The 144,179-nt window shown below is 42.7% G+C and overlaps 3 protein-coding genes and 1 non-coding gene across 6 annotated transcripts in view; 2 read left to right on the top strand and 2 right to left on the bottom strand.

Moving 5' to 3' along the window:
- The window catches only part of FIGNL2 (fidgetin like 2), a 49,012-nt gene extending 9,945 nt beyond the window's left edge, over positions 1 to 39,067 (top strand). The window contains exons 1-2 of one of the 2 annotated variants that reach the window (XM_027844440.1): positions 11,789 to 11,862; positions 36,949 to 39,067. In XM_027844440.1, the coding sequence (XP_027700241.1) occupies positions 36,960 to 38,987 (2,028 nt within the window). In that variant the 5' untranslated portion in view covers positions 11,789 to 11,862; positions 36,949 to 36,959 and the 3' untranslated portion in view covers positions 38,988 to 39,067. Of the gene's footprint in view, positions 1 to 11,788; positions 11,863 to 36,948 lie in introns of those variants that run through there. The other variant, XM_027844439.1, reaches the window with a different exon arrangement.
- Positions 35,450 to 35,554, bottom strand: LOC114029845. The gene has a single exon (XR_003567534.1). It is a non-coding gene; the product is annotated as a U6 spliceosomal RNA (small nuclear RNA).
- A 7,744-nt stretch (positions 39,068 to 46,811) lies between the features above and the next one.
- Positions 46,812 to 47,663, top strand: LOC114029714 (uncharacterized protein C12orf81-like). Its single transcript, XM_027844323.1, has one exon. It carries the CDS (start codon positions 46,812 to 46,814, stop codon positions 47,661 to 47,663), a length of 852 nt encoding a protein of 283 aa, XP_027700124.1.
- A 7,219-nt stretch (positions 47,664 to 54,882) lies between these two features.
- SCN8A (sodium voltage-gated channel alpha subunit 8) lies at positions 54,883 to 142,587 on the bottom strand. Of its 2 annotated transcripts, XM_027844337.1 has the most exons (27): positions 142,507 to 142,587; positions 141,787 to 141,915; positions 139,632 to 139,723; positions 131,768 to 131,989; positions 129,318 to 129,381; positions 123,489 to 123,630; positions 121,073 to 121,279; positions 119,985 to 120,272; positions 114,891 to 115,246; positions 112,079 to 112,084; positions 104,949 to 104,996; positions 101,477 to 101,489; positions 98,749 to 98,804; positions 97,027 to 97,291; positions 93,309 to 93,482; positions 90,038 to 90,394; positions 85,797 to 86,264; positions 85,088 to 85,205; positions 84,172 to 84,326; positions 77,668 to 77,841; positions 71,271 to 71,393; positions 64,332 to 64,616; positions 62,426 to 62,479; positions 61,694 to 61,831; positions 60,457 to 60,561; positions 57,866 to 58,136; positions 54,883 to 56,033 (listed from the first exon to the last, which is right to left on the bottom strand). In XM_027844337.1, exons 1-27 carry the CDS (start codon positions 142,584 to 142,586, stop codon positions 54,886 to 54,888), a joined length of 5,538 nt encoding a protein of 1,845 aa, XP_027700138.1. In that variant the 5' UTR covers position 142,587; the 3' UTR covers positions 54,883 to 54,885. The 2 variants fall into 2 exon arrangements, with proteins under 2 accessions (XP_027700138.1, XP_027700139.1); XM_027844338.1 differs by lacking the exons at positions 98,749 to 98,804; positions 101,477 to 101,489; positions 112,079 to 112,084; positions 139,632 to 139,723 and adding an exon at positions 139,873 to 139,964 and having other exon boundaries at positions 97,027 to 97,265; positions 104,861 to 104,996; positions 114,851 to 115,246.
- Between the last annotated feature and the right edge of the window lie 1,592 nt (positions 142,588 to 144,179).

Here is a 144,179-nt window from a genome sequence, read left to right as displayed (position 1 = left end):
GAGTCTTGGGGAGAGGAGAGAAGGTTTGCAATAACCTCTGTGAGGAGTGGGGTGGAGCACTAAGTAGGGAGGAGCAAAAGGACCGTTTAGCTGCATTGAGGGCCCTGTTGAGGTTAGATAACAAATCTGTCATGGATCTAGGTGGCGCAGGTCTGTTTAGCAGTTCCTGAGTGGGGGGGGGAAGTAGATGGAGGGGATAATACAGGACTGGCATTTGGCAAGGCACAAAATGCAGCATGGTTTAATGCCTAGGGCCCTGGACTTGGATTCAGGAAGCCTTGCCTCATGTATTTACTAGCTGTTTGTCCCTGGGAAAGTCACTTATCCTCTTTGGGTCTTAATTTCCTCATCTGTAAAATATTGGAATTGTTTTTGAAGGTAAGGGCCAGCTCCAAGTCTACATTCCTGTGTATTGTGGGGGATGGGGACAGGAAGGGACTTCCTGTGCTGAGTGACAAGCCATGTAATATGTGGGAGGGAGCTGGCAGTTCTGATACCTTCTGGGTAGAAGGCATCCTTAGCCAAAGGTAATGTAACTAATCTGGACAATTTGAAATTTGGAGGAGGGGTATGATAACCTCATTATTACTCACAAGGATTAGGCTGAAGGTGACAGAAATACAAGGAAGCAGGGAGTCACATCCTGAAAATCCAAAACCAGGACTGATCTCACAGTACTTTCTCTGTCACTTTGGAATGCTCCATAGGATCTTTTTCTTTCTGCAACTCCCTGGCTGTAGTCTGGGTCCAAGCCAATATTCAAACAAATTTGCAATTCCTAGGGGAAACTGAGGGGAAGGGGCCCAGACCCTGTAGGAGAGGGAAGGTGTCCTATTAACTAATGGCTAGATCTTAGTTATCTAATGCTTTCCTAAAATATTGTTGTCCTTTAGCTCTTAATTCTCAAATAACCCTATGGAATAGACAGGGCTGGTAGAATCATCTCAGTTTTACAGATGAGGCTCTGAGGCTCACAGGCATGAAAAATGACTTGCCCAAGGCCTCACAACTCTTTAGAGAGTAGGGACTCCAATCCAGGTCCTTTCACTGCAAGCTAGAGTTCTTCCCATGTTGCTTTTCTCAACTCAGTGGATTGCAGACTCTTCCCCTTCCTCATTAATACAAATTCATTTAAATAAATATTTATCAAACCCCCTACTTTGTACTTGCTGGGGATACAAAGACAAACACACACACACACACATAAAAAGAAGATAATTCCTCCACTCTACAAATTGAGCGAAGGTGGTGGAAGGTTTGCATCTGGTTCAAAATCTCCCTCTCATACTTGAGTGCATTACCCTGGGCTAGTTACCTGACCTCTCCGAGTTACAGTTTCCTCCCTTGGTGGTGGTAAGGATCATAGATACAGAGCTGGAGGGGATGTCAGAGGCCCTTTACCTGAGGCCCTACCCTGATGTCATACAGGTAGTAAACATCTAGGATGAAATTTGAACTGAAGTTCACTAACTCAAGAGCCATTGTGCTTTCTTTTAAAAAGCATTAAAAAAAATTTTTTTTAATGATCAAGCATTCATTTTTTCCTCCCACTTACAGAAAAAGAAGAAAGGAAGGAAGGACGGGGAGAGAGGAGAGGAAAAGAAAAGAGAGAGAGAGGATAGAAGGAAAGAGAGAGAAGGAGAGGAGAGACAGAAAGAGAAAGGAGAGAGAGACAAAAAGAGGGAGAGGGAGAGAGAGAGAGAGAAAGTATCACATTAAGCAAAACATAGTTACTCATTTGCCACATCCCAAAATGCACTTCATATATGGCATATTGGTCCATGATCTCTCATGCATTAGATGAGTAACGTTCTTCTTTCCTCTGGAGACATAGTAGGTCATGTGGGTGATCAGAATTCTTAAATCTTTCAAAAGTATTCATTTTTATAATACTGATTTGTGCTGTATTTATATTAATATTATAGTATAAAATGTTTTCCTGGTTCTGCTCGGTTCACTCAGAATCAGTTTATACTAGTCTTTCCATATCTCTCTGACATCTTTTTCCTCATTTTTTACAGCATAATCGTATTCCATTTCATTCAGATACCACGATTGGTCCCTCAGCATTTTCACTCTTGCACCTCCAACTCTACCTACCCCTTTGTGTTAATTATTATTATTTGACTGTGGGGGTGCAATATGCACACAAATAAGAAAATACAAAGAGATTTGAGGAAATAGAACACTCAAAACTGGGCTGGAGGGGAAGGAGAGCCATTAGGAAAAGATTCAAGGTTGGCCTTGAAGGAAGATAATTCTAAGAGGCACAGATACCAAAAGCCTGCATTCCAGGCATGGTCGGATGGCCCCTGGGAATTCAAGGACTCAGTAAATGGAATGTGTTTAGGGAACAGCTAGGCTCATTACGGGGAGGGACTTGAAACAGATCTAGAAAGGTAGGTTGGACCCAAATTATCAGGGCCTAAAATACTAGGCTGAGGAGTTTGGCAACAGGCATCATCCAATGAGATTTTCCAATAGAAGGATTATAAAATGCAAGCTTTTTGAAAATCTGGAAAGCTCTTCCCTGCCCTTTTCCCAATAGCTTCATTCAAATTCAGCATATCTTTTTCCTTAATAGTATTTTATTTTTTTTCCAATCACATGTAAAGAGAGTTTTCAACATTCATTTTTGTAAGATTTTGAGTTCCAAATTTTTCTCCCTCCTCCCCTCCCCAAGACAGTAAACAATCTGATACAGATTATACATGTACAGTCATGTTAAACATATTTCCACATTAGTCATATTGTAAAAGAAGAATCAGAACAAAAGGGGAAAACCACAAGAAAGAAAAAATAAAGAAACAACAACAAAAGTGAAAATAATATGCTTCACTCTGCATTCAGAATCATAGTTCTTTCTCTGGATGTGGTTAGCATTTTCTATCACAAGTCTTTTGGAATTGTCTTGGATCATTGTATTGCTAAGAAGAGCTAAGTCTATCATAGTTGATCATCACACATGTTTCAGCAAACATTTTTAAAGCACCTACTATGCATAGGTGCTTTGTGGAAAGCTGATACCTAAACAAAAATAGATGGGAGAAAATAGAGACTGTCCTCAAGGGGTGTGCTTTTTTGGGGTGGAGGGCTGGGGGAAGGGAGAGTAATTAGACGAGTATGCACATAAGCATGAAATAAAGCAGAATGAATGTCAGATAAAGAAAAGATGCAGGCCAGACCACTCTTAAGAAGCCTTCCTTCTTGGCTGCCTTTCTTTGTGAGGAAGCACCTGAATTGTACCATGTGGGATAACAATGATATCAATAGGTAAGGATGAAAAGGGAGTGGGTCCTAGCTTTTTGGGAATTCTGGGAAAGGGATGGTTTGGCCAAATCCAGGAAGAGCTTACTGGTCCAGTTTGGCTGAGACATACCACATATAAAAGAGCATAGTAAGAAAAGCTTCAGAGTGGGCTGGAAACAGATTATGGAAGGCTGTTGAACGTCAAGCTGGGATCACTGTGAGTGTTTATTACTGTGAGTGTTTCTACTCCCTTTCCAAAACAGAAGAAGCTGCTTAAAGTCCTCTTACCAAGGTATGAACTATGGGACTTTCAGTTGGAATTACTCTCTCTTCCTCTGTGGCCAGGGAGGATTGGTACCTTCTTCCCCCGAATACCATTCTTTCACCTCAACTAGGGTCAATCAGCAGGTCAGTGGGAGTCCACATGGACTGAATTACAGTGGAACAGTGATCATAAGCTCTGGAATCTTCTTAGAAGTTTTAGGAGAACTTCTAGTCCAGTGCTATCAAGCTAAAATAGAAATAGGGGCCAAAAAGTGGTACATAATCATGCCTGCGGCATATTGACTTAGCAAACCACATGGTATTAATATCATCTATATTCTATTGTATTTTTATTTATTTAGTTAGATATTTCCTAATTACATTTAATCTGGTTGGGCTATAATCTGTTTTTGACACCTCTAATCCAGTCCAACTCCTTCATTTTACAAATGAGGAAACTGAGTTTCCCAGAGGGGAGAAGAGACCAAGGTCACACAACAAGGATGATAATTATGGAGACAAGCTAAGAGTTTACAAGTTTTGTTTGTTTGTTTTTTAACTCCTTGCTGCAATTCAAGGGGTGTTGGATGGAGCTGAGTTGGTTCAACATGCTTATTGTTGGCTCATCAGCAATCCCAAAGCATGCTTTAGGTTAGAAGGATCCATTTCTGGAATAAACCTTGAAGAGTTTCTTAGTCTGGTGATTTTTTTTAAACCACTTTATGGGGTCTCTGGTGCTAAGTACTTCCTTTTCTTCAAAGTTCTACCCCAAAGTCACTTCATTCAGGAAATCTTCTCAGATTAATCCCCCTGGACTCTGGACTCAGCAGGGATTGATCCAGCTTGCATAATATTTACTTAATCTTGTCTCTCTGTTGTTCAATTCAGCAAACATTAAGTCCTCTACTGTACAAGGCACTGAGTTAGGTACTGGTGATATTGGCAATATGCAGCCATACATGATTCAGACCCTGTTCTCAAGGAGCTTACCGCAGTCGAATAAAGGGAGAAGTTATAAACTAAATAGCTAGGATGCAAGATAGAACATAAGTACAAGGGAGTGTGTCTGATAAAATGCTCTGAGAAATTTTAAGGATGGATCCTTTTCCCATGGGGAGAGGCAGAAAAGGAATCCTGGGTGAGGTTGGTACCTGAGTTGGGTCTTTGAGGTTAAGGGAGAGATTTTAGCAGATGAAGATAATGCTTTAGTCCATTCAAGGCATGATGGATGATTATGAGCAAAGGAATAGAGAGGAGGGAACTTGGTTGAGAACAATGAGCAGGAAGAGAGCAGTCTAGTTTGACTGGGATTCAGAACATATGATAGGATCATAAATTTAGAAGTGAAAGGGACCTTAGAAGCTAATGAGTCCAACTCACTCATTTTACAAATGAAAAAACTGAGTCACAGACAGCTAAATGACTTTCCCAAAGTCAAACAGCCACTAAGTGTCTGAAGTAAGATCTAAACTTAGATTTTCCTGACTCCAAGTATACCTCTATCCACTATGAGGTCCAGTTTACCTTGAATACAAAGGGGAATAATTTGAGATAAGGCTGGGAAAGGAATTTGGATCCATATTTTGGAGGGTCTGGAATGTCAGAATCAGGAATTTTACCCTTTATTTAGTAGGCAATGGAAAATAACTGAAAGGTTTTGCATGCAGAGTTAATTTCACAAAAGCAGTGAGTAAGAAAATTTCCCAGGTATTGGAGTAAAATATGTTGTTTTGTAAGTCTCCACGAATCACCCCAGTGTAGGAGAAGGAGCCCTGGATTTTGAGTCAGGAGACATGGACTCAAGTTCTAGTTACTACCACTGGGATGTTCTTGGGGAACCTGTCTGAGCCTCAATTTCCTCATCTGTAAAATGAGGATAGTAGCACCCTCCTCTGTCCACCTCCCGGGGCTGTTGTAAGAAGCAGATGAGATGGTGGATAGAAAAGGCTTTGTTGCCAACAAATGTTCTACAAATGGGCACCATGCCTTCTATTATTACCTTTGTCCTGGGTATGTGTCTCATCACATGGTTCCTCTTCTCTATGGAGTCCTATCCGCAACCTTACCCTACCCCAAACTTAGCCTTTCCTCCACCTCTCAATCACAAAGATACTGTGGTTGAGAGAGAGGAATGAAATGATGTCCAAGGATATTCAGTCTTTCCTGTGGATATCCTCAGAGGTCAAAGGTCATTTCTCATTGATTTTATGCTCTACTTCTCCCCTCATCCAAGGGAAAGCAGAGGGAAAGGCTGCTCTTTCCTGGTTGTACCTCAAGGTGTTGGGTTGTGGGCATGAATTTTCACAGTGATCAGTTAGGTTGTTCTTGGAGACAAACTGTGTCAGAGAGTAATGGAGGATCAAAACTGGCAGGGTCCTGAGGAATGACCCAATCCAACCCCCTCATTTTTGAGAAAAAGAAATTGAATCTCAGAGAGGTGAAGTGATTATGTAGAATCACAGGGCAAGTTGTAACAAAATAGTGATGTTCAAAGAAAATCAGAATTGGTCTCCTCATTCTGTCAGACACTGACTTTGGCCTTTGTGGGTTATCCAAGACAAATGTTTGCTCCAAAAAGGATTCCCTTCATTCCTTTGTTACCTTCTGAAAGGTTCCTGGACCACTCACCTGCCCCCACCCTTTTTATTCAGTGTATATTCAGAACACTCAAGTTTGCTCAATTTATTTAACTGAGTAACTGATTTGCTATAGTAATAATAGCTGTGAGATTTGCAAGGGGCTTGACATATATTACCTACTTGAGTCTCAAAACTCTGAGATAGATGCTTCTATTAGCCTCATTTTACAGATGTGGAAACTGAGGCTGAGAAATTAAGTTAATTGCCCAGGGTCTCATGCAGCTGGCCACGCACCTGAGATAAGATGTTACACGCTCTTCTATGTGGTTATAAGGTGTACAAAGTACTTTCTTCATCACCCCCATTTTACATATAAGAAAACTGAGATCCCACAGCTAGAAAATGTGAAATGAAGTCTCTTGGCTCCAGATCCATCCCTCTTTTATGCCAAATCAGGATAGCAGAGATGATAAGTGATACTTACATCATACACTGGTGGACATTGCCAAAGAATCCCTAATCTAGTAGCCAATGGAATGATGACTCTGTATGTCCTTAGCTGAACTAGGCCTCAGAGAGCAGATCTGTTGCCAGGAAAGCTCTTCTAGCCATTAGGACCTGATGGAGCATGGACTCCACTAGTATAGTCTTCAAGAACCCAGGGTCACCTCCATACCTTGGTGAAGTATCAGAAGATATACACAATGCATATATAGACACATGGATATATATATGCACATACGTATATGCACATATATACTCATATACATAAAAATTATGTGTAACATTAGCAACAAAAGATATTAACATGGTTTGTAATATTTATAATATATACAAATCATGGGGTAGCTAGGTGGCACAGTGGATATAGAACACTGGGCTTTGAATCAGGAAGATTCATCTTCTTAAGTTCGAATCTGGCCTCAGACACATAGTAGCTGTGTGACCCTGGGTAAGTCACTTAAACCTGTTTGCCTCAGTTTCTCATCTGTAAAATGAGCTGGAGAAGGAAATGATACAGCCATTCCAGTATCTTTGCCAAGAAAACCTCAAATGGAGTCATGAAGAGTCAGACACAACTGAAAAATAACTGAAAAATTTCCATAGAAATATTATGCAAACCAGATCAATTTCAAAGTCAAGCGGGACTAGCTTTTGGAGTATTGGCTCTTTGGGGTTGTCTATGCACTGGATCCCTCCCTAGCTTTTCCCTTTCTTCCTCCCCCCCACCCCTATACACATAAAGAGGCAACCATTCTCTTTTCTCCTTATAAGTGTCTCTGAGCAAGTAAATAGCATGCAGACTTGAGGCTCATTGGGGTAAAGACCAGTAGATTTGACCTACAGGATTACCTAATCATAGCCCATTAGTACAATTTCTTTTTTCTCAGTAGTGTCAAGTTTTGTTTTCTAGACTTCAGTCAGTGATGCTTAGAAAGTGGCACCAAGCACTATGGGCTCTTATCTGTGATAATTTTGATAATGACAATAACACCCAACGTTTAAGCTTTGTAAAGAACTTTACAAATATTATCTCATGTGAGCCTCACAACAACCCTGGGAGGTAGGTGCTATTATTATCTCCATTTTACAGATGAGGAAACAAAGACAGAGGTTAAGTGACTTACCCAGGATCACATAGCTTGTAAGTATCAGAGGCCAGATTTGAACTCAGGTCTTCTTGTCCCTGCTTCATCTGTAGCCAGATACATCATTGCCTCCTGGATCTTTTTAGCAAAATCCTATCACAGAACACACTTAGGATTTACTTATTCTCCACATCCCTCAAACCTCTTAGAGGCAGGGTTGTGGAGAAGAAAGGGCGCTGCCCTGAGAATCTGAAGACTTGAGTTCTGGTGCTCGTCCTACTATGAAACCTTGGCTGTACCCACCCCTACCCCCACCCCCACTGCACCCAATTGGGTGGCTTTATATTCGACATTTCAAGACTTGAACAGCCTGTCTTAGCTTAGCACAATGCTTAGCACAATAAATGTTTTCTCTCACCCAGTCTCTCAACTTTTTGTTCATTAATTCATCTATCCCACAATTCATTCCTTTATTCATTCACCTATTAAACAATTTATTGAGCACCTACTATGTGCATAAGACTAAGGGATAAGATAGGAATCTGGTTCTCTAGAAACTTCAAATTGATTTGAGGGGTGGGGTAGGCAAATATAGGGAACAAAATGAGATCATTATTATAAAGTACCTGCACAGCACCTCACACAAATACTTGTTCCTGTTTCCCTCTCCTTTTTCGATAGGAAAGGGTAGGGTCACTTACAAAATGAACAGGGCAAACTACAAGTATTTTAGAGGCTCAGAGGACTTAGAGATCCCTAGTGATTTAGAACAGGCTTCATGGGGAAAGTGGAACGTCAGCTGGGGCCCTGAAGGACAGAAAAGATTTGAATAAATAAAGTAGAAGCAGAAGTTTGCTGGCACCTAGGTAGATGGTCACTGGGTCTTCCTACAACTCTAAATTCTGGGATTTGGTGATCAATTCATCTTATTAGATAAGATTGTACCTCTCTTTCCAGCTTGTTGAGATCTTCTTGAGTCCTAGCTCAATCACTCCATGGTAACCATCTCTGCCAGTTTTGCACATTCGGCAAATTTGACAAGCATATCATTCAAGTTACTGATAAGATGATTGAAAGCACAGGACCAGATTCCTGGGGCTCTCTTCTAGAGCCTTCTCTCACAGAATCTCAGAAGAAATACCAAGTTATCCAACCTATTAATGTCTGTTCTTTGGGTCCAGACACTGAAACAGATCCAAGTCCACCTAACATCGTTGTTGGAATTGTAAAGCAGTACATACTTTTGGGACAACAGTCTGCTCAAGTAAAGTCCCATCAGTTCTTGTGAAGAAACGTGAGGTTTATAAGCTCAGTGCGAATCAGCTGGGTGTTATGGCATCCCCTAAGGCTAATGCAATCTCAGGCATTCTTGGTCCCTTTTATTTTTGCATAGTAAGATCTAGCGACTTTTTCTGTTCAGTATTCAATAGGTAAAAATATTTCTTCCCTCTGCTTTGTTGTTTAGTCGTTTTCAGCCATGTCTGACTCTTCATGACCCCATTTGGGGTTTTCTTGGCAAAGACACAGAAGTGATTTGCCATTTCCTTCTCCAGCTCATTTTACAGAAAAGGAAACTGAGGCAGGCAGGGTTAAGTGACTTTCCTGAGGTCACACAACTAGTGTTTAAAGGTTGATTTGTTTTGGTTTTTGTTTTTTTTGTTTTGTTTTGTTTTTAGTGAGGCAATTGGAGTTAAGTGACTTGCCCAAGGTCATACAGCTAGTACATGTCAAGTGTTTGGTCTGAGGCCGGATTTGAACTCAGGTCCTCCTGACTTCAGGCCTAGCACTTTGTCCACTGCGCCACCTAGCTGCCCCTTAAGGCTGGATTTGAACTCAGGGCTTCCTTACTCCAGGCTTAGCACTTTATCCACTGCACCACCTAGCTGCCCTTTTTCCACTCAGGCATCAGTAATTTGAATATCTGTGTGGCTTTTCCTTCCACCAATCTTAACTCCATCTCTGGTCTAACACTCATTTGATTTTCTTTTAAAAAATTTTTTCAATTAAAAAGCAATTATTTTGTTTCTGTCTCATATCTCCCCTAGCTGAACAAAAAAGAGAGAGAGAAAACCCTCATAATAAATATGCATATGAAAGAATTTGCTTTGTTTTACTATGAATATTTATTATAAGGGTGCAGGGTGGATTGGAAGGTGGAGAGATTTGAGGATATCAGGCAATCAATCAATCAATAAACAATTATTAAGCACTTATTATGTGCTGAGAATATGAAAGGAGTGAAAGATAGTTCCTGCTCTCAAGTTGCTTATAGTCCAGGAGGCTAAAACAATGAGGACTTCAATTATGGTGGTGATGGCAGAACAACTTGACATTTAAACAAGACTTTGATATTTAAAGAGGGCTGGGTTGGACTTTGACTCCAGACTCTTACTTGGGTTTGAATCCTAGTTCTGTCATTTATTAACCATATGAACTTGGACAAGTCTTCACCTCCCTAAATCTCAGTTTCTTTATCTGTAAAATGAGGATAATTATACTTCACTGGGGTTGTTGTAAAGAAAAGCTTTGTAAACTCAAAAATGATATATAATTGTGAGCCATTGTCATGAGCTCATTTGGTCCTTAAGAGAGCCCTGAGACACAGGCAGGGGAGAAAAGAACAAGCTCTAAATACTTGTTAGGTGATAGCCAATGTCCTTTGTGCTCATTTGATCCTCACAATGACTCTGTGAGGTTGATATTATTATTATTATTATTATTATTATCATTATCATCCTCATTTTATAGTTGAAGAAACTGAGGCCAACAGAGTTAAGTGACTTGTCCAGGGTCACACAGCTAGTGAGTGTCTGAGGCTGGATTTGAACTCAGGTCTTCCTGACTCAGCAGTCTATTCACTGTACCTCCTAGCTGCCTGGTTAGGTATTGTCCCCATTTGAATGAATGAAGCATTCACCTTTAATGATATCACCTGTTAATTCCAGTCACTTATTCATTCTTCAACAGGCAGCTAAAGAACCTACTCCGTACAAGGCAGACTGGGGATATAAAGAGGGAAAACAAGACAGTCTCTTCCTTCATGGAGATTATAATCTACTACCAGGGTTCTTCCCTTTGGGTGTTCTGGCCCCTTGTGCAGTCTGGTCAACTCTTCTCAGAATTGTGTTTTGTTGCCTACATTCATAATCAAAAGGAATGCTAAATTTCAGTTAAAAGTTATTGAAATAAAGATATATTTTTCCCATCCAAGGTCAAGGACTCTCTGAAATATTTCCAAGGACTCTTTGGGGTTCTGTGGCCCCTGGGTTAATAAACCCTGAGGTAGTAGGATCATAGGATTTAAAGCTGTCAGAAACCTTGTTGATCGTATTACACCATCGTATTACCTCTTCATTTTACAAATGAGGAAACTGGAGCCCAGAGAGTAAGTGATTTGACCAAATGATTATAATCCAGGTCATAAGTGTCAGAGCTGGGATTCAAAGATCAGTGCTCACACAAAATGACAATGCAAGGCAGAAAGTGCCCTGTGCCACAATAAAGGCTCCTAGTGCTATGGGAGTTCAATGGAATCAGGCATCCCTTTAGGCTAGAAGGATGAGGGAAGCTTCGTGGAAGAGGCAGCATCAGGGTTGGGCTTTGAGGGTAGAGAGTACTTAGATAGGCAGAGATAGGTGAGGACAGAGGAAGCATAATTTCAGGTCCAGAGAAAGTATAAACAAAGGTCCTCAAAGGCAAAGATCCCCACGTTTGGGGAAGAGTTACTAATTCAGTTTGGTTAGAGCAAGGGTACCTGTGGTGGAGTAGAGGAAGATGCCTATTATTTAATGGGCATTGGGGAGTCATTGAAAGGGTTTTGGGTTTTTGTTTGTTTGTATCTTTCTTTGTAGCTTTCCAGAGCTATGCATAAGGAGAATTAACCTGGTAATAGTGGGAAGGATGGCCATAGAGCCTCAAGGCTGAAAGATTTGAATAAGTGATTGGGAAAGGGAGAATTGGGGATAGGGAAGAAGGAAAGACACCAAATTCATAGTTAATTTTCAAAAAGCCTTATCTTAACCATTCAAGTTCGCTTCTCCCATTGAATGGTTTCTTACCTGATTTCTTCATTCTTAGGGGCTGAGATCTATCTGTTGAGAAGAGTTTTGATGAGGAAGGAAAAGGGCTGAGAGGAAGGAAGATGAGAAACCAAGGCTCTTTGGAGTCCATCTGGGCCTAAAGTAAGAATTAACATGCAAACTTCAGATTTCTATGTAAATGCTAGCTGTTATTATTGGGTTTTGATCTCATTTCTAGCCAGGTGGGGAAACAGAGAGAGCTGGAAGGGTCCATAGTGGTCATTTTGACCAACATAACTCAATTCAGATTAGATCTGGGACAGACTTCCTGCCCCCGGCACTGAGAGGCTGCTGAATTGCCCTAATATTTCTGTATCAGAATGTACAGAATATAGACAAAATAAGTATAAGGTGGCATGGGGAGGTGACACTTGACCTCTCCACCTGGAGTCCCATAAGCATCTCAGACTCAGCATATACAAAACAGAACTTGTTATCTTTTCCTCTAAACCCAACCTTCCTCCTAATTCCGGACCTATTTCTTACCTCACTATGCACTTCTTGTCAAGTACATAGCTAATCTTCCAGTCACCCCACTTCACAACCTCTCTCACGCCTGAAGTCCAGCCAAGTGTTATTGATTTCTCCTCCTCAAGCTTCTCTGAAATCAGGCCTGTTTCACTACCCACATTACAAACACCCTCATTATCTCTTGCCTGGATTATTGCAATAGCCTGTTATTTTCATCTCCCTGCAGTGCAGTGGATAGAGTGCTGGACTTGGAATCAGGAAGATCTGAGTTCTAATCCTACCTCAGATACTTACTAGCTATGAGACCTAGGGCAAGTCACTTAATCTCTATTTGCCTCAGTTTTCTCATCTGTAAAGTGGAGGTAATAATAGTACATATTTCCCAGGTAAGAATCAAATGAAATGATATTTGTAAAGTGCTTTGCAATCCTTTAAGTGCTATATAAATTATTATTATTATTATCATTATATCAATATTCCTTCCACATGGCTGCCAAACTAATGTTACCAAAGCACAGGTCTGATTATATCAATTCTCCACTCAAGAGGCTTCAGTAGCTCCCATTTACCCTTAGATTAAAATACAAACTTCAGTTTGACCTTTAAACACGATCTGTCTCTGGCTTCTGTTTTTCAGGCTACATAACTCCCCTTCATGCACAGCACCCTGTGGCGAAACTAGCATACTTGTTGTTCCCCATACATGACATTCCATCTCTCACTTCTTTACCTTCGTACAAGCTGTGCCCCAGGCCTGGAATGTTCTCCCTCTCCTTCAGCTCTTGGAACCCCTAGTTTCCTTTAAAGCTCATCAGCTTAAAAGGACTTTTGAGTTGTTAGTGGTTCCTCCCTCCCTTCCTCCCCAAATCACTGTAAATTTATTTTGTTTATATCCTTTACATACTTATCAGTGAGCATGCTAAGTGAGGGCAGGGCCTATTCCATTTCTTTATTCCTATCCCCAGACCAGGCATAACTACTGTGCCATGTTGATTGATTGATGGGTTGATGAGATAGTGAGGATGAAAGAACTCTGGCAGCTGGATGAATGAAAACAGAATGCACTCTGCCTCAGGAAGCCACCGCCTTTGGATTCTTGGGACTGATTGAAGATAGCGTCGAAGAGCTGGAGGTGGGGTGGGGGGAGAGGATGTGACTTCTAATTTTTGGGCTTGGAGGAAACCAACGGTGGCTCTTGAGATGGAAGGCATAAGCCAGATCGGGGTCCTTCTGTTTCCCCCCTGCAGTTCAGGCAAGGCCAGACTCAAGCCATGGAAAGGTCATCTCCTCTCAGAACTTAATCATCACAGTTGAACCCTTCTCTTCATGTTCAATTCAATAAAAATTTGTTGAGGGCCTCCAATGTACAAGTCAGTATTCCTATATTGGGCAGAATATGAACCCTTTCAGGAAAACCCCAGTGAATTTCCAGAAGTTAATAACCACTGCACCAACTTATCCCCAGTTTTTTGGCCTTAACCTTCTATCATGGGATCGGTAAGAGTGTTGTTTTTATACATATTTCATAGAGGAGGAAACTAGGGTTCAGAGTTTTAGGGGATTTCCCTAGAGTCACACAGCTAGTCAATGGTAGATTCAGAATAATAATAGTAACTTCTAACATTTAAATAGTATCTACTATGTGTCAAGCACTTAATAAATGTTATCTCATTTGACCCTCACAACATCCCTGGGAGGTTGGTGCTATTATTTCCATTTTACAGATGAGGATACCAAGATGGGCAAAGGTTAAGTGAGTTGCCCAGAGTCTACTAAGTGCCTGAGGCTGGATTTGAGTTTAGGTCTTTCTGACTTAGATCAGAGCCTGCAGAAGATGGGTCTGGAGGCCCCAACGCACAAAGAGACATTGATGAAATTGGGGTTGTTCAACCTGGAGGAGAAAAGACTTGGGGAGGGAATGGGAGATAGCATAGTGACTTATCTAAAATTTTAAGACCAGGATCCCTATGGAAGGAATATTAGAGCAGGGGGAAAGTGGGACAGTCAGTTTGTAAGGCGGCAAGGTCATATGGAAGGAAGGGATCAGATCAGGACAGTGGGCAGGGGTGATGGGCAGGGTTTGGGGAGAACTATAAACCAGTTTCACATACCCTTAATGGGCCCAGAAACTATCCAGAGGGTGAAGTACCATAGCAATGTGCCTTAGCTAAGGATGTTAATCCTGGTGCTTCCTATCTGGGAGCAAGGGTTTCTTTTCATGGCTACAGGGGAAAGGAAAGAAAGGCAGGGCCAGAAAGAAAGAGAGGAAGGATGGAAAGAAGGAAGGAAGAAAGGAAGAATTTCTAGTTGGTAAATAGATTTCTTCACAATAACTCTCTGAGGAAGGTAGTATAAGTATTCCTATATTCCCATTTTACAGATAAGAAAAATGAGCCTCAGAGAGGTTAAGTGACAAAGCAGGTAACAGACCCTTGGCTAATAGGTGACAGAATCAGGATCCAAACTCAGGGCTTTTGATCCTCAGATCAATGCTCTTTCCACTATATTACATTTTTCCCCTTAATATTTCTCTTAGGAAGAAATTTTCAAATGGGCCCAGCCTTGTAGACAATGGTGGGGGTGGGGTGGACTGTTTGTAACTCTGGGAGATGGGGCTCACGTATTCTAGGGCTTGGGGAGCATTGTTTGTAGGATAGGGATGGGGGGTGGAGGGGAAGATTAAGTGTGAGATGGGAGGAGCTTAGTATAGCGAATGGTTGAATTAGTATAGAGACTTAGTACAGGGAACTGACTGGAACGATAAGTGAGCATAGTGCGGGGAGGTGAAGGTGAGCATAGGGGATGGGGGCACTGAGTGTAAGTGATGAGTGTAGAGGACGAGATGCTATGCAGGGAATGAGGAAACTACCGGAGATGCCAGACTCAGGGTAAAGGATGGGGGCCTAGGGTGTGGAATGGGGCTCATGTGGCAAATAGGAGCTCTCCAGAGCACAAGGGGATGTTAGGCTGAGGAGGTGGGGTTGGGAGTGGAGGTTGAGCTTAAGGGACAAGTTCTGTCCACAGGACTAGGGTGATCAATGTAAGGAATGGGAAGCTGAATGTGGGTGGAGGCTAAGTCAGATGAAGCCGTATCTAAGGTCCCTAAAAAATTCTGCAATATTCTGAGATGACTAAGAGTGATTTCTCTTTCCGCCCTATCTCTCCCACTCTCCACTTTTCACTCTGCCCACATCTGCCTGGGCCTGGAGGGATGGTTTTAGCCAGGCAATGCTCCTGGGGGGGGGGGGTTGTAAAGCTTCTGGGTCTTGGAAGGCAGACAACCTGGCTTCGTTACTGGAGTTTCTAATGCTCTGGATTCCCTTGGGTTTGGGGGAAGGCCAGCAGTGGGGGTGGGGAGGGAGATAGGAAGAGAGGAGAAAAGAGAGGAAGAGGCAGGAGGGAGAAAGGGAGTTCTGTTGAGGCAGTGGTTTGGGAAGCCTGTTCCCTGACCTTGGTTTAGAGTGGGCACCCTGAATTTCACAATCTACCTACAGGAGTAAAGATTTCCAGGGGCCTGGGATCTCCCTGGTAATTTTACCAACCCAGAAGCTCCCATAACAGTGATCCTCTTAACTCCCACCCCAACTTTCTCCTTCCTTCTCTTCATTTAGAATTCCCTAACTTTTGCCCAGCTAATAGAAGGGAGGCTGTCTACGCCACCCAAAGTCAATAAATTTGACTCAAATGGGCTTTGTAGACCTGACAAGAGAAAAGTCGAATAGAAGAATAGGTCTAAGGTGAAGAGGACGCAGGTAGGGTGGCATAATAATCAATCAACATTTATTAAGCATTTGCTTATGTGCAATGAACCAGAAAAAAAGACATAGATGAAAACGGTCCTTGTTTTCAAGGATCTCATAGTATATGGGGTAGGGATGGTGGGGGAGAAGGATACATACATATATCAATATATACTATGTAGATGCAAGGTAATTTTGAGGAGAAGCCACACGCAACTGGGGACATCAGGAAAGACTTTATGTAAAAGGTAGCATTTGAGCTTAAGCCTTGAAGGACATTAGGAGTTCTAAGAGGCAGAGGTAAGGAGAAAGTTCATTCCGGGTATAAGGCACAACCTAGACAGAGGCGCAGAGGCTGGAGATTGGAATGTTGCATGTGAAGAACAGTAAGAAGGCTGGTTTGACTGGATAACAAGTGTGTAAAGAGGACTAATGTCTATTAAAGCTGTGAAGGGTAGGTTGTAGCCAGGTTGTGAAGGAAGATTTTGTATTTTTTTTTCCCTAGAGATAACACAGAGCCACTTACTTTTCAGAGAGATTGAACCGATTTTGAATCAACTCTGCATTAGTGGGCCCTTCCTCCTACTTTCCTTCCAACAATTGTCATTTTCCTTTTGTGTTACTTTGCTAATCTAGTAGGTGTGAGCTTGAACCCCATACTTGTAATTTGCATTTTTCTTATCAGTGATTTGGAAACTTTTTATGTGGTTGTTGATAGGTGTATGAGGGATGGCTTGGAGAGGGCAGCAAGGTTAATTAGGGGGTTATTGCAATAATCCATGTGAGAGGGAGTGAGGGACTTAAGTAGAATGATTTGAGTGAAGTGAATGGGACAGATACGAGAGATATAGGTGGAATGTACAGTACTGTACATACCAGCATAGATTTAAAGTAAAAAAGAACCTTAGAATCCATGATGTGTCAAATGATTTAAATATGTGAGCTGAAAGAGAATGAAGTATTAAGGATAACGCAGAGGTTTTGATGTGAGAGACCAAAAGAATGGTGGTGCCCTGGACAGAAAATAGGGACATTAGGAAGAGGGTTTGTAAATTTTGGGGGAAAGATTAAGTTCTGCTTTGGCCATGAGATTCTCACAGGAAACAAACAGTTGGAAACATCAGAGCAGTTAGGTGGGGCAGTGGATAGAGTGGAGTCAGGAAGACCTGAATTCAGATATGAGCTCAGATACTTTCTGGCTATAGGCAAGTTATTTAATGCCCCAGTTTCACCATCTGTAAAATGGAGATAATAACAGCATCTACTTCCCAGGGTTGTTGTGAGGATCAAATGATATAATATTTGTAAAGTGCTTAGCACAATGCCTGGCGCATAATAAGTGCTATATAAATGTTGGCTCTAGTCATGTTCAGTAAACAGTTTGTGAGGTGGGATTGGAGCTCTGGAGAGAAACTCAAGCTAGGTAGATGGCTCTGGGAGTCATTTGTGAAGTGATGCTAATTAAACCACTGTGAGGTGATGAGGTCTTTTCACTGAGCCAAAGTGTAGAAAGGGAAAAAGGGCCGAGGATGAGAGCTGTGGGGGATGCAGGCAATTAGATTGAGAAGGAGCTGTCTGACAAGTAGAAGGAAAAGCTAGAAGCAGTAATGCCTTGAAAACCTAGAAAAGAGAAAGTATACCAGAGGAGAGGGTGATCCACATTGTCCACTGCTGAGAGGTGAAGAGGGGTGAGGCCTGAGAAAAGGCCATTGTCTTTGTCACTTAAGAGATCACTGGTGACTTGGGAGAGAGGAGGAGAAAGAGGGTATGACGTTGGGTAAGTCATGTTCCTTTTGTGGCCTCAGTTTCTCATGTATAAATGAGAGGGTTGGATTAGATGACCCCAAAGATCACTTCTAACTCCAAATCTTTGATCTTGTGACTTCTAGGTTGTCACTCATTAACCCCCAACCACACATCACCTGAGCATACTCCATGCTTCTGTGATGCTGTGGCAAGAAATTGGGGGAAGAGCCATGGCCCCTTCAGTGTTTTGGTGTAATGGGGAAAATGAGGTAGATACGTAAGATATATACAGAGACACAGACTGGACAGACTGGACTGCTTAAAAAAGCAGCATATAAATGAGGGTAAATGAACTCAAGTTTTCTCATTAATAAAAAGAATGGATGGGAGTAAATGACACCTTGTGCTCTAATATTCTGGTCAAGATTTTGTGATAAAATGCAAACTGAGCACTTCAGTGTGTGTGGGAGGGGGGCAGGTGTATGTGAATGTAATCTAGAGACCCAAACTGCAGGCTTACATGATCAGAGTTCAATCTTGAGGGCTTCTCTCTTTGGGGTCCTGATGGTAGGGGAATAGTAATGGAAGTTTATGAGGCTTCCTAGAGAAAGAAAAGCTTGGACAGGACAGAGCTGAGGTGGGGATGAGGGTAGAGAAGGGGTTTACTAGGGGCAGTGAGTAGGTTGTGCTTATAAACCACAGGGAATGGTCAGGGAATGGGGAGCAGGTTTGATATCTAGAGTAGAGAGGCTGAGGCTTAGACAATCAGTACAGTGTACTCCTGAAGCTTTTTCATGAATGTCTGGATTCTAGATGGAGAGAGCTCTAGGGAGCTAGTCTGAGGCTCTGCAGCCTCAGGAACTGGGATCTGACAAAGTCAGCTTTTGGAGAAGAAGCAGCATATAATCTTTAGAGTAATGAGTGAAAGGATCTGTCTAGGGGAGCCCCTCCCTCCTAATCCCAGCACTTTCTTTCACTTTGAAAGTCTGTTTTGCCCAAGATTTGGGTAAAAGCAATCAGAAGCCTAATGAGAAATCAGGCTGTGAGCCTAATGGAGGGGGCATCCCACTGGCTTTTGCCTTCAGGCCCCTCTGTGTTTCAGCTCTGTCCCAAAGGGAAAGAGATTGGGAAAGGGTGAGGGAGGGAGGGAGGACCCCTTCTGGGGAGGGGGCACGGTTATAGAAAGAACTCTGGTTTTAGATTCAAAGGACCTTGGTTTGAATCCCAGCTCTGCCTAAGTGTAACTTTGAACAAATCACTTCTCTCTTGGCCTCAGTTTCCTCATCGGTAAAATAAGGGTACTGGATGTAATTGTCTTTGATGTCCCTCACAGCTCTGAAATTCTGTGACTCAGACCCTGACTGAGTTGCTGCCACAAATGGGATTTGAACTGGAGACTAGAGAAGCAGGGAGAAGAGATGATTGGGGAGGAGAGAAGAGAGGTTGTGGTCACTGGGGGCTTAGAGAATTGGGAATAGTAAAGTAGTTTCAGCTATCCACAATTTGTGAAGGGTTATTTTTCAATTCAAAAAGTGTTTATTGAATAATAATTAAAACAGCTGAAATGTATATAGAGCCTACTATGTGCTAGGCACTGTGCTAAGCACTTTATAAATATTATCTCATTTGATCCTCAAAACAACCTTTTGAGATAGGTGTTATTATCCCCAGTTTATAGTTGAGGGAACTGAGGCAGGCAGAGGTTAAATGACTTGCCCAAGGTCACACAGCTAGTAACTGTCTGAAGTTGGATTTGAACTCAGCTCTTCCTGACTCCAGGCCCAGATCTCTATTCACTCCATTAATATCACTATCACTATTGAGTAGATATTTCAGATAACTTTGAGGAGTCCTAGATCCTGCCCTTCAAAAACCTTAGAGTAGGGGTGGGGAGCCTTCGGCCTGGAGGCCACATGTGGCCCCTAGGTGCTCAAGTGTGGCCTTTTGACTAAATCCAAACTTCACAGTTCTGTGCCCTGCCTTAGAGCCTTATAATTACCCAAAATGACAAGTGCTTAATTATTTACTTTATTGGATGTGTCAGACACTTTGTGACCTCATTTGCGGTTTTCTTGGCAAAGCTACTGGAGTGGTTTGCCATTTCCTTCTCTAGCTCATTTTACAGATGAGGAAACTGAGTTAAGTGACTTGCCTAGGATCACATAGCTAGTAAATGTCTGCAGCCAGATTTGAACTCATGAAAATGAGTCTTCCTGACTTCCAGCCAGCACTCTATCCAATTTGCCACCTAGCTGCCTCAATTAATACTCCATGAAAGGTACCTATACAATGTTTTGATGTTTTAGAAATTGCCTCTAAGTCAGTTGTTTGCTGCTGAGAAGTATTTTCATGGTGCCACTATGTTCCATGGGGGTAATTAGGTTCCCAGGCTAGCCCAGAAGACCTACTTAAACCATAAAGGAGCAGAGCTTTGATCCTTCTTGGATGTCACTGGTGTGGGAGTGATTCTGGGCTCTCCAAGGCCATTGGAGCACAGGCTGGAAAGGTACTGACCCAGTCAGGCCCCTCTGAGGGCCATCTTAGTTAAATTTGGTGAGGCCCATTGTTAAGTTGACGATAGGGATGATTCTTTTTGCCATGGCCACTCCAGAAGCCATTTCTACTCAGTTATGGAGAGGTTGCAATCTGCTTCAAAGGAGGGCATGTAAAATTGAAAATCTGTAAGTATTCGAGTAGAATCCTAATAGTGTCATCCTGAATTTTGGGTCCTAAGAACCCCAGGTCATATGGTACAGGAAAGAGAGTACCTAGGTCAGCTTCCTTAAGTTAGCTCTCTCTCAGCACCTACCTTTCCTCCTGTTCTGAACCCACATATTATTTAAAAGCTGATGCTGTAAGATTTTTTTTTTTGCTCCGTTCAAGGGTTCTTGGGCAGAGGGTCCAGAGATTGGGGGTGGGTGGCATTCAAGAATCAAGATTCAGACCCAGATTATCTGATGCCAAATCCAGCACCTTCCTATTTCTTTCACAGCTATGGGATGAGGCAGTGAGTGTTATCCCTGTTTTACAGATGAAAAGAAATGTTTGGTGACTTACCTAAGATCATATAGTTACTAAGAGGGAGAGCTTTTAGGATCATAGGATTTAGGACTGGAAGGAACCTTTAAAGATCGTCTGGTCTAACCTCATTTATGGAGGTGAAGTGACCCTATGTCCCTTACCGAGATCCCACAGGCAGAGCCAAGGTTATGAACCCAGGCCCCCTGACCCCAGTTGTTCTAGTGCTGTCTTTCTATTTGAGGTATTTCTAAATTAGAGGTGTGAAGCCAGTTTACAGGGACCCCTGTATGTGAGTGGGGCAGGGGTGGTGTGGGGTGTGGGAGAGGCGCTTACTGGCCATTGGAGGCAAGATGCACACAGTGAAAGGCTGTGACCAGATCCGTGTAACTGAGGCCTGGGGAGGGCTCCGGCCTGCTGGGGCCGGGTTTTCGGAGAGGGGAGGTGCTGGGCGGTAGGGAAGGACTAAGAAGAGGAAGGACAGAAAGGGCCGACAAGGGGGAGGGGAAGCCGCGGGAAAGCTCCAGAGTTTGGCCTGAAAGGACCACCGCTGGAAAAGTCATTAGTTGTTCGAATGAGGTCGGAGCCGGAGCCGAGAGCCGGAGCCCGCTTGGAAGCCCCAGGGGCGCCACAAACGAGCTGTCACTCAGCGAGCGAACAGAACAAAGGGTGCCGGGGCTCTGGTCCTGAAAGAAGGCCAGATTGCAGGGGGAGGGGGTGGGGGGAGGCGGAGAGCCGGCTCCCTGCCCGCCCCCGCCCCCCTAGCCACTCCTGCTGCTTGCCCCACTGGCAGATGCCCAGGCTGGGGGATGGATGTGTGTGTATGTGCATGCATGTTGGGGTTTGTGTTCGTGGGCCCGCGTGGGCTGTGTTGGGGGGAGGGGACCAGAATGAGGGGCGGGGCAAGGGGGAGGAAGGAGGAGTTAGCTTGTTCATTTGTTCTCCATCGTCCCGCCTCCCTGCAGAGGTCGATGGCTGGGTGATGGTGGAGGAAGGGCAGGATTGGGAGATAGACCCTCATCCCTCCAAGACCCCAGGGCAGAATAGATGGACTATTGGACTCTATTTCTGGAAGCTGTTTTATCAGTGATTCATTGTCTTAATTAGAAATTAAGTGCCCCTGGAATTGCTTACCTTCAGCCCCCTATCTTCTTGGGGACGGAGGGGAGCTGAGGTAGGGGAGGAGAATAAATTCCCTTCCCCTTTTTTAATTTAAAAAAGACCCCCATCCCCGCCCCACCCCTTTTCCTTCTCTCTCCCTCCCTCTTCCCCTCCGCCTCTTGCTTTGTTAGTTGTGGGTTGAGTGGTTCAAAAGTGCTAATTCCCTCCCTTGGGACTGAGCTGGGCATTGGGACTTTCTCTGAGTTGGTTGATGATTGGTCCAGAGCCTTACAATGCTCCAGGAGCTGGTGGCAGCTGGGAGGCAGGGGGGGTTTGTGGCGGGGGGGGGGGGGGGGGGGGGGGGGGGAGGGGCATCCCTTCCTGTCCTAGTCTCCTCTTCCCCTCCTCCCAAGTGCTCCCTCCCCTGCACCTGCCTGAGCCACTGGGCAGAGACAAAGAAGCTTGTTTCAGACCCCAAGAATGAGGGGGTCCTTGTCTTCCTTTCTCTTACCCTCCCCCCACCTCCATCCTCCCAATGTATAGATAAACCTGAACTTTTGGAATGCAGATTGTAAAATCGCATCTCTCCTAGCTAACCGTTAGTGTTCTAGGATGGACCCTCTGCTTCCTGTACTATATTCTCTCCAGAGGCTTTTTTTCAGTTGCTTTTATTCCCTTTGCTGTTCCCCGGATAGAGTGAGGATGAGAATGATGGGGAAGAGTAAGAGCTTAAAGAGAGTTGGTGAGGTTGGGGGGAGGGAGAGGGATGGACCAGACCTTAGCCTAACAAACCATTCACCTTCCCTCACCCAAGGCTTCTTGAATGGGCCTATTTGTAAAGACATAGAGTGTGGAAGCCAGATGGGCAAATCCAAGCATCTTACCCAAGGCCTCAGATGACCATTCTAAGGCCCTAAAGTAGAAGCAAAGGACATCAGTTGTATGTCATTGGCTCTATTACTGAGATTAAAGATAAAATATGATGGAGGTTTTGACTGCAATAGGCTAGATATGAGGAAGGTCTTACTTGCCAGGACAGTTGGCTAGGAATATTTGTAGACTGGTCATCTTTAGAGATGTGTTAAAGCTATGATTGGTCAGGATCTTTCATCAAAATCCCAATTGGGGATGAGCCACTTTTTGGGCAGTGTTGAAGTTCAGTCTAGTTTTCTCCCATTTTTCTCCTCAATAGGCGGGAATTTAGAGCAAATAGTTGATCTAGACACAATAGGGTGGAGGGGAGTCATAGACCCATAGAACCTCTGACCTGGAAGGGACCTTAGAGTTCATATAGTCCAAACCTTTCATTTTACAGATGAGAAAACTGAGACCCAGAGAAGATAATGGGGGTCATAAGTTTAGAAATGGAACGGATCTTGAAGATTATTGAAACGACTAAGGCTCATAGAGGGTTAAGAGATTTGCTCAAAGTAACACAGATATGAATCGTAGAGTCAAGATTCAAACCCAGGTCCTCTGACTCTAAATCTGGCATTCTTCCCACTGGACCATAGCAATTTGGATGTCAGAACCAAGGTTAGAATTCAGGTTTTTCTGACTTTTAATTTACTATGTCATGGTATCACCCAAATAATTATAGCATGCCGTGTAGAAATAACTTTTTAAAATTATCTGTTTTTTTGCGGGGGGGGTTATCTTCTGTATGGGTCAGTACAGAAGCTGAAGAGCTGGTGTTAGGAGAGCAGGCATTTTTTTTTTTTCTGACAGAGCAGAGTGTGGACCGAGATTGGGAATAAGTAGTATCCCACCCATCTGTGTCAAGTTTGGCTGGGAGCCTGGGGATATCACCACATCCCCTTTGAAGAGCCCTGACCCGGGCAGCCTCTTCCTGCTGAAGGGAGCTGCCCTCCTTCCCCCTGCCCTGCCCCATCTTCTTTGATTTTTTATTGTTATATTTTATTTTTGCTGCATAAGAGTTCTCCTTTTACCATTCCCACTCCTCCCAGAGAGCCATCCCTTATGACAAAGGATTTTTTTTTTACAAAAAAGAAAAAACATTCAGCAAAACTAATCAACACATGGGTGGGGGGGAATCTGACTGTATGCCCTGTTCCGCACCTGTGGGCCCCCTCCCTCTGCCTCCTTTCCTGCAAAAGAGTAATGTGGAGATGTCTTCTCCTCTCTCCCCTTTGGGGCCAAGCTTATTCCATGTCATTTGGCAGCGTTAATATTCATTTGTTCTGTAGTTATTCCTGCTGTTTACATTGTTGCAGTCATGTTTTCCCCCCTTGGCCCTGCTTGCTCTACTTTGTATCAGGTCATGAAGCCTTTCTGATATTCTTCCTGCTGTGATTTCTTACAGCCCAGTAATATTCCATTACATTCTGTGCCACAATTTGTTTACCCTTTCCCCAGTCCATGCCTGCCCCCCCTAACTTCTTGAGACTACTCAGTTACAGGCCAACAGATGGACACAGCTCAGCTGTGGCCCTGACCGAGGGGACAGAGAAGGGACTTCTCCATTGCTTATCACCACCCCCTCATATACAGTCCAGATGGAGGTAGTCTTTTGGCCAGACAGCTCTCATGCTGACCTCCTGCTGTTTGGCTTTTGACATATGAGCAGCCGGGGCTGCTTCTCTCCCTGATCTGGGAGATGAGAAAGGGCAGGCCTAGTGGCCCCACTGTCCACGAGGAAACAGGATCAGAATCACAGTGATGTTTTTACCATGTGTAGGGTCAGGGCTTTGATGGGCATTCCATCCCTTCCCTTTGTCAGCATCAGGGAGGAGAGGGGAGACAGGTGGAAGGGAGGAACAGGGGACAGAAGGAATTGGCAGATGAACTAGAAAGCACAAATGAGGTGTGGCCTAGTGAGGCAACTGTGTGGCATGGTGGGTAAAGTGCCAGCCTTGGGGTTAGGAAGACCTGAATTCGAATCCTGCCTCAGACTTGCTTCTTGCAGCCTCAATTTCCCTATCTAAAAAGTGGGCATAATAACAGCACCATCTCACTGGGTTGTTGTGAGATGAAATGAGAAAATATATGTACAGCACTTTATAAACCTTAAAGATTTAACCTATACATGTTACCTAGTTTTCCTGGGGAGGGGAACGGTAAGGGACACGAGGTGGGGAGATCTGTCATTTATCCCAGTGCTATCAAGCCTACATTTCTATTTGGAACCCTAAATTTTCCTCATCCCAAAGACTCCTGCCTTAACCCCCGTGTGTCTAAAAGTGACAGACATACAAGGGTGCAGGGTGGGGCATCTTCTGGGAATGGAGCTTTCCCTCCTCCTGTGCCAAGGTGCTCTCCTCTGTTTGTAGGCCTTTCCTTTTCTCTTTGCTTCCTGCTCTGCTCCTCCCTGCCTTCCCAATCCTGCTTCACCTGCTCCTCTTACAGAACTCTTCCCCTACGGACCCCTTGGTTCTATTACTTCTGCTATTCCCCTGCTGTTCCACAGCATCATCGTCATTGCCATAACTGGCACCAATAGGTTTGCAAAGCCCTTGGAGAATGTTGCCTAATTGGATCCTCCCCCAAACCCTGAGGTAGATGCTATTATCCCCATTTTACAGTTGAGGAAACGGAGACAGACAGAAGTTAATTGCCTTGCCCAAGGTCACACAGCTAGGATGTTTCTGAGGTTAGATTTGAACTCAGGTCTTCCAGCACCCTAGCCAACATGCCATCTAGCTCCCTTGATATGATAGTATAGGACTTTCTCAAGCTGCTCCTAATTCTTTCATTTTTCTCTGTGTCTGCATGTATGTCCTGAATGTGTCTTTATCTTCCTGTATCATACTGGGAATTTTCTTAGGGCTTGGGTCTCTTCCTGCTTCCTGGTCTTTCCTCATTCCTCTTTGCTTAGGAAAGGCATCTGCCATGGGAGGTGGAGAGTGGGGTAGGGTGGTTTGTTCAGCACAGGAGAGAATGGATGGGTGAGTATATATTAGGCCCCTTCTGTATGCCTAGCTCAATAGGCTACTGAGAAGCAGAAATTTTGTACTCTGACTAGAGGGAGGAAACAATAACATGAGAGATGACTGAGGCATTGTGCTGTAGTGGAAAGAGTTTGGAGACAAGGGCCCTGAATTTGAATCCCACCTTGGGTCCTTCTAGAAGCATGAATTGGTGCAAGCCATCCTTCTTTTCTCTAGGCCTCAGTTTACTCTTCTGAAAAATGATCAATTTAGACTTGAACTCTGAGGTTCCTTTCAGCTCCAAAGTCTTCGGGTTAGAGGAGACAAGACTGGATAAAATGGTGTAGTATGGTCAGGAGGGAGGGATCACTGGAGGGGGTGAGATTTGAACAAGGCCTTGAAGGTTGGAACATTGGGATTTCTATAGACTCTGAGAAAGAGGGAGAGAATTCATCTCCCACAGGGAAAATAGCATGAGCAGAGGTCAGAGAGGGGAATGGGCTTGGCCCATTCAGCTGGTCAGGCTGGACATGGGGGAGGAAGGATTACTTGTCTCGTAGCATTATTTCTTGGTCCCAGAGGGGCCATAAAGACCTGTGGTGTCAGTTGACTTTCACAGATGGTGAAACTAGGGCACTGAGAAATTATACAACTTGCCCAAAGGTACATAGCTATTCACCCATAAAACAATGAGCAGAAACTGACCAGCTGACTCCTCTCAGCCCTAACTCAGTAGCAACCTCACCACACACACTCCCCTTTAAGCTCCACCCCACCCCCTTTCCTGCAGTTAAAGGTCCCCAAAGACCCAGGAGTCTATTCTCTAGGAGGGAGGGGGTGGACATCTGAAGCATACCCATTTCATGGATAGAAAGGGATGAAGGAAGGACAACCTCAGAGTTAGGGGCAAAGTTCTCAGTGTTCCAAACTGACTACTGCACTTGGTCCTGGACCTGGAATTGGACTCTTTTCATGAAATCATGATCCCAGAATTGGAAGGGACCCCGAGACCATCTAGACCCACTTCCCTCTGTTATGCAGTAATTCCTTTGGCATCAACCTTGACATGTGGTCATCCAGTTTCTGATTAAATAGGCAACCTTGTTTCATATTTGGACAGTTCTAATTGTTTTTTTTTTTTTGATAGTTCTAATTGTTAGGAAGTTCTTCCTTATATTGAGCCAAAATTTGCCTCTCTTCGATTCTCACCCATTACTTCTAGTCTTGCCTTCTAGGGTCAAAGACCACAAGTCTCATCTCTCGGTATCCGAAAGCAGGGATCACACACCTTCTAAGTTTTCTCCAGGCTAAACATCTTGAATTCTTTCATCCATTCAGTTTGATCCCTGTGACTTCCCCCACCCCCGACCCCTGCTCTGGCTCTGGTTAGAGGAAGGTATTGAGTAGAACTGAGGCCTTTGGGAAGCCCCCACCTTAGCTGAGGACAAGATTTCAAGAAACTCGGCTTGCCTTTTGCATCTATAACCCCCACCTGCTATGCTACACAAAGCAAACCACTTCTTTGGTTCCTTCATCTGTTCAGTCTAGAAGATGAAAACTCCCAGTTTCCCTTCATTCTAGAAGGGTAGGATATTGAAGGGAAATGTCATGGCACTGATTGTTATGACCAGAACCTCACAGAAACCAGGCTACAATTCTAATGGAAGTAAGGCAGGAGATTTGATAGAAACTAGGTAGTGGGCTATGTAAAAAGCAGTCAGTATCTCTCTGACCTTCCCCTTGTCCCACTCCCTCTATGTGGGCTTCCTTGGGAATCTACAGATGTAAGCTGCAGACATTGGACCTTTTTTAATATGGTATCATGATATCTCTATTATGTATAGCTATTTTTAAATTTAAATATATTTAAATTATATTATTAAAATTAAATTATATATTATATTTAAAGTATATATTAAGTTTAACTCAGTAGTTTCAACATTGTCCTTGTTTTGGTCCCTTTTTGAACTTCATTCTTCTCTCTTCTGTGTATTTTTAGATACTTTATTGTATTTTTTCACTTTTTTTTAGGGGTGTGTGTGGCATTATGCCCCTCCCTTGACTTCCCATCATTAGTCTTCACTCTCCCTAAATAGGAAATCCACCTATTAGCCATGCCTGGAAATGTGTGTTACATTCTGCCCTCTCTGTCCCTCACCTCTCTGTCAAGAGATGGGAAGGAGTCATGATTCACTATCAGTTTTCTGGAGCTGTGTTTGGTCATTGCATCCATCAGAGTTCTTGGAACTTTCACAGCTGTTTTCTTTTATAATAGCAGAGTCATTGTAGAAATTGTTCTCCTGGTTCTGTTCCCGTCCCTCCTCAATCACTCATACCGTTCAATAATACACATACATTCCTGTGCCATAATGTGGTCAACTATCTTCTTGCTGATAGACATCCACTTGGTTTTAGTTCTTTATGATAATAAAAAATGCTGCTAAAAGTATTTTTATGCATATGGGTAGTTTCCCTCTTTCCTTGATCACCTTTGGGTACATGCCTGGTAGTGTTATTACTAGGTCAAAGTATATGCACACTTACTTTTCGGGATATAGTTCCAAATTGCTTTCCCTACTGTTTAGATCAATTCACAATTCCACTAACAATGCATTAGTGTGTCTGTCTTCCCAAACCCCTTCCAATAATTGTTATTATCCTTTTGTAGACATTGGGCTTTTCTGTGCTGGATGGCAGAAAGGAAGAGTAGGGGTTCCCTTTCTAAGATGGGAGCAAGGGAAAAGGGTGGGGTTAACAAGGAGTAGCCTGGAGGGGGAGGTCAATGTTAATTCAGCAGACCTCTCCCCATTTTCTGTTCTCATACCCTTCTCCCTCTCTTTTAATCAGTCAATCAACAAGCATTTATTAAGTGCCAAACACTGCTAAGTGCTAGGGATTCAAAGGCAAAAGTAACTCTCCCCTTTCCCTTTCCCCCCTCTCCATCTCTTTTTTCTTTTCTTTCCCCTCTCTGTTGTATCCTCCTTGTCCTCTCCTTTTTGAGAATCTTTTTCTCTTCGCCATGTCCTCTTTTCTTCCCCTACTTGAAGCAACTGGGGGGTTGGCACTTGAAGAGGACGTGGGATTGGGAAATGACTTCCATGCCCAGTGAGCCAGGTCCCCCCAACCCCCAGTTCTAAGCAATTGACAAAAAGGCTTCCACAAAAGGCCTGTCAGAGCTGTAGTGAATAGATTAATGAGATTTCCATCGGGAGACAGAGGACAATAGGATCCTCCCCTCCCAAGGCCCCCTTTGTCCCAGCCTGAGATATTGGGGGGGGGGGTTGTATGGAGGCTAGAGAACCTTTTAAATTTTTTTTTTTAATATGAGCTTAATATTAACAAACATGAACATTTCAGTATAGAAGAAAAAAAGAAAGCAGATGGTATACGGAATTTTGAACTTCTGATGTGCACTGTTTGAGCTTTTCTCCTCAATGTCAGAGTTCTTATTTTCTTTATGTCACAGACCACTTTGACCATCTGGTGAAACCTATGGACCCTTTCTCAGAATCATGTTTTTCAATATTTAAAGAAAATGCTAAATTTTAGGAAGAGGTCAGTGAAAATAACAAGGCAATTTTTTTTACATCCAAGATCATGAAGTCCCTGAAATCTACCCCAAGTCGACGACCCCTAAGAACTTTACCCCTAAATTAAGAACTCTTGCGCTACACACAGTTTGGTGGTTTTTTCAAAGATTAAAATTTAACAGAGTAGTTTCAACTCTTCCTTGCTTATCTGTGTCACCTTCTGAATTTTCTTCTTTTCTCTTCTGTTTATTTTTAAATGATTTGTTTAAGCTCTTTTCTTTCTTTTCATCCTTTAAAAAACCACTCCCCCCCCATTACTCTTTGGCATTGCTTTCCTACTCCCCCCCCCCCAGAAAAACAAAAAGAAAATCTCTTCTTTAGAACAAATAACCATAGTCATGCAAAACAAATCCTCAATTCCAGCTGTGCTGGAGAAAGAATGCCTCATTGTACACCCACCTCTGGTCCATTGCCTCTCTGCCAGGAGGTGGGTGAAATTGTAAAATCTTCCTGGGGGAAGTAATGTCTCTTTATCACACTGGGATAGAGGGGGCCACATAGTTGCCTTCTCTCCTCCGCGTGTTCCGAGATTGGAAGCAATCATTGAATAACTTCAGAGTCAAGGGCACTAGGTCCCATGATACCTTCTTTCTTCAATAAATAGAGCACTGGGCCTTGAGTCAGGAAGATCTGGGTTCAAATTCAACTTTAGACACTCACTGACTGTGGGCAAGTGACTGAAGTCCTGTCTGCCTCGATTTTCTCAACGGTAAAATGGGAATAATAATCATACCTACCTTCCGAGGGTTGTTGTGAAGGTCAAATGAGATAATATGGTAAAACTCTTAACACAGAGCCTGGCATATAGTACTTAATAAATAACTTGTTCCCTTTCCTTTCTCTTATAAATAGTGGTCCTTTGTATACCTTAGTAACTAAACTTCCTTAGACAGAGTCCTAAACAAACCTGCTTTATGCTAATTTTTTTCCCTTGGAAAACAATGCAATAGGGAAGGTCCAATGTGTATTCAGGTCCCCCCCCCCACCTCTACCCCCCAGGGGAGAGGGAAAGCCCACCTATTAAGTTAGAGATTTAGCAGCATGAGCTAGAGCAGAGAATTTTAGAGGCCATGGATTATTTCTAGGATAATCTCTGCCAGGAATTCATTCTGTGACTTTGAACAAGGTGTTTCATTTCTCTGGGCCTCAGTTTCCTCATCTGAAAAATGAAATGCCAAGTCAGATATTTCACAATGGCTCATGTTTGTATGGTGCTTTTCTCACTACATTGTTGGGAAGGGAGTGCTGAAAGGAGTATGGATCCATTTGACCGAGGAGCAAAAAGGCCCAAGGAGGCCGCAGGGGATTGCATATCGAGTGTCGGTGAAACTTTTCAAACTCCAAGGCTATAGTTTATACTCTATCACACTGACTCACCTAAACAAGCCAAGAGCAGGTATGTCATGTGGGTGGGGCAGGCTGCGGAATACTCACGTAGGACCAAGCAAGTATTAGCCAACTCTCCCCTGATCGGTTCTGCAAGGTCTTCTGTGGTAGAATGAGGAAGAAGAGGTTTCAGAAATCATTCATTCAACAAATGTTGTTTGGGGGAGCCTAACAATGGAAAAGCGGTGTAGGGGATATTGTCATACACCAAGATATGTAAGACTTGGGCCCTGATCATGGAGAGAAAAGCCTGGGGACATTTTGGGGAGCTAATACTCTGGAAGTTTTGCAACATTTGGGAGGGAAGGAATTGCAAGTGTCTTCCTTACACATGCTACTAATTAGAAAACGCTTTGGAAACCAAAACCTTTAATTCTCATATAGCTGTTTTTCAGCTATTTATTGATATTCAGCAATTTTTATCTTTAAAACTTATGTTTTACTGGAAAACTCAGAAAACTGGTTTTATTTACCTTGTAGACAGTTACATTTTTTTTTTAACTGTAACTAGCAGGTGGTGATGTCTGGCGGGGTTTGTAAGTTTCAAATAGAAGGCAAAAATGAAAGTCCAGCCCTCTCCACCTTTGTAATTTTGCATGGCAACTCTTCCCAGACCTAGATGAACTGCTCTGCTACCTTTGCTCCACAGAGCATGTTTCCTGGGACAGCTAGGTGGCACAGCATACAGAGCACTAGACCTAAGAGTTTTCAAGAAGACCTGAGTTCAAATCCAGCCTCAGACAACCACCAGCTGTGTGATCCCGGGCAAGTCACCCAACCTCTGTTTTTCTCAGTTTCCTCACCTGTAAAACGGGGGTAATAATAATACCTACCTCCCAGCTTTGTTGTAAGGGTCTAATGATAAAATAATCCCATAGCACTTAGCACAGTGCCTGGCCCGTAAGTGCTATATAAATGTTAATTATCATTATCGATTATTGTTATTCCTTGCCCTCTTCCTTCATTCTCAGAATTGTAACCCAACAGGTTGCTCATCATATAGTATGTTTAAAATGAGAAAAGGGAGGTCTCCTTAAGTTGACTTGCCAATGGAAATTGGGAATAAGTCTTTCTGCAGCCTGGAAGGGAGAGCAGGCAGAAATGGGATAGGTTGGTTGATTTGCCATGTGGAGGATGGAAAAGCCAGATAATTCTCCAGTTCCTTTTGGATTCAAATAAATAATAATTTATTATGCTCCTTCTATACACAAGGCATTAGGCTTAGAAATTAAGTTCGTCTCTCTCCATGCATGGTTCATTCTTCCTCAGTCTGACTTGGTTTACAGAGCAAAGGAGAGGAAGGTAACAACAACACTTCTATACTTCATCTTATTGACTCATCCCAATGTTCTAAATCCGTCAAGATCTTTATGAATCCTGACCATTTCATTTTATGTTTTATTTAGGCTGTTGCTACCACCGGGTCTTTCCATTTGACTTACAGCTAAAATGTTCTGTGTTGGATTGTCTCCCTTTATTAGAATGGGAGCAAAGTCTGTTTTACTTTTCTGTTTATATCCCTGGCACCTAGAGAGTGTTTTCCATGTAGTAGACACTTAATGAATGCTTTTTAAAAATCATTCCTTCATCTCACAATAGGAATTCCATCTATGTTTTTTTTTCAAGTCATTGATAAAAATAAATAGCAGAGGGCTAAGCACAGATTCCTAGAGTACTCCATTGACCTTCTTCCAAAATAGGGATGAATATTAAGTAGTTAAGCCAGAAGTTGAACCAGTCTCAACTCAAAATCTAGTGTTCTTTCCACTAAGCTATGATATATATATATATACTAAATATAAATATATATATAAATACAAAAATGTTAAAATAAATTAATTTTTAAAATTTATTTTAACATTTTTGTATTTAGCATTTTATTTTCCCCTAATTACATGTAAAAAACAATTTTTAACATTCATTTTAAAAATGTTAAGCTCAAATTCTCTCCCTCCCTCCTCACCACCCTCGTTGAGAAGGCAAGCAATCAGTATGGGTTATACATGTGTAGTCATAACATTCATTTAAAAAAAATTTGAGTTCCAAGTTCTCTCCCTTTTTCTAGCCCCTTTTCCACCCAAAAGCAATGATATATCTAAAAGGAGTGAGGTCAGTGGATCTGTTGTGTATCTCTTTAATAATAGAGAGACTTGACAGAAAAATGAATGTGTTTGGAGAGAGGATAGGCAAAGTAAAATCAGGAGTCTGTCAGAACACTAGGTAATTCCACTGTGGTTGGCTGGCCCTTGGGAGCCCTGAGACCTCTTCGGCTTCCATTCATCCCCTTCATCATTTCTATCTGATTGGGTGGAGTGTGATATGAGGAGTTGTGCCTACCAAAAAACCTTGAGGATAAGGGGACAGGGCCAATTGTCAGGACCCACTTACCCAAGATTCACAGTCTATGCCTCTGTGTAAATGAAGGATCATTCATTGGATTTCAAGCTAGAAACTTTCGAGATAATCTAGTCCAACCCTTTCATTTTATAGATGAAGTAAGGGTTCAGAGAAAGGATAGCTGGATCCCACAGATGCCAGTTCTATGGGGCACACATCAGCTCAGGTAGAATGTGAAACTCTCAGAAATTAAATTCTGAAGACTAAACTAGAAACAATTCCTGTGAGGAGTGAAAAGGGGAGTTTTCTGATGAGACTGATGTGGTTGCTAAGGGAATTAATTACCTAGCTTAGATGTTTAAAAGACATGGGAGCCAACTGCCCTTGATTCCATCCTCCCCTGTCTTTTCTAGTGGATTCTCCCCTCAATCACCTTTCCCCTCTTGCTAAACTTCAATCTCTCCCTATACTAAATGAGGTAACATATATAAAGGTCTATATAAAGTCCTATATAAATGCTAGCTAACATTGTCATTTTGTTCTTAATGGTGTTGTTCTTATGTACTGGTTCCTTTCCTGTGGTCTACAAATAGGCCAAGTCTTCCTCATTCTTAAAAAACAAAACAAAACAAAAACAAAAACAAAAACCTTCATTAGACCCTCAAGCTATTGTTCTATATCCCTCTTCACTTTCTCTACTGAGCTCCTAGAAAAAGCTATTCTCACTTGTCATCTCCACTTCCTCTCGTCTCACTTCTCAACAAATCTGGCCTCTGACCTCATCACTCAGCTGAACCTGCTCTCCCCAAAGCTACTAGTGATCTCTTAATTGCCAGATCCAATGGCCTTTTCTCAGTCCTCATCCTTCTTGACCTCTCTCTGCAGCCTTTGACACTGTTGGCCACCCTCTCCTCCTAGATACTCTCTCTTCTCTGGGTTTTCTTGACATTACCCTCTCCAGGTTCTTCCCTCTCTCTCACTGCTCCTTTTCAGTCTCCTTTGCTGACTAATTGCTATTCTGGCCTCTAAACGTGGGTGTACCCCAAGGCTCAGCACCCCGCTCTGTCTCTTCTCTCTGTCTCTGCCTCTCTGTCTCTGTCTCTCCCCTTCCCTCCCTTCCTCTCTCTCCCTCCCTTCTCCCCCTTTCTGACCCATTAGCTCCTATGGGTTTAATTATGCAGATGACTATGCAAATGATTCATCAATCTATATATTCAGTCTTAGTGTCTCTTCTGAGCTATTCTGAGTCTCTCTTCTATCCCAAATCAAAACTGCTTATTGGACATTTCCAACTACATGTCCCAGAAAGATCTTAAACTCAACACGTCCAAACCAGAACTCATTCTCTTTCCCCCCAAAGACATTCCTTTGATGAACTTCCCTGTCTCTGCCAAGAGCAAGACCATTTTTCCAGTTTCCCACATTGGCAACCTTGGCATTATCCTTGACTACTCATCCTTCCTTTCCCCATATATACAGTGTGTTGCCATATCTTGCCATTTCTATGTCCACAACATCTCTCTCTTCATATCTCTTCTGTTTGTTCACACAATGACCACCTTTGTTCGTCACTTCTCAATTACGTTATTGCAATTTTTTTTCCCAGTTGGTCTCTCAGACTCAAGTCATTCTCTGGACTTCTCTGTCTCTTCTCCAGTAGCCTTTCTCTGTCTCCCCTCACTGATGTGTTGCTAGCCTAGAACACCATTTCAGAAGACGCCTGAGCTAGTCATGCTCACTTCATTCCTGGCTTCACCCACCCTTTGGGCTTCTCTTGCTTTTCACTTGCTATGTGTATCGTCATCCCCTATTTGAATGTAAACTCCTTGAGGGTACAGGGTCTTTTTTGCTTGTTTTTGTGTTCACAATACTTAACACTAAGTGCTCTCTCTCCTCTCTTTCTCCCTCTCCTCTCTCTCTCACTCTTTCTGTCTAATCTATGTTTGACTCATCTATTTGTCTGTCTGTTTTACCTGTCTGTCTAATCTATGTATCTATCTATGTCTAATCTATGTCTTTCTAATTATCTGTTTAATCTATTTATCTGTCTGAGCTAAGTTCATCTGTCTATTCCACCTTTCTGTCTATTTGTCTATCTATCTGTCTTTGTCTGATTAATCTGTCTGTCTGTCTTAACTGTCTGTCTCTCTAATCTATGTATCTATCTGTGTCTTTCTAATCTGTCTAATCTGTCTTTCTATCTATCTATCTGTCAGCCTGTTTGCCTGCCTGTCTGTCTAGTCGATGTCTTCCTGTCCATCTATTTGTCTATCTATCTAGCCTATGTCGAATCTATTTGTCTGTCTTATCTATCTATCTGTCTGTCTGTCTCTCTGTCTATCTTTGTCTGATCTATGTATGTCTGTTGAATCTATTTTTCTGTTGATCTATCCATTCATCCATCTATCTATCTAGAAGTATAGCACCTTTCCCCAGTCTGCCTGTCACCCTTGCACAGGGTTCATGCTAATCTTTTCTGTATCATTCCAATTTTAGTATATGTGTTGCCAAAGCAAGCATGCCTTCAAGCATTTAAAGGGCTTTTATATGAAAGAAATATTGAACGGGGTCTGCCTCATCAGAGGCATGCTGATGGAATGTTTAACAAATGGCTCTCTTCCTGCATTTAAATTTAATTCACATTATTAACATTTTCTCCATCACTTTCTCAAGTCTAGACGATCAACCAAACAATAAATCAAGCCCCGAGTTGTAGTGTTTGTTATTTCCAAGGTATAGACGCTCACAACAAAAATTTCTAAGCCAGCTGGTTGCAACTGCCTCTCACACCCTCTGATTTGGGTAGAGCATTTAGGCTTGATATTAGGAAAACTTTCTAATCAGAAGAGCTATGCCTCTGGAAGTGGTGAATTCCCCTTCAGTGAAGGTCTTCAGGCAAAGGCTGGGAGAGCACTTGTTGCCTAGGTTGTAGAGAAGACTCCTGAGGTCCCAGTGGGTTGAGATGGCCTTTGTGGCCCCTTGCAAATCTGAAATTCTGTGATTCTGTGAAACTGAGGACAAGAAATGAGAACCGGCTTGGCCAAAGTCATTCAGACAATATGCACCAGAATATGGTTTTGAACCCAGGTCAAATGATGTCAAATCCATTGCTCTTTCCATGTGCATGGGTAGTGGTTTGTGCCTTGATGTATACATAGATATGCATGTGTACATATCTTTGAAAATGTATTCTGGGTTGTATGTGTCTATACCTGTGCATATGTGCCTGTGTATTCATGGCCAGCCCTCTCATTTTGTAAGGAAGAAACCGTGGTTTCAGAAAAGGGAGGTGACCAGAATCAACACATGGCGTTTCTGGTGCGTGCATACAATGCTGCCAAGAGGGATGCTCCAGGCTTCCCCTATTGGCTCTTGTTGTTAATATGCATCTGTATGTGCATACATGTGTGTTATAGCTCTAAGGTGATTTGGGGCATCCCAATCAGTCTGATCCAGCTTCCCTTCCAAAAAGGGACAGTACTCAGAATTTTTAAGCATTCAGGAAACCCCCTACCAGTGAACCTAAAATCTGTAGGATCTCAGACAGCTATCTAGATTTATGCCATAATAGAATAAGCAGCTTGAATCTTTTAAAACAAATGAAAACCTTGTAAGAGCCTCAAAGGTGGGTGGGGCTCCTAAAGAGGAATTAGGCACTTGAGGTTGATTGTAAATTAACCCCTCACATCCTGGATGAGCCCGCAAGGTTTAACCCATGTTCTGGGGTCATATAGGTCAGGGGTCAACAAATCTGACCCTGCCTGTTTCTAAGACCCCTTTTAGCTCTAAGGGGAGGACTTGACAGCTGGGAAACCTGGCTGGCGGCTCTCTGGGTCTGAACCTCACTGGACTGAGCAGCCTTGGCAAGGCCTAGGTTTGGGTTTCACAGATTCCTTTCTTCTGTTTCTCCAGCTCTGTCGAAGATGCACTGGACACCAGAACATGCACAGCCCCTCAACCAGTGGGCAGATCAGCACCTGGATGTCTCTTCTACCACTCCGTCACCAGCCCACAAGTTGGAGCTGTCCTCTGCGGGCCGTCAGCGATGCCACTACGCCTGGGCCCACGATGACATCTCTACCCTCACAGCCTCTAATCTCCTCAAGCGCTATGCTGAGAAATACTCAGGTGTCCTCAGCTCTCCTTATGACAGGCCTGCCCTGGGTGGCTATGCTGAAGCCACCTTTGGGGCCATCAATGGGGCCAAAGGAGATGTGGAGTCCTGGCCTGGGACACCCGGGACAGAGCCACCATACCCAGTTACCTCCCTCCATGAGGGTCTCCCAGGAACCAAGTCAGCCAGTGGGGGTATGGGAGCGGGGCCAGGAGGCCTAGGAGGGTCTCCTGTATTAGCCGGGAATCTTCCCGAACCTCTGTACGCTGGCAATGCCTGTGGGGGGCCATCTGGAGGGCCAGAGTATGGTCCTGGATATGGTGGGGGGTACCTTGCCACTGGGTACTGTGGGCAAGCTAGTGCAGCTTTGCCCCCACCACCTTCAGCAGGGCTCTTACAGCCACCTCCTCCCCCTGCCTACGGCCCCTCCAGCTCCCTGTACAACTACCCCTCAGGGGGCTACCCAGCCCAGCCTGGATTTGGGGGCCTCCCCCCACCCCCACCCCCTACCCCTTACCTTTCCTCGGGTCTGGCAACACCCACTCCCTTGCCCCCACCAGCCCCTGCCCCACCTGCAGCCTACAGTTTCCAGCCCCCCCCACCAGGGAGTGAGCCAGGCATTTCACTAAAGCGCAAGGCATTTGATGAAGGTGGGGAAGGCCGATACCACAAGTATGGTTATGAGCCCACTAAGCCCCCCATCCCCGATGGTCCCCCCTACCCTCCTTCAAACAACAATGGTGAATGCCAAGGCAACAGTTTCCGAGGGAAGCTGCCAGGGACCAGAGAGGAGGTATCAGGAAAGTACAGTGGTAGTGGGGGTCCTTCTCTTAAGGTGTTGGGCTCTCCAGCCTACACCCCACACCAAGAGTCCTTTGAGAAGTTCCCAGAGCGGGTGTCGGTGGAGCGAGGGCTGGCTCCACCATCTCGGGGAGGCTTTGCTGTCCCGGGAGAGCCTCCCACGGGTGTGGACCCTGTGGCTCTGGAGCTAGTGACCAGCAAGATGGTGGACTGTGGCCCCCCAGTGCAATGGGCTGACATCGCCGGGCAGGGCCCCCTCAAGGCCGCCCTCGAAGAGGAGCTGGTGTGGCCCATGTTGAGACCGGCCACATATTCACGTGGGCCTTGCCCACCTCGGACTCTGCTGCTTTTTGGCCCTCGGGGTGCAGGCAAGTCCCTCCTGGGCCGGTGCCTCTCCACTCAGCTGGGCTCCATGCTGCTGCGCCTGAGTGGGGCAGCCTTGGCAGCCCAGGGTGCAGGGGAGGGTGGGCGGCTCCTCCAGGCTGCCTTCTTTGCCGCCCGATGCCGTCCACCCGCTGTGCTGGTGATCAGCGAGCTGGAAGCCCTTCTGCCTGCCCAGGATGAGGCCCCCGCCTCTGGAAGCCTACAGGCCCAGCTCCTGGCTTACCTGGATGGAGGGGGTGGCACCAGTGGGGAGGGGGTGGTGGTGGTGGGCACCACCCCCCGACCTGGGGCATTGGATGAGGCTGCCCGGCGGCGCTTCGCTCACCGATTCTATGTGTCCCTCCCTGATGCATCTGCCCGTGGGCAGATCCTCCAGCGGGTACTGGCCCAGCAGGGCTGTGGGCTGAGTGAGGGGGAGCTTTCAGCTCTGGTGCGGGGCACACAGGGATACTCAGGGGGTGAGCTGGTACAGCTGTGCCAGCAGGCAGTGGCCAGAGCTGGGGCTGGAGCTGGGGGGGGCCTCCCAGGGTTGCAGCCAGCCCCCTCCTACAAAGACTTTGAGGCAGCCTTGGCCAAAGTGTGTCCCCAAGCCTCCCCCAAGGAGTTGGACTTGTATGCAGAATGGGACAAGATGTATGGCTCAGGACACTAATGGATGGGGGAGGGGGTGCCCCCTCCCACCCCTCTCCTTAGCAGGGAGCATTGACTACTTTGGTATGTAACCAGGCCGGATCAGGGAGGGATATATGGGAAGAATGTGGGGAGGGTGGGGAGGGAAGGGGAATTGGCATGAGTGTCTCCCTTCTGTGGTAAGGAAGATGCTTTGGGTCTGCCTGGTCACCCAGGGAAGGCTCAATGGACTCAGGTCTCTACTATTTATTACCCCAGCCCTGGGCTAAGTGACCTCTGGTCCCAGGAACCTTTCTTTCCATCTGTACCTCTTTTTTGTGGAGATAGTTGTTTTGTTTTCTGTCTTCCCACTGACTCATCTCCATCTTTCCCTGCCTCTCTCTTACTGCCTCTTCATGTCTTGTCTTTCTGGGCCTCTTTCAGGCTCTCATCCCTACTTTACCTCCAGATCTCTTCCCATTTCAATCAGGCTTACTCTGTTTATTTTCCCCCATCTGATTAACTGTCCTCTCTTTGCTTGTCTCTGTATCTCCCTTCTTCTTCTCTTGTCTCTTCATCTTTGACTTTCTGTCCCTAGTAGATAGCTAGAGCAGTTTTCACAAATAGCAGACAAAGGGGTCTCTAGCCTTTGTCCGCTTAAAGATCCCAGGAATGGGGAAATAATTCAATACTCTTTATTTCTGTCTCCTTCCTGGGACCCCTACTTTGCCACCCCAGGCTACCTTCTGGCCTGGGGGAGCCAAAAAAAAAAAAAAAAAAGGCCAAATAATACCCCAAGCGAGGGATTTTTTTTTTTTTGGAGTAGGGGGAGTAGCGTGTTTAATATTCTAGACCTCCCTATTATTTTTGTAAGGTTTGTAGAAGTTGCTGTTTTCTGTCTTTTTTTTTTTAATGACTCAGGAAGAAACCCCAGAAAGAATGTCTTTGAATTTAGCTGCTCCCCTATGTTCCCCACTGGGGCTGAGAGCAACTTCCCCCCAAAAAGGCTTAGGAAACAGGACTAGCATCAGACCCCTGGCCCTCCTCCCAACTCCCAGCCTTTCTGGAAGGGAAGCTGAATGTATTTCTGGGGCTTCCTTTCCAGGTCTGAGGCCATAAGTATAGGGGTTTGGGGTGGTGTGGCTGGGTTTGGTTATTTAAGGCAAGGGATGTTCCTTACCTCTTCTTCCCCTCCATCTTGGACATCCTTATATCCCCCAGTCCCTTTCTCTCTGCCTGTCTCCTGCTGGATTGTATAGAGAAGTTGTGAGTTTTGAAAAAGCTATCTGAAAAAAAGACCCAAACCCTACCCTGTGTCCTGGGACCTTCCTTATCCTAATTCAGAAGCTCTGTGTGCTGGTCATCTCTAGAGCTGGGAGAAGGAAAGGGTCCTGATGGTTTGGCAGGAGTTCAGGGGGCTCTAATGGATGGTGGTTAGGAAGGGATGATCCTTGAAAGTCACTTCATTTCACCTCCTGGGATTTAGGACCCCATCCTTCATTCAGATGTAAATTTGTGCTAAGATGTCTCTGGAAGGGTTTTGTTTTTTAGTTGGTGGGAAGAGGGAGGCAGCAGTGGTGCCAAGCAGGGGCTCATAAACACCTGGGCAAATAGTTCTCAGGGCTACCTTACAAGGTTCAGGGAAAGTTGAGTTTTCCAGAGTTGGAATGGGAAGAAGATTGGTGTCCTGGTTCTAATAATAAGGAAAATGCAGTTTTAGGGCCCTGGATTAGAGCGGAGGATGAGGAGGAGAGAGGGCAGCTAAGGATGAAGTGAAATATCTGTTTGCTTCTTCCCACCTATACCAGGGACTCCCAGGAGCAGCGTCCTAGGCAGCTTTGCATCCTGTCATGGACACTCCTTTCCTGAGAACTGACCACAAACTCAAGGGGTCTTCCCCACTCTGTCCATCTCTCAAAGTGCAAGCGATTCAGGGTGGGGCCTTCAGGTCCTTGGGTGCAGCCTTTTGACTGAGTCCAAGTTTTACAGAACAAATCCTTTTATGAAGGGGGTTCTGTGAAGTTTGGAGTCAGTCAAAGGGCCGCACTTGAGGACCTAGAGGGCCACATGTGGCCTCGAGGCCTCAGGTTCCCTACCCTTGGGATAGATAGTCCCAAAAGTGGATAAGAGATTTTAGCCTTCCTCCTGACTTTGGGGTATTTGTACTAATCTCCTCCCCAATCATTTCCCTTTCCCTCCATCTCACTGGGAAACCAGGCTTTGGGAATCTTCATCTCAGAGACTGAGATGCTTCCCTCCTCCCCACATATCCAGATGCCCAGGGCTCTTCTTGTGCTAACCCACATGTGCCTGTGACTGAGGGAAGGTGTTTCTGTGCCTTGGTCTATGGAACTAGGAATAGGGTCATTAGCCCCCAATGTCAGATTCTTTTCCTGATAATCTCCCCCTGCCCTGTCTCTGCCTCACCCCTATTTTCATTCTCCCTTCCCCGAATGCAGGTCCTCGATTACTTTTCCATTCCTGTTTCACACTATGCCCGTTGACCTACCCTCATCATTCCGGGTCCTCAAGACTCCTGGAGTGTTATGCTGGGATGAAGGATGCTCTAACTGGGACCTCTCCCTCCTAAATGAAGCCAGCTGTTCCCATGTTCCCCAAGGAGGTGGCCTAGCCTGTAATAGTGGCCTTTCTTGACCCAATCATCAAGCAACCTGAAATTAACCTAAGCCTCCCCAGTGGGTGTCTCTCCTGGTGTTTGCTCTTGAAAGAGGGGGAAGGGAAAAGACAAGGATTCCCACTGCCTAGATTAGGCACTATCCAAGCCGCAGGTCAGAGAGGAACATGGCAAAGGTCATTCAACTCCCCCAGTTTCCAGGCTTAGGTTAGAAGCCTGGTATTTATGTTTAGGCTGAAGCTGATATCTCTAGAGGGGATGCTGGGGCATCTCTGAGATCCTCCCTGGTAGGGCTGGAGGGAGAAAAGCTCTGGGCCACTCAGGATCTAGCTGCCCCATTCTGTTTCTTCATTCAGGTCATGCTTACCTGGCTTAGCAGGGTCTGTCCAGACCCTGGGGAGGCTATGTCCAAGGGCTTGCCCCATAAGTGGGAAAGGGAATCATCCCTCCCTAGTTTGGGTTCTCCCTTTCCTCCCTCTGTCTCTCCCTCCACCCCTATTTCTATCTAACACTTCTTCCTCCCTTCGGCCCTTCATTATCCTTTCTTTCCTCCCCTATAAATCTAGCCCTGTCCCCTGGCTTCTCAGTAACAGCAGGACTATTCGCATCACAGGAGAAAAAGATTTGCAGGTTCCCACTCAGACTTTTTTTGGTGGGGGACCAGGAGGGAATGAGCTAGGTCCTGGAGAGGTGGGTGGGTAGCATTGGTTTTACATATTTCCCACCAAAAAAAAACCCCAGCATCCAGGGAATTTCCCTCTGATTTGTGGGCTTGGCTCTCTGGCAGAGATATGTATGAAGATCCCTCATTGACCACTTCCTCTCCACCCAGGAGGCCCCAGGGATCCTCTCTTTTGCTGGGTACTCTTCCCCCCTCATATTATTATATTCCCCACTGTTTACCCCCAGGCCCCACTTTGCACATGGGGAAAGTGTCCCCTCACCCCCCCAATCCCCAAGATGTCTCAGTCTACCCATCTATACAATGGGGACACAGAGATACACCTACCTCAAGGGGAATTGGGTGGGGAAGAGGGCTAAAATATCTTCAGGTGACAGTGGAGCTGAAGATTTCAGGTCATGAGGGGGTGCTGGGAGGGTTTACCAAAGAATCCCAGGGGCAGGGGGTCTGGGAGGGGCCAGTGCCCTACTTTACCAACTGGTCCTTTTCTTCCTCCCCCCAGATTTTGTCAGGGGAGGAGGTGTGTAACTAACCATTTCTACCTCATTTTGCAATGTATTGTACGTGGGCATATTTATCTCCTATCTGACCCATGCTCTGGAGTTGTGGTCCGTCTACCTCAAAAAAGACTGTATTTTAAAGAAAAAAAAAATTGTATTACACAGTATTAAAAAAAATGATGTGAGGTGCCAGTGGTTTTCTTGGGGAACCCACTAGGGCTGGGGTGGGTGACATGAGTACTTGGGAAGTGCCTGGTCTTCATTGAAAGATTTATTGGGTGCCTACTAGTGTGCCTGGCTCTCTTTGAATTTGTCCTCCACTCAAGTCTTACTAACATGACTCACGTTGGTATTGGGGTTGCATTCTTGAAGGCTATGCAAACAGTTGAGTTAAGTGAGCTCTTGACAGGTCCAAGGTCTTAGCAAGCTTGAAAGTATGACTCCAGAGATAGACCATACATATCTCAATGAGGAGCTGCATTCAGAGGCTTATTGCCACAGAAACTCCTGAAAGACCATTGACTACATAATATGTTCTGTATTAGTGGAAGAAGCATTCACAGGGTCAAAATCAGATCCTTGAAGTACTGAAATGTTATTGGGTCAAGTCCATGAAGATTTCTTAAGCACTTGCTGTATAATAATAATAATAATAATAATAGTAATAATAGCTAGCATTTATGAAGTGTTTTCAGATTTGCAAAGTACTTTACAAATATTATCTTATTTGATTCTCACAACAACTCTAAAATAAAGTGCTATTATCTCGATTTTGCAAATGAGGAACTAGATGGGCAGAGGTTAAATGACTTGCCCATAATCACATAGCTAGTTTCTGAGGTAGGATTTGAACTCAGGTCTTCTCAATTCCAAGTCTTATGCTCTATCCACTGAGCCACCTAGTTGTGCCACCTCATTAATATCAATCAAGCATTTATTAAGTGCTTAGTGTATACAAATCAGCTCTTCATGTCTATTTCTTCTGTAACTAAGGAAGCAATACTGTAGTTTTTCAGGAGTAACTCTTTGTTCTTGGGCACATCCTTTCCCTGGGTTTTAGTTTCTCTAACTGTATATTGAAAGGTCAGACTCCATATTCTCTGAGGCCCCTTTCAGCCTATGGTTCCTAATATGGTATAAAATGAGCTAAATTATGCAACCCAGCCTATGACTTTGGGACTGAGTTCTGAGGAGGAGGCCAGTAAGAGCCAGAGTAGTTGTGGAGGGCTTCCAGGAGGAGGTGGGACCTGAACTAAACCTTTTAGGATAAGTTGTATTTAAATAATGGTGGGAGGAGCAGGCAATGAGGAGGGGTATGGAGTCATAGAATGTCAAAATTGGAAGGCACTTTAGAAATCTTTTCATATTACAGAAAAGGGAACAGGCTCAGAGAGATTTCAATTTGCCCAGGGTCTTGCAATGGCAGATCCTAGATGGAAACCTAGGTTCTCTGGCACCCAAGTCAGTGTCCTTTCCACTACAGTTTGTAAATACTCTCCTGATGTATCTCTCCTGTGTGGTTGTGTGGATATTGAGTGGTTAAGTGTTTCCCCGTGGGAGTGAAGTTCTGTGAATCTGTGCATACGGGTACATGTGTATGTGTCTGGTATATTCTACTTTTATTGGGAGCACTAGACCTTTATGCGTCTTATTTTTTTGTGTTTTTGTGTGTGAGGGCACATCTATGCGTGAAAGAGAGATGACCCTGTGTCTTTATGTGTCGGCATACACATAGCCTCTGTCCTCCCTGATGATTATGGTTGGACTCTGACACAACTCGACTGACCTCCTGCGCTGGGCACGGACCCTCCTCTCCCTCCTCCCACAACATCCAGCCATCTGAGCTAGCCAAGGGAACTTCCTTCCTTGCCATATCTTTTCTCTTTTCTTCCCAATGGAAGGAGGGGAGACAGGCTCACTTCCTTCCAAAGGCATTCACCAGCCCAGTGCTGAATAGGAGGTAGAGGGGCCTGAGGGAAAAGGGAGGGAGGAAAAGTAGAAAGAATGAAAACTAAGAGGGAGGAAAAGGGCTATACCAGCTGGATACTAGCTCTTGGATCACAAAATTTGCACCCGAAAGGAACCTTAGGGATAATTTATTCCAAATCCTTTGTAGAGAGCCGTGGATGAATTTCTGTTCATTTTTGGGAAAGGGAGTGTGAGCTGAGTGGAGACTATTGATTTATAAAGTGCTTTGAGATCCCATGGGACACGATTTGGTTGAACCCTGATGCTATCTGTGGGGCTGGAGAATGATCATCCATAATTGGGGATGGGCTTGGAGTGGGGAGAGAAGAGACCTTTATTTAACAAACAAACAAACCTATCAAGGATTCTGGGAAGGCCCTGCTCTGATGCCCCAGGATGACAGACAATCTTAGGTCACAGAGTGATAATAACTTTGGAATCTAAGGAAGCAACCCCAGTGCTTATGCGGACCAACCTCTGTTCATGTGGGGAAAAAAAAAAATCTTCCTACAAAGTCCTGGAGTTAGCTGTTGGGCAGAGTCCAACCCTGTGAAACCCTGGCCTAAGACAGAGCCTCCCACCCCCACCCCAAGCCCTGACTATGTTGTCCATCTCACAAAATTACCCTAGGACACAGGCCTCCCTGCTATTTCTCCTCAGTAGGGAACCTGAACGAAGACATGGGGTGAGGATACAAGAGAGTAAGGCAATAGCCTCAAAAGCCAAAGAGTGCTGTTAGTAGGAATAATGGAGTTTTAGAGGAGGGATTTTGTCCATGTGTGTAACTCCCCTCACTTCCACCATGTAAAGATGAGAAAATCAAGGAAGGGAACACGATCTGCCCAAGGTTCTACTGAAAGTAAGACAACTTTTGTCCCAGAGTCCCTTGCCCCACCATATAATCATGGAGGCCATATGCAGAGATTTGCCTAGGCATGGCCTTAGGGAGATTGGCATACTGATAGTCTTTTGTCCTCAAGAGGTTTTACCTAAGAGGAAGTATGGTATAATGGAATGCCAGTTAGGAGGCTTAGACACAAATTAGACACTTGTGTGCTGTGATCATGGGTACCTCATGGGAACCTTAGTTTCTTTATCTTTAAAATAGGTATAATAATTCCCATACCATCTGCTTCACTGGGTTATTGTCAGGAAAATTCTGTAAAAATGCCTACTGTCATAATAGGCAGAAACCACAGTGAAAACCTTTTGTGTCTCCAATAATTACTACCCTTATCCCTGACTGTAAGTGGATGGGACAGGGGCAGGGGTGGGTGGTGTTTTTAGGGACTGTAGGAGGAAGGCACTAGGGAAAATGGCCTTGGCCCCTTCTCTGCATGGAAATTTAGTTCTTTTTGATATAGGGATGCCATAGGATCTGACCCCTCCAGTACTAAAAGGCAGGGGGTGGTAGGGTCCTTTATCTCTCTCCGCCCTCCAACACCCATCTAGGCATAAAAGGTTTTAGGACTCTTAAAAAGGAATTCAACTGAGTTTCACTATTGTTGATCGGATGAGAGTGCAAGACAGGAAAAGGTAAGAGGGAGGGTAGGAGAGGCAGGAGACTTGGGTTCTAGTCTTAGTTCTGCCCTTAAGTTCATTGTGTTTCCCCTCTCTTGGCTTGAGTTTCCTCATGGGAAGAATGAGGAAATGGGACTAGGAAACCCCCAAAGTCTCTTTCGGGGCTAAATCTATGCTCTTCCAAGCTTCAAGGTTTCTACATTCTTTTTTGGGAAAGCGTTAAGGGGTGAGAAAGACGCAAAGACATGAGTGTAAGAGAAAATGGGATTGGCATAAAGATTACTGTTGTGTATGAAGTGCACTGAGATTTCAGGGGGACACTCCCAAAGGGTCCAAGAGTGTAGCCAAATGCAGCCATGTCCTGACGCTGAAAAATCAGAACGAGGGATACTTTACTGCTTGTAACAAAAAAAAAAAAAAAAAAAAAAAAAAAGGTGTGTTTCTAAGTGGAAGAGCGGGGGAGACCCAGGACAGAAGCCCCCCCGTCTCCATTCTCCCTCGGTGTTCTAAGCCTCCTCCCCTCACTGTCCCTCGAATTCCGAGCATTGGTCGGTTGCGACCATGGCGGTGCGGAGGCGAGTGCGGGCTCCGCTCTTGGCTCTAGTCTTGTTGGGGTTAGGTGGCTGGAGGCCGGGGCCGGCTGCGGCCGAGGACTCGATGGGCCCTCACATGGCGGTCCGCCTGGCCGAGATGCTGACCCCTGAGGAATGCGAGCTGTTCCGAGCCCTCCTGGAAGCTCCCGAGCCTGACCCAGAGGCTGAGCTGGCCCGACTGTCTGAGGACCGGCGGCCGCCAGACGAAGAGCCCGAGGGTGGCAAGGGGCTGCTGCGGCGGCGGCGGGAGGAGCGCGAGCTGCAGCCGCCCGACTCGGACACCGTGTGTCGGAAGGGGCTGGCGAGTTGGATGGAGGCCAAGGCGCCGGCCCTGGCATGGGACCGGGTAGCCCGGGCTCTGCGGCGCTGCGGCCGCCCGGACGTGGCTCGGGAGCTGGCCAAAAGCCTGCACCAAGAAGCCACGCTGGAGCTGCGGAAATTCGCGCTGCCCTACCACGAAGCGGCGGCGGCCCAACCGTCCCCAGCGCAGCCCCTGCAGCCCCGCGCTGTCCCTCCCGACTGGGATGCCTGGGACGCCTGGGATGCTCTGGAGCTGATCGTGGAGAGGCTGCCCCAGGCCCCGTATCCGCGCAGTCCCGCCGGCTGGGTCGGGCCGCTGGCCCTCGGCTTCTTCTGCGGCTTCATGGGCGCCTTCGGGCTCGGGATGCTGATCATTCTGCTCACGCTGTGCATTACAGAGACTGATGGGGATGAGAACCAGGGCAGGGAGTACAGGCCTGAGAGCCCCAGCTTAGTCTCCATGCCCCTCCTGAGACCCAGCGGGCCCCACTACCTGTGGGAAATAAAAACCCTTCCTTAATAAAGGTCATCTTGGTGTCCTCACCATCTCCTAGGTGTCCCAGAGCTGTAGGGACACACCCCTGGTCTGTAAGAGAAGAGGGTAACCACATCGTGGGGGAAAGCATTTGGTTTTTATGATTCTTAGTTTCCCAATCTGCAAAACGGAGAGAAGTCTGTTTCCTAACCAGACACCAAATACCGGTAGGATGTTTGGACCTTGGACAAATACAAAATAATCACACAATTACACACACACACGCGCGCGCACACACACACACACACACACATGAGGAAAAATAACACATGATGGTGTCTTGGAAATAAACCTCCAAAAACAATACAAAAGATGTTTGTTTATAAAACAGAAGTAGAGCATGAGTTTGAAAAGACTTGGTGTACTGATAATTATCTGGACCTAAATTCTTTCCCTTTACTCAGGTGAGGACATAAAGAAGTAACAGTTATCATTTAAATTCCCTATGCCATCATTCCAGCAAAAGCATTTCCAAACTGGCCTCAACAAATCATGTATTTTGAAAACTTAAGCTCTAATTGCAGGCCAAATTCAGGCTCAAGCAGGAAAGGGGAGAAGTAGCCTTGGGGGACCTTCAGGAGCAGGAGAGAGCAGAAGGGATCAGAACTAGAGCCCACTTCTTTCCCTCTGGCCAGAAGTAATGGGGGGGTTTGGGGGGAAGGGGAAACACAGGGGTGCTGAGTGGACAGAGGAGGGGGCAGCAGGCAGAAAACGGAAGAATTACCTACAGGTGTGTGACAAGAGTCATCTTTCAACAAGATAGTCTGAGAATTGGTATTGGGAACTAAACCAGTGAGGAAATTCCCTCTATCAATGAAGGTTGACAGCGTCTCTGACAACAACCACAGACAGGTTAAGTGACTTACCCAGGATCACCCAAACAGCATTTATCAGAGGCAGGATTTGAACCCAGGTCTTCAATCTTTTCCATTATCTCTTGTTATGATCATCACAATCACCTTGTGAGGAAAGAACTTGACCCATTTTACAGATGGGGAAACAAATGTGTCCATGGTCACACAGCTAAGTTGGTGACTCAGAGAATTAGAAACCGTCCTGTGATAGGATTTTAAAGACAGAAAGGACATCAGGGACCATCTAGACCAATCCCCTCATTTACAGAGAAGGAACTTGAAGTCCTGCAAAGGGAAATGAGTTAGGTGCTTAAGGTTTCACAGCAAAGTTAGGGACAGTCAAAACGTGAATCCAGAAACTTTGACTCCAAATTCCACTCTACTGTTTTTCCTATCCTAGGCAGTGATGTTGTAGACTCTTATTTTGGCTGTCACTATGGTCAATGTAAGTGTGCAGGGTACAGCCCTCTCCTTTCTTCCTCAACAGGCTGGGCAAAATTCTAAGAGTTTAGGCAGCCTCAACTGTAAGCTCAGCCTGCTGAGAATTCTCTTTCTGACCTTTCCCAAATAGTCAAATAGGCAGTTTATTGAGCATACTGGTGTGTGTGCATGTGTGCATATGTGTGTGTCTGTGTGTGTATAATAGGGACCAAGGCCAATTTAGCCTGTACCCATCTCATCCCACTAGGTGGCTTCTCACCTAGATCTCGGTGTACTTCAGGGTGGGCTCAGGACTGAACCTGCCTCCTCTCAGTCACCCCTGATGGGAGCCTCCTTCCCTCCCTCCAAGGTTGGGCTAAAAGGGCTCTGCTGAGAGAGATGAAGATTGACAGCAGTGAGAGAATGATAGGCCAATCCAAGAGGAGAGTTGAAAACAAGATTGACGTAACCCTTTATTGCAAATTCTAAAGTAAAAAGATGTACAGTACAAAGTAAAATCAAAATTTCAGACTGTGATCTTCCAACCCACTATACATTCTCATGTCTCAAGCATGCCTGCCTTTCTCCGCAGAAACGGAACAGGGAACAAGCCAAGAGGGAGGGGGAAGGAGATACAGCAAGGAAAACAATAGAGACTGTCTAGTTATCACCAACTGTGGAAGCAAGTGAAAAGAAAGCCATTTTTTTGACCTGCTGTTCTGATGCTGAGAAGCGGGGGCGGTTGGAGCAGTGCAATTTAAAATGGCTCTCATAATAGCAGCATTTATGGTACTGTTTCATCTTCCTCAGTTCAAGAATAGTAATAATAATACTTTTTGCTCTTCCCCAGTGCCTTTGCCTCATGGACCTCAAAGCGCTTTACAGACATTTAGTTGAAGCCTCACAACACCCCTGTGAGGTAGGTCAGTATTATTATCCCCATTTTACAGATGGGGAAACTGAGGCACAGAGAGGTTAAGTGACTTGCCCAAGGCCACAGAACGAGCCAGTGGCAGGAGCTGAGGGTGGAATCCAGGAGTCCTGTCCCTTTGCTGAAACCACTGGGTCACACTTCCCTTTACCTATAAATGTCCTATACACACACATACGTACACACATACATACAACACATACACCCACACCCACACCCACCTCGAGCTTCTCAACAAAGTCTATGTACAGCAGCAGCAGTGGGGAGCCCCAGGAGATTGTTCTGACTTTGGGAAGAGCTGGGCTAGCTACCTTTTGAGAAGGAAGACCAAGGCAACCAGGCGCTGAGTGATTTGTTCCATTCTGGTGCAAACCTTGCATCCTCTCCCCGATCCTGACCTGATGTCCCCACTGTGCTGGCCAGTTGTAGCCAACTCCTCAGGGAGTGTGAGTAGGTGCAGTGAGTGGGGTGAGGTTTCTGAAAAATGGACAAAGCTTTTTGCAAAAAACTTTGGGCACTGGGAAAAAAGTAGGCAACATGGTTGAAGATGCTCAGGGTTCAAGTCCTAACTGATGGCAAATGTGCCTCCATTGCAGAGCCTGGGGGCCAGGGAGGGCTGGGTGGCCGGGAGAAGAGAGCAAGAGTTGGCTTTGGGGATGGGTCCACCATCTACCTCCTTCCAAAACTGCAGCTTCCCAACCTGAACAAAAGCACTTGTTTTTGCTACTGCGTATTTCTGGACCAGAGACATGGCGTATAAGAGGGGTGCCCTTCACCTGGCTGCTGTAGAGTGTTTTTGCGAGTGATCTATACTCAGAACCAGCCCCGTTTTGTCCAGCTGTAGAAGCAGTGGTGGCCAGGGTCAGTGCATTGCATAGCAGAGGGGATGGGGAGGCTACTGGGAGCTGTGCCCACTGAAGAAGGGTGAAATTTCTTCCTCATGTAATGGGAAAAGCAGCTGAGACCAAACCAGCAGGACCAACACTAGTGACACCTTAGAGAACCCACCCAGGGAGGCTTGTAGTTTTTCAGGGGGTTCTGGGCCAAGTGAGGGGATGCACAACTGATGGGGGGAGGCATCTGAGTCGGGGTCATGTTTTCCACTCCCATCTTAATATGCTCCTCCCCCTCAAACCAGAGCCTTCCAAGAGACTTTTTGTCCTCTCTTCCCTCCCTTCCCAAATCAAATTTGCTACCATCTCATTTCCCAGACCCAAACCAGAACTCAAGAACCGGGACAGTCAAGCAACAGACACACACCAAGACGAACTTCCCTTGTACAGTAAAAAGGGTAATTTTTATTACGTTTCCTTTTGGCTTATGATAGTGATGTATTTGATCACACCTGCCTCAGACCAGCATCGGTCTCCATGCATTCACTAACACACTCATCATTCATTATTGGTCTTTTACAGGCTGATAGTTGTTTCGGCAGAAAAAGAAAAGGATTTTGGGTGAAGTGACCCCAGGGCTTCTGCCTTGGGGTCTCTGCTTAATTCTCCTCCATTGGACTCCCTATGCCAAACAGGGTGCATTCAGCAAGGATTGAGCGCAGCTCATCTGGATTTGATCAGTTTTTTCTACCCTTCCCCCAACTCTCATCTTGCCCTCTGCTTGGAATTCCTCAAGAGCAACCACAGTTGGAAGGAGAGAAGGGAAGGGGGGGGAGGGGTGGTACAGATCCACCGACAACTGCAATGTCTGATGCTGCTGCTCGTGGCTTTGGCTTTGCTTTTTAAATGGACAGCATCGTGTGTCTGTTTGCTTTTTTTGTCCTCTTTTAAAGGTGGATTCCCAAGTATAAATACTGCACCAAGGACCTGGCTACAAAAAATAAATATTTATATTATATTTATATATCTATATATATATATATATATATATATATGCGCGCAGTGGTACTGTGGATGCTACTGCTTTCCTGATTGGCATTTTTAGTTTTTGGCAAAGTATTGCCACTCACCTGCTCAGGGAAGACATACAAAAATGTCAGTAGTAATTCTCTCAGTTCAGTGCCCATTCTCTGTGGGTGTAAACTGCTGGTGATGGTGTCATTTGCTACCAAAAGGAGTGTGGAGTAGGGTGGAGGGTCAGAAGAGTTATTATTTCTTTTTTTTTTTTAAACAAGAAAAAAAAAGATGAAACTTCAAATGACAGAGGGAATGAAATATTCCCTGGGAAGCTGGGGTAGGGATGTCAGATACCAAGGCCCACGTGGTACTGAGGAGGAAGCCTGTTGGGAATGGGAATGGGGAATTTGGGCAAGGAAAAATAAGTCAAATTTCAGGAAAAATCTTATTATTATTCTCTAGTAGCTTAATGACATCATTAGCATGAGCATTCCATGTACCCGCCATGCTGGATATTACAACTCTGTTGCCCATCTCAAGACCTAAGAACAATTATGAAGTTTAGCCAAATCTTGCATAGAAGTGGTTAGAATTTATTGCACATTGGAACAAAAATAAACTTTTTTTGTCATTTTGGAAAAGACCATTAGCAATAAAAAAATTTTTTGTCTGTCTGGTTTGGGGATGTATATTGGCTGACAGCATCTAAGACCTAAGAAGAAAGAAAAGTATAAAAAATAAAAATAAACATGACAATGGCATAAGCCAGAAGCCATTTCCTATTTAATTTAGTTAATCTTTTGTATTTACAAAAGGCATGCCAATAAAATAAAATGATGATATATTACAGTATTTATAATTCTCTTAAAAAGTTTAACCACACGTCTCAGCTTTTGTTTTGTGCTGTTTACAATGGAACCTGTACATATGTATGTGACTATACAACCTAGTGGTAGGGAGGGTAACTGGCAGATAAAAATGACTTCCCATTCTTGTGTCTGGTATAATAGGACAGACAGCTCTGCTGATGACGCTGCTGGAATCAGCCTAGGAGAACTGAATGGAGCTCACTCCCTCCTCACTAAGTCCAGCCAGATGGAGAGCTCTGCTTATTGATTGGCTGTGGTTTGGTCTACGCAAAACAAGTCAGTTAAACTGTGAAATGACAACCTAAGTGCTTCTATTGCAAGGCAGGTCGGTGTATGTGTTTTGGGGGGATCTGTCCCCTTTTTCTGGTTCCAGAAGGCTGTATATGATTTGGTCCACACTCTAATATCTTTCTCCCTCTTTTCTTTCACTGGCACTTGGCTGCAGCATCTCAGTTTGAAAATCAAAAGTCAGCACAATGAGAAATCACGGGACTGAAACATTCTTTCCTTAAACAGGAAATGGAAAGGGATGTTTTTTGAGAGGGAATTCATTCTTTGGGTAAGGTAACCCTGCCCTGAAATCACAGGCCAGTGGAAATGGACAGCAGGAACTAAATGGACAACAAAGCTGGCAGAAACCAAATGTGCCGGGAGAAATGAGCTTCCTGGAGTAGGATTATGAAATCCCTTTCTCATCAACAGCGCTGCAGAGAGGAACCCAGATGAAATTAGGTGAAAAGGTGGCTCCTCTCTACCTCAGGACTTTTCAACTCCTGCTATACCAGAAAGGTCAGTGACAGCCCCGGGACAGTCCTGTTGCTTCTGTCCACCCCATTCCAGGGAGGTCAGTGAGAACCCCTGTCTGGTGGAAAATGTTATGGAAGCAAAGAAAGGTCATGCAGAGAGCCAGGCTGTACATACCACCCCACTGCAGAAGAGCCAAAAGACCAGGATAGAATATCTGAACCCCCCCCCCCCCCACCTCCTCCTTCCAAAGAAAGCAAGAATGCAGAAGGACACGATGCTAAGTGAAGTAAGCATTCCTTAGCCCCCAACCAAAGGTTGGTTCAGGTTCCCCAAATTACCAAGAGATATCGTGCTACTTTTCAATAGCACCTACCTCAATCCAAAATAATGCCTGTTCTCCGGAGCAAAGGCTGAATAATCATCAGAAATATTGCAAGATACAAAGGAACTGGTTTTGTTTGTTTCTGTAAGCCCTAGGATTTGGTTTTACAGTGATGCTTTTAATACAAGCCATTCGGTATCAGTATCCCCATGAGTAGGACATAGAGCAGCATTTAGGAGTTCATGTTTTGCATGTGCAACAATGGCTGTACGTCAGAAATGTCTGTGAAACATACAAACAAAAAACAATTCGGTCTGCTTATCAGTTTGGTTGGTTGGTTGGTTTGGTTTGGTTTTGACCTGGGAAGTGTATGAAAGACTTATAAGAATTGATAAGGAATTGGAGTGGGCATGGACATCTTACCGTTTTCTCCCAATACAGTGGCCGGTGCAGGGCTGGGTCCTGTCCCAAGGATGACCCAGTGCAGTGGACAGGTCATTAGTGTCCTGTGGTGTATGGTTCTCATGCATGACTTCTGATCACAGCATGCCATCATGCAAATCATTTCTACGCATTGAACGAGCACAATGTTTGGAATTGGCCTGAGCAAGTCCTCCTCAGCCTGAAGAAACCTGGTTGTTTTTCCCACCCATCTCCAAACCATGTGAAGCCCATGTAAAGAAGATGCGGTTAATACCAAAGAAACTGACAATTAAATGACATGGGCTAAATGTGTTTTCTTTTCTTTCTTTTTTTTTTTTAGCTGCTTAACTAATGTAAGAATGCAAAGATAGTTTGCATGAACAAACAAACTTTTAAAGTGGTGCTTTCTGCTTCTGAGAATCAACAAAATGAGAAAATAAAACCTGTTTGGCTGCAACGGAAATATGCTGGTCCCGGCAGCCTATTCACTGTGTCCTGTTTTTGTTTCCTCTTGGTTTTGTCCTAAAGTTGCATTGACTGATGTGAAAACATGCAGTAACCACCTGCCCGAGCATTAGGAAATCCGTGTGTCCGTGAGAAGGGTCCTTGGCCTCTGGCAGGTCACTGCTCAAGACGCGACCTTGGTATATGGGAAGCGGACTACGTCTGGTATAAGTCTCTGGGGAAGGGTCTCCACAGTTGTTCTGCACTGACAATAATCAGGAAGTTTGTAAACAATCTTTCACTTTCAAGTTTTAAATCTGTACAATATATAATTTTTTGATTTTCCTCTAACACTTGGATTCCCTGACCTCTTTTTGTCTTTTGGCTCTTTCCCTTCTTCCTTCTTCTGCGCGCTCTTGTTTCTCCTTGTCGGGCTTAGTTACACTGTCATAGGATGGAAGGGAGGCTGTAGAAGGGGTCCCCTCTTTCTTCTCCCGGTGCGTGACCCCATTCTCCAGCTTATTGGAGGTTAGCTTTCGGCTGATGAAGCCTCGCCTGGCTAAATGTCCCCGATAGGCGCGCTGAAGGACCACTGCTGACACGTCTTCCTGCTTGCGTCGCAGTGTGGTGGTGATGGGTTCATAAGACATTTTGGAAGGATTGGATGCTACGAACCTCTCTTCCATCTGCTGCCGAAGGACATCCAGCTCTCCACTGTCCCCAAGGACTCTCTTGGTAAAGGCAAAAAGGATGTCCAGGCAGTGGATGCGATCCCCACTTACCATTGGCAGATCCATAGCAATGAGCTCAATGGTGTTGGGCTTTGGGACACGAAGCGGGTGCTCTAAAGCATCAGCAAAGTCTGCCAGTTTACAATACTCAATGAATTGGGTGGCATCGGGGTCAAACTTCTCCCATATCTCATAGAAGGTCTCAAAGTCATCCTCGCTCAGAGGGTCTGCGCTCTCCTCTGTGGCTACACTGAAGTTCTCCAAGATAATGGCAATATACATATTGACCACAATCAGGAAGGAGATGATGATGTAGCTGACAAAGAAGAAGATCCCGACCGAAGGGTTCCCGCAGTCTCCCTTAAAGCCACTGCCTGGGTGCTCCTTGTCCAGGCTGCAGTCAGGTGGGCGGTTCAGAATGGGCAGCAGGAGACCATCCCAGCCGGCTGAGGTGGTGATCTGAAACAGGCAGATCATGCTATTGCCAAACGTCTCAAAGTTGAACATATCATCGATGCCAGCTTCGTGTTTGACGTAAGCAAAGTTAGACATCCCAAAGATAGAGAAGATGAACATGACCAAGAAGAGCAAAAGGCCAATATTGAAAAGGGCTGGCAAGGACATCATTAAGGCAAAGAGAAGGGTACGGATCCCTTTGGCTCCTTTGATAAGACGCAAGATGCGTCCGATTCGGGCCAATCGGATGACTCGGAATAGAGTTGGGGACACAAAATATTTCTCTATTATATCAGCTAGGAACATTCCTAAGGAAAAAAAGGGTAGAAGAAGACAAGTTAGAATATGGACACAATCTAGCCCTAATCTCCCTGCCCAGGCTCCATTAGTCCAAAGAAAGCCACAGCTAATTTATCAGCCCAATTTCCCCTGCCAGTCATAAGTCTCCTTAGAGAAAATATTCCCCAATTTCTCATAGGTTAAAAATTACAGCACCACTACAGTAAATGTGCAAACTGCCTTTCCTACAAGGAGTTTGAAATAAATGTCAAGTTTACCATCTCCTTCATATTTAGAACATCCTTGAGAGACAAGAAAAGGACACATGAGAATGGAATGGCATTCCTGGGGTTACAAGGACTAGGTCCTATGTAGACTAGACTCTTGTACCTAAGGGCTCAACGTGGTACCACAGTTAAATGTAAAAAATGCCCATGTTGTCAAAAGACACAAACACACTGTCAAAACATACAGGCCAGGTCTTTTCCCCTTTTTGTTCAGCCTGGGTAAAACCCTGACTACAGTTCTCTAGTGGTCTGTGTAACTGAAGGGTGATGGTAGAGAAATTAGAAGGGTAGAGAGAAAAAATATGAGACGGTGAAAAAGTCGGAACATAAAACCTGCATGGGAAAATCAGTTTCTGAAGAGCTTTCTCACAGAAGGTGATAAGTGATTTTTTATTTCTTCCAAGGACAAAATAAATAGGAAGAAGCTTCACCTGGGACATGAGAGGGTATAAATTAGAACAACTCTACCAAGAAACTGAATATGGAAGTGTGTTAACGAGGCGAAGTGGGAATTCCCTTCCTTGAGAGGATTAAAAACAATAGAACCTTCTCTTCTAGGAATGTCCAGAGGAAGGGAGCTGGATTGAGTGACTGACCTCTCCGGGCTTTTTCTAAGGATTCTGTGAAGTATGCAGAAAAACTGAATATGATCTAAGCCCAACAAAGAATAACCTCACTGCCCATAGTTCAAATCCAAGGTTTCTCCTGAACTCTTTTTACCTTGGGTAACATCTACTACTTTCTAATGCCTATGGGGTTTACATGGTGTCTGGTCATCAGGAGTCAGTTTAAACTGGATTTTTATTTTCAGGGAAGAGAGGCAAAAATTGGAGAAGCAAGTTAGCTTTGGGGTTATTGGAGCCAGCAGATGCAGAATTACAGCACCCACCACTGTTCCCAAGACAGCATTACCTGTACTTGTAGCTACCAGGAGAGGATAAGTAATAATGGTCAAAAGTCCCAAAAGTGGATGGGATAAGGAATGATAGCAAATAGTCCCAACTCACACGTCAGCCCCTCTTTTCTCAGCAGGACACCAAGATAAACCTTAAATGTCTTCTGGGTTGAGTCTCACTCCGAGAGCCAGGATTCAAGGCCAAATCTGAACTGAACCAGGGAAGTTTCCCCATCTTGTTCTAGTGAAAACCTCCAGTGGTGGGACAATATACTCAGTCTGCATCCTCTTCTAGCTCCTTATACTTCAAATGTTAGCATCAAGTCACCTACTCCAGGAATTTTTTTTTTTCTGGATTTTCCTCACCATTCTTTAAACCTAAAAATCTCTGACTAGATTGTTTCTCTCTTCATACTTCCCTTCAGCATTTTATACAAATATTTTGATGATGACATCTACTTTTTCTTCCCTATTAGACTGTTATGTTCTCTGAGAGCAAGGACCCAGTCTAATCTTTTCCTCACACCTAATGCCTGATACATAGCTCAGCCATCTCTCTCATAGATGCTCATGAGTTACTTGTTGAATGCAGGGAGTATAAATGTTTCTGAGCTGGGCTGGGGATCCAGTCTGTTCCCAAAATGCCAGAAGCCCTCCCCTCTTGATCCCTCTGGCTCACCAACAATGGAGAGGATGACCACCACAAAGTCAAAGATATTCCAACCAATAGTAAAGTAGTAGTGCCGTAAAGCAAACATCTTCAGCACACACTCGCATGTGAAGAAGATGACAAAGACCAGGTTGATCCAATAGAGTATGTTCTCCATCTGCTTGCTCTGAGTGTCTGTTTCCACCATCATCGTCACCATGTTGAGGCAAATGAGCATCATGATCACAATGTCAAAAGCTTGTTGAGTTACAAAATCAAAGACGACACCTTGGATATTGTTCTGAGGAAATGTGTAGAGGAAGAAAGAAGAACATAAAGATTCAGAAGGACCTTCTCAAGCAAAGGAAGCCTTCAACTAATAGATGTAGTACTGGTCACCCTACTCTACTAACCCAACAACTCTCCCCTTTTGTTTTATAGTGGTCTGCTCTGGCATCCTGCTAGAAGCAGCAGTTGCCCCATCTTACAAAGAGATTTCTAAAATTGTTTGGCTGTAAAAACTTCATTTCTACTCACTGACCCCATTCTTACTTCCCAATATCCCAAGAAGAACTTCAGAGTTGGAAGGGGCCTCAGTGGTCATCTAGCACATCCCATACCCGAAAAGAATCCCCACTACAACATACCCAACAAGTTGTCATCTGGCCTTTGCTTAAAGACCCACTAACTTCTGAGGCAGCCCGTCTGACCGGCTTGACCCTCTGGGGTCAAAGAGTAGAAATCCAGTCTCTTTCCTACACGGCAGCCTCCCCAGTTCTTGTAACTGTTCTCATGTGCCCCTTGAGGCACCTTCTCTAGGTTAAACCTTCTTAGTCCCTTCGAAGGATCCTCATATGGCATGGACTTAGGAGTCTTCTTTCCCAGTCTGGTTGTCTGTCCTTCTCTGGCAGTTCTCCAGCTATTCCCTCATCCTCCTTGCCCCTGTCTCACAGCATCTGGGTTGGAAGGACCCTCAGATGCCATCCAGTTCAGCTGGTACTTGAATAAAAATTTCCTTTACAAGAGGCTCAACAAGTGGTCATCCACCTTTACCTAAAGACTGCTAGAAAAGGACAAGATGCTACCTCCCAAGACAAGCCCCTTTCATTTTTTGCACAATTGCAAGCTGTTAGGAAGTTGTCCTTTCATTGAGTTTTAATGTGGTTCTCTAACTTCCACCCTCTCCTTCTAGGTCTAATCCAGGGGTGGGGAACCTGCAGCCTTAAGATCCCCACCCCCGGCCTAGTCCTTGGGATCAAGCAGAACAAGCCCCATCTCTCTTCCACGCGATAGTACTTTGAATACTTAAAGTGGTTATCATGTCCTTACTAAGCCTTTTCCTCTCCAGGCCCTTCAAAGGCCCTTCTTCGGCACTGTGTCTAGTCCCTTCTCCACCCTGGTCACCATCTTTTGGTCATTCCCTATCTTGTTAATGTCCACTCTAAAATGTGGCCCCAAGAATCTCACTTTCGTTAGCCTGGGCACTGCAGGCTGTCTTGGTGAGGTCTGTGGCAACATTAACGATTTGAATTTGCTCATCCTACTGCTCCCTATGGCACTAGCTTAAAAGAACACAAGCAACTACCTAAAGAAAATATATTCAAGTTTATTCTCTCCAATCACCTCAAGACACAAATCCCTACAAATTTCAAAAACAAGGTGGGGGAGCAGAAAAGTAGCTAAAAATAATATTTGAGATCAAGTTGGAGCACTCTGATGAAGCGTGTGGACACCTTCTCAGAACCATGTTTTTAAATGCATAAGATACATAGGATTACAAAGGAAACCAATTATACTGACATTTCATTATTAAAAATTAAAAAAAAACAAAAAACAAATAAATTCATGGATCCCAGGTCAAGAACTCCTGTTTCAGATGCTGCCTAGGACAGAAGTTATTACCATGGTGACTTTAATAAAAAGGAATAAAGGAAAGAACCTTGGGACTGTTGGGTGATGCCCCCTTTTTTTCCCCAGATTTCTTTTTTTATTTTTATTTTTTTTTAATTCTGAGCTCCAAATTGCTGGGCTATCTCCTGCTTTGGAACCAATTTAGCAATCTACCAATTAAGCGAAGCAGGTCGGATGCATCTTCTTAGATGTTACTTGCCTAATGATACCACCCAAAAAATCAACTCATGCAAACAGCTTTGATTTTAAGCCCACAGGGAGTGTGAACTAGCAGAGGCCTTCCCATTCTGTTGTCCTCTCTGCCAAAGGGCTGCCCACAGAATCTCTGCCAATTTCAAGAAACGGTCTGTAGAGATCAAAATTTGCTTTGTGGAGAAAAGCTGAAAAGACAATAACTAAAAAAAGATGCATTTTTGGATTTATTCTCCCTGCCAGTTCTTGCTCATCTAAACCCTTGGTCTTACCAGGCTCTTTGCCAGTTATTGTTAACGTGACAATTCTTTGCTCCATGATCATATTTCCCCACCCACCAACGAAAGGCTCAGAGTTGTTACCTGCCTCACCCACAGATCTTCTGGATGGAATGGTTGAGTGAGGAAGAGAGGACAGGAGAGAAATCATTGACCCTTTTCCTTCCTTCCCAGTGCCCAGGACACTTCTTTTCCCAACATGCATTGCCTTCTTGCCCTTAGCTCTCAGAATACACTTACAAGGGGCCTGGGGATGGGTTTCTGGGGTTTCTTTGAGCCCAACTTCTTCATGGCATTGTAGTATTTTTTCTGTTCTTCAGTCATAAAGATGTCCTGACCTCCAAAGTAAAGGAAGGAAAGAGAGCAAGAGCCATTACAACTGGTGCTCAAATACTGGACTTTTTATTCTTCTACTTTGAATCTCCCCCTAGTGTAGTTCTAAGGGACAAGGTGAAGCTGAGGTGGTCCTAAGGCATTGATCCTATTTAGGGAAAGCCTGGGGTGTCTGGCTTGGTCTGCCTTTTACTTGAGTTCTCTCAGATCCAACCTAGAGAAGACCTCAGCCACTATGCGGCTATCGAGTTCTTCCAGTCTCTAGGTGGTCAGGGGAAAGTTCTAGTCTTCCTAGAAACTGACAAGACTTCTCTGTACTGAGTACCTACTTTCAGGAGGGTAATGACTTTTTAAATAAGTACAAATGTTTTCACAGCCACATAAGTATATCCTGGATCTGCCTGCCACCCCTTCTAAGAGGAACATAGAATAAAAAGTGAAAACACATAAAAACAAAAGTCATTCTAAAGTTATAAGACTTCCCATGGCCCACTTAATTCAGGTAATATTTAATACCCCCAAAATCTATTTTAACAAAATAAATTAGAGAATTTCTAGGAATTTTTGTAGTTGAAGCCGGCTTATCAAACAAATGAAAGTCTTTCATAGAAGCCTGAAATAAGTGGTCCATAGTTAGCAAGAATAAATGAAACGCCTCAAACTGTACTGCAGCAATTCACAGTGCGTGGCACATAGTAGGTGCTAAATAAATACTTGTTGATTGATTGATTCCTATTTCTTATTCCTCTTCTATCACTTTTTTTTTTTAAACCAGAATGATTCTCTCTGGTTCTGATGGCCAAATAATAGGATAATAGGTAATTAAAGTGCTCAGGAGCTGACATGAGAAGGGAAGAGAAACAGAAAACTTGAATAATCCTCAAGCTGCATAATTAACCCCTGAAACACCAAAAATGAGTGTTAACGACAAGGCCAGTGAACAGGGAATTGTCACAGAAGGGGCTTTATGTCCCAGGCTGGGGTTGGGCTAGATGACCTCTGATCTCCCTTTCTTTCCAACTCCCAGGTTCTATAATTCTGTGCGTCAGGAGAGGCAGCTCCACTTGGGAGAGGCCCAGTCTTACGCTGGGCATACACATGACAGCTGAGAGCTCGGATGAGCAGGGGAGGGGAGAAGACCTATCTTTTTCTTTTGTTGATTGAAGTTGTCAATGATGACACCAATGAACAGGTTCAGGGTGAAGAAGGAGCCAAAGATGATGAAGATGACAAAGTAGATGTACATGTAAATGTTATCCTCATATTTAGGCTGTTGTTCTGCCTGCCATGAGACAAGAGAAAAATTCCAAAGTCAAGTTCCCCTCAGAACTGTGTGTGTGTGTGTGTTGGGGGGAATTACAGCGTTTCAATTGTGACGTATGAAAAGCAGCAACACCTGTTCTGCCCCTGGTCATCTCTATTGTGGGAGGGGACACTGCATGTTGTTTGTTCTCTCCCACTGTTGAACAAGGAAGAAAACTTTATGCTTCTCATCAGACTGGTTCAAGAGTTCTGGGGATAAAATGGACCTATCCTAACCAAGCCTCCCATGGAAAAAAGGGGAAATCTATTGGGAGAGACACTGCTGTGCTGGGAATGGGCTTGTGCAATGTGCCCTGGAATCCAGCATCCCACCTGAGCCAAGCAGGAATCAGCCTCTGAGCTCTGGGAGTGATTAATCAACTGGTGCTAACTTAGGTGAGTGATGGACTTTCAGGGGGGAAAACAGGATCTGTAGTTAACATATAATGTAATAATTTCCCCTAGATGCTAATCCCAGACCTTTTCAGAAACACTTCCTTAGACTAAATTCACTTTTCCTCTCCCCTCTTGCTTTCGGTCCAAACCAAAAATCATCGTATCATCTCACTCTTACCTTTCGAGAATCCACAGCTGCATACATGATGTCCATCCAGCCTTTGAAGGTTGCCTGACAAACAAAGGCCATCATTAGACTGTGCAGGCAGCAGCCCGGCTTGCTTTAGGATGGGGGAGGAAGGACAAGCAAATAGGCTGGAGTCTCAGGGAGCACTCAGGAAGGAAGAGTCTTGCTCTGTGGGAGTCCAGGTACATTCTGGCTTAGACACAACACTTCCCAACTGTTGGTTAATATGGTTCCCAAGGCGGTTTTGTTCAAGTCACTAAGTATAACCGAGGACAGTCTGGGAAAGAACTACATTGACACTTGGGTGAAGAATAGATGTTTCAGACTTCCAAGCACTCATGGATGGGAACCTAGACCTGGACAAAAAACCTAGACAAAAGGGGATATTTTGCTAAAATAAAAACAGAGAGAATGCCTACAAAATGAGCCTGGGGGTAATTTAACAGTGAAGCAAAGACAATGAGGTCACACTACTGTGCCTATGGAGGCCTGAGTCCGTGGCAGGATGGTATTCCTGAGCCGCAGTGGACACCAAGTCTCTGGATTAAGGGCATTTAAAAAATCCTTTGCAATAAATAACAGGGGTCTGAAAAATGCATGCTCATATTTTAAAAGCAACCTGACTACCCTCCTTCTCCACAAACACACTTCATCTAAGGCAGTGGCCTCAGAAACCTTACCACCAGCTCCTCCCTCCTTGTCTCTACCCATTTTGTCTCTAGTCAAGATCTAAGGGGGCAGCTAGGTGGTGCAGTGGATAGAGCACCGGCTCTGAAGTCAGGAGGACCTGAGTTCAAATCTAGCTTCAGATCAAACACTTGACACGTACTAGCTGTGTGACGTTGGGCAAGTCACTTACCCCCAATTGCCTCACCAAAAAAAAAAAAAAAATCTAAGGTAGTTATGAGACATGGTTAAGAGGTTGGGGGACAGGAAGAAAACCAGGCATGGTAGAATGAAATTCTGTGGAATTTTCTGTAGTAAGAGAAAACAAAAACTATCTGTGTGCACATCTATAAGTATGTATCACATATTATACACATACATACATACATATGTATATAGAATATATATACCCATTCCCTATCAAGGCAATCTTCCTTAGACTTTCAGTGACCTTTCTCTGGTGCTGAGCATGAAAGTGATTTTGAGTAACAGTTTCAGAACACAACCATATGCAAGGACACTGTCTTTGTAATTTTCCACTCTAGACATATATCTGCACAAATTATGCATGACTTTAATACAATTGATGATGTATACCAGGATCTGTCTCAAACTCTACTGCCCCCGCTGGATCTGACTTGCTTCTTGCCAGCCCAGAGAGAATGGGCAGCCTTTCTCTCCCCTCTTTAAACCACCATTTTATTATTCCTCTGTCCATTTTTTTTCTTAGTGGTTGCCAAACAGAAGAATGCTGCTGAGCTACAGGAGAGGAATCCCTTTAAATAAGATCTTAAATGTTAGAAGGTTCTTTGGGAATTAATGCTAAGTGACATTTACATTTGTAACACACGTTAAGGTTTTCAAAACCCTTTCCACACAGTTGTCTCAATGGATTCTTTCAACAAACTTGTGAGGTAATTCTTCAAATATTACTGCCCCCGTTTTACAGAGAAGGAAAAGTGAAGGCCAGAGAGGTCACAGAACTTGCTCGTGGTCACACTCGTAAGCGTCACAGGCCAGGTTTGAACCCAGGTCTTCTCTCTCGAGTCTAAGTTTAGAGCTCCTCCCACTATCCCATGCTTGCACAGACAGAATCAGGGTGTTTGCTCAGAGAGGGCTTTGGAAACCATGAAGTTGGTTTGGGCCTTTGACCTGAGGAAAGCCACTGGTGACCATGGCTCACGGATCACGCGTGAGATGGCCCCTGGAGGGGAGGAGCACCAGAACTCACCACCTGAAGAAGAGCCAGATAGCCCGCCCCTACGTTGTCAAAGTTGATCTTCACGTTCTTCCACCGGATCTCCGTGGAGTTTCCTTCCATGAGTGCTTCGCAGTCCGATTTGTTGTTGACTTCCTCTATCTCAAAGCGGTACTCCGCTGTTTCATTGAAGCAGTAGTGGTACTTCCCTGCAAACAGGTTCACCCCCATGATGCTAAAAATCAGCCAGAAGATCAGGCACACCAACAGAACGTTCATGATGGAGGGGATGGCACCAACCAGGGCGTTCACCACCACCTGCGTTGGAAAGGGGGAGAGAGCTTAGACGTGGAGGGAGGCTCCAAGAGCGCATTTCCTTATTTCCAGGAGGGGAATGATACTGGTCAGGAGACCATCGTGTTCTCTTTTGGACTGGTTGTGCCCTGACAGTTCCACAGGGAGGACTAAACTTATCCGGGCCTGTGAACTGTGTTTCGGGAGCATTTTCGGGAAATGTGCCACAATTTCAATGCAAATGAATTCTCCAGCCCAAGGTGTCCCGAGGCTTCTTTACCAGGCAGCAACTTTCTAGATTGACAGACTGCTCAGCCTGTTCTCCCCAATCCCATATCCTTTGTAAAATAGGGCCAGATCTGGGAAATCCCAGAGCAACGTCAAGCTTCCCAGCTGCCTTTAATAGACATTCCCCCACTGTAAAACAAGGTATGATCAGTCAAGATCAACCAGAGAACTGCCTTTTGAAGATAACAGTGAGTCAGTGAACAATACATAGAGTATTTTTGTGACTATGCAAGACCAGTTATCTTGTTTCAGGCAATAGCTGAGCATGCATATTTTGCAGGCTCAAGGAAAAAAGCTATATTCCCTCTACCGAACAGTCAGATGAAATTGGAACCATGTACTTTCCATAGGCTCTTTCTCCTTCACGGTTTCTGACTTCATATGCTGCTAAATTTCTGAGAGCTGCTTTTCACACAATGAGCCAGCCTTTGGTTCACCAGACAGTCTACTCCCTACCCCGTGTGATGCTGATGTCCCTTTGCTGGGTCCCAGTCAGATTTGCTTCTTCAATCTCATTTTTAAATGCCATAAAAACTCTTTAGGGAGCCTCTGATAGCTAACCAAAAAAGGGCATTTGTTGGTGACCAGCGATTGTAAGCCCCCAAATCAGAAACAAGGAAATAATCATTACTTTTCAGCTCCTAGGCCCTTTATTCTTGTTCACAATGTAGGTGACGAAAATAACTATCACTTATATAGCACTTTAAAATTTGCAAAGTAGCTAGTTATTATTTCCACTTTTTATGCCACTTTTCACTAGATGAATTCAAAGCACCCTAAAAAACAATTACATAGTAAGAAAAAAATACTCTGTTGGTACTCAGGGAGACCTAGACTCTAGTCCCTCCCAGTTTATTACTCAAGAAGATCTGAGATCAAATGTGGCCTCAGACACTTATAAGCTGTGTGATCCTGAGCAAGTCATTTCACCTCTGTTTGTTTCAATTTCCTCATCTGTAAAAAATAATAGCACCTACCTCCCAGGACTGTTGTGAGATCAAATGAGACGGTAATAGTAAGCACTATAGAAATGTTAGCTATCATCATGATCATCAGGAATGAATTGCTTTTCCTAGCTCTCCCTTAGAGGAAACGTAACCAGTTGCTTATAGTACAGATAAACCAAGTGTGATCTGCTTTCAGTTAACAAACCCAAGAAGGAATGTCAGTGACCTTGCTCTTGTTGTGGACCTCTGGGCAAGGCTTTCTTTTTTTTTTTTCTTATCTCACAGACTTTCTCCTCAGACTGCTCTGTCACTGTGCAGAATGTGAGGCCGAGAAGGGCCATCTGCTCTTTCCAAGGAAGAAGGAATAACCTTCTCCTATCACAACCTATGGACCTGATCTTCATATTAAAATGTGGGTTCTGGCTGTCTCCAATTTATATTCTCTGAACTGTTTGGGAGGTGAATATCTCTTAATTTTCTGATCAAAAGAATCTCTCCAGGATCCACTAGCTTCAGTCATTTGAATCTCATTGGTATAAAATTGTCAAATTAGTCTAGCCAGAGAAAACCTAGATAATTAAAATCCATAGACAATGTGCAAATCTCATTTTAACCAATAGCTTCAATTTTCCCTGTCACTAAAATTTCCTCGTTTCTTTTTTAAAACAAGAACAGCTAATAAATTATAAAATGGGTTTGATTTCAGTTTCACCTCCTCCTGCTGCCCTTGTTCACCCTTTGACAAAGGAATGACCGAGCAGGAAATGAGCAAAGGAAGAAACAGAAAAAAAAAGGGGGAGCAGGGAGGGAGCTAGATGCTTCCCAAATGGACTAATCAACCCCTAAACCATAATGAGAATAAGCTGCATAAAGATACCAAAATTTTACTTCAGGGCCCAATTCAGGACCTTGCAGCTGGTGTATGAGAACATAGCACTCTGAGATAGAGAACTTTACAAGTCTGTACAAAGCCCATCTAAGCGAAAAGTTACAAAACCCAAACCCATTGCTTTTTTTTTTTTTAACTCAGAAAACTACTTCTTTGACGAAGACTCCTCTGACTCGTCTTTAACCCAGTCTAATCTACACAAGCGTATAGAGGCTTACTTACCCCTATAACCTGTGTATGTACCACGGTTGAACATGTCCAAAGAATGGAAGAGCTTCTGGCTAATTCATTAATTCATCTTTCAGTCATGCTTATATTTTAATGGCTAATTATTTTTTTTTTCTGCATAAGACTTAGAGCTGGAAGAGCCTATTGAGATCATCTCATCTAATACTCTCATTTTAGAGATGAGGAAACTGAGGCCCAGAGAGAAATGACTTGCCCATATTTATAAGTGATGCTGGGACTCAAATATAGGTCCTTTGACTCCAAATCCAGGGCTCTTTCCACTATGCCAGTCTGTTTTTTAATAGCCTTTTCCCTTTAATCAGAGGCATGAAAGATATGGTGGACCTGAATGAAATTCAAATATGAACATACTATGTAAATACACACATTGGCACTCGAATTTATTGGCACACTCATTTACTGGCAATCAAGGAACCATTTTATTTTCAAATTAGCTTTATGAATAGAAGAACAAATACAAACAGAATTCGTGAAGTTGTTAATTGTTGTTCTCTATTCTGGAATTAACTGCCAAGCTATGATACATATAGAACTAGTTTTTATATTGTCTGTCTCACTGTATTGCACTAGTCTGCTAGTTCTTAAAGGGCAGAGAACCACGTTGACTCCTTATTCCAATTTCCTAATCCACAGGATCTAGTATAGTGTGGGGACACAGCAAATGTTAATTCAGCTTTTCCTGCTGTGATCATTGAATTAGGCACCAAAACATATTTGAACTTTTATTCCCTAAAACCTCCTGTGTGGCCATCCAGCCATTGATCCAATGAAAGTACTCTGTCTTTACATAGTCATTCATTCTCATTTCTTATAAACTTATCTAGATGTGGGTAGTGTTATCAATGATGATTAACCAAAGCCAGGTTATACCAAACTACAGACAGTCTTCTTATCTAGCTGATGCTACCACAATGAAATGTGTACAGATTATATTCGACTGATAATGAGATTAAATCCCAACATAGGTCATTGTTCTAAAAACCTTTTCTGTAATCTCTCTATGGTACTTAGCACATTGTGGATGCCCAATAAATACATAAAATCTGTCAATTTTTAACATCTGGCAGAGGGAACATGGCTTTCCAGTGCAGACTGTGCATTGACAACTGACAAAAATGCATGCATGTATCACAGCATTACTATTTTATATCCTCAATAATTTAGTAGCACATCAAGATCTTTAGAATGCAGACTACTATGAAGGAGAGAAAAGCAAAGAACTACACTGTGGATTTCCTTTGCCAATAGCACAAGCATTTCAAATTTCTGGACTTTGGGTTGAGGAAGAAGAGAGAAAGATAGAGATAGAGAGAGAGAGAGAGAGAAAGAAAGTAAGAAAGAAAGAAAGACTGAAGTCAGTTTCCACCAGATGGGGTTGGGGACATCTATTTCCTCTCAAAAATGAAAACGAAGCACAGCTGTTTTGTAAGGGTCAGAGCCCTGATTTAAAGTAGCACAGTGACAGTGGAGCCCATTGGTGGTGAGTGGGTTCAGGTGATGAAGATATTTAAAGATTGGAGGGGTATTTCAAAATTCTGGCTTAAAGGGAACGCAAACGTAAAAAACAAACACCCCCCCCCCCAAAAAAAAGCAATCCTCAAATACATTTGATTTTGGAAGTTCCAGTTATTACAGAGGAACTTTGACACCTGGCTGAGAGCCTATTGGCTGTATTCAATCTTGGCCTATGGAAGCTGCTTTCTAGGGACCTGCCAGGGGACTGCACAGTGAGTCTGAGTCCTCCCCATCCTTCCTCCTTCCACAAACACCCTGCCTTGTTCTCCATTCGGTATCACTATTTGCTGTATTTTCTCTGATGGTTGTGCAGAGGGAATGGAGGTTGCTACAAGACACAAGTCCAGCTAACCAAATGTTGTAGGGGATACATTTACAGAACAATTTCCACTGGACATTTAATATTTAAAAGTCCAGCTTTGGTGGAGTACACAGCTTTGTTTATATCATCTTTGGAGACAACCTGAGCAGGCAGTTTCACTGTCCTTATGTTCATTTGAATAGCACCACTAAGAAGCTTTCTCTAATTCTGAGCCTTCTGGCTCACAGATTTTGCCTGGAAGCTAGCAGGAAGGAAATGCCTGTTCTGGGATGGGGACTGGAGCGGGCTGGAGAGAAGGAGAGAGGAGTGAGGAGGTAGAAGACGGGGGCAGGGCCAATGAAAAAGCCTATTCGGCATTCAGATAACTTCTCAATGAGCCAGCAGTTACTGGCTAGAGAGCCAATGAAGACTCTTCTTTGAGACAGTGAAGTTGAAAAGCCTCTAGGCATTGGGATGTGAGAGAACTAAGGTCTATTACGCATTTTTCCTTAGCTTTCTGTATGTACTACAAATCTAATTCAGGAGAGCAGTTATCAGTCTACCAGAGTTTACTCTGTGGGACACCGTGGGACAACTGAGCAAACGTTCATGTATGTAATGTGCTGTATTTAAGGAGCTTCTGTTGGAAGTCCCAGAGCTGGGTAAAGGCTTAAATAGCCTACCTATCACATTGCTAATGCAGTCTATGTACCGCACTGACATCTCTTGAATAAGCTTGAGTAGCAGGGAGATCATTAACTCTCTTTTCCATGACTCTGAACCTCTGAGAAGAGGGCTCCAGACGCTCAGCGCCTTGCTCTACTCACTCACTACAAGACATTTCCTCTCCTTACAGAGGTTTAGCTCTGAATCATAACACTGAAGTAGAGACACATATTCTCTTAACTATAGGAGGAAGACGTGGAATATCAAGTTGACCAATTCAGACATTCAGGAGTGGATTCTAGTCCAATAAGCTGGTGGAGAACTAAGCTTCCAGAACCTTCCGTGGATTCATGGCAGATTACAAGATAACTCACGCTTAGGAGACCCAACTGTGACTGTGCTACAATAGGGAAATGAGGTTGCTGCAAATGGTATTTGGCAGGATAAACACAATAAACTCTACAAAGTAGACACAGTGAAACCTTGAGCTTCCTGTTCCTCTATAGGTAGGTCCATGGCATACTAGACAGTGATTCCAGGACAGGAAGCAAATTCAGAAACCCTGTGCTGGCAGACAGTTTCCCCAGTTTGCTTGCTTCATGTAGACTATTACAACTGTTTAATTTTCATTTTTGGATTCCAGAAGGCAAATCCAACCCAAATGGTCTTTATGAGAAATTCTGAAAATTCTCTACATATCCTCTGGTTTGCTCTCCTGCATGCATTCAACATCTGAATGGAAACATGAGTGTTTTTTGACCTCATGAAGGGTAACAGACCTCTCTGATATTTGCTGGGCAACAGCTATCACTCAAAAATCAGTTGTCCCAGTTGTCTGTTTTGGCTTTAAAAAATCAAATGAACTTTTTTGGAGGGGATAATGATTCAATGATTTGAGGGGACAACAACAACCAAAAAAAAAAAAAAACCAGAAAGAGGCATCCCCATGGAAGGAGCCTTGTTTTTCAGTTGGCAGGGTGATTACACCTTGCATTGTTTGGATTTGAAAGTGGAGTCTCCAGAAGCAAGTGGAAGGAGGTGGTTGAGAGAGATTTCTGGAGGACTTGCTAACGTCCAAGACTTTTGCATGGTGTTTTGTTGCTAATTTGACAGTGATAGGACAAGGGTCCATACAGCATGGGAAGAGTGAGGAGGGGGTGAAGAGGAAAGCTTTGCTATCAGACAAAGGCTACCAGTCCTCATCTGGACTGGGCTGAGAACAACAAGGTGCAATAAGAGGAATTAAATTGGGGAAGGGGGGGGAGGGAACCATCCATCTCTTCTCCCAGTCAGGCCGAATTCCACCCAGTCCCCAATTCCACTCCTGTTATTGTGGTTCTAGGCCCTCAGGAACCCCCTCACATTCAATGGCTTTGTTAGTGACTCTAGGCCACTGACCCTCCCCAAAGGTTTCCCTACACAGCTCTCTCTCTGAGTGAAGCCTAGACTTTTCAATGAGTCTTTGGGTTAGAATTCCCCTTCTTTGCACCTGGTGATTCTCCCTACTGAGTCAACAGCCCGGAAAGCCGTCTCAAGTGCTAAAGGAAAGCCAGGCCAAATGAGAACAGCCAATGTTAACATGTTTTGTGAATGGCATGTTGTTGTTGGGGGAGGGGAGGGGCAATATTCATGTGATGAGGCGGCTTAATGCAACTTCCCTTTTTAAGGGGAGGATGCAAGGGAGAAATAAGAGTGGAGGATCAAGTCAGCAGCTGTATCACAAGTTTGTTTTTAAATGATCTTTCCACCAGTGTGATCAGTTCTAGCATGCTTAAACAGTTTCCATTGGCATGCAGAAGGATCAGCTGCTCTGAGTATCTTACCCTCATCCCTTCAAAACGTGATAAGGCTCTTAAGGGTCTCAAAGCTCTTAGGGTCCTAAGGGACTTTATGGCACCTAGTTCCGAGTAGCCCAGGGCATTAGCTATAAGGCTGACTAAAGAGACCTACACAGAAACAGAAGAGAAAAAAAAAGGGAAAAAAAAAAAAGAAAGAAAGCAGAGGTTCCAGAAGGTTAGAATAAAGTCCCTAGCACTGATAACGCAGACTGGGCCCCCCAGGGTACAGGAAGGTGGGTGGCACCAGCTGCCTACTTCAACTTGACTCAAACGACCTGGAAGGAAAGGTGGTTGAGAGAGGCAGAAGTAAAAAACACACAGAGGGAAGAGAAAAGTGAGAGAAGGCAGCACAAATGGGTCAGAAAGGAAAAAAGAGGGCTGGAGGGGGAGGATAAGAGGGAGGAAATTCCATTGGAAAGAGAAGAGCCTGAAGAGATGACAAGAACCTTACCCTCGCCCTTTATAGTCTCTGCAGGTCCCAGAAGTTCCCATTAAATTAAGCCAGACAAATTTAAAGGTACCTATGAGAAAGAATACAGATAAATACACACACACTGCACCAGCTGTCCCCGCCTCAGTTTATTCACCACTGGTTTTCCAATAGGGATAATTTCTCTTAATCCTGGTGGTGGGGTGACCATGATAACAGTTGACAAAACACCATTTATTTAAGAGTTTGATGAGTTAATAAATGAACAAATAAAATATACCAGATAAGCAACATATCAGACCTAAAAACTCCCACTTGCAAAGGACCAGAAAGATGAGCAAACAGTGAGGAGAGTCCTAGCCTATTTCAAGAAACCTCACCCATCCCTGCTTCCTCCCCAGCCACAGTCAACTCTTAATCATCCAAGATGCAGAGTTAAATTGGATAACTGAATCACCCCTGAGTAGCTAGTCAAGAGCTTTACTCTCCCATTCTCAAGGTTCTGAACCCCAGGCCATGGAATTTTCAGGTCTAGGTTCTATCAGAATCTTATCATGAATTTTAAAACGGAGAGAGAATTTAGTGGTCATTTAATCCAATTCTCTTTGTCTTTTACGTAAGGAAACTGACGTCCAAGAAATGACGTGTCTAAGGTCCTTACGCCAGTCAGTAATGGAGCCAGGACTAGAACCCAGTTCCCTGGAACTCCCAAACCAATGCCCTTCCCATTACAAGTTATTTCAGGTGCAATTAAGCAGTGAAATGGCCAGAAAGGCAGGCAACAGGAGAAACAAGAGGTAAGAAAAATGTCTCTGAGCAATCAAGAGCTGGCTAGACATGGAGAAGAAGTAAAAAATGAGGTAGCTAGACCTCCCTGGACCATAGGTTAAAATAGTGTTAAAAATAGGTTTTCAGGTTAAACTCTCCCTCATCTCTCCAGCTGAGTCATACTTACCTCGATCTATACAAGCACCCGTACCAGGTACTATGGCACCAGGGCCTCTAACCACATGTATTTGACAGAGAGGCACAGACAGCTTCTAGGGCTGCACTGGTCCTGGATTTTGTCTATGGTCTGACTTTTGTTCATCGAGCTGGGAAACTGAATTCTAGCTGCCAGGGCTCTCACTATTATTTCTTAATTTGGTTCTAAGAAAAAAAAAACCAAAGAAACAAACCCTATTTTATACAATATAGGGCCATCTTTAATTTGTTGGGTTTTTTTTTTGATAGGGTGACATTTTAAGGCAGAGTTGGAAAAATACAGAGTAGTTTTATTTGCTGCCTTTTCTGTATTCTATGTTAGCATTCAAATATGTAATTCCTGTGGCTCTGGATTGAATGAAGACAGTTTTGGGTTTGGTTTTTTTTTTTTTTAAAGAAGGAATAATCAGAGTAGATGACTGGCATAGGTGGGCCTGGGGGAGGGAGAAATTAAGATCCCCAAGGATATAAGGACTCAAGGATTTACATTTTTTTTTTTAAAGTTATGGGACCTTTAATGAAGCAGATTTCTTAAACCCAGAATGTTCTAAGCTCCAGGAGGAAACCAATCGGTTTTCTGAAAGTTAAAAGCCATTTTACAGGGCTGTCCAAGGGATGCAAATAGAGAACCTGCCTCCTGCCCCATCTGGGGACAGAATCTTAGCAAGGCAGCTAAGTGAAGTTCTAAGGAGTTTAGCTGAAAAAGGAGTTAGGGCTGCAGAGGCTTCCCAAATATTACTGAAACCACCAACATCAGAAAGATTTACAAAGGACATGGTAGAAGGCCAGCACAAGATACAATGGTGCAGATTTCAATCTTGCCCAAGATAAATATAGAGGAAAATAGGGAAAGCAGAAGCACCAACCAATCCTTTGTCCTCTTTACCATCACCACCAGAAGGGGGCAATTAAAGTCCATTCAGTGCCTACTAGCCCCTCCATGCTGCCTAACCTAGGGTTTCCACATGGAGATAATACTAGCCCCAGTCATTCTCCATGTACTGGATTTTGAGAGAGACATTAATGTATGCATCTGATGAAATTTTTCTTGTCCCTACCAAGGCACCTGATCAAAGCTGACCCATAGTTGCCCTGTTTAACCACATCTTTATAAAAAGCCTACCAACTCCCTCCTTAGTGGTTTTCCAAGCAAGGCACACAGAACCCAGCTCATCAGGGTGGGTGGTTAAACCTAAGATAAATATGTCCACCTAAAGTGGGGAAAAGGGTTGGGGAAGCACAGAGACCAATTCAGAAGCTGCTGTAGATGACCTGTCTCCAGTTGCTGCTGATAGATTTGGCTGCTCAACTGGTCAGTCCTGTAGAGATTTATCAAGACAGATGGTGGTGGGCAAACACGGAGCTGCCTGGGTCATCATACAATAAGTTGAGAGACTCACTTAAAATCCTCCAAGTCTCCATACTGAGGCCTCTGGTGGAAATATGCAGAACACCACTTAGGCTGGCATAAGGAACAAGGAGGAGGCTCAAACCTAAAATGAAAGATCAGGGAACAACATGTGGGGAGTCTGGGGGATGGTGTAGGGCTGGAAAGATGAAGGGGATGCCAAGAGACTTCCACATTGATGTGAACATTGTTGAATGGAGAATGTTTCCATGGTTACCAGTTCCAGGAGATAGTTGGTATAATTTGAAGATCTCCAGACCCGAGCATGGCACACTGGCTTATCCCAGGGCTGAACACTGTTTTCTGTGGAGAAAGGGAACATAAACCCACCCCCACTCTCCCCACTGCAATGGGATGAAGTGTCTCCAGTGAAGATGATGATCTAATCACAAGTGACTCTGAACTCATGTCTTTGAGAGTCAACTGTCTTGTAGAGGAAAAGAAAAAATAAATTGGAAGTTACCTGGATTTCGTCATGACACTAAGAAAGAAAGTGGGTAAAAAATGAGATGTGTGGCATTCACAGTACAACAGCCTGGGAGGTCTGTCAGGGAGGAAAGGAAATCTGTTAGACATGATGAATATGGCGAGGGAAAACAGATTCAGACACAAAAACATCCTGGTGAAAAAGCAACGGGCGAAGGGAAGGCCTTAGCAACAGTCCACACATAGCTAGGGGAGCCTTTGAGAGACAGTGTACTGAAGCAGGACTTGAAACTTTTACCTGCTATTTTTTGCAGAAAAGTGCCAAGGGAGCTTCAGGCAGTCAAAGAGCACCTGCTGGGACGGTGCCAGCCCTGGTCTTCCCTGCCAGCTCCAATGTGAAGGTGGCAACTAAGCGACTCTGTGCTCCTCCCCTTCTCATGCTCTCGACCGGGTCCAGCCAGCCTGACCTTCTGGCTGCCCTCACATTTGGAAAGCCCTTCCCCTGCACCCCATGCCTTGTCCAGTTCCTTTAAGACTCAGCTCCAGGTCTGATGCAGCTTCTACCAATCCCCCGTGTTCCCTCTTCTTGTCTTCATTTCATATTTATTCAGGATATGTCCCTAAATATGTACCCATCTCCCCAGATAGAGTGTAATCACCTTGCAGGCAGGGCCATTTTTGTCTGTGTATTCCCAGGGCCCGGCACAGTGCCTGTGTATAGTAAATGCTCGCTGAGGGATGGATAGAAAATACTATGTGACAATCAGTAAGGAGGTAGAGAAAAAAATTTTTTAAAGGGGCAGTTAGGTAGTGCAGTGAATAGAGCTCTGGCCTTGGAGTCAGGAGGGCCTGAGTTCAAATCCAGCCTCAGACACCTGACACGTACTAGCTGTGTGACCCTGGGCAAGTCACTTACCCCGACTGCCTCACCAAAAAGCAAACAAATAAATAAAAGTAAGAAGGTAGAGAAGCTCCCTGGAGTTTGTGCTGGGTTCTGTCCTAGGATGATACAATGACAAATCAATATTCCAATGAAGCCTTTGAGCACTGTGTCTATTGGCTACATGTTTGTAATCTTTGTATCATTCACAGAACCTTGCACAAAGTAGGTATTTAACCAATATTTGTCAATGGAATGAATGAAAGAATGATGAAGTAGAGGACAGAAAAGTACCTAATAGGTAGCTATAATACCTAATGGACACCATTGGTCTTTAGTTAGGCACATACCTCTGAACTGTAGGGCTGTTTACCTACAAATGGCTAGAAAAGTGAGTTCAGAGCAGGATGGGACAGGGCAAAGAACTTACTTTAACCCATAACTTCTTGGACCTCTTAAAGGTCTAGAAAAGGGGGTCATTCTAAGGCTTATTTGGGAATTCCTATGGGCTCTAGACTCCTAAGGAGTCAAAACATGAACTGGGTCTCCATCGTCCTTCTTAGGATAAATCAGAATAAAGCAAAGAGATGGACCAGAGCTCCCTAAAACAGCCCAAAGTCACTTGGAAGGAGAACAGGCCGAGGCTCAGAGCAGATCACCTGAGTTCTATTGTAGTTGTACTTCAACTTCAAAGTTGCTCCAAGAGGGCAGAGCTACAGATTAGTCCATTATCTGATACACAAATAGGCTTGAAAGGAACAATGAAATCCCTTTTGCTGTCTTCTCACTCTGATGTGCCTTTATCCCATAAAACCATGACACTTACCACTAAGCCCAGTTCTAGCAAGAAGCTCAATGTCCCTGACGTTAGGCCTTCAGCATCAGGTGCTGAAATGGAACAGAACCAGATTTCTGGGAAGGAGGCCCTGGAGCCAAGCACAAGGAAGCTGTGGAGGTGGAGGAAAAAACCATTTCTAGCTCCCATCTCTGGGCTTGTTTCCTAAGACAGTCATTTCTATGGGCTTCTGTCTAGATCTAAATCAGTTCCTCGGGATCTCTCTCATTGTGTAGCCAATAAGACCTACAAGTTAACTGTACTGACCCAACTTCTACACAGCTTTGCTTCCTTGGCACTTTTCTGTACTCAGCAGGAAAGGAATTCTCCGCAGGCCCTGGCGCTGTGCCCTCTGCCATCTCCATTCACCCTTTCCTTAAAAGGTCGCTTCAGCTGGAAGAAGTGGGCTTCAGTTATTCCTCAGGAAAAAAAAAATACTTCCCCTGTTAATAAAGCCAACAAGGAATAAGTAACAGGGGGCTAAGGAAGAGCCATGGGCAATGTGACCTTCAACTGGAAAGAAAACATTCAAAAAATAACATTCAAGGTAATGCTTATTGTCACCCCAAAGTGGTCTCCAAGCATGGGGGGTGGGAAGTGCAGAATAAGAAGTCTTCTAATGTTTGGTCCTTAATGTGGAAGGAGGTAGTAGTAGGCAAGGAGAATGATGCGTCCAATATGACTTTCTTAAAACACCAACAGCCAGGCCAGGCCCTGTTTCGATGGCATACTCATTTTATAAAACCTGAGTATTGGGAAACAGCCATGGATTCATCAGCCACTGATTCCCCAAACTCTCATTTCAGAAAACAAATAGGTCAACTTTACTTTCTTGTGAAAAGTCTTATCCTTTCTCCATATGTATTGGATTATTCAGAGCAGCCTGGTGCAGAGAATCAAACTGAATGGATATCTACAGGCCTGGCCAGGAGAAGATCTCTGAGAGTTCACTTCTCCACTGCCTTCCTCACTATTCAGTTTGCTTTTTTTTTTTTCTTCCTCCCAATAAAAGAGAAAGAGAGAGAGAGAATTCATACTCATCTGGAGGCCAAGGACGCTTCTTGTCCTGTTTACCACTGGGCTGCTTTCTAGCCACTGCATTCTAAAACCAATAGGTGCAATTCCCAGCCCCAAACTGCTGCTCCACAGATCTTTTCAATGCCAGATATACTGAGAATAAGGGTTAGTTGACTTGTGCCCAAAGCATTTTCAGTTTTATTAAGTTCACAACTACTCCAACCCACCATTTTGGAGACTTCTGTCCCTTGAAAGTCCAACCCCCTCCATCCACCCTTACATTGAGCCTCCACTCCCTAGCCTGACCCGACCAGACCCTCCCAAGAAGAGTTAGGATGGCCCAGTTTCCCTATGTCTATTCCCTTGCTAGACAGGGTGGGAAGTAGTAAGTGAGATACGTACAGCCACAATGAGGAAGTCCAGCCAGCACCAGGCATTGGTAAAGAACTTGACAAAGCCATAGGCTGTCCACTTGAGCAACATCTCCAGGATAAAGATGTAGGTGAAGACCTTGTCCGCATATTCCAGGATGGTGCGTATGGTTTTCCTCTGCTCAATATAGATATCCTCGAAGGCCTGCAAGAGAAAAAGCAGCCACTTATGACTTTGGGGCTACCAAACAAGCAGCATTAGTCATCCTGCTTAACTGCATTTGGCCATACGAGCTTCTTTCTTTCTTCTCTCCTGCCTCTGCTATGGACCTTCTTTATAGGAAAAATGGTCTCAGCCTCCAGACACTACAAACATTATGGATTGCATTCATCGGCTGAGGGTATCTCAAAGAACCGGGAATCCTAGCACTTCCTTCTGACTCTTGTGTTTCCTGGAAATGAAGGAAGGAGGATTGGGAACTCCCATCTCATGCCACTGCAGAAAGCTAGACTCGACTCACTCCCCAAGAATAATGGGGCTGAGTCAAGCAAGTTCCCAATGCTTAAGAGAGGTGAGGGGAGGGTGTAAAAAAAAAAAAAACCCAGTCCCCCAAAGTAGAAAGTTCTTGCTCTGTTCCTGTATCTTATTTAGTGAAATATTCTATGGCTCTAGGGGATCAAAGAACCTTGGAGTTGGAAAGGACCTTGGAGAAATTTGATCTAACCCCTACTGAACAAGAATCGATCCTCCCACACATCCAACCAGTGTGCACCTAATCTCCGCCTGAAGACCTTTAGTGAGGGAAAACCCCACTACTACGTCCGGAGGCAGGCAATGCCACTTTTGCGTAGCACCAATGGGTAGGAAGGTTTTCTTCATGGGAACACTAAAGATGTATCTTGCACTTTCTAGCCACTGATCTTGGAGTAAGAGGAACAATTCTAATTTTCTTTTCTAAATGACAACCTTTCTAGTACTTAAAGGCAACTATCATGTTTTCCCAAAGTCTTTTCTCTCCTAGGCTAAACAGCTACACTTCCCCTCAACCAGTCCTATTATGGTCTGATCCTGAGGTCTTTCACCTCGATTGCCCTCCAGCTAACAAGGTCCTCCTTTTTTATTTTTTAAATCTTGTTTTTTCTTTATTTCGTTAAATATTTCCCAATTCCATGTAAGAAAAATTTAACATTCATTTAAAAATTTTTGAATTCCAAATTCTCTCCCTCCCTCCTGCTCTTCTTCTACCCTTTGAGAAGGCAAGCAACATGATATTGATTATATATAATGACATCCTTCTTAAAAGAAAACTCTGGACTGCAGATCTGGCCTGACTGGGGCAGAACACAGCAGGGCCATAATCTCCCTAGCCCCGGGCACGACGCTCCTCTCAATGCAGCCTAGGATTGCATCAGCCTTCCAGGCTGCCTGGTCACATTGTTGTTGGGTCACAGTAAACTTCTGACTCCATCCCCAGGATTTCCCCTCAGTGAAAGGACGATCACCCCTTTCATCTCCCCATCAGACACAACTGTTTCACTTTATGATCAAGAACTAGAAATTTCTTTATCCAATTATAACCACCTATCACTTCCATCTCTCCCTCTATTTTACTCTTCCTAACCCTTGTGTTTAATTGGTGTTTTGTATATATGTATATATGTATACACATTTAGATTCACATACATAGTATATGCCAGTATGATTACTGCTCGTCAGTCTCCTCTGGTAGACCATCATTCATAACATGGTCCTTAATGGTGGGTATACCCCAAGGATCTGTCTTGAACCCCATTCTGTCCTCTCCCTACCACTCTCTCTCTCTCCCTTTCAGAGACCTTATTAGCTCCCATGGATTTAATTACAAACTTTATGTATATGAAAGAAGGAAGGAAACAATTATTTATTAAGTATCTATTATGTTCCAGGCACTGTGTTGATATCATCTCATGTGATCCTGCTAATAATACTGGGAGGTAAGTGCTATTATTGTCATTCCCTTTTTGCAGTTGAGGTCACTGAGGCAAACAGAGGTTAAGTGACTTGTCCAGGGTCACTCAGCTGGGAAGTATCTGAGGCTGGGTTTTAGTCTTCCTGACCCAGGCCCAGTGCTCCATCCATGGTGCCACCAGCTGCCTCCTAGGTCTATATATGCAGTCCTGGTCTTTCCTACAGCTCCAATCCTGTGTCATTTCCATGTTGTTTTCCTCATGATAAAATAATTTACTTAAGGACAGAAGGTGTTTTGCTTTTGTCTTTGTATGTATATCTCTTAACACCAGCGTATAGCATGCCACAGTTGCTTGCTGACTGATTTGTCCTGCCCATGACTGACCGTCCTTTCAACCCTCTGTAATCTCCCAAGTCATCAGTCTTACTCAGGCTTCACTTTTCTCCCTCCTTTTCATCTTGACCTTAGCCAGTTCAACACTACATCGGCCTCTACATTCAAATCTTTTGTTCTCTTTATAGGCAGCTGGTGGCTTGGTGGAAAGAGTGCTGGGCCTGGAGTCAGGAAGACCTGAGTTTAAATCTGCTCTCAGATATTTACCAGATGTGTGATTCTGGGCAAGTCACCAAAAAAAACCCCCCCAAAACCCCCAAAAAACCAAAACTACTTCTGTCTGCCTCAGTTTCCTTAACTGTAAACTGGGTATATTAATAGCATCCACCTCCTAGGGTTGTTGTGACGATGAGATAATATTTGTAAAGCTCTTAGCACAGTGCCTGGCATACTGTAGATGCTATATAAATGCTTCCTTTCCCCCTCCTCCTGTTCTATTGCCACTTATGCCTTACCAAACCCCAACCCTGGAACACTCTCACCATCTGCCTCCTCAGCTCCTCCTCACATGCTGCAGGATGGAGGTAGAAGACGTCATGCAACTGGGATGATTGGATTCACTACAAATTTTGTTTTGTTTTGTTTTGTTTCTGTAGGCAATTGGGGTTAAGTGACTTGCCCAGGGTCACACAGCTAGTAAGTGTCAAGTATTTGGTCTGAGGCCAGATTTGAACTCAAGTCCTCCTGACTTCAGGGCCGGTGCTCTGTCTGCTGCGCCACCTAGCTGCCCCTATTCACTACAAATTTATATTATCTAATCTCAACTGGGCCCTCACTCTAGCAAAGCAATTCTTTTATTCCCTGTCTAACTGAGTTTCTATCCCACTCCCCACAGAGGCTGGTCCAAACTGGTTTTTTTTCCCTTATGTACACCAAACCACTTTCTTCCTTGATCTGCCTAGCTGAGGACTATACCTCATACTTTACTGAGAAAATCAACTCCACAAGCTCCCTCAGCTCCCCTTCTGTACATCTCAGGGCTTAAATCCTCTCCCATTATTTCCTCCTTCATTCCAGCCTCTGATGATCTGGCTCTTCTCCTCATCAAGGCCAAGTCCTCTATATGGACCCTTGATCCCACCCCTTTCAATCTCTCCCAGCAGACTGCTTTTTCAGTTATCCCCTTCTTTCTTTAATCTTCAATTTCTCCATATCTCCTGTTGCTTACAAACATGCTCAAGTATCCCCCAGGCCTAATAAGCCCTCAACAGACACTACACTTCTCTCAAGCTATCATCCTACACCTAAGCCAAACTCCTAGAAAAGGCTTAGCAACATTGCCTTCATTTCCTCTTCTCTCTCACTCCTCCATCTTTTGTAATCTGTCTTCTGACCTTACCAGTCAACTGAGACTGCTCTCTTCAAAGTGACCAGTCCTCTCTTAGTTGTCAGATCCAATGGCCTTTTCTTAATCCTTCTCCTTCTTGCCCTCTCTGCAGCCTTTGACTTTGCTGACCACCTCTTCCTCTTGGACGCTCTCTCCTTTTTGGGTTTTCTTGCATCTGCTTTCTCTTGGTTCTCCTCCTACCTGTCTGACTGCTTCTTCTGAGTCTCCTTTGCTGGATCATCATTCACAACATGCCCTTTATCTGTGGCTATCCCCCAAGGCTCTGCCCTGGATCCTCTTTCCTTTTTTTCTCTATAACACTCCTGGTAAGCTCATCATTTCCCAGGGGGTTTAATTAATAGCTCTATGCACATGATTCCTATACCTATATGTTCAGCCCTACTCTCATTCCTGAGATTTAATCCTGTTTCACTAATTTTCTATCTGGCATTTCCAATTGGATATTTCACAGGCATGTGTCCAATGTGTCCACATTTGACTGAAAGGTGAGAGGACACAAGATCCCACTCGGCTTGCTGTTTGTTGATTCTTAAAAAAGCATTTAATTCAGAAGTTCAAAACACTCCCCTAAAGGTTCTCCTACAACGAGGCATCTCCCACGCATATGGCTTCGATGTTACAAGATTCCTTGCTAGACACAAAACAACAGTAACAAGATTGACCCTCTGATAAGGAATATCAAATGAGGCCACAAACAAGGAAGAGGATGCTTGCCCATGGTGTTTGTCACTGTTGTGGAGGAGATTTGGGGTTCAGTCCAAATGAAATATGCTCCAATTTGCAGATGATATTGTGCCAATTACCTCAACCCTAGGGAGATTATAAAGCTCCCTAAATGAGATCCACAACCACTGAAAATATCTCAGTGTAACAATCCACATAGGGAAAAAGCGAGTGGGTAAACACTGCCCATTGTCCAGACTATGGTGTGAGAAATGAAAGAGTTAAGTTTCCACAAAAGTAGATAAGAAATCAGCACAGACAGGCTAACTTCTCCATCTGGGGTGGGGGTGGGGAGTGATAACACAATTCTAGGCACATAATGTATGTTAGGGGTGGGGCATATAAGGAAGATTGTAACCCAGAAGGATTAGGACCAATCCTGATCTAGAAGGGAGAAGTTAGGCAATTACTAACTCTAAAGATTGCTCTGGCTTCTTTTACCACATGCATTTCTCTCCTCCCAAGGAAGTGCATCCACTTCTCGCGAGAATCAAAATGGCGCACTTCAACCTCTTTAATAAAAAGTCTTTGAGACACCAGTCTTCGGGAACCGAATCTGGGGTCACCTTTATAACACATGGTATTTGGGTAATGAAGAAATCATTGAGCTGGTCCATCAATACCTATGTCTTGGACAGACGCTAGAGACGGTCGATGAACTAAGCCCAGAACTGAATGGGAATTAGACAGCCGAATTGCTTTTGGGAAATTTCAATGACCCCAATATTCTATATGAAACAAAAATGCATCTTTTCAACACCAATATGCACCACCAATATGTAGCTTTCCATGAAAAATCACAATAACTGAAGAATCAAAATCGCAGGTGACTCCAAGACAGAGGTTAAGTGTAAGCATGCTGGAGCATGTTGTCAATGATGCCTAAAAGAAGTGGCATAAAAGATTATGTATGAGATGTATGTTTTGGAAAGGAAGGGGCAATCACAGAGCAAGATCCCTGCTATACTCTGCTTTGATTAAATAATTTCTGGAGGGCTGTGGCCAAATCAGAGTATACCGCATTTTAGAAAAGGACCACTTGTTAAGAGTCCAGGGGAAGACAACCAGAATGGTGAAGAGCCAGGAGCTGGTGCCATCTGGGTATCACCAGAAAGGCCTTGGGATGGTTAGCATGTAGAAAAAGAGGTTCCCAGGGGAACGGGGGCTGCCTTCAAATACCTAAAAGGCTACAGAATGGAAGAGGCAGCTAGATGGTGCAACAGATAAGAGTGTTGGATGGAGACAAGAAGATCTGCATGTGAATCCTGCCTTGCACAGTTATTAGTTATGTGACCCTGTGGAAATCACTTAATCTCTCTCAGCTTCATCTATAAAATGGAGATAATAATATCACCAAGCTTACATGGTAATTGTGAGGACCAAATGAGCTATTTGTAAAACATTTTGCAAACCTTAAAATGCTATTTAAATTCTAACTATTATCGTGGTTGTTGCTATTGCAGAAAGAATTAGATTCCTTCTGTTCAGTGCCAGAGGACAGCATTAGGAACAATGGAAAGAAATTGAAAAGAGGCAAATTCAGTCTTAATGGAAGAAGAAGCTTCCTGATAATGATGACTTGCCAGGTGTTTTGCGGTGGGAATTCTGTGGGGAATATGGGTTGTATGGGATGGCTGCTGAGGTCCTTCCTCCTGGGAACATTCTGTGAACCTGAGGGATAAAAGTTGCAACACCCAAATGTTTGTCTTTTTATCCACGTGATGTTAAAAAATCTAGAGGATACCTTTAGGCTCCTGGGTGAATCATCTATGAAGAATTTAACTGAGAACATGGGTAAGAGTTGCACAGGATGAGAAAATATGGGGGAGTTCCAGTCCGCACTCCAGGAGGGAGTACTCAAATTGATGAGGACATAAATTTTTTGAAACAGTATACCAGTACAATGTTACTGCTCAAAAGATACTCAATTGATGCCTAAATGAATGACTTAGGTTAGGAGAAAGACGTGGCAGCCTTGCTCCTATCAATCCTATTCAATCTGAAAATCACTACTCAAGCTATCTTTTCTGCTCACTACTGTAATTATATCATTCTATTGCATAAAGCCTTCTCTTGACTTTTTATGGTTTCCCACCTCCCATCAGAATCCCCTACAACTTACCAGAGCACCACTGCTCAGCAGAATCATGAAGATGATGAAGGTCTCAAACCAGTTGTGTTCCACAATGAGGAAACAGGTTTTTCGTAGGATCCACCAGGACTTACCCAGTCCATCCTCGATGTTGACCTGGCAACACTTGAACCTCTGGACACAACCTGACACCACAGGGAGAAATATGTCAGAGAGACAGATGTTCCTGACCCAGGTGTACCTTTCTACATCCCAACTAGGCCATGTTTCAGCACACCACCAAGAATATAACGGCAGACTCAGAATGCCTGACTCAGAGACGAGTGTGCCCCACTCCACATAGCTGCCAAAACGATATTGCTAAAGCACAGGATTAAGCTATGCCTCTCCCCTGCTCAACAAATTCCAGTGGCTCCCTATTACCTCTAGGACCAAGTACACATTCCTCTTCTCTTTGCTATTTAAAGCCCCTCCCAATGTGGCTCCTTTTTCAGGCTTCACATACTCTATGGTACAGCTAGACTGGCCTTCTTGCTGTTCCTCACACAATAGTTCATCTCCCATCTCCATGGCTTCACTGAGTGTCACAACAAGCCTTTTCACAGGTGGGAAGAAGCAGCTGGAGTGACAAGAAAGGTGCAGCCATCAAGCAGGAATGGCCGCCATGGAATAAGACCTTCCCGCACACGGTTTTCTGCTGGTGATGTATGAACAGAGGAAAAGCTGAGAGGAATCACTTGGGAGAAACAGTGTTGGCTTTCCCTTTAAGGCCTGTGCTTTCCTCCTATTGCAGGCCACACCCTTCCTAGTATAGACTATTCCAATCTCTACATTACTCATACGTAGTTTAGGAAGGAGGCACTAAGCCTCCCTCCAACTCTTACATCACCATGGCCGTTGACAGCATCCATCCTCCAAATCGAGCCCTATCCAGACCCTTCCTCACCCTCTGTGAAGCAGGCATCGGGGTCCAAGTATTCCTCAGGTTGCTCCACAGGCACTTCCTCCACTTCTGGTTTGATATCAATGGTGCTCCCCTCAGAGGAACTGGTATCGTCCAGTTTCTAGTTTCACAACAAAAAAGAAGTTCAGATAAAAGCTCCCTCACTCCACACTGACAACTCCATTTGGCATACTGCATGGACCATATATCATATATAATTCTAATACGCATTAATATTCCCCAAACCCATTACTGGTAACTCATGATGGTCACACAATTACTGTGATGACCTAGGAATTTACTAATCTTCTCTCAGCTGGGATCAATAAAGCTGACAAAAGATGATGCCCCTCTCTGCAGCTAAGTTGCTTCCAGATTAGTCCCAGGGGTTCATGTCTAGAAAGGTGTAGATTTTGGAAAGCCTGCCCAATTTTAAAATTGTATAATTCTAGTCTTAGAAAGGATTTTACAGGTGATTTAGTTTAGCCTCACAATATGACCTCAGGTCATCTCTGACCTGGAACACCCAGAGAAGACTGGAATGGATAAATACAGGTCTTTTCTTAGGATGATCCTGCAAATCCCCAAATGAAGCTCGCCAAAATCCTCCAGAACCAGCCCAGAGCTAAAGCAGCCCATAAAGGAGGGAGAAATCAGGCCCCTTTGCCTTGAGCCCATGGCTTCCATGACAGGATAACCCTCTGGTTCTTACATCTTTGCTGCCCTCAGGATCCGACTCACTGCTGACATCCTCAGTATTGAGATTTTCAAAGTCAGACTCGCCCACAGCAATGGGGACCCGCACAGTTAGGTTGGGGTTGTTGATGAAGGACATGTGGTCCTCATCAATGATATACTTCTCCACACTGCTACCGATACCACTGGTGGTGCCATTCCCATTCTTCTGGTAGTCGCCATTACGGTGGATGTCGGCCCCAGTGTGGTTGGCAATGCAGTTGGCCTTTTTGTCATACAGCTCATCTAGTGGCTTCACCTCATCAGCTTCTCGTTTGAAGTGGGTCTGAACAAAGGCATGTACTTTCAACTTAATCCAGGCTACCCCCTTCTTAATGCGGATGACAGAGATCTGTAGGTTGTTCATTTCTCCATCATCATCTGTGGCAGCCAGGTTGTCAGCACTGAAGGAGCTTAGAAGCAAGGCTAGAAACAGATTCAGCACCTGTAGTGAGTGGGAGAAGAAGAGAGGTCCAAGGATGCTGAGCAGGTCAAGGTCAGTCCTTCCAACCACATTTACTAAATCTGTCCAGACTTGGGGAATCACAGGATTAAGTCAAACTAATTATTTTATTAAAACCAACTGTGTGGAGCACATGAACAAGTGCCAGAGAAAAAAGAGCTCCCTAATGAGCCTACAATTGTGTTTTCTCTTTATAGTGTCTTAAATAGACACTTATGTTTCATTAAAAATCACTCCTACAAGCTATCATTTTGTGTGTGTGTGTGTGTGAGAGAGAGAGAGAGAAGAAGGAGGAGAAGGAGGCGGAAGAGGAGGAGGAGGAGGAGGAGGAAGAGGGGAGAGAGAGGGAGAGAGAGATTATTTATGTATCCCTTACTTTCTTAGCCAAAATCCTTGAAAAAGCTGTCTTCTCTCTTTGCCTCCCACTTCCTCTCCTGTCATCTTCTGCAATATGGTTTCCTGCATGATCATTTCACTCTTTCAGAAGTTACCAAGGATCCCTCCATTGCCAGACCTGATGGCCTTTTCTCATTCCTTGTTGACCTCTCTGCAGCAGCACCTGACTGTTGACTACTCCTCTCCTGCTGGATCCTCTCTGCTCTCAGAGTTTTCATGACACTGCTTTCTGTGTTCTCTTTCCACTTGTCTGATCATTCCTTCTCAGTCTCCCTTCCTAAATCATCATTCACAATACATCTCCTAACTATGGGTATCTTCCAAGATTCTGTCTTGGATCCTCTCCCCTCTATATATACTCTCTTGCTTGATGACCTTATCAGCTCCCATACGTTTAATTATCCTCTCCATGCTCTTGAAACCTTCTCACCTCCAGGATCAAACATAAAATCTTCTGCTTGGCATTTAAAACTTTTCACAACCTACCCCAGCCTACTTCTCCAGTCTTTTGTACATGACTTCCCTCCATGCACATGGCAGGTTAGCCAAATCAGCCTTCTTACTGTGCCTTAGAGCCAGTATCCTATCTCCTGCTTCTGTGGCTTTGCCTGGCCTTCCCCACACCCCCATTCTCCCACTACAGGCTAGTTCTCTCAAAATCCCTATTCCTTCAGGGCTCAGAACAAGTGCCACCTTCTCCATGTGACCTTTCCTTATCCCCTTGGCTGCTAGTGGCTTCTTCCCACAATCACCCTGTCCCTACTTTGTATCTATTTATATTTGTACATATTATCTCCCCTGGTCAGAATGGAGGCTTCTTGAGAGCAAGGACTGTTTTCATTTTTGTCTTTCTATCATCAGCGATTGCTTAGCATATGGCCTGACACATAGTAGGTGCTTAATAAAATGCTCCTTGATTGATCTTGAAGGTGATGACCCGGCATGCAATAACTCAAAGATAGCACAGCCACCTATAAACTGAAAATCCTTCAGATAGGGATCTGGAGACAGACCAGTCCAAAAATCCTAAATCCTATCTACCTTAGGTATGGAGGAATTTTGATTTGATTCAGTGGAAGGAACACACATACACTGATGAAATCACAAATCTTTTAAAATACTGAAATGATATTCCAACTATCTAGAACCCAATCATCTAGCAATCTCACCAATTTAAGTGGTTTAAATGGAGAACAAGAAAGTAACCAAAACAGGCTTCTGAGCAGTCAAAATAGAAGTCACAAAATCTATACATTAAACTTTCTGAACTTTGCTCACAGGACAACTCCACTTGCTGTCACTTTCACTCTAAAAAGTATGGTGAACTGGTTTCCTAGTCTACAGCAGACAAAAGAGGATTTTACAAGTAGGCACATGGACAGCAGTAATAAATTAAAGCTGACAGCAGAGAAAGAGACATAAAACCATAAGAAGTTGACATAAAACCTTCAAAAGGGCAGATGTCTGGGGCCCCTGAGGCTAAGAGTACAATAGTCATAGTTATGGTCCTGAGTCATGAAGAAAGGGTGAAGTCATCTTCGGTATACTCTAGTTAAGAAAGCAAGGGAGTATATAATATATTTTGGAAGAATTTTGTTCAAAATCATTAAAATCAAGTTTTGGTACTCAAAAGGTTAGATCACCAGCTATTTGAAAAATGATGATTCATAACAATTGCTTTAGGGCATTTTGGGCTTCAGAGCCCAAAACTACTTTAGAGTTGTGGTAAAGCAGCTAAGTGATGGAGTTTTGAGTTGCAGTATCAAAGTGACCACATTTCTTGATTGTTCCCTCTCCTCTCAGAGGGCCACTACCCTAATTCAGGTTCATCCATTATCTCTCCCCAGCACTACTGCAACAGCCTCCTCCTTGGTCTCCCCACCTCCAGTCTCTCCCCTCTCCAATCCAGTCTCCACACAGATGATGAAGCAATCCTCCTTAAAGCATTGGCATGACCATATTACTCTCCTGCTAAATAGACTCCAGGGGTTCAACATAACCTCCAGGGTCAAATACAAACACCTGTTTGGTATCAAAAGTCCTTTGCAGCCTGGCTCCAGGTCTTGTAGACATCATTTACCCTTGACATACCCAAACCACAATCCAGCCAAAGCGGACCTTCTTGCTTTTCTTCACCCAAGACACTCCCTTGTCTGGGCTGACCCCATGGCTGGAATGAACTTCCTCCTCAACTCCACCTCTTGGAATGGCTCCGGTACCTGCCAGCCTCAGTTCAAAGGCCTTTCCTGATCTTGATAGCATTGGCCCAAGTGTGCACTCCACTGTTTTGACCTCAGAGAACCCAGGGTCAGCGCCACACCATGACAGGGCACCGGAAGCAGGATTTTAGTGGCAGTAATAAAAATGGCTTATATCTAATACATTTCTATAATGCTGTAAGGTTTTCAAAGTGCTTTCTACACAACAACCCCATTGACCCCATTTTACAGTTGAAGAACCTGGGGCTATGAGAGGTTAAATGAAAAAAAAAAAAGCTATCATGTATATAGCACTTTATCATTTATAAAGTGCTTTACAAATATTATCTCTTCTGATCTTCACAATAACCCTGGAAGGTAGGTGCTATTATTACCCCCATTTTACAGGATGAGGAAACTGAAGCAGACAGAAGTAAAGTGATTGGCCCAGGTGGGATCTGAACACAGGCCTTCCTGACTCCAGGCCAGTGCTCTATCCACTGTGCTACCTAGGGCAGTCACACAGCTCGCATCTAAGATGGGATTTGAACCCATGTTCTTGTGGCATCATGTGTGGCACTCTTCTATTACACACACTGCCTATAGGATAAGGAGCCCCTCTAAATTCTTAAGGGAACACAATTACTATAAAGAAGTCTGAGGAAGATTATTCTGGTAGCTGTGTGTACAGGGATCAAGGAGAACTGGCTAAAAGTCAGGAGGTTGCAGAAGAGTCTAGGCAGGAGGAGAGCACACTCCCAGTGGTGAGGACAGAGCAGGTAAACAATGAGACTAGAAAAATAGGACCTTAGAACTATTAAAAGAATTTTAAGGTCCCCTCATTTAACCCTTTCTGATACACAAACTCTTTCTGCAACATTCTTGATGCGTTCCATCCACCTCCTGGCTTGAACTACTCCAGTGAAGGGATACTTACTATCTAATGAGGCAACCCATTTTCCATTTGGTGAAACCCCAAAAAATACCAAAATAGCTTAGCTGAAAGGGTCTATTTAGGTTCCCTATGCATATAGAAAGCAAAGACTAGTAATGGCCACCATTTTGATTGGCAGTAGGAAGGCTTAGCATAGGGGGTTTGGGGAGCACAGGTAGTGAGTGACATCCAAGTCGAAGAAAAGAGATCGATAAACTGATACTAACCACCAAGTTGCCAATGACCATAACCATCATGAAGACGATGAGGCACATGGCCTGGCCTGCCACTTCCATGCAATCCCACATGGTTTCGATCCATTCCCCACACAATACACGGAAGACAATGAGAAAGGAATGAAAAAAGTCATGCATGTGCCAGCGAGGGAGCACACAGTCTTGGTTGATCTTGCAGACACACTCCTTGTAGCTCTTCCCAAACAGCTGCATCCCCACCACAGCAAAGATGAAGACAATGATGGCCAGCACCAGGGTCAGGTTGCCTAGAGCACCCACTGAGTTCCCAATGATCTTGATCAACATGTTCAAGGTGGGCCAGGATTTGGCCAGTTTGAAGACTCGGAGCTAAGAAAGAAAAAAAAAAAACACCAAAAAATATTATATCCATTTTCTTTCTTACCAACCACAGCTAAGACAACAGAATGAGGCCAAAAAAGAATAAATATTACTTATTAAGTGCCCCTGGGGAGCTCTCAGCACTTTATATAGAGCCTATTGGTAGGAAAACGTAGGTCATCCACGCCAATGCACAAAGGGAAAAACTGAGGCACTGAGCAGGGAAATGACAGGATTTCCTTTCACAATGAGTCTATGGGAGATATGGAAGTCAGGAATCTTGCTCTGAGGACTGTGTTCCACTGCTAGGTCAGCTTGCCTCATTTAAATCTAAACACAAACAAGTAATTTTCCCATGGATACTTTGCTTGAGAAGACAACAGGAGGGTCACAGGAAAGAGCCAATTTTGGGGAAGCCAAGGAACTGGCATGGTAAAGAGAGATTCCTTACCCACTTAAAAAATGTTAGGAGAAAATATCAATAATAATGGCCAATTTTCAGTGTTCATAGACATAATTTACCTGTACTATCCATTTCCTGCTTCACTAGTGTTTTCCTACTGAAGCAACTTGATATAATATGCAAAGTGTTAGACTTAGAGTCAGGGGGACCTGAGATCCAATCCCGCCATTAGCACTCAGTAGCTATGTGGTGCTGGGTAAGGCCTTTAACTTTTTTGCATCCCAAGCACCTCTCTCAGACTATGGAGCTGCAGTACAGGTATAGGTCTGCACTGGCAGATGCAGCTTCTGCACTAGAAGTTCACTACACCAATGAAATCACAGGCGGGGACAACAAAAAATTAATACCATGCCTTATTAGCAGCCTCACTATTATGTTGAACATGTAAAATTGGTAACATTTAGGGTTACATTTCTGAAAGCCATTCTGAGGATGTACTTTAAAAATCTAATTTTATAATGAAAGACAAAAGAATGGTCTCTTTTCCTGACTGTCAAAAGATCAAATGCCAAAACGAAAATAAAGCCGAAATCTTTGCGATGATAACATATGGAGCAACTTAGAGGAAGAGTCACTTATGAGTAAGGCAGTTCTACATCTGCAACAGGTTAAGGAGTGGGGGATCAAGAGGTTCAAAATGATAACAATGGATGTTTATTCGGTTCTTGGACACATTATTTCATTTTAGCCTCACTACCACCTTGTGAAGCAGGTACTTCAAGAATTCCCATTTTATAGATGAGGAAAATGAGGCTCAGAAAAGTTAAAGACTTGCTCAGGATCACATAACTATTAACTTTTGTGGTGGAATTTGAACTCAAGTCTTGTTGCCTCAAGTACTCTATACCTTATGTCAAGTCAGAAGACAGATGACCAGTAACTTCAAAATGAATGACTGGAACATATTTGGACAAGTTTTGAATTTTTGTTCTATGTTAAAACTAGGAAAAGCCAAGCCATAGAAAATAATAATCATCTGTTTTACATGATACTACCTATATGTGAATATTTTGGTAAAAATATAAGTGGCTATGATGTAAGAAATTAGCTAGAAGGAGACATCACAAATTGGATAATCTTTGCCTTCTGCTAGATACTACCTGGATCTAAACTGAGGAGCAGGAATAGGCTATCCTATGTTTGTGTTCTACATATCTGTCTGAGGCCCCCAACCCCCTTTATAGGGGGCTTGATTACTCACAGTCCTTGCCTCTCTTTTTTCTCTCCCAGGTATAATAAGAAATATTAACAAAGGAAGGTCTACACTGGATCTCAACCAAAGAGTCAATCTTGGAAACTATGAGAATATAACTCATGTCTTACTCTCCATGAGTTTGCTGGACTCCCCATCTAAAAGGACTTAAACATCTTCAATTTCAAATGCTAAGGCATTTCTCCAACAGACAAAAGCAATTTAGGGGAAAGTGAAGTAGCCAAAAATAGTCTAAGGATGTTCAGAGAAGATAAGAGTTGAATTTTTTATCTACCTTGGCATGTCGCAGCCTCTTTAAGGGATTCTTTGAGGATATCATTTCTGCCTGGCTAGGTTTTAGACAACTTTTCAGAGCAAACTTACCAGTTATTCTTTCAGAGACACATTTCTGTCATTTTACCATTATTTTATTAAAGAAAAAAAAGAATTCTTCTTAACCTAAAGATGTAGGAATCGAGACAAATGTTCAACTCAATTTAACATCTCAAATATTATTCAATCCTATGTTATAGGTGAGGTAACCAACTTGGAAAGATTATAAAACTTCGTCTTTTAGTAGAGAGAAATCGATGTCATTTAAGGGTGATGATTGTCCAGGGCAAGGGTTTCTAACCTAGGGTCCATCGATCTCTTGGGGACCCATGGATAAATTTCAGGGGGTTAGTGAATCTGAATGGGAAAAGAATTACATCTTTATTTTCAATTTTCAGTACAGCTGGTTTCCTTTGTAATGCTAGATATTTGATTTTATGTATTTAAAAACATTATTCTGAAAAGGGGTGAATGGGCTCCACCAGACTGCTAAAAGGGTCCATGGTACAAAAAAGGTTAAGAACCACTGGGTAATAACAAGAAATATCTAAGATCACCTTAAAAAATGGGCCTACAACAGAAGTCATGCTTGGCTGTCAATTTTATAGAGGGACCAATGCCTCTTATAAGGAATTACTAAAAAAGAAGTTATGCCTGTATCTTAATTTTACAAAAAACAAAACAAAAAACCCCCCAAAACTAAAAGACTGGATATTAGGCATGAAACCATAAGTTTGGGAGATCTTTGTAGTTAACTCAAAAGAAATTGGATAAAGGATTAAGGATTCAGATTGGATGAACTTGGAGGTTCTTTCCATCTCTTAGATTCTGGGGGTAGAGTATAATGTAGGAATTTTGTAGTTATCAGATTGACTTTTATAAAAGGTAAGAACAAGATATAAAACTTTAAAAGAAACTGAAGAAATTTAGAATACCAAACGGAAAGATCTCAGCACCGAAAGCCCCTCCACGTCTGCTAGACCAAGTTCCATTAAACTGAGGGAGACAATAAATCCATCAAAAATGTTCCAACCTTCTTGGAAATAATAGTAGGGATCCATGGCTATGAGCTTCAGAAACATTTCTGCTGTGAAAATTCCAGTGAAAACCTAGGGAAGAGGAGAAGAGAAAGGAAGGACAAGAGGGGAAAACAGAGATGTTTAAATTAGAATGCTTTAATTATTTATCTTTGAACATAAACTTGCCCAAGAAACACCAAGATGGCCCCTTCATTCAGTCTTACCTCTGTCATGGCCTAAGAGTACTCATCTGTACTTTGTATCTCAGAGACATCTGAAACCCGACACAGTGAAGAAAAAGTTTTGTCTTTTTCTCCTAAAACCTTCCCTCCACCCAGTTTTCCCTCTTTTGTTGGCAAGGCTATCGTTATCTCTCAGTATCTCTCAACCTTGAAAATTGGTCTTAAGACTTTACTTTGATTCAAATACATCATATTCCAATAGAGAATAATCTCCTTTCTTTATATCACCTTCTCAAATCCCGTGTTCACACCTATTTACAGTCAATTCACAGAGATATTCAGGCTTCCAACAGGATGGACCCTCTCCTACACCCTTACTCCTACATAAATAATGTAAAAGAAGTTGATGTGTAAATTTATGACATATTGAGATTCTTGACTGAAATATCAGTTTCCAGCATATAATAGCTTGCATTGTTGATTGGTGCTTGATATATACTTGGTCCCTGACTGATTAGGGAACTTGTATTACTATTATTCAGATAAGAGGAGTAATATTTTTTCATTAAAAGTCTAACTTCTAAAAAATATGTTGTTGATAACATTAGGACATTCTCCAAATTTCAAAGTGTCTCATCAAGGAGACTAAAATGTAATTAATGTGGGATAAGTTGTGCTGGAACGAATCGTAATATGTTTAAGGTGACATTATTTTACTAGAACAAGGAGACTAGAAAAAGGAAAGTCAAGAATACAGGATCATGAGTCAAGAGATATAGATCAGGTGGCATTTTGATCACTAGGAAGATCCCCGCTTGATAGTCTAATAGGTGGAATGTCCCCTTGGATGAACCTGTTTCCTCTGCTTTGCTTTTTTTCTGTTGACTAAATAACTTTCTGCTTGCTCAGCTGGTTTCCCAGGTATTATAATATATATCTGGAAGAGAGTATAGATTCTAATCACTAAAAAAAAGTGTATCCCACCAGGATAGATGAATAAATTCTGGTTTGTCAATCTGCTGTGAATTTGGTTGGGGTGAACCAATGGATTCATCCTTGCCACCAGTGATGCTTTTACCTTGGAACATGTCCTAATGTGGGTGAATAGACTACAATGGGACCTGTTCTTCATGATTTTTAAGGATTTGGTGTCTTTGTACTAATGGATGGCTCCCAACCAGGTCTTCTGAAAGACTGTGACTAGGTTGAGTTAAAAAAAAATGGGAATAATACTTCCCAGGGACAGATTTTTTTCTGAGTTATAAGCCTAAGAAGTGTCACCCAGGAGGCTATAGTTTTCGAATTCTGAAGTGAGAGGAAGACTACTATTTGCTAGTCTGGGGCAGAGTGAAGAAAGAAGAGCCAGAAGAAGAATGTACATGATGACTACAGTGATGGAAAAGAAAACTAGATTCAAATGTGGCTGAACTCAGATTAGACAGTGACCAATGTAGTTCTTTGAAAATAGATGATGAAACACATTTCCTTTCTCTCTGGAGAAAGGTGAGGAGTTCTGTGGGTACATAAAATTGCAAATACTGTCAGATATGGTTGCCATATTCGTTTGTTTTGCTCAATTGCTTCGTTACAAGAAAGAGTTCTATGGTGGGGTGACTGGGATGTGAAAACAAAAGGAAGCAATAAAACTTCTTTTAAAATTCCTTGGAGACCTAGAATCCTATGAACTTGTTTAAAATTGGGAAAAATAAAGGCTTAAGTGGGGCAGGAGAGTGTAAAAACAAAGGTCATAAAGGCAGAAACTCTCTCATTTGTAAATCTCTGGCTAACAGAAATAGATGTACATAGGCTTTTTATAATTTTGCGTGACATTATATGTCCTTAAGCTATTACAGTTAAATAAGATTTAGGAAGTATATATTTAATAAGTAATATATAGAACTGGTTAAAGAGGGTCCTATAATCTCCAACATACAGGCTGATTAGTTTTCACCTGGCACATTAAGAGTTCAATCCTGAGCAATCTGAATTCACATGAGCTGCCAAAGCAATGAATCCTCATCACATATAGGAGACTTCTAAATCATCCTTACCATGCTCTCAGACTATAGGCTGGGGAAGTAACTGAGGCATCCCCATGTGTCAGGCTGTGGGTCCAATTAGCTACAATTAACAGTCCTTTCTAAACTCTTCTATAGAACTAGACCTCATGTTAAGAGGGATTCTTAGAGAAAATCACAATGCTAGTGATATTTTCTTTCTAAATTGTTAAATATAAAACTTAATATAAAAATGTTTATATAATGCAGCAATTTTTTCCCAATAAAAAACAGGCCTAATTTCACTTACTGTGCTCCAAAACTCTTCAACTTCCCTCTGTCTTTGCAGGCATTCCATATTACCAGATATCCCCAAACAAGCATTAATGTATTAATTTCACATATTTCAAGTCCCAAAAATCTTCTGTAGCCAAATTGGCTTGGGAAACATTGGTTTAGAACAGCAGCACGCTTTTATAATGCTAGTTTTTAGGGACAAAACTAATGTTCCTTTTACATTCCCAACAAAGCACGTCAGGCCTTAATCACATATGATATTTTAAGGGACATTATCCAACTTGAAGTATAACCAAATCTATGCAACAAACTGTATTATAAGAGGATTCTGTGTTATTCCGATATTCCTATGATGCCACTCCCTAGAAATGATGGAAATCAGATGATTTATCTCCTTCAGTCAAATTTTTACAATTAATTTGAGTAGCATCAACTCAATTTGTTCAATAATGAAGATAAGCAGAAGCAAAATAATCCAATCATCACTTCTATCTAACTTTTGAATCCATTGTGTAACTTTTTCCCCTCAGCATATTTATCTTCTTAATTACAACTCTGGCTCAGGCTAAACATTATGATGAATTTGGGATGGATGAAATTCTGGTGGCTCATACCCTGGAAGGCAGAAGGAAACCATTCTAGGTTAAGTATTTGTCCTAAACAATTATCAGTGGGTAGTCAAGAGTTGACTGGGGAAAAAGCAAGCCACAGTACCATTTGGTATACAGTAGCACTCTGGTCTGTGTGGTATTCATTACTAAAACTCAGAAGAAAAATTATTTTGGAGGGCTGGGGGTACATTTAGAAGAGACATAGAGGAATCGGTCTTATAAATAGGATGAGAACTCAAGAGCCCTTGGCTCCGGTTCCTGAAACCAACCTAGTGTCCCATGCCTCCCTTCATGGCTTGGTCTGCAGCCAGTAACTTTAAGTGACATTTCCCAAGTTCTCCAGAAAGAGAAAGGAGTCAAGAGATCCCCAAATCTAGGAGTGGCTGCTATTACATCAGTTTTCCAATTAACTATCATTTTCTTTTCTACCCAAGTCTCTCATCCATAGTGACCAGCAGACAATAGAAAAGGGTTTCCAATGGAAAAAACAAACAAGTAAACAACCCATGTTTAAATGACAAAATCAGGAGACAGTGCTTTGCCTTACCAGATTTCCAACAGCCAAGACGTTTTCAAAGTGTGGCGTCATGGGATGATGCTCCATCGCCATAAACAAGGTGTTCAGGACAATGCAGATAGTAATGGCTAAGTCCACAAAAGGGTCCATAACGATCATGTTCACAATCTCCTTCAGCTTGATCCAGTATGGGTGGCATTCCCAGATGAGGAAAGTGTTGGCAAATTTGTACCAACATGGAGGGCACTTTCTCTGAGACTCTTCTAACTCTGTAGCAGGGCAAGAACAAAGGGAACTTCTCAATCAAGCAGTAAAGAAAAACGAAGTACACTTTCTAATACCAATTATTGGTGATCATAAACTGTAAAACTGAATTGACAATGCATGAGCTTCCCTGCTCCTCTATGGGGAGGAATTTGTACACTTAAAGATCCCAAATGACTTTACTAGGAGAGAACTCTCCCCTCACACAACTTTTGTTCCACTAAATGAAAAGAATTAGAATAACCTGCACAAGGCTACATATCAACACACACCAGTGATATGCTTTGTTGTTCAGTCATTCTCAGTCTCGTCCAACTCTTCCTGACCCCATTTGGGGTTTTCTTGGCAAAGATACTGGAGTGGTTTGCTATTTCCTCCTCCAGCCCATTTTACAGATGAAGAAACTGAGGCAAACAGGGTTAAGTGACTTGCCCAGGGTCATACTAGTAAGTGTCTGAGGCCAGATTTTGAACTCAGGAATATGAGTCTTCCTGACTCCAGTCCTGGCACTCTATTCACTCCATCACTTAGTTGCCCAGTGATATGGTAGTCTTAAATAAAACAGAAAGTCAATCAAATGAAAAAATAGTTATTGAGTGCTAAATGTGTGAAGGCACTGTATTAGGTGTTATGGGAGATATTGAAGAGTGAGATACTATGAGTTTGCAGCGAGAGACTGAAAAAATGTCACTGAAAGTTTCCCAATATTTCTCTACTCTCTCCCTCACATAGTCATTCAAAATAACAAAAATAAAGAGGGGAAGAAAAGTTCAGCAAAAGAAATCAACACACCAACCATGTCCAATAGTCTATGGAATGTCCAACAATCATCGTCTCCCACTTTTGCACAGAAGAGAGGGAGCTGAATTCTCATCTCTTCAATTGGGGTTAAGCTTGATTATTACACTTACTCAGAATTCAGTTTGGCTTTTTTGTTGCTGTTTTTCTCATTTATTGTAGTGATTATGAATGCTGTTGTATTGGCTCAGTGTGTTTTACTTTGTATAAGTTTATATGAGTCTTTCCATGCTTCTTTGTATTCTTTACATTCATTGTTTCTTACAGCAGAGGAATAGTCCATTATGTTCATGTACCACAATTTATTTAGTCATTCCTCAATCAACGGACATCTATGCTCTGTTTCCAGTTCTTTGCTACTACAAAAAAATACCTTCTTATTCGGGTATATACGAGACTTTTCATCCCTGACTTCCTTGGGTATATGCCTCATGGTGGAATCATGGTGTCAAAGGGTCTGGACATTTTAATCACTTCTTAGCATAATTTCAAATTATTTTCTAGACTGATTGGACCAGAACAGCTCCACCAACAGGGCATTAGTGTGATAGACTTTCCACACTCCTCCAACCTTGACTAATCGCAACTTTTTTTAGCTTTTACAATATGCTCAGAATTGTTTGGATTCGGATTTCTCTTAATATTAGTGACACAGAAATTCTACATCTGTCTCCAAGCCATAGTAATGGCTGTCCTTTGTGTGTGGAATGCTTTCTATTCTCACCTCCACATCTTAGAATTCCTGGCTTCCTTCAAAACTCAGTTTAAAAGACACCTTTTGTAAGGGGCCTTTCCTGCCCATCCTACCCACCCCCAGCTACTAGGGCCTTCTCTTGAAAGATACCTTCCAATTCTCTGTATGTTCATATAATCTTCTCCATTAGAATATAAGTTCTTTGAGAGAAGTAATGTTTTTGCTTTTTCTTTGTATCTTCAGTGTTCAAAATAATGCCTGGTATACATATATGGTAAGCACTTAATAAATCCTTGGTGACTGAACTTTCATATAGTTGTTAACATTTTACAATTTTTTTTGAAGAACTGTTTGTTCATATTCTCTGAAGAATGGTTTTTGATTTTATATGTGTGTGTTAGTTCTCTCTATATATTGTGTATTAGCCCCTCCCCTCATTTATTGTTTCCCTTCTTATCTTACTTGCATCAACTGTATTTGTGCTAAAAGTTTTCAATCTCATGTAATCAAAATGTGATTTTTTTTGTGATTTCCTCTAGCCCTTGCATGGTTAACAAGTGCCCTCTCTTTGCATCCTCCTCCTCCACCCCACCCCAAGATAGCTTTGAAAGATTCCTGATCAGGTTCTCTTTTAATATTGCTATGAAATGAACTTTGATATTCAGGTTGCATATACATTTTGGGCTTATTCTGGTAAATGGTATACACTGTTGGTCTAAATCTAATTTCCACCATACAGTTTTTCAGTTTTCTTATTGAGTAGGGAGTTGTTTTGCAAGTAATTTATGTCTTCCTGTTTACTAAACACTGGGCTGTTAAGCTCAATGTTTTCCAATTCTTCCTTATCTTGCTTATTCCTCTGATCTTTTGTTCTTTAATTGTTACATTTTTATAGTATAATTTGAAGCCTAGAAGAGTTTTTCTTCCTTTACTCCTACTTTTTTTCTTATTAGTTCCCTTAAGATTCTAGATCTTTTGTTCTTCTGAATGAATTTTGTTATTATTTTATCTAGCTCTACAAAGTATCTTGTGAGTAGTTTAATTGGTATAACACTAAATCTATAAATTAATTTAGGTAGTATTGTCATTTTTATTATGCTGGTGCAGTTGAACCATGAACGCTGAATATGCTGGGAAGGAATTTCAAGCAGCATGAGCAAAGACACGAAGTGGGAAAGCCTAGTATAGTTTGGGGAAAATGTAAAGTTTTCCAGCTTGGCTAAAGTATGTATAGAGGAACAGTATAATACAGATTACCACATCTCAAGAGAAATTGAATGATAGGACTACAGAGTTGGGAATTTATGTTGTGGGAAACAGGGAACCACTGAAAGTATCTGAGAAGGTAAATGGCAAGTCAAAATTGTGTCTTAAGAACATGAATAGAGCAGGCCTGTTCATGAGGAATTTCAGGGAGAAAAGTAATCATGGAAAATGGAGAGGTGCCAGAAGAAGTTAGAGCATCACTCAGTCAACAAGCATTTCTTAACTACCTACTATGCCCCAGGCACTATCCTAAGTGCTGAGAATACAAAAGAAAGGCATAAGACAGTCCCTGCTCTCAAGCATCTTACAGTCTAATGAGAGAGACAACATGTATATAAGTATGTGTGGAAAGAGGAAAACAGGAATACACTGGGGGAGGAGAAAGGGAAATAATGAGAGTGACAAGTGGACCTCTATACAAACAAGGAGGAAGGGATGGGCAGAGGGCCTAATATTTAAAAACAAATGTAACCATGGATTATGTTTGATGGAATGATATTCCCATCAGGAAAAAAAAAAACTCTTACTGCATTCTGTACTCTGTGCTATATCAGAATGATGTCTGGTCTGGAATTTAAGAATTTAAGTTTTAGAATTTAATCTGGATTTTAATCAAGAATTTAATCTGGAATCTGAAATTTAAGTTTAAGAGGGACACTGATATGTATAATGTGTCCAAATGGGGGCTGAGCAGAAGGGCAACACAGTTGGAACAGAAGGGCTCTACACAGAGTGCTGAACTAGAGTCAAGAAGATCTGAGTTCTAATCCTACCTCAGACACTTACTAGATAGGTGACCCTGGACACATCACTTAACCTCCCTCAGCATCAGTTTCCTCATCTATAAAATGGAGATGATAATAAAAGCACCTACTTCACAGGGCTGTGGTGACCATCAAATGAGATAATATATGTAAAGAGCTTTGCAAACCTTAAAACACCATATAAACACTAAGTATTAAATGCTATTTGTTATCTGTGACCTTGACCAACTTCCTCTTTGGACTCATAGATAAGTGTCCTTCTGTTGAATGAGGGGATTTAATTAGGTGATTTCTAAGGTTCCTTCCAGTTCTAAATCCTATGATCCTAAATCTGGAGGTCACATCATACAAGGAATGGTACAAAGAATTGGGGATATTTAGCCCAGAGAAGAAAAGGTGTAGGCAGGGGAAGGACATGATGGCTGTCTTAAAATCGCTGGAGAGTTGTCACATATAAAGGGAACAGACGTTCCATGTGACTTCTGTGGGAAGAATTAGCACTACGTGTAGGAGTTACTATGATGCAGATTTTACCTCCATATAAGGAAGAACATTTTAACAGAAATTATCCAATGACTGAACAGGCTGTTTTGAAGAGCAGCAAGCTTCCTATGAACAGAACTGTGCAGGCAGAGAGAGGCTGGATAACCCTGTGTCACGGATACTTTGAAGGGGGTCCTGTATTGGGGAAAACTGGATAGAAGGAGCTTTAAGGTGTCTTTCATACTAATCCCTTGTCATCACTGACAAAATTCTATAGAAACAGGGAATTTTGTTAGGATGTGTGAAGTAATGGAAAGAGTCTTGATGTGAAAGCCCTATGAAAACTGTAAAAATGCCAAACCATTGTCAGGCATTGTTAATAATTCTTCTTCTTCTCTATCTTCTTCTTAGGCCTTAGTCTACAGAGTCAGCCATAGAATACCTGACCTAAACACCAGACAGTATTCTCTCAAAGGCACAGTTTTGAAAGCTGAACTGTCCTTGGAACAAGATGCTATTTCTATAAGAATGAATTTATAGGCTTTCTTCTCCCTAATGCAGATGAGTGAATCTGGTATTTGGAAAAAAAAAAAAGGTTCTCTATTATTTGACCAAGAACAAATCAAGTCTATCTTTCTTTATTCTGACCATGAGGTACCCATGGTAATAGCTTTATTTTAAGTGAAGTGGTTCTGACTGGGATTTCTGATTGGCTGCTAGTTGCTAGGAAAATGGTTGCCTTGGTTCGACAGATTTTAGGGCCACAGTGATGCCATGTGGGAGTCTGCGTGGGGAAGGAAGTCTGTTAAAAAAAAAAAAACAAAAAAAATTTTGCTTTGGCTTCCTTTCCATAGAACTCACCCCTCCCCAAGGTAAATATAGTTTTCTTCTCAAAAAAGAAAGGAAAAAAAGGTTCTCATTTCCATAAATTCTTATAGTACATATTTGGAATCTGGGTCCATTCCCTTTTTAAAAAATCTCTAAACGTCTGCTGTTTGCTGGCATGTGGAGACTGGAGATTGAAGTGGTGACTTCTCATTTCAGAATTGCCATAGTGCCTGGGGAGCTTGGGTCTGGCTCTTTGCCAACTCGAAAATGGAAGTAGGTGTTCCCATTTCCTAAAGAAATATAAAGGGGATTCCAGAGGGTATCCTTGTCCGTGTTCATTGGGAATGGAGATTTTGCAGCCCAGGATAATTTTCCCTGCTTCTGTCACAATAAGAGCATTTGGATTCTGTGAGTTGGGAGAGAATCCAGAGGGACTGGGAGGTTTATTAAATGACTCACAACCTTGCAAACAGTCACTCGCCCCCATATGCTTGGGATGGCTAAGAATTTGGCTTGGAGGGAATGGGCAAGCAGATGTATAAGTGAGATGATTCTCTCACTTAGCCTTGGATATTTTCAGAGGTGGACACAGCCTCTAAACCTAGTGGGAAGGAGAACCTTGGCTATAGTCATGGCTGCCCAATTCATTCAGGGCCATGGCTTGGGAAGGTCCCAGTCAGACAGGTGATGGCAACATCAGCTATGGCAGGATACCTTTGGATACTCTAATAAAAGATCAGCAATAAGAAACTCTTCTGCCTCTTATCCCCCATTCTTCTTTTCACTAATTTCTTCCTTTCTACTATGTTCCTGCCTTTAAGATGCTTCCATTTCAGTAGGGAGATATAACATGCATACAGATAAGTAAATAGAGAGCAATTTTAAGAGGGAGAGGGCATTACGAATCATGGAAGTGTGTGAGAGTGTGTGTGTGTGTGTGTGTGTGTGTGTGTGTAAGGTCAGGTCAGAGAAGGTTTCATGGAAGTGATACCCAAGCTGAGCCTTAAAGGAAAGATGAGAAGGGAATACATTCCAGGCACGTGTAAATACAAAAAGGTGGGAGATGAAATGAAAAGTCTGAGGAATAGCTAGTACTACAGTTTGGCTGGAAGGAAGAATGTATAAGAAGAAGAATAATGAGAGAAAAGGAGAAAGTTAGACTGAAGCCAGACTCTGAAGGGTTTTAAATACCAAACAGATGAGTTTGTATTTTAACTGAGAGGCAAGGAGAGAACTACCAAAGGTTTTTGAAAAGAAGAACAATCAAGTCAGACCTATTCCACAGAAAAGTTATTTAGTGGAGGCGAGGTTAGTGAGGGAAAAGACTAAAGGAGACCAATCACGAGGTTTTTCTTCCAGGAAAGACATGATTAAGACCTGAATTAAGGAGGTGGCTGTGTGAGTATACAAAGGACGACGGCTAGTATGAGGACAGTCAGTCAACAAATACTTGCCAGGTGCCAGGAACTATAATAAGCACAAAGAAAAGGCAAAAAACAGCCCCCATTCTCAAGATGCTTCCAGTTCCAGAGAACACACAAACAGCAATATACAAACAAGATGTATGCAGGATAAATGGGAGATGGTCAACAGAGGGAAGACAGCAGCCTGAAGAACTGGGAAAAGCCTGTTCTTGCAGAAGGTGAGATTTTAGCTGGCAGCTTGAAGTGGGGCCAGGAGGTTGGGGCTGAGGAGAGAGAGAATTACAGGCATGGGAGACAAATGAAAATGAATAGAGTCAGGAGATGTCCTGTTGGAGAGGAAGTCACTTGTCAGCAGATTACTGAGTATAAGGTGCAGGACTGATCGAGGCAGAGAATGAAGAGGGGAGGTTAACTGGGAAACAATGGGCACCTCAGCAGATAGCAACTCTGAGTCACAGGCATAAAGAGGGCATATTAGAGTTTGAACATGAAGCAAGCCCGGGGCTCTTGATCACTAAGGGCCTGAAGTGAAGGCCTTTAATGCCCCTGGCTCCCTGAGGCTTGAGTACCCTGGCAGATATGAGTCCCCTTTGGCAGAGGCCCTCTACACCTAGTCAGCTATTTTTTGAACCTAAGTGTGGGTATTTATATTGATCTCTCTTAAATTTTTGTCATGTTAGATTTAGTCCATCATTCTAACATTGGAATGTCTTTAAGCAGGTTAGGTATGTCTTTAACCAAATCACTGATAAAAAATGTATAAAAAATTTGAAAGAAAGAAAAGAAAAAATCTGGCGAAGGAGCCTTGTGACATATGACTGACTATTCTTCTGCTGGAAGACTGATGACATCATAAGGGGAAGTGCCTAGGCCCCTCTTTGTGCACCAGGCAGTGTCACATAGGACCCACCCCAACACACAGTATTCTAGCACTGACAGTAGTGTCACTGCAGGTACAGGTCTAGCAACAAATTACTGCTATTAGTTTCATCTTTCCTATTCCCACAACAAATATATTGATGTTACACAGCTAGTAAGTGTCTGAGGCCAGATTTGAACTCAGGTCTTCCTGACTCCAGGGCTGGTGCTCTATCCACTGTACCACCTAACTGCTCCTCAAGTACATCTTAAGGGGAAATTCTAATGGTCATAAGTAGTCAGAAGAAAAGGAATGTGGGAAGGATGCCATCTTTCTACCTTTCTTTGGTTCTTTGGTCTGCATGTGTGCACGCGTACACAGTCTCACACACACACACACACACACACACACACACACACACACACCCCCACCCACCCATGTGTGCTTACTCAGACTGCCTGGATTTCAATAACAAAGTACATACCTTCTACTAGCGTATTTGTAACAACACTCATGACACTGTTGACTCTGTCCTTCCTTCCATACGAAGCATTCAGCTGGTTCATAGAGACTAAGAGGGATCCAGGGCCTTTCTTCTTAATTTCCACCTCAGTTGTTGCCTGCAAAATTACCAAGTTGGGTGAGTGGGGCCTTTTAACACCGAGGGCAGGCCTTACTGGGCAGACACTCCAAAGTGTTAGCATGGGTTTAAGCCTTTAATTTCATCTCCTAATCTGGTCTTAGAACTCTATATGCTACATGAGCTAACTCTATTGACAATGGGTCTTCAGCAGTCTTTTTTTTTTTTAAGGCAATTGGGGTTAAGTGACTTGCCTAGGGTCACACAGCTAGTAGGTTTCTGAGATTGCATTTGAACTCAGGTCCTCCTGACTCCAGGGCTGGTGCTCTATCCACTACACCACCTAGCTGCCCTTTCAACAGTCTTTAGACCAAGGAGACTAAGTTGGTTAGGGGTCCCCTGGGAAATCTGTTTCATCCTCAGGTGAACTCAGGAATCTGGCTACCCAGAGACCACTGTATAGTGAACAAAACTTCTGGGAAGAAGGTAAACCAACCTAGTTTCTTTGAGAGCCATCAGACCAGCTTTTGCACCTGTTTAAATAATTTATGAGCTAGTGCCAACAGAATGGATGCCATGGGTTTTCCATTACCCAATCTCAAAGTATTTGGTTAGAAATGAATTAGCCTTGGATATATGTATAATACAATGAATTCTTATATTATGTAAATTTTTCTTAGTTTCCATCTCAGCCTTTGATCTTACCAAATATCATTGGTTTCACTTCATCAGCATGGAAAAACTAGAACTACTGGCAAATTCTTGGTCAACAACACTAGAGCAATGGTTGCTATAACTATTATTATCAAGTCAACCCATCTACGATATATACTTTAATCTGGAATATAAGGAAATATGCACAAAATAAACACATTTTTAAAAAGTTATTTAATTTTTAACAAAGGCTACAACACTTATCTTACTTTTCCCCTGTGGCTAGGAAAAGAAAAGAGAAGGTTCTAGAGGTTGCTGCCAAATCCAAACCATGTAACTGAAGCTGCTCAGTGATCAAATACCAACAAAATTAAAAATTCTAAGAAATCCTTCATCAATCCATTCTCCAGAAGCATGTGTTTAATGCCCATCCCATGGGCAGTATTAGTGTGGTAATGGGTGGAAAAGACAATAAATGTGCACCTCAGTCTTCCTTTTTAGTGTACTCTCTACACCCCTGACCTTTCTGTATCCAAACTGGCTTCCCTGGGTGGCTCAAGATCCAACCAAGACGTCTTCTGGTCTTGTAGCTCATGTCCAGCACAGTCTAAGAATCTTTAACAAGTACATCCAAAGTACAGAGAAGGGAAATGTTTCCAAAGGGCTGGAGGAGCACTGAGTAGAGTCAAACTGGCCCTTACTGTGTGGAATGGAAATAAAAGCTAGGCTGCAGCAAAATGTCTTTATTCTAACATATGCATTAGATTTACTTTTTCAGGTCAATAGGAAGATATTTTCTAGCAGATGTTAGGTTTGTTATTTATTATTTGTGTAACTTTGGGCAAATGACTTCATTTCTCTGAGGCTCAACTTCCACATGGATAAAATTGTACCAGAGGCCCTCTGAGGTCTTTCCAGCTCTACACACATGATCTGATGAAGGAAAATTATTGCCTCTGGAACTCAGGCTATAATAATGTTCAAATATTTGTATGCTTATGAATATGTATAATAAGTGTCAAAGGTAACCACAAAGTGAATTTCTCTGAATAAATCTTCCTTCGCCACTCCTAGCATCTGCACTAAGGCACAAGATTTCCAGAGCCACAGAATCAGGGTAACCTGATGATTAGCCTCCTCTTCTTCCTTCCCTTTTTCTTCTATTTTTCTTTTTTTTTTTTTAGGCAATTGGGGTTAAGTGACTTGCCCAGGGTCACACAGCTAGGAAGTGTCAAGTGATTGGTCTGAGACTGGATTTGAACTCAGGTCCTCCTGACTTCAGGGCCAGTGCTCTATCCGCTGCGCCACCTAGCTGCCCCCTTCCCCTTCTTTTCTAAAACAGTCATTTCAAAACGGCCATAGAAAGTAGGTCCAACTCTGATTACCAAACTGTTACTTCTAGACACCTATTACATTAACAGTAATTCGTGTTCACGATGATAACCCTGAAGTACCAGAAGATCTATACTGATCAGCATGGGAGCTCCATTTTTGACCTGAGCTGGTTGGTCCCTCCTTCTAGGTTGGTAGCCCCCTTTCTCTGAGGGGCTCGTCAAAATGATGCTGAACTTAGTGCTGATATTGGCAGAACCCACTGCAGTTCAGAACCCCCCAGGTTAAGAGAGCACTCTCCCTGGTGGCTAGCAGTACACAGGTGTGTACCACTACTCCCAGCAATTGTACCCCTTCTAAATGAAACTGAAGAAATTTTACAGAATGAATGAATATGTGAAGTCACCTGCTACAGCCCCACAAATCTGTTTCTGATCAGAGTAGTCATATTTGCTTCCAAAAGAGAAAGAAAGAACTCAAAATTTTTAGAAAATGTCTTTACATGCAACTGGAAAAAATAAAATACTATTTAAAAAAAGAGAAAGAAAGTAAAATCACTGGGAACTCAAATTCTTCAGTGATTTTACTAAAGGACTTTCAAGAAGAGAAAAGCTAGAAAAGTAATATTTCAAGTAAACAGTTCCCATTTCTTCCAACACCAAATGCCAAGTTTTCCTGAAATATAAAAAGCCATCAGAGTTATTTCCTACCGACAGGGATGGGGACTGGACTTGTGATTTCATCATGAGAGGCAACTCTGATGAGGGAACTCCTACTGATACAAGTTGGCATTTCCTCTGAAACACTTTTAGAGAGTTGTCTGAACATCGAGAAGTTAAGTGACTAGCCCAAGGACACACAACCAGTTTGTGTCAGAAGTCAAACTTGAACTCGGGTCTTCCTGGGCCAGCTCTCTATCTGCTATGCCATCTGGCTTCTCTCTCTGTTTCCTAAGATATTTTGCAGATGGCAAGCATTTGTATTCTCCCCAAATTTTAGTAGATTTCCCTGGGGAAACTCAGCTTGTTTTTTTTTTAAATAAGTTTAGATTTCAAACTGAAACTGGTAAATGGAACCATCCCATGGTTTTTTGTTTTTTTTTTTTTGCTTCAGAGTTGAAATGTGTATAGCACTTCAGACATGGCATTAGAAGTCAACCAATGAACCACATATACAAATCTTTCACAAAAAGTGATTGACTCCTTCGCATCATCCCTAATGATCCCATCCTTTACTCCAGTCTCTGATGCAAAGGTGGCCCTTCCTTTGCTAACACCATGTACCCTCGATTCCTTCTCCTCTTTTCTTCCCCAGAGGATGGTTCCTAGTACCAATGCCCCTATCTAATTTTTAATTTCCTTCATCTAGTTGTTCTTTCTCTGCTGCCTACAAACATGCCCGAGTCTCTCATCAACCTTAAAAAACTCTCACTAGGTCTTCCCATACTTGATAGCTATCATCTTATATTATCTACATGTATCATACGTCTATCATTCTATGTATCTCTCCTCTCTATCTCCTTGAAAAAGCTGTCGTCTTTCTTTGCCTCTAAGCCCACTTGATCGTTTTCTTCTAAACCCTCTAAAATCTGGCTTCTGGTTTCATCACTCAACTGAAACTATTCTTTCCAAAGTCACCAGTGCTCTCTTGACTGCCAATTCTAAGGGCCTCTTCTCAAGTCTCATCCTTCACAACCTCTTTGAAGTGTTTGACAGTGCTGTGCGTCCTCTTCTCCTGGATATTTTCTCAGGTTTTCATGAGATCACTCTCTCCTGGTTCTTTTCCTAGTCATCTGACTGTCCCTTCTCAGTTTCCTTTGCTGGATCAATATCTGGGTCATGCCCACTAACTTTGGCATCCTTCAAGGCTAGGTCCTGAGTGTCTCCTCTTTCTCTATTTACTCTCTTACTTGCTGACCCCATGGATTCTATGATCTCTATGAAGATAACTACCAGACTGATATATCCAGTCCCAATCTTTCTCCTGAGCTCCAGTCATGTGTCTCTAACTACCCTACTAGATGTTTCAAACTCAATGTGTTTAAAACAGGACTCCTCTTTACACCCAAACCCACCCTTTTAAATTCTCCTATTTCTTTTTAGGTTACCACCATCATTCTCATGATCCAAGCTTACAACCTCAGTGTGTCATTCTTGACATCTCATTCTCACTCCACAAATACAAGCAATTGCCAACTCATGCTGTTTCCATTTCCACAACATTCTAGACATTCTGGCATCTCTCTCCTCCTTTCCACTTGCACAGACACCACTCTAGTTCAGGTCCTCATTGCCTCTTGCCTGGACTGCTACAAGAGTCTCTTGGTATTCCTATCTCAAGTCTCTCTTTGTTCCAAATCATTATTCACATAGCTACCAAAATGATTTTCCTGAAGTTAGCTTTCTAGTTAATAAACTTCAGTGGTTCCCTATTACTTTTAGGACCAAATATACTCTATTCACCTGGAACTCTGTGAACCCACCGTGTTGCTCCTAACACCATACTACATCTCTCACTTCCATACCTTTGCATGTGAGACACCCATGCCTGGAGGATACTTCTATCTCTTAGAATCACTAGTTTCCTTCAAAACTCTGTTGAAGCATGACCTTCTAACATAAGGCCTTTCCTGATTTTTTACAGCTTGTTAGGTCTCCTCTCTCCTCTCCCTCCCCTGATGACATCAACTCAAGGTTCCTTTGTATCAGCTTTCAACATGATCTGGATGTACCAGTATAAGTGTACTTTGTCTCCTCTGTAAGAATATAAGCTCCTTGAGGACAGGGACTGTTCATTTTTGTATTTATATTCTCAGCATCTAGGACAGTGCCTGGCAGACAATATGTATTAAATAAATGCTTGTTTATTGATTAGCTACATATAGATATAGATATCTATATATCTATATCTATATCTATATCTGTAGTCACCCAGACTACAGTTCCATAAGGAGCTTATGACTTCTTCGGTGAAGACAGGCAAAACAAGACTCATGAATAGGGCAATCAAGTCAGGAAAATTTGAAACTCAGAAATATAAGGAGTAAAACCCTCATGGTTTCACATTGCAGCAACTTGAAAAGTGTGATTTAATCAATCACACAGAATAAAACTAAAAAAAAAAAAAGAGAAGAAGAAGAAGCCTCTCTAAGTAAAAGGCCATGTGTAACAAGAATTATCTGGGACAGGTCTGAAGAATAAATCATCCTATACTCTAAATAACCATAGTTGTCTTTTTTATGCCTAGGAATCAATCAATGGATCTAATTTTTCTGAAAAGGGGAAAAATATCAATAGAGTCACCAAATTATGTCTTCTTACTCCTAGGGCAGCCAAGGGAATCTGGGTCACTTGTCTGATAACAAGAAATAGACAGGGGTCCATAAGAGGCCTATAATACCCTCTGCAGAAGTTCTGAAGTGGAAACTGAAACAATCTTATACTTTATACGTTGGTTGAGCATTTCAGGTTTCACCTGAGAGGAACCTGTTTCTATAAAGACAAACACCAGTAAGTAACTTACCTAAATTTGAGTGACAGAGCACTGATTACTGGCCCACCCATGACCTTAGGGCAGTGTTTTTAAATGAATCTTCCTTCCCTCTGAAAGATAAATTGTACTTCTTAATCCACCAAAAAAACATCGGACTCTTAGTTATTCAGGGAATGGTTATCCAGTTCACAGATTACACACGTCCTTTGCTTCCCTTCTCTTTAGCTGTGGACATTTTGGTCATCACCCAGTTAATTAGCAACTCACTTCAGAAAAGGCAGGGGAGCTGAAAGGATGCTATTTGAAGAAGTGCATTTTGATTCTTAATACTTCTCTTTGAAGTCTGGTGAGAAAGGATGGTGAAACTATTAGAGTGAAGTTTTAAAATTTTCCATGGATTTTAATCATCTATATTCCTTTAACTTCAATTACCTCAGATAACTGGGAGTTAACTATATAAATGGCTTTTTAAAAAGTAGCTTAAAAAAATAAGATAAATTGTTTTAATCATTTAATAAACAAAATGCTTCTAAGAAACTAGAAAGGGGGCTGTTCTGTCTGGATAATTAATGTTTCTACAAAAAGGCCTTCAGCAGGTCACCAAAATTAAATAGGCCTTGGCTCACTTTATGCACTGCAGGTCTGAAAAGCCCCAGGAAACAGATCTTTGTCCAAGTTATTCCATGAAAAAGGGAGTCTTTATTGAGCCAGACCCAAAGGTAAGATAGATGACATCAAGATGAGGTTTGCTCACATCTCTGTCACCTTTTTTATGTCAATTCAGAATAGAGACTATTCCTAGTTAGCCTAAGTGTCAGGACTGAGTTTGCTTGTAGCTAACAGTCAATTATCTGTATGATTTAACTATGTAATAGATTACCCACATAAACATTTTAATCCTGGAAACATCTCCCTACCATCTAGTACATTCCCAGAGTAGTTTCCTCATCAATTGGTGTGAGTTCAGGGAATGTTGTAGCAATGGGACATACAAGGAAAGCAATCCTACACCTTCCCCCCACCTTCCAAAAGAAGTCAAAACCTTAAAGCATATCTACCTTCCTCCTACTTAGATCCACAAGACCACTACTCAAGCACAAGTACTACTGACTGACATACCAACTCTTCCCTCTTCCAGTCTCTGTGTTGATGAATAGCTAGTTGTCTAAATGTAAGCTAAATCCCTCCCCCAAGACCCACTTCCCATTTTCTCATTCCCATTCATCTCAACCCTACTCCACTCATGTCCCAATTCCACTCTGTTGGCCTCATCGCTTATGTCTCTTAGAATCCCCACTCCAAAATGAACAAACCTCCCTTTACTTTAGACCTCTTCCTTGTCTCTTTCTACCTACTTACAGAGACCTGGCTATCCCCAGATGACATTATATTTTCTCTCTTACCCTTCTCTCTCCCCCTCTTCCCGACAACAATCTAGTCCTGGAAGAAGAATAGAAATATTTCTTGCTCCCCCCTGCCACTAGCACTCAGCAACATCTCCTTTGAGGTTCACTCTATTCAAATTTATTTACCCAATCAAGAGTCTACTTGAAGTTATATATTAGCTCCTAAGATATCTTCACCTCTTTCTCAAGGAATTCAGTACTCAGGTCAGTTTTCCTTTCCATCCCAACTGCTAAGCACCGTAACCTCTCAGTTCCTCAATATTATCTATTCCCATGAACTACTTTTCCACTCCATCTCAGCTATGCACAAGACGGTCACCTCTTTGATCTTGCTATCTAAACTAATAGGAAGCATGGCATTGCTTTGAATGAAACATCAATGATGTGGCATCTAATTTTTATTAAATATAGTTCTCTATGCCAGGAACAAAAATACAGCTGTAATAAAAAGGAACATATGATACTTATAATATTGTAAAAGATTAATACATAGGACCAACTTGAAGATCACTAATAGTCTCTGAACCAGTCTTTGAGAACCTCTAGTATAGAATTTTGAATATACTCTAAGCAGTCAAGGAAAGGGATGATAAGCTTTGGTTGCAGGAATACCAAAAGGTCTGAAGCTACCTGTTGAATTCCAGTAAAACAAGATATCAAATGGAATCTGGTACAAGCACCCACACCCACACACACACCCACACACACCCACACACACACACACACACACACACACAAAAAAAATACCTCATTCTTCCAAGTTGTAGTAATTTTGTTTTCCTGATCTTTAATCACTTCCTTAGAGGACCAGATTGAGTATGTGATCATTCTCACTGCAAAGTAAACTTTTCACATCTAACCTAAAAATAGTTTTCTCCTGGGTTGGAAGTACCTGGGGATGCCAGCCCTGTCTGGATCTCCTGCTTAGTTCTGAATTTGACTCCAGTTTGAATGGATGTTCCACAACTGCTGACATCACCATCATCAGATTCAACCAAGAGTATGTGCCACGTGCCTTGACCCAAAGCCGGAACCACACCCATCCTGCTGTCACTCAGCAGAGCAGGGCTTACATTCCATAGGAGTCCTCTAAACTGACTCCCCAATTTCATGCCCACATCATACATCGCGCATGCTGCTTTGAAACCTGCTCCTATGCTTTCAAGCAGAGATTCAAGTATCTTCTTAGAACAGAGACATTTTCTTTTCTAGCCTCTTCTCTTTAGAAGAAAGTTATTAAATCTAACCTGGCCTATTGGCTACCAAAATTCAACTTGATTCCCCTCCTGCCACCTCCTTCCAACATGGGAAATTCCTATTTTTGAAAGCTGCCCTATTCTTCTTCATTATCAACTCCTTGACTTTTTCCCTCAGTTATCTGGGAATTCAAAGTTTAGCTACAGACATAGAATTCATGAAAACCAAACAAAAATGGAACTGAAAGGACAAACAAGAGTGTTTTTCTTTTAAACCAACTGCTTAATTTACCTGGGATCCTGGGCATATTAAGCAATACTTAATTTATTTCTCAAGATCAACTACACAAAATGACAACAACTTTCTACATTAGTAGCTACATTTTGTAAAAAGAAAAAAACGGGGGCTGAGGGAAGCCAGAGTCCCAACTTATTCCAAACTATACACTGAATATCATCTTAATAACGGAATTCAATTCTATATACCAAACCATCCATATTAGTTGAGTTGCCCTATATACATGCATCATGCTAATTAGAGGAGCTGTGTCTCCATGCCATGTTAGAGGGAACTAAGGTATTAGAACAAAGTACACTGACATGCTATTTGAACAAATTTAATACCAACTGAGGGAGGAGAGAGGAAAGTCAGGAAGCAAGAGGTAGGAGGAACCAGGGCTAATTAGGTGCCAAGAATTTAAAATTTAAAAAAAAAAAAGAAATTAAACAGCTTGGAATTGAAAAACCAGACAGAAAAGATGACTTCCATAAAACTGGAAGCTAGTATCCTGACTTCTCACCAAATATGCTTAATCTTAAGTCATGGATGATTTTATACATGTACATGTGACTCCTTTTGCACCCTAACATCTTTATACTTCATCTTTTGCTTTCCTTTCCTTCCTCCTCCATATATCATGTGTTCCTGCCCCAACTTCCCATTTTTTTCCTCCTGTTGGGTCTTTTCTCTTTCAAACCTTTCTGAAAACCCTGTTTAATGTTGATCACCCTATTTTTGTCCTTTATCTTCTGCCTTCCCATATGACACTCAATCATCTTTGGATAATCTTATCTCATTGTTGTGGAGAAAACTTAAGAATTAGTAAAAATTAATGAAGCACTAAAAAAAAAAAGGTTTTAGATAAGAGAAGTTTTAAATTCCAAGCTGTTTTCCTAGGAGGACCAAAACAATTAGTTCAGGAAGAAGAGGCAATGATAGTTTTCAACTGGCTCAGACGCAGTTATTGTTTTAACAACCCAATCTCATTCCATCAGAGCGTCATCCGCTGGGCCAGAGGCATTCAGTCAAAGCAGGTAAGGGAGCTAAAAGTGACAGGCACACAAACAGGGGGAAAAAACAAGGGAGAAGCTAGGGAGAGACAGAGAACAAAGAGAGAGAGAAGAGATAGAAGAGGAGAGAGGAGAAAAAGGGGAGAGAGAGGAGAAAGGGGGAAGAGAGAAAGAGACAGAGACAGAGAGAGAGACAGGAAAACGAAGACAAGTGAATTTTGGGGTAGGATGGTGGAGGAGAAGAGGACAGAAAGATACAGAGAGATAATGCTGAATAGGAAGGAATATGAGATGAAAAACAGGGAAATCATGGACAGTAAAAGAAGAGGAGGATGGAAAGGGCAAATCAGAGAGATGAAGACAGAAAGAATAAAAGGAAAACAGAGAAATGTATTGAGACAGAAGGACTCACACAAACAAAAAGAGAGACATCAAGGGCAGGCAGGAAAGAAGGCCTGGAAAACAAGGGGCAGATAGGGAGAGACTGCCATGCCTAGCCTCGATCTATCCATTTACTTCCTTACACTGTTATCAGTAGCTGCCTTATCTATTTTCACCTCAGGCAGAAGACGCCCCGCTGCCATGGGCCCGGGCCCCCCGATGAGGGACACCACTCCATTGCAGTCAACTGTGCTGTTACGTTTCACGCTGCGTCGCAGGCTGGGAAAGATGCGAGAAGAGCGACTGCCCTGGCTGTAGCCACTGTAGCCGCTGTAACTGCTGCGCCGCTCGTGGGCCCGAATAGGGATGAAGAGCGAGTCTCGGCGGCCTTCGCTTTCCTCTACAGTGCTGTGCTCATCGTCTGCAAACTCGTTTTCAGAACCAGGGTCTCGGAACCTCCCAGGCGTCTTAAAACTGAAGATGCTGCTCTTGCTGTTGTGGCGAGAAAGGAACGGGGAACCCGGAATGCTGAGCAGCGACTGTGGGAACCAAAGAGAGAAAGAGAGTGAAGGAAGGGGTACAGGGATCTCCTGAGTCAAAGCGCAGAGCAGAGGTAGATGGACGTCTCAACCCCTTACCCCCTGCCATGATCAACGTGACACCTCTACAGGTTCCATTTCTGTCCAGTGGGAGACAGTCTGGGCTCGAACCCGCCCCCTCCCCCATGCATACCACCCAAGTGACCTGGGGTGAGTTAATCATCTTCCCTACTCTTCAGTTTTCTCACATATGAAATGATGCTGGAAAAGATGGTCCCCAAGGCCCCTTCCAGGTCTGCATCTATCATCCTCGATGGTAAATTGCCACCACTGTCCCTAAGCCCTATAATGAATTTATCTTTGATTTAGGAAGTAAATAATCCACAGTCTCTTCATGCACTGATTTGATGGTCTTCTTTTGTTCCTTTTATGTGTTTTCCACATGGTTCCAAATCAGTATGTATCTGTCTTAGGTTATAAAGTCAGGGAGGAGAGGGACTGTGTCTACGCAGTTGTCTTTGTGCGTTAGTGAACCTCCTTCCAGAAGATTACACACAATCAGATGTTTAATAAATGTCTTGTGTCATAATGAAGATGACAGAGAAATCATTGAGCAATATGGAGCTCCATTGATAAGAATCCCATCTATCAGCCTTGCTTCCTCTAACCCAACTTTCTGGCTCTATTTCCCTAATATTGCCAGCTCCAGGACCCTTCCAATAAAGTCCACAATTTGTATTCTTTCTCATTGTATTTTTACCCAATACTCTTGTCTCCTATTCTAACCCATTTTCTCTGGAATATTTTCTATACTCATAATTCTTTGCCTCTAGTTTGTCATTTCTTTCTTTCTTTCAGCTTCTTACAGTGATCTGAAATGAGTCAATGACTTTGATCAGTACAAGTCACAACAAGGAAGTAACAAAATTACAAACAGCTTTTTGTAAAATTGTTTACCATAAAACTGACCATATGTTGTCAACTTCTAATTATGCATGCAGAAAACATACAATGTGGATTATCCAAGAACCTTAGGTATATTCTATACTCACAAGCTGGGTTAGGATCATTGCCCCATTTCTCATGGCAAGTTTCTTTTCTCTGGAGGTTATGGCTATGGTGGGGTGGTTATCCATGATTTTCTATTATACCAATGTTCCTTTTCACTGAGGCACATAATTAAATATTAGCTCCCTCTTTTACATGTCATGTATTTTATAGGATGAACCATGCTAAGGATAAATTATTGTACCATAACTAATGTAACAGACTATTCTTGGTCTTAGAGAAACTGGCAAGGAAGCTAGTGACCTATTTCACCTGGTATGATACAGGTTCTGATCAGGGCTTGGAAATCTGGATGTTAAGGTATAAAATGACATACAACAAATCCAAGCTGAAGAAGCTTGATTACTTATTCTACCCTGGGGAGCTGACACAGTAAAAAAAATGGTGCCTCCCCTCAAGCCCATCCCCAGGTGGGGAGAGCAAAATACCCATGATAAAAATAGCATCTTACATTTATGCAGTGCTTTCCAATTTTCTTCTAAAGAAACCACGACAGTTTTGGTCATGAGCTAGGTAGGACTATGGGATAACTCAAAAATGGATTAAGCAATCAAGTCTGGTTGTTGAATCTGGGAAGCTTTATCTTTCATTTGAGACTAGTAAATGCCTCTTCTTAGAAGAGCTGAGAGTAATGCAGTTTGACAACCATTTGTAACATGCTGCTTGGGATTTTAAGGAGCCTAACTATTAGAACTGAGTTATTATTAAAACAGAAGAAGAAATGACCATTTGTCCTTGTTGCCTCTCCAGGACAGTTCAAGGAAGTCATAGGAAAACACAAGTCCCAGGACAGGGAAAAATATTCCTATTGGGCTCCCAAAGTTACTGCAGGCAGTTACGTGCTCTAGGAAACTATAATTTTTGATGGGAGAAAATCAAGAGAAAGTGAATGTTTTCATGCAGTCAAAAGACGAATTTTATTTGTGAGCTATGGGGCAATTGGGGCACCCCTCTGCTAAAATACATACGTTAATCACAAATGGTTTGGCAGCAAAAAGCTAACAGTACCTCTATAATTTCACAGCACCAAGGCTCTCATTAAATGACCCAAAGATGGCTCTCTTAATTATAACAATGTTTTGATCACACTGTACCTCAATGAGGGAATGCACAAAAAAATGGAAAAAGGTGAAAGTAAGTTAGATATGACTCCTGACCATAAGAAAGGCCAGAATAGGGTGAGATCAGAATCCTAACATTTGATCAAAGATATAATACACCCTGACAGTGACCCACTCTGGGAAGAAAGAAAGAGCCTGGACAGAATGACACATAAGGGGAATCTCTGCTGCACCTGGATCTCTAAAACTCTTCAGCATTTCTTTATAGCAGGAAAAGAATGTCATGGCCTAGAGAAAGCCATTAGACTTGAGAGACGTGTGTGCTCTTGGAAACACTAAGCAATTATCCTGAGGTAATACTAAGAAGAAGAACAATTATCTGGTGTAATGGAAAGAGCACAAGGCAGCAAGCAAGCTGGAAGTTTCTCTCCTAATCTACCCTTCAGTTTTCTGATGGGGTCAAGACTGGGCCAAAAGAGCTACTAAAAGAATGACACATTCCCAGAAGTGCCGAGAAAAGAGAAAATTCTATCAGCTTAGGATGCTCTCAGTGTAGAAACTCCCTCCAGAGAAGCACATGGGTAATTTATCTATAATTTGCCATCTTGAGATTGGAGAGTAAGAGATTTGCCCACAGTCACATGGCTAGTGCTGGCAGAATCTGAACACCAGGACTCCAGGGCCAACTGATCCTCTAGCCACTGGAGCAGTGGTGTCAAACTCAAAAAGAAATTGGGGCCACTAAATGCACATAAGGATCCCGGAAGCCCCATATTGGTTTAGAAAACCACATACTAACATCTATCTTCTTCTGTATTTCTATTTATTTTATTAATATTTCCCAATAACATTTTGATCAGGTTTGGGCAGTGAGTGTCAATTAGACACCTCTATGTCAATTAGAGCTATCTCAAAGAGGGGGATGTGATTCCTTAGGAGCTGGTATGTCCCCCACGCCCCTCACTGGGGATCTTCATATACAGGCTAGATGACCACCAATAGAGGAGATTTTCATTCAGATATGGATTAGACTAGAGGGCTTCTAAACTACTTTTCAACTCAGATCCTATGGGTAATTTGGGGGGTGGGGTAAATCATCACAGGCTAATGGGTTGAAGGAACTGGGTATGGAGAAGACAAAAGGTAGGTAGGTATCTTCAAGTATTTGAAGGGTTTAATATGAGTTAAAGGTCTACCATATGGAAGAGATATCAAGTGTGTTCTGTTATGGCCCCAGGGGTAGAACCGGGAGGAGCAGATGACTGTTACAAAGACATTAATGTAAGTTTGATGTCAGGAAAAGCTTGGTAACAATTAGGGCTGCCCACAAGTGGGGTGGGTGGCCCACAGAGGTGGTGGGCTCCTTCTCCTGACAGGTCTTCAAGCAGGGGATGGATGACCACTTATTGGCTAGGTTTACAGCAGGGACTCTTGTTTTTGTGTATGGGTTGGCCTAGATGGCTGCTCAGGTCCCTTCCAGGTCTTATTTTATGTGGTTAGAATAACAGTGCATGTCTGAAACTCAAAAAGTGTCATGTTTAATTAAACTCGGCTCATGATTTAAAAGTTTTGTCATTCCTATTTTCTATATATGATCATATATAGTTCATAACAAGAATTATCCAGCATTAATTCTGACCTACACCAGCCAGGAAGAGAAATTCTCTCCTAGGAAATTTGGGACAAATCTAATCCTCTAGAACCTGCAGCCTGAGAGTATCATCTGACTGCCACTGGAGTATACCTGTCAATGATGAAAACATAAAATCATAGAATTATTTCTCAAGCACACAAATAGGTTGAGTAAGAAAAAAAAAAGCAGAAAACCTTCTTCTCCTCTCCCTCTTTCCTAGAATGTAGTCTCCAAATTGGTTCTAGCTACAAAAGGAAAGAGGAAATAAAGAGGAGGCATATAAAACTTAGAGCTTCCATGGGATTTTATCAACACTGAGAGTGTTTCTGTGAGCCAGTTTGTAATGCTTGCCCCTTCCCTGGGGCTAGTTCCTTAGCTAGTATGCATTAACAAAAGTGACTGACAAATCTAAAAGGCAAGAGGCCAACTCTAGTTTCCTGGTTAGCTACTACACTGAATGCTTTCTTGGTATGGATGTTGTACTCCCTGTTACCCAGTGTGGAGCCTGAGTTCAGTCTGCAAAGACTTGCTTTAATTGTACCTGGTATATCTGCCTCTATGGACATTGTCCTTATTTTAACAGGACCCAGCCACTGCCCCACCCTTCAGCCCAACACAAAGGATTCTGGCCCCCAAAAGCCAAGGTCTAGATCATCTGGCCTGTACTAACCTGCTGTGGCAATACTCAACATGAACAAGTATTTAACATAGCCCTCTATGTAAATTCCCTTTTAACCTGGTTCCATTTAAATTCATCTCTAATTTCAGAGTATTTCAGCTTCCTGCTACAAACGACAATCAGGGGGCATTTTGGAGCAGAGTGAAGTATAGGAAGGCAGCACTAAGGATTCAGGGATAAGGCTAGAGGACGTGCAGGCAAAAGAGAAAGAACAGTTGGCCTTAGCAGTTAGAGGATTGATGGGGAACCTGTAAATCATTGAAAGTCATTCTTGGCCCATACAAAGAAGTACTCTACCTGGTTCATGATAGAAAATTTCCTCCCTATCCTGTTGTCTGGTAGGCGAAAGGCCTTCCTCCTCATGCCATCTTCTGACTCTGATTTAAACACCTTCTCACTGTCCCCTTTCTCTTCTCCCTCAGAGAGCTCCTTCTGCTTCCTCTTCTTTCTCCTGTTACGTCTCTCTTTGGCACTCTTTGAACTGAGTTTGGAAACTTCCGATGAGCTCCGAGACCCCCTCCCTCCACCTTCTTCTTCTATAGCATCTTCGGAGACAGTTCCAGCTGAAGTGGCCATTGCAGCAGCCTGTGGGAGTAATCACAGGAACCAAATCAAAACAGGAGTAAGCAAGCAGTGGCAACTGAAGAGAAAAACCTACAATTGCAGACAAACTGCTCTACCAGAGATTTTAAGCAAAAGATGAAGGGATGGAAAAGGAGAGGAAAACAAGCCTCTTTAACAGGCGGACTGAAGTTGGGGCCTCACAGTTAAAATTCTTCAGTTTACGCTGCATCTGGAGCAAGTATATCTAAGGGCATTTGAACAGAATCTTAAAAGATAATGATTCTAGGTAGCATTCCCATCTATGCATCCTAAGTAAATAGTAAATATTTACTATAGTAAATAGTTGGGCCTTTTCAGCACAACAAGGGACCACCAAAGAAGTTCTGAAAATGAGTGTTAAGAAACTCTTTTATGATCTCCAGAGGGAAGACAGAGAACAAGTACCCATCCAAAAAGAGGTGGGGGAGGGGGGCAGCTAGGTGGCGCAGTGGATATAGCACCAGTCCTGGATTCAGGAGGACCTGAATCCAAATCCGGCCTCAGATACATAACACTTACTAGCTGTGCGACCCTGGGCAAGTCACTTAACCCCACTGCCTAGCCAAAAAAAAAAAAAAAAAAAAAAAGAGGCGGGGTTGTAGAGACATTAAGTCAATCCCTTCAGATATTTGTTTGTTTGTTTTTATCTCCAGTCATTAATAGATCCTAATAAGAAGCAATCTGGTTATTAATAAAAGTGAAGTTAAGTGGAGCAGCCATTTGTGGTTCAGTCATTTCCATCACTCTGCTGATGCCCTGCTGCTGCGAGGCTCATCACCAACCTGGGCTTCCTCTTGTTGCTTTTTCAATTGTTCCAGCATCGCCTTGAACTCTGCCTCCTTTTGCTCTGCTTCCTCCAAAGTCGCCTGGTTCTGCTCTTCGTAGGCCATGGCCACCACAGCCAAGATAAGATTGACCAAATAAAAGGAACCCACAAAGATAACCAGGACAAAGAAGATCATGTATGTTTTTCCTGCTGCTCGTAAGGTCTGCAAAGACAAATGTCATTTTCTGAGTCAAGTGTATCGAATGAAGGCACTGGAAAAACATTCCCAGAACCAAACAATTCCTGGGGAAATTTTTAATTTTTTTTGAAAGCTCAGAAATAGATTTTACTTCCCCAAATGGCTCCTAATCAAGTGCAACATGCAAAATTTAAGACATTAGCTCATTTGTTCACTGGTCATCATTTAAAAGTAAACATTTCATCAATTCAAATGCTATGAAACCATCAGAACCAAGCTATTCCTGGGGAAATTCTTAACTTAAAGCAAAATAAAACAAAAGCTGCTCAGAAATTGATTTCACTTTCTTGCTCTGGTGCCAGAGAAGTAGTGCTGGATTTGAGAGCAGAAGGTATAGGTTCAAATTCTGGCACTGCTATTTACTATCTCTGTGACATTAGGGAAGTCATTAAACATTTTTTAGTCTCAGATTCTTCATCTATAAAATGAGAGAGTTGGATTTAAAGCCTTAAAAGCCCCTTGTAACCCTCAATCTGTGATTCTATAATCTACTGCCTTCTCACCAAACAATGGATCTGCTTTCTATGTCTTGGCTATACCTATCTCTCCTGTTGGAAAGTAAGCTCCTTGAAGGCAAGGGGCTGCTATGCTTTTGTCTTTGTATACCCAGCACTATCTACCTAGAACATAATACGTGCTTAATAAATGTCTGCTTGCTTAGTAATTCTTTTCTGTGACCAAGTCAAAATTTTGGGTAGTGGCTAATTAAGAGGCTCTAATATTCAAATTAATAATTAAAAGGCTCTAATTTAATTAACTGAAATGCAGGTCATGAAAGAGGGGCACACAGAATAACACAGGGAGTAGGATGGGGTTCAGGCCTTCTTCCCCTTTCCTTGACCGGGAATGATTAGACCACACTCTGGTGCTGTGTTCTTTCTTATCTATATGACTACTTATTGTGTTCTCACTTTATCACCAACAAACATTAAGTGCCTTCCCATGCTATGTGGGAATCACTTTAGTTGTTCCCACTCAGGAAGTCTAACTTGGGTTGCCTGGGTACAAGTCAGAAATGCACTGAAGATTTGACCTGGAGTCTTCGATTGCAGAAGCCACCCCCTCTCTTCCTGAGGGGTGTGCTTCTCTTTCTCCTCCCGCAGCAGCTGGGCAGCTGAAAGCCACACAGAATCATAGCATTTTGACTCTGGATCATATGACTCCAGCCTTCTCAGTTTTCAGAGAAATCATCTAAGTGATAAGGTTCTATGACCCAGTGGAATACAAATTTATCTTTCTTCCAGCAACAAACTGAATATTTCCAAATAGATACCAAAGTGCTGAATGTAAACAAAATGAAGGCCCTTTAGAGCATGAACTATGCATTATACTTTGTTATACTATATTTATTATACTTTAAAAACATCTCCTTCAGTGTCTAGCATGGTGCCTTCCTAGTACACAGGAGATCTCAATACATTTTTTGATTAATTAAAAGTCCCGAGCACAAAAGCCTGAGGAGAGGCATAACTTACTCCTGGGACATACAGGAAAACAGTTGAAATTGTGAGTACTTCCATATACAGTGAAGCATCTTCTTCTCTGGCCACCATTTTTGGGACAGGCCAGGCAGACCATGCTTTATTCCCTGCCCAGCTCTGCTTCTGACTCTACCAACTTTCCAACCATGATTCAGCTGCCTTCTCATTCTGGTACTACCCTCAGCCTGAAACATCCCTCTGTCATACTGGCCCTCTTCTCCCCTTGGTGAATTCCCTTTCAGGGGCCCCATCTGAGCCCTAGATGGCCATGCTTGCCCATTCCCCTCCCCGGGAGTGCTTCTGACTCTGTGGACTTTCCCACCTGGCACTGGGTAGGCAGCTTCACACCTCCCTCCTCAGCTCCCTTTATGTGTTGTTATCTCTTATTAGAATATAAGCTCCTCGAGGGCAGAGGCTATTGTTTTGCTTGTATGGTATCCCCAGAGGTTGGCACAGTCCCTGACACATAAGTACTTAATAAATGTTCGATGCTTGTTCGGCAAAGAAATAGGTGATAACTAGAGAGCCCAGATCTAAGTTGATAAACCATTACTGGGTCATTTAGGCTAGGAAATGTAATCCTACAACCCTGCCTGGAATTTCTCATCACATTCTCACGGAGAATGCCTCCAAGTCTCTACCCAGCATGCTGCCATGTAGACCCTCTCATCAAAGAAACTGGTATTACTCACCAACTGATACAAGTTTTCCCAATAGTCCTGGGTCATAAGGCGAAACAATGCCAAAAAGGCCCAGCTGAAGGTATCAAAGCTCGTATAGCCATAATTTGGATTCCTTCCTGCTTTCATACACAGGTATCCTTCAGGACATTGCCTGAAGAGAGAACAGGAAAGGATGGAACTTTTCAACTTGGTCAATTCAATTTAGTTTAAAACAAGTTATCATGTACCATCTGCAATTCATTCAATTAAAGATCACTCTAAAACCAGCAACAAGTCACTACCAAACCACGGAGCACTGTGCTCAGTTCTGGGCACCAGTTTAGGAAGGCTGTCAGTAAGCTGGAGAATGCCCAGAAGAAGGCAACCAGAATGGTGAGGGGTCTTGACCCCATGTTACAGGGGGGAAAATTGAAGGACCTGGGGGTGTGGTGGGAAATGGTAGCTCGCTTCAAGTATCTGAAGGGCTGTCCTGAAGAAGGCTTTCTGCTGACTCCAAACGACAGAAGCAGGAACAATGGTTGGAAATTACAAATACAGGTTTCCTCTTTTTTGGAGGTCTTCAGGCAAAGGCTGGATGACTACTTGTTAGATAGTCTGAAAGTGCAGGGGATACTCTCACGAACTTTGTGTAAAGCTGGGCTAAGAAGCTGAAAGCACAAAACCTCAGAAGAGCAAAAAACATAGTAGCAGTTATTCACTAGTTCAGATCTCCCAGGCCTCAGATCAATGTGAAGTTTGACCAAATTCAGTCCTTGTTTATTTAGCCAAGCTAGAGTCAAAACCAAGGAAACATAAACAGAGATTCTTAGTAACCTTTTATCCCTTTAACATTTGCTACAGCAGTGGGATGTTAATAGCCTCAGATCGGTCATTGACGTTGCTCCTCGAATTGCTGACAGATCCCCTAATGCCTGCTGCAATGCAGGTATTAAGAGGGAGCCTCTTTTGTTGCTGGTCACCTTACACTGTCGATCTCCAGAGGAATACATCTTAGGTAAATTCTGAGTAACATCTACAAATACTGGCTCCTCCCTCAGTTTTAAACCCACCAGCAAAATCAGATATTTATTCCATCTTTATGCTGTCAACTACATTAAGGAAGACAGAGAATCTAGTGAGTACAAAAGAAGGGCAGGAATTTAATGTTCTGGACCCATACGTTATCCTATTACTGAAATTTGTGAATATAAGCTTAAAATGGAGAAAGGCCAGGAAGGTAGAAAATAGGTAACCAATAAAATTATGTTTTTATTACTGATGTCTGGGGATGTTTTCAATGATGCATATCATAGCCCATCCGTACAAGGCCATCCTTTGGAACTCTTGTCCTTATTTTCCCTTAAATCAACCATAGGAGGTCAATCCAATGTGCTGGGGGCTTTCCCAGAATTCTTTCAAGATTGGATATATTCCAGTGGATCATCCATCATGTATGCTGTCTTTCAGTCATCAGTTATCTGTCTCTCAGCATGTGACTGGTCCATCATTTTTTCTGGTCTCACATTTCTCTGCCTTCTTGCCCCTTTTCTTACATAATTCCTTGTTGTTCATATTCTGCAGCCTACACATATGCATCATGTGCTTCTTCACCATCTTATGGGGGACCTTCAACTTTAATTCTTCAAAGACTGCAGTATTCCATGACCTACAGTGATATAACATCAGGGGAACACTATTGCTGCTAAAAAAAAGATGGGCCTTTGTTTCAGGAAGAAGCCTGAGGTCATCTGTGCAATTTCCCAAGGGGAATCTAGTCTACTCTCTTCTTCCTCTTCAATTCTGAGCCTAGCTCATTGTCCATTTAAAGTTTACCAAAGGATTAGCTCTCTGGGGTGTATATCATTATCTGTATGATAGGCATTCTTTACCCACTTGGTTTTTCCTATATAGAGAGTTAAGCATTCTGCTTTTCAATGATTGTGGATGCCACCTATTCATTCCTGGAATCATCAGGACAAGTGAGCCAGCTGGACCTGGATAGTGCAGAAGTTTTTTCCTCAGGAGCTTCCCTAACACCTGGTGCCCCCGTAAGTGTGGCTTCCCTTCCTCTTAAAAAGCCCTCCCACTTCTTAAACCTATTCTAGGTACAGGAACTCATAGGCTCGATGCTAAAGTCCAGTCGGGACACATTTTGGTAGCTCCTGGAGCAGGGTGCAGGGTGGCAGCACATGCAGACCAGGTCTGTATGACACCCTTCCTACTCCGTGTAAAACACCCCCCCCCCACACACACAATTTATATATTGTTATTTAGGCCAATGTTACTACACCTGGAGCAAGAGACCTTTGACCTGACTACTCATATCTTCTACCTTACTCTCTAAGTGCTACTGAATGACTTAACCACTGTAACCCTTTTCTTCCCCAACCCCTTTAGAAGATCGCAAATTTCCCCAAATCTCCCAAATGGAAAAACCAGTGGATACCACTTGAAACGGGTCTTTTCCTTCAAAGAAAAAATCTGCTCGACTGATAAATGGTGGACCTTACCTCCTCCTTCAGAAGTAGGGTCAGCTGAGCAGATTTTTGAGGGGCAGCTTCTAGGATTCAGGGGTTGTCTGTTAGGTTATGAGGGACAGGAATTATATTCTGTAAACTATACCAAACAAATGACTTTGTCTTCATCTTTGTGATTCTGGATTGAAAGGCTGAGGTAAGGTTGAGGAAAAGGGGATGCCCTCCATCTTTTTTTTTCTTACACAGGTCTGATCATGTCATTTTCCTGTTCACAAAGCTCAAAGTATTCCTTATTATTTCTAGGACAAGATACATACTCACTTCTTTGGCATTTAAAGACCTTCCCAATCTGGCTCCAACCTACCTTTTTAAATTGCTGTCACATTATTCCCCAATACAAACTCTATATTTCACCCAAAACTTCCCTATATATAGCAATCTGTTCTCCCAATCCTATGTCCCCTTCATGTCTGAAATGAGACGAACTGTATCCTCACCTCTTGGAATCCCTAGGACACTCTCTCTCTCTCTCCCCCCCCCCCCCTTCTCCTCTACCTCCTCCTCCTCCTCCCCCATCAGGTCCCATGGGTTTACTTATCACCTCTATGCAGATGACTCCCAGATCTATATATCCTGGCTTGGTCTGTCTCCTGACCTCCAGTCCCATATTACCATATTTTTTTTTTTTTTTAAGGCAATGGGTGTTAAGTGACTTGCCCAGGGTAACACAGCTAGTAAGTGTCAAGTGTTTGGTCTGAGGCCAGATTTGAACTCAGGTCCTCCTGACTTCGGGGACGGTGCTCTATCTACTGCGCCACCCAGATGCCCCTCTATTCAACCTTTTTAACTGGACATCCTGTAGACATCGCAAACCCACCATATCTAAAATGGATCAGGTTAACATTCCCCTTCTCAACTTCTCTATTTCTGCTGAAGGCACCACCATCTTTATGGTTACCTGTACACAACCTCACTCAACTCCTTCCTCTCCCTCACTCTACACATCCAATCATTCGCCAAGTTTTATCTATTTCACCTTCACACTATCTCTCTCTCATCTATCTCCTTCTCTCTGTTCACACAACCACCACTCCACTTCAAGCCATCATCACCTCCTGCCCAAAGTATTACAATAGCCTCCTAATTCATCTCCTCACCTCTAGTCTTTCCCCTCTCTATGTCATTCTTCATGCAGTTGCCAAAGTAATATTCCTAAAATATAAGTCTGACTACATCACTCTCCTTCCCAATAAACTCTAAGGGCTTCCTATTACCTCAAATGTCAAGCACTAACTCCCCTGCTTAGCATTTAAAGTACTTCACAACATGACTCCAACTTATCCTTTCAGAAATATTACATCACATTATCTCCCTGCTTGTGCTCTATGGTTCATCAAACTAGCCTGCTTCCTATTTGTCACACATAGAATGACCTTCCCTGTCCAGTCCCCATGCCTCTGCACAGGCTACACCTGTCTGGAATGCACCCCCTCCTCACTTCGGCCTCTTAGGATTCCTAGTTTCCTTCAAAGCTCAGCTCTAGTGTCATGTCCGACATGTGATCCCCAAGTGCCTAACCCCTTGAAATTATTTTGCCTTATTATGTATATATACCTTGAATGTACTCATTTACTTGTGTACCTACTGTCTCTCCTGATCAAATGTATGCTGCTCCTTGAGAGCAGGAACTGTTTCAGTTTTGTCTCTGTGTCCCTAGCACCTCACACAGCGCTAGGCACATAGGAAGCAAATAACAAATGTTTGCTGACTGATTGATATCCAGTTGTTAGTGTTGTCTTCCATTGGCCCAGATTATTTTGGATGTATTTATATTAACTTACCTGTACAGACATTGCTTCTATACTTCTGAGAATGTATTCTCTTTCCTTTCCTCCTTGAATTCCCAGGGTCTAGCCCAAGGACCTTGCCCATAGGAGGCACTTAATAAATGCTTGATAAATTGTACCAAAATATGAATCTAATTTAGAAGGCTCTGAGGCCTGATACAATTACCACAATGTTCACAATCAGTCAGTCAGACAACAAGCATTTGTTTAATGCTTACAATGTGCCAGGCACTATGCTAAGTCCTGGGGAGCATCCAGAGGAGCTCACCAGTCATACAGAATCCCTCTTAGATGTGGTCTCAGTGCTGGACCTCCTCTATCACCAGGGAGAATGCCTTGGACGAGCCGAGATATTAATAAGTAGGGGGTCACTGAAAAAAGTTATTGCTCTTGTTAAATCTCCCATTTCTTACTCTTGAAACATATTTTTTCACCATCCTTCCCTACCTTTTCCTTTACAGTGAACTCACAGATTATCAAACTATATGTGGATTTATTTTGGAGGGTCTTATCACATTCTTTATTGAATTTCTATATTTCCTTATCCTTTGCAATTGATATGACTACATAAGTTGTGATGATTTTCAAGGTGATCTATTGACAAATACCATAAAAACTGAAAATATTGCATGAAATAATGGGGTTTCTTTTTGAACGCACAATAAAACCAATTCTGCCTACTGTCTTATTTGCCCCTCTAAGAAAACCAGGCCATTTTATATTTTTCTCTGTTTCATGGGTTTTGTTGTTGTTGTTGTTCAGTCAATTCAGTCATGTCTTACTCTTTGTGACCCCATTTGGGGTATTCTTGGCAAAGATAATGGAATGGTTTGCCATTTCTTTCTCCAGCTCATTTTATATCATCTGATGAAACTGTGGCAACAGGGGTTAAATAATTCACTCAGAGTCACACAGTTAGTAAGTGCCTGAGGCCAGATTTGAATTCAGGTCTTCCTGACTCCAGGCCCAGCATTCTGCCCATTGAGACACCTAGCTGTCCGTTTCATGGGTTGCCATGCCCAATAAATTCATCACAAAATGGCTAACCTATACATACAGAGCTAGCTCCAAATGTAGAGGTGGCCTATTGCTGGGACCATCCCCACATTGGCATGGTAGAGACCAACAGAGCTTACAACACTCCACTAGCATAGCCTTCAAGAATCTAGAGCTGCCTACGAACAAGGATTATGCCTCACAGTAGGACTATCATCTACTATATATATAAGGACTAAAGAGTTATATTTGTTTAATTCTTTACAATTTGCAAAGTACTTTCACAAGTCATCTGATTCCCCACATCAGTTCTATGATTTAGGCAGGGCAAGAATCTTACAAAAGAAGAAATGAAGACATTGGGGTAAGTAAATGGTAGAACATAAAAACCAAAATCCAGTCAGGTCTAACGGTTTGTTCTTTTTTTTTTTTTTCCTTATGCCACACAAAGGAAAGGGCATGTGGAAATGTTGTCTATCTTCAACAAAATCTGAAACATTATTTTAAGGGAGGAGAAAACAACCAAATGGGTTACTTACCCAGCATCAGAACTGTTCCCACAAAGTAAAGGATCTAGCATGCCAGGTATGGTGTAAAAATTTGCTAAAAAATTTGAAAAGACAGAGAATAAATTAGACATATTTAGATAAATAAGCATCTTATCTTCTGCAAAAACTTTTTTGCCCCAAACATTTTCAGTACATATAAGTTTAACTCTTTCCTGATAACAATGAAATAATAATTTCCTTCCATTATGGATTTTCCTGCATACGACATACACTGATGAGTCTTCGAAGATTCTTGACATCGTGAAGGACTTCTCAAATTAATTTGGCACAACAAACAACTGATTCTGAAATACATTGACATACTACATAAACGACAGTCCATGGTACTTAGAAACATGTATACTATCCTCAGGAAAAAGACAGGTTGGGAAAAACATTTTTTTTTAACAATATAGAACTTAAAACTATTTTCATAATAGGAAAAACTGACACGTAAGTATTTCTGTAAACATATCTTGATCTATAATTTAATACAATATCCTTTTAGAATGAGGAATATCACTAGCATTGAAATTTTCTCATGAAATCTTTCTTCATATTATGCAATACAACAGGGTTCTATAGAACCCAGTTTGGGAATGTGTAAATATACACGTATATATGCACATATGTATGCATACACACAAACATACGTGTGTGTATCCTTATCCTTACCATCCTACTTCCCTCAACATCCCAAACCTAGGCCATAGTCACAGTGGACCACAAATACATTTTCTGAATCCAACTCTTTTCTGTTCTTCCATCCCTTCCTCTTCATTGTCTTAGTACCAGGCATCTCCTAAGACTACTAACCATGGAAGTATCTTGTCTGGAAGAGAAGTCACTCTTTCCCTAATGCTCCCTTCAAGTATCCTTCCTATCACTTTCTTATGGATATGCCACTCTAACTAGACTTCTAAAGGAGATGCTAAGACAGGGACAAGGAAGGAAAGAAACAAGCATATATTAAGCACCTACTATGTGCCAATCATTGTGCTAAATGAATTATAATTATTATCTCATTTGATCTACAACAGCGCTGAGAGGTAGATGCTATTATCTCCATTTTACAGATGAAGAAACTGACACAGAGATTAAGTGACTTGCTCAAGATCACACAACAGCAAGAGAGGAAGGCTGGATTTGAACTCGGGTCTTCCTGACTCCAGGCCTATTACTCTATTCCCTGTTCTACCCAACTGCCTCTACCACTTTTTCCTTTATTTATGAATCTGCTTTCCCAGTTCTCTTGAATACAACATGTCAAACAAGAGTCAATAGCACTGCCCTACTATTAACATGATCAAAAACACTTTCAGTCTAACGTCTAGCTGGAAGTGAGATTAATTAATTTTCTTAACTCAACATGGTTCTATATATGGGTTCTTTCTAAATGAATCTGTCTTAAGTGACCACTCTTTAATGCAGAGGCCATGAAGCTCCCCTCTCTGGGAAAAAACTCTCAAAGCATGATTGTTCCTTAGGCACATTCCTTCTGCAGCTGATGCATAGTAGAGTAGCTTCCTTGCTCTTTGGCCATTGAAGACCCCTCACTAATAAAATCTGCAACACCTCTAACATGATCCTGTGATCCTAAAAATAGTAGCTTACATTTAAATAGTGCTTTAAAATTCATAAAAACACTTTAGAAAAACCTTCACAGCACTTCAGTTAAGTAGTAGAAAATAGACAAACTTACCATAGGTAATAGATGGCAATGGAGGGGGACAGATGAGAGACAGGATGGCACTAATCAAATTTAGAGCTTAAAGAAAAGAAGTCTCAGGGCAACTCTTATTCTTCAAGGGAAAATGTAAGGCCTCTTTTTTTGAATATTTTAAAGGGGGAAAAACCAAGAGAATGACTATTCTGGTAAAGTCTGAGTGCTGTTTGGCTCTTGAGGAGATGACTTGGATGCCAGGTCATCTCTGATAGCTGTGAATAGACTACTAATAGACATTCTGTAACTTATCAAGCCTATCCTCTGGGGCTCCCTTCTTAAGAACAAAACAAAAAACAAATAAAACATTTTACGAGTGCCTTTGGTCTTTATATAAACATGAAGCCCCTTCAGATTGAATTCTCCCTTTCCACAAAGAAAACAATTAAGTAAAAACACCTGATAGCAAGGACATCTGAATACACACACGCACGCATGCACAAGCACACATACACGTACACACACACGATTCTACCTCAGTTGTCTCCTGCTTCTTTGCTATGAGGCACATGTTTCATAACTGTTCTTTATTGGTTTTTAAATTAATTATTTAGTATTTGACTTCCTCCTAGTTTGTTGTTTGTTTTTTTAATAATTTACATCGTTGTAGTCTGGTGCTTCCTTCTTGGAACATTCACGTTCTAAGCCCAGTACAGATTTTCTGACCACGTAAGCCAGGAAAAGACTGTCTTCTTCCTACAAAGAGGGAAATACCTACTCTTGTTGTTGATATACTCTTCCCAGTCAAAGCCTTTGGTGCCATTTTCAAGGAAACTCTCATTGAAATTGATGGGCCACACAACACACTTGTTCCGCAAGTTGCCCATGAACAGCTGTAGTCCAATCAAGGCAAAGACACTCAGGCAGAATACTGTTAAGATCATCACATCAGACAGCTTCTTGACTGACTGAATAAGGGCTCCTACAATGGTCTTCAGACCTGAGGAGAGAGAAACATCAAAATTAGACTAACTCTCTGGCCCTCCCGACCTCCCAGCCTCCCTTTTAAGGTCTTCTCCAGAACTGGGCCCTGGCTTAACCCCTTAAACCAACAGGAACTCATTCTGTACAGCAGCAATGGAAAGACAAGAGTCTTAATGCTTCAAAATATGGCATCACTATCAAGCCCGGGAACATACGCAGGAGAAGATGTTTTGTTTTAAGCTCAACAATATTTAGAGAAAAAAAAAATTGTCATTATTGCTAACCCAGGGCCCCTTTATAATTAGAAATACTCTTTTATCTTTACATTATAGGGAAACCCAAGATAGAATAGGAGCTAGAGGGAAGATAAGGAGCTAATAATAAATGACAACTTTTCAAGAGTTTCCAAGTTGGATAGCTTTTCCCAAAAGTTCCCAAACTACCAAGACAGCTGCAGGATTGGTTCAATAATAACAATGATAATGATAACAACAACAATAACAATTAGTACTTGGAATAATGTAGTCCTTGGAAGTCTTCAAAGTACTTCACTACTACTACCTCATTTTGTCCTCACAGTAATGCTGAGAAATGAGTACTTTTATAATCTCCATATTATATTTGAGGAAATCAAGGCCAGGTTTGAACTTAGATCTCCCTGATTCCAAGCCCAAGGCACCCTATCCACTATCCCACCTAGTGGACTCCACTAATGATCCCATCCTTGTGTTACACCTACTCTTAAAGGCAACTCCTCTTTCTGCCATTTCTTTTCTTTATTGAAAGCATGCCCTGACTTCCCCAGTTAACCTCTTCTGTCATCTAAAAATAAAAAATAATGCCAATAACCATTTAAATTGCAGATTTAGGATCAAACCGTGGTTTGAATTTGAAACCACAGCTGAACTGCCCAAAGAGGGCCCAAGAAGAACAGATCTGCAACCACATCTTAATCTTTGGGACTTTTTTAAAGGCAACGTGGACTAAATTCTAGCATGAAAATACTAAGTGGGCTGAAAGGGTGAGTGGGGAATGAGCCTAGATACACTGCCCCTACTCCACATCTACCAGTAAGATGATTAGACAGAGAATTAAGAGACCTCAGTCCCTAATCTTTGCTTGGTCAGTGTGATGCTAATTAAGTCACATAACTTCTTAGTACAGTATTTGTAAGAGCTTCTCTGTTTATAAGAATATGGTGGAAGTAAAGATGATATATATAAAGTAATATAAGCTGTTTTAATTAAAAGTTTTAGGTTCAAGATACTGCTGCTATTATGCACGGAATGGAGTAATACATTACCCCCTCTATAAACTCTATGGCTCACCAGTACTAGCCTGCTAGCTGTTCCTTGCACAGGACACGCCCACCTGCTGCCTCCATACCCTTGTATTAGCTGTCCCCTATACCTGGAATATTCTCCCTCTTCACTTCTCTGCCTTCTTTTAAGACTCAGCTTAAATGCTACCTTCCATAGGAGGCCATCCTCTTCTCCCCAAGTCCTTGAGTTTTCCTCTCTAAGGTTACCTTCCTTCTACTGTATCTATTTTGAATGTCAATTTATTGTACATGGTTTTTCTCTCTGTGCCCCCTTCCCCTACTTCCTTGAGGGGAGGGACAACATTTGTGTATTTTGCCTTTCTTTTCATCTTCAGTGTTTAACATGGTAACTGGCACATTGTAAGCACTTAATAAATGCTTTTTGGTAGGTTGATTGACTATTCCTATGTCTTTCTCTGCACTTGGCTAACTGAAGTCTAAGACAGGCTAATGGGTAGGTATCTGTTCATGGAAAATTTTAGTACAATGGCAATTATGAAAAACATTCTCTCCTCTATGTTGTTGTTACTGTTATTCATGTTCGATTCTTTGTAGCCCCACTTTGGGGTTTTCCTGGCAAAGATACTGGAGTGGTTTGTCATTTCCTTCTTCATCTCTTCTCTATGCGCAATGCTTGTCATGGCGAATCCAAAGATAAAGAGGGAGGCACAAACGAAATGCCTCTCCTCCAAAAACATGCCCTACAAACCCAGTTGGGGTCAAATATGAGAAATATCACAGCCATGGCTTCTCTTAATCCTTCTAGTAAAGAATACTTGCTCTCAAGTCAGAAGACCCTGTGTTCCAGTCTCACCCCTGACATTTTACTACATGTGGGATGTTAGGCATTTCATTTTAATTTCCCTGGGTTTTTAGCTTCCTCATCTATAAAGTGATGGGGTTGGACTAGATGGATCCCTTCCAGCTATAGAGATATGGTCTTATAAGACCAGGTAGGCCCTTTCCTATTCTCCCTCTTATGGGTTCAGTGATCATCTCTATGAATGATTCTACCTGCTTATCCAGCCCTAGCCTCTCTCCTAGACTCCAGTGTTGCATTATCAACTGCCTCTAGGACATCTAAAACTGGATCTAAGGACATCTAGAACTAGAACTAAGCATGAGAGCCTGCACTGTTCAGACCAAAACTGAACTTACTATATTTCACCCCAATCCTCCCTTGTCCCAAATGATCATTGCCAAGGGCACCACCATCCTCCCAGGCTTACAAGCTCAGTCATCCTTCATTCCTCATTTGCATTCACCTCACACAACCAATCTGTCTCCAGTCTCGTCAATTCAGTGTTCACACCATCCTTTTCATACATTCTCTCCTTCTCTCTCACTCATGCTGGCTCTTCTGTAATATTGCAACAGCTTTCTGATTGATTTTCCTGACTAAAGTCTCTCCCGACTCTACCTCATCATGTACTCAGCTACCAAAGTAATCTTCCTAAAGCACAGGTCTGCTATCTCAGCTGCCCATCCCCCCAGTAAACTCCAGTGGCTCCCTAGTACCTCCTGGATACAAGATTAAGGCCTCCATTTGGCTTATAAAGAAAGCCCTTCACAACTGAAGCTTTTCCTACCTTTCCAGTCTTCTTATATTACTTCCCTTCACATACAATGTGATTCCATGACACTGGCCTTCTTCTTGTTCCTGCCTCCACATCTTTGTACTGGCTGTCTTCCCTACTGGAAATGTTCTCCCTCTTCATCTGCCTCTTTGCTTCTCTGGCTTCCTTTAAGACTAAGCTCAAGTCGTACCTTGTACAAGAGGCCTTTCCTAGTCTCCCCCTTCATCCCTATCCCCACCCCTAGTACCTCCCCTCTGACAGAGCTACCATTTATACCGTATAAACTTATATGTACATAGCTGTCTGTAAGTTGTCTCCCTTATTAGAACGTGAGCTCCTTGGGGGTCAGGAAATGTGTTTCTGTCTTTCTTTGTATCCCCAGTACTTAGAACCTAATAAGTATCTAATAAATGCTTGTGGACTGACTGAAAAATACAGGTTTTCAACTTCCTTATATTCAGGCCCATTGATAGATTTGAGAGGGTAAGAAAGACCTTAAATGATAGGATGCCCTAAAGGGCACTGTTGTACACAGATGTGATTTTGAAGGGCAGATTAGCCCTATATACTAGTGTTGGAGAATTATAGGGACACAAAGAACATTTTGTTATTTATGAGGGAGCTCCAATAAATAACCTATAAACTGGCAAATGGCTCCCTAGAAAAATCCAATCCCAAATTCTTTCCTCTGGAGCACTGGTTGGTACACTAAGAAGTTGTCCCACCATCATAGGAGTGAGGAAGACAAAATGAGAGGGCTTGTCTAGAGATCTAAGAAACAAACCATTTTATCATGACTCCTACAGTCTGACTTCTTTCTTATGGGCTGGGCAGTATTGGAGAAGTAACAGCAGAGTCTAATCCCAGTTCTGTCCCTAATTAGCTATGTGACTTTGGGCAATTTACTTAACCTTTTTGAGACCTAGTTACTTCAAATGCAAAATGGAAACAAAAAATAGATGCTTTAGAGGTTGATTTTTGGGATCAAATGAGATAACAGATGCAAAAATACATTAAAACAATTTTAAGCACTATACAACCATAAGGAATTGTTTCTAACTATTCTGACTGGTTCCAAATCCTGGCATCAGGATTGTCATGGCGAGAAAAGTTTGAAAGGTAGACTGTGTCTCAGTTATACTTGTATCTCCCTTTTCTCCCTCAGTGTTTATCACATTGCACTGTATATAAGAGGCATTTGACAAAGGTTTATTTCCTGAGTGAATCTTGGAATCCCTTGATCATATGACTAAATGTGTTCTAACAACCCAGTCCTATGAGGGTAAAAGGAGTATGATGGCCTCCAAGGTCACTCTAGGGGCAGCCATGTAAATGGCACCTATAATCACTCTTGGCAGTGATTGGAGAAGTCTACCACACACTTCCCTATCCTCACAGGAGCTACTGAATCTCTAGCAGTTGGCCACTCTCCTGCTGAACCTCTCATGGCAAAAATAAAATAAAATAAAAATCATTCCCCAAGAGAAAAAAGCTGTTAAGCTTGATTTAGAAAACTCCAATAGAAAGAATAACAAATGCTTCCTAAGGAACTCAGAATTCCTTTCAGATTCATTGGTGCAGATTAGAGAGGCATATTTAAGAAAGATGTGAGGGAAATTGAAAATATACAGGAGTGCAATGAAAAAGTCACATAAGAGCTCACTAAGCCCTTCTGACTCTAGGTCAAAGGTCACTGGAATTATTCAATATAAGTCAACCAGTCAATAACCATTTATTAAGTGGTTACTATGTGCCAGGCACAATGCTAAATGCTAGGGATAGGCAAAAACAGTCCCTGCTTTCAAGGAGCCCACAATTTTAAAAGAGGAAATATATAAAGAAAAAAAAGCTACGGTGAGGCTTAGTTAACGGCACCATTTGAATCTATGATATCTTTTCTTCATCTTCACCAAAGAAAGAACAGGGATTTGATGAAACCATAGCATGAGGGATTTAGAAAAGTTAAAAGGAGGGTCTGAGACATAGTGGGTGGAGGTCTTTAAACACAGGAGAGATTCTCTTTAGTTTGGGAGGTTCTATTTGAAGGCCAGGGCTAAACTAGCTGACCTATAAAGGTATCTCTGAGCCCTAATAAATGACATATGGTGTCTTTGCCACAAGCAAAGATGGGGAGGTAGTAGTTATTAAGAGTGTGAATGCTGAAATGGGGAAGCTCCTTTATGAAATGATCCTGAAGAACAGGAAAGACTTCATTCCAGTAAGCAGGATTAAGGCAAGTTTGTACTGGGTCATTAATTCAGTTCTGGACTCCTAATGTTATCTGGCTATCCTGTGAACAAAGCCAAAGGGAATGACTCATCTCGACTTTCAGGATGATAAAAAACACTGGAATGGGTTGCCAAAGGAAACTGAAAAGTCTTCATCCCTAGAGCTTTTTATGAAGATAACAGAAGATAATGGTACCAGATGATTTTTGAGATCCCTCTTCCATTTCTATCTTGTGACTCTTATGAGTGACCTATGAGTTATTTATTAGAATTAATAAAACAGAATAGTACCAAAAAAGTGTGTTGAATCAATACCAATTACTTTGGCAAAAGAAATACTTTGATTAGCTCCACTACTATTTTTCTAAAACTATACTAGAAAAAAGGGAAATACAAACTCTTCGGGGCATAATCCTTTTCTAGGATTTCAGAAAATTCTAAAACTCACATTCTCAGAATCATGCCCAGCTACGAATGAACCTATAAGACAATGGTTTCTATTAATTTAATTTCCTCTCTCTCATTGACTAGATATCTGTCATGATGGGCCAAAAACAACAAAAATGTCATGAAAACTCATCACATTTTCTTTTGAACCTGAAATAATCTCTGACGTGAGAATGATTTTGGCTTTCAACTAGTTAAAATGAAAATAACACAGAAATCATGACCATGGCTTTACAGTCATTATTATTCCCACATTACAATTGAAGAAATTGAAGCAAACAGAGATTAAGTGACTTGCCCAGGTCACACAGCTAATAAGTGTCCTAGGCTGCATTTGAATCCAGGTCTTCCTAACTCCAGGCCCAATGCTCTAACCACTGTGCCATTAAGATAATGAATAACTCAAAAGTTATAGTGATATGGATCTATGGTGCACAGGATTCATTCGAAATGAATTTATATGGATTAAATTATAAATATATAAAAATTATAATGGATTAAATATCAATTGTTCAAGCTTCTTGCCAAAACAGACAAACTTATAATGATTTAGTAAAAGACCCCTCACTGATAGTCAAAAGTTTCATTTTGAGTCCACCAATCACCCTCACTTGTTGGTCCTTTCCATGCCACCAATTTTAAATAGAAACAACCAGGTCCTCAAAGGCATAAGTGACTTCTCTAGGGCGCGACCACTACCATTCTTCTCAGAGAATCTTAGCTCTGTAGCCCCCTTATCAGGGCAGTTTAATGTTCTATGAAAGTGCTGGGAGGAGAATGACAAGCAGGTTTCCCAAGCAGGGGTTTTACCAGGGTAATAGCCCAAGCAGGGCATCTGATTATTCTATGCTTATCTACCTGCTTCTTCAACAGCTACAGATACCACAGCTGATATAAGACCTCCTAAATAATTGCTGAAAATAACTAGAACTGACCCAACTTGACATATCCAGAATACATTTTATACTAGTAGTTTAGATACCTCCTCCCCTGTCCTTCCTCCCCTCAAATTATAAAATCTCCTTCATTGAATCAGAAGAATAGAAAAGAAGATAAGTTCTCCCACCTCATCCCCTAATCTTTAAGGTACAACACTGTCTTGAGGCAGTAAATATAAAAGAAATCAGGTAAAATCGCTGATGGTATTTTCAATCAGCTCTCTTCCATCCCCCCATCAGCGGATTCCATCTTTTCCTCACCAGTCTCTGCTCATTCTCTCTTTGTACTGTCCCACAGACCCACCCTATCTCTCTTTCCACTCACACTGAAGTGCATCTCCCAAAACTTACCTTGGGTTTTTGTAGCTTCTATTACTATAGGATTTTTTGTTTGTAGTGAACCCTAAACATGTATGGTTGTGACTACATTCTCCTATTTCAGTGAAATGAGAAACAATAGAATGAATGAAGAGGGTAGGGCTTATTAAAATTAAGGCAGAATGGGTAAATATTTTCACCAGCTCCAAGATTCTTAAATTTGTCAACAAGACTGGACTAGATAATCTGCCTTAGTCTCTTTGATTCAACAATTCCATAAATATAACAATAATACATATGATCATGTGAATAATAGTCAATGAGCAAAGGAAATGGTCAAAGCAATAGTCAATGAGCAAAGCCATAGGAAGCCTATCAGTTGCAAGCAATGAAATAATGGTTAATGTTAAAATATTCTAATTCCACAGGGATGAGAAGCAAATATCTTATTCTCAGAGAAGAGTTAGTTTTAAGGCAATTTTGCGAATATTCTAAGATCCAAGTGTTTCTCAAGTGCATGCTTAAAAAAAAAATCACATTCAACAAAATATCTACCAGGGTACCCTGGCAACACCCCCATACCCCGCTCCAATCAGCCTGGATGGTGCAGTGGGTGCATGGTTGGCAAGTAAAGTGAGAGACCGACACCTAAGATATGCAGAGACAGCCACGTCAGAGACCTTCTCCTGGCAGTCATGCATATTGCCAAGCACACAATCAAATGTGCACGTGCCATTTCAGAATTCAGCAGATAGGAAAATGTAAGGGAAGGAAGAAATGGGACCCAAAAAAAAAAAAAAAAAGTGCTGTTAGGTTTAAGTGTTCTCACCTGGAATTACAGAGATAGTTTTCAAAGCTCGGAGAACCCTGAATGTTCTCAGCGCTGAGACATTGCCCAGGTCCACAAACTCTGTCACATATCTGCAGTAAGGGAGGTCACACACAAAAACAAATGACAAATACACACACCAAAATAAAAACCAAAATGACAAGCACAACAAAACAAAAAGTACAGTACGTCACAGCAGGGCCCTACCCCAACACCTAACACCAACCCCAGGCCACCTTACCTGGGATTACTGAAATAGTTTTCAAAGCCCTCAGTACCCTGAAAGTGCGCAGAGCTGAAACATTGCCTAGGTTTACAAACTCTGTTATATACCTGCAGAATCAAACCAGAGGTGACTTGTAATGGTACCACCGGGCAAGGTATTGGGAACAGGGGGAAGGAGGGACAGATACTAGGATTTTATCTTTTGCATTCTTGGAAAGGAAAGAGGTTAAAAATGTAAACACAAGTTAAACCACATTAGGAAAGAAACATCCAGGAAAGGAAAGCCCAGAAACAAAAAGAACTTTGGAACTTGGAAGGAACAGAGGCAGCTAGGGGAGGGGGGCTTTCCCCTGGCATTGAATTGTCATTGTTTCTCCTGGGATTGTCTCGATCAGAATGATTTTGTTTTCTACTCTTTTCTTTCTAAAATGAATTTAAAAGGAGACAGAAAGAAGAAGTGGCTGGATCTCTTGCAAACAACTGTATAGCCAAGGAGGGGCAAAATTCAAGTTGTGTGGTCTCCTGCTGAAAGGGGCCTAAAATATAAGAGTTCCACAGCGGACAACAGTAAACGTGTCTACACGTTTGCAAACCCTTTACTCACGAACTGGGGACGTGCCCAAAGACATGTCTGATCTATGACATATGAAAACAGTACACAGGAAAATCCCAATCATGGTATAAGGGTACATGCTCATTTTATCATCTTGCTGTGCTTCATTTAAAAATGTTCATTTTAGGGATAGCATTTATAGAGGACTTTAAGGTTAGCAAAGTGTTTTATACTATTATCTCATGTGATCCTCACAACAACTTTGGGAGGCAGGAGTGATTATTATCCCCATTTTACAGATGGGGAAACTGAGGCAGACAACGGTTAAAGGACTTGCCCAGGGTCACACAGCTAGTGAGTATCTGAGGCCAGATTTGAACTCAGGTCTTCCTGACTCCAGACCTAGTGCTCTAACCACTGCACCACCACATTGGTCATCTGTTTAGAAATGACAACATGGCTTGTATTACTGAAAATGAGGGCAAGGACATGAGTTAAAAATATAAGCCAGTGTACATTTTCAATAGTGGAAATATATTAGTAATCTCAATACAACAGAAACTCAGCCTTCCAGGCCTCTCTGTGCAATGGGTCTCATTCATTACTCATTTTCTCACATTACAGCAGGGGCATATGACTACTCTACCCACACGAGTAACAGACACAACACCCCTTGTATGCCACCATTCTTTCCTACCTCCCTCCCAACATGCACCCCAGGAAAATTAAAAGCTGGAAAGAAAAAAAAATCCATTAAATATTTTCCATTGTCAGTTCAGTTTTTCAAGGAAACGCATTTTCAGTGATAAAACCACAATCATTAAGTGCATCAGACACACAGGAATAAGGAGCACCATTGATCTTGAGGAAGAAATCTTCTAAGACCCTAAAACATGGCTAAACTAATCAGTCCCCTTCATTCTGCTGGCAACAACAACAGCAACAAAAAGGCTCTTCCTCCTTCAGGAAGTGACTGGTTTGAGATTTGTGGGTTAGGATCTCGCCTCTTAAAATCCCCAGCATCTCCTCCCAGGCTTCCTGGAAACGTACATAACGAAACAGACTCAGGAAATTCACCCCCATTCCCTCTTCTCCGGGCCCCTCTACCCTCCTCCCCCACTTCAAATCCTATCTGGGTCCTCACCAAGGCCCCCTAGTGGTGAGGCAGGAAGGAAAAGAAAACGAGTGGAGAGGCAGAGTGCGGTCTTCTTCGTTTGATCTGTTTAGGATTCGGGGAGTATCTCGACCACATTCCATCTTCATTCAGGCAGAGTTACTGCATATCCACAACCACACACACACACACACACACCCCAACACAATCATGCACAAGAGGTACAATCACACCCAGAACAACAAAGTAAACAAGAAACTTACGCCATCATAATGACACTGAAATCTAACCAGTTCCATGGATCCCGTAAAAATGTAAAGCCGTCTATGCAGAAACCTCTGGCGATAATTTTCACAAGTGATTCAAATGTATAAATCCCCGTGAATGTGTACCTGTCACAGAAACGAGTGGATTGAGGATATTTGTTTTCTTCAATGGACAGAAAAAGTCATTGCTGGCCATTTCAATGACTTAATCCCTCCCACCCCCAAAAGATGAAATAGTAACAGGTGAAAACAAAACCTCTGATAGTATAATGAAATGTTCAGACCCAAAGAAGCACCTCCATGCTGCCCTCCAGGGATGCTCCAAGTACTGTGACTCTGAACCTAGGAGAGGCAGCACACACCAAGGCTACTCTGAACTTTGGGTGGGGGTTAGGAGGTGGGAATGGGGGGGAATCTAATTATAGGAAAAAGAAAGTATGGGAGGACACTCAGTGTAATGGGTGGTAACAGCAGAGGGACAGATAGAGAGCCAGGCTGGCAGGTCACAGTTAAGGACCCGGTTGAGGGTAGGCATGTAGTTTCCTTTTATTTCCTTTTAGTTTAGTCCCCCACTCTCCAAGGAGTTTAGAACATTGCTCGAATATCTTACTAATCATCACCTTTCCCTATGAAATAGTGAGGAGGTAACAGCTACTTTCTTGTCCTTGAAGGAGACATCAAGGTAGATGACAAATAAGAAAGAAATCAGTTACTTACTCCACATTCTTCGACCAGTCTGGAGGGTTACTAAAAGTCATGAATACACAGTTGGTCAAAATAGTGCACATAATGATCATGCTAAATACTGTAGAAAACAGTCAAGGGAAAATACACGGTAGCAGCCATGTTCACAAAGCATACACACTTCCACAGTACATCAAGACATCAAATCATTCAACCCTCAGAAGCCTGACCAAGGCAGGATAACTACAGGTCACAGGGGAATGAAAACCAGCACATCACAAATTCATTCAACATCTAACCAGGGCTTGAAATGGGGGTGGGATGCCATTCCTTCCTTTAGAGACAGCCTGAAACCATCCTGCTCCCTTCTGGTGGACTAATCACTTTCTCAGCACCCCCACCCTCACACTGTGGGAACCTAGGAAAAGGAAGAAAAAAAAAAATCCACTAAATGCTTTACATTGCAATGATTCAAATTGCCTTCCAAGACTGAATGGCAAGCCACCAATCTGCCCTTCCTACAAAAGACTGAGATATTTATTTATTTATTTATTCATTCATTCATTTATTTATTTATTCATTCATTGAGATAAAAATGCTAAGGAAATCTGTATTCTTCACTATCCATTTACCAAGAGTTGCTTACCCAGGGCAAATGGTTATTTGGGAGGCTGAGCACGGGTAACTGCTTACATTTTTTCCTGACAATATATTTCACATGCAGAACTTTCAGCATGAGGAAATCACACAGCTCTAAGGTCTTGAAGGGTTGGATGGTGCCTGAGGTGAAAGCAGTGCCTAGGGCCCCTCTAGCACCTCCCTATGGAGATACCAGCTAGAGGCCTGTCAGCTAAGGATCTCGAAAATATCTGCACCCATAGAAAACTTTTAAGTCTGAGGAATGCTGACGATTTTAGAAGCACCCAGGGCCACACAAGGGTATTAAATGACTTCAGCTGACACATTAATCCAATCAGCCACCTTTTCCTATCCTTTTCTGGCCCATGGCTATCAGGAAAAGTTACTGTGTCACTGAATCCTCTTTGATTTAAACTCAGGTTTAAAGTAGCAAGTGTTGCCAAGGGTATTCAAGCTGTCATCTTAGCAAGCACAGAAACTGATGTTTCCCATTTTATGCAAGCTGATTTTTTTTTTTCCTGTTAACAGCTTTCTCTATCTTTTTTTCTGCTACTGGTGTTTTGTTTTTTTTTCCCAGAAAGATTAAACCCACTTTCAACCTACTTCTCCCAGAAGGCATAACAAAAAATGAGGAGGTTGGTCCGGATGACCTCTAGGGTCGCCCTCCCAGCTCTAAGCTCCCTGATCCTGTGAAAATGTTACTTGGGACCAGAGATGACAGAAAACCTTATACACTGCTGTTCCTGCATCCAGTGAGGGAAAACTCGATGAATTCTTTCTCCTAGCATAAACTTCCCTAGGGCTTATCTCTCCTTTTTTGTTTTTGTATTGTATACTTCAGTTGTGTCTGACTCTTTGTGACCCCATTTGGGGTTTTCTCGGCAAAGATAATGGAGTGTTTTGCCATTTCCTTCTTTACCTCATTTTACAGATAAGAAAACTGAGGCAAACGGTAAAGTGACTTGGCCAGAGTCACACAGCTAGTTGTGTCTGAGGCCACATTTGAACCCATGAAGACGAGTCTTCCTGACTTCAGGTCTGGCACTTTCTCCACTGCACCACCTAGC

This window comes from Vombatus ursinus, unplaced genomic scaffold (assembly GCF_900497805.2).
Source record: "Vombatus ursinus unplaced genomic scaffold, bare-nosed wombat genome assembly UNPS02014941.1, whole genome shotgun sequence".
Lineage (NCBI taxonomy): Eukaryota > Metazoa > Chordata > Mammalia > Diprotodontia > Vombatidae > Vombatus > Vombatus ursinus.
Note: the sequence above shows the minus strand (reverse complement) of the source record. Positions and strands in the feature narration are given on the sequence as shown.

Excerpts from the sequence above, each read along its gene's own strand:
- LOC114029714 (XM_027844323.1), top strand. The coding sequence starts at position 46,812 with ATGGCGGTGCGGAGGCGAGTGCGGGCTCCGCTCTTGGCTCTAGTCTTG.
- SCN8A (XM_027844338.1), bottom strand. The coding sequence starts at position 142,586 with ATGATCATTATGTGCACTATTTTGACCAACTGTGTATTCATGACTTTT. Across the intron at positions 131,990-139,872 it reads AACTATTTCAGTAATCCCAG|GTCTGAAGACCATTGTAGGA; the intron begins GTAAGGTGGCCT and ends CTCTCTCCTCAG. Across the intron at positions 123,631-129,317 it reads GGGAACAGTTCTGATGCTGG|GCAATGTCCTGAAGGATACC; the intron begins GTAAGTAACCCA and ends TTCTCTCTTCAG.